At 37.4% G+C, this 131,983-nt stretch overlaps 2 protein-coding genes and 5 pseudogenes across 5 annotated transcripts; 6 read left to right on the top strand and 1 right to left on the bottom strand.

The window, feature by feature from the left end:
• The first annotated feature begins 19,183 nt into the window (after positions 1–19,183).
• Positions 19,184–21,228, top strand: LOC105640172 (dynamin-related protein 4C pseudogene; annotated as a pseudogene).
• A 3,458-nt stretch (positions 21,229–24,686) lies between these two features.
• Positions 24,687–26,598, top strand: LOC149494317 (protein PELOTA 1-like). The gene is made up of 6 exons (XM_089725462.1): positions 24,687–24,810; positions 25,342–25,403; positions 25,566–25,604; positions 25,932–26,026; positions 26,286–26,392; positions 26,525–26,598. Exons 1-6 carry the CDS (start codon positions 24,687–24,689, stop codon positions 26,596–26,598), a joined length of 501 nt encoding a protein of 166 aa, XP_089581588.1.
• A 1,323-nt stretch (positions 26,599–27,921) lies between these two features.
• Positions 27,922–29,950, top strand: LOC105640170 (dynamin-related protein 4C pseudogene; annotated as a pseudogene).
• A 1,139-nt stretch (positions 29,951–31,089) lies between these two features.
• On the top strand, positions 31,090–51,034 carry LOC105640175 (dynamin-related protein 4C pseudogene; annotated as a pseudogene).
• A 1,141-nt stretch (positions 51,035–52,175) lies between these two features.
• Positions 52,176–54,197, top strand: LOC149494316 (dynamin-related protein 4C pseudogene; annotated as a pseudogene).
• A 3,478-nt stretch (positions 54,198–57,675) lies between these two features.
• LOC149494315 (putative dynamin-related protein 4A) lies at positions 57,676–58,889 on the top strand (annotated as a pseudogene).
• A 26,077-nt stretch (positions 58,890–84,966) lies between these two features.
• On the bottom strand, positions 84,967–90,152 carry LOC105640169 (65-kDa microtubule-associated protein 3). 4 transcript variants are annotated; one of them, XM_089725358.1, is made up of 13 exons: positions 89,805–90,152; positions 89,250–89,332; positions 88,961–89,167; positions 88,306–88,545; positions 88,023–88,232; positions 87,787–87,942; positions 87,517–87,676; positions 87,279–87,430; positions 87,107–87,194; positions 86,799–86,872; positions 86,630–86,704; positions 86,149–86,440; positions 84,967–85,638 (listed from the first exon to the last, which is right to left on the bottom strand). In XM_089725358.1, exons 2-13 carry the CDS (start codon positions 89,319–89,321, stop codon positions 85,187–85,189), a joined length of 2,178 nt encoding a protein of 725 aa, XP_089581484.1. In that variant the 5' UTR covers positions 89,322–89,332; positions 89,805–90,152; the 3' UTR covers positions 84,967–85,186. The 4 variants fall into 4 exon arrangements, with proteins under 4 accessions (XP_089581484.1, XP_089581485.1, XP_089581483.1 ...); XM_089725359.1 differs by having other exon boundaries at positions 89,887–90,152; XM_089725357.1 differs by having other exon boundaries at positions 89,822–90,151.
• Between the last annotated feature and the right edge of the window lie 41,831 nt (positions 90,153–131,983).

The raw sequence follows: 131,983 nt of genomic DNA, 5'->3' as shown, positions 1-131,983 counted from the left end.
AGACGTGCTTTTTCTATCAATTCTGCTCCCTGCAAAATCAGAATCACTATACCCAATAAGATCAAATGTATCACTTTTAGAATACCACAGACCCAGATTAGAAGTTCCACAAAGATATCTTAATATTCTTTTTACAGTAATTAAATGAGACTCTTTGGGACACGATTGAAATCTAGCATATAGACAAACACTAAAGTGTATGTCTGGTCTGCTTGCCATTAGATATAGTAAAGAACCAATCATACTTCTAAACAACTTGATATCTACATTCTTACCTTTTTCATCTGTTTCTAATTTTGATGATGGACTCATTGGTGTACTGCATACCTTGGCATTCTCCATTTTAAATTGTTTCAACAATTCTCTAGTATATTTTTCTTGATTTATGAAAATTCCATTCTCACATTGTTTGATTTGAAGTCCAAGGAAGAAGTTTAATTCTCCCATCATACTCATTTCGAACTCACCCTGCATAATCTTAGAGAATTCCTTGCAAAGAAGATCATTAGGAGATCCAAAGATTATGTCATCAACATAAATTTGTACAACTAGAATGTCATGTGCTTTATTTTTGATAAATAGTGTTGTATCAACCTTTCCTCTTGAAAAACCATTTTCCAATAGAAACTTACTCAATCTTTCATACCAAGCTCTAGGAGCTTGCTTCAAACCATAAAGAGCTTTAGTAAGTTTGTAAACATGATTAGGTTTGTCAAAAATTTCAAAACCAGTAGGTTGTTCTACATACACTTCTTCATTTAGAAAACCATTTAGAAAAGCACTGTTCACATCCATTTGATACAACATGAAGTTTTTAAAACATGCAAATGCACAAAGCATTCTAATGGCCTTAAGTCTAGCAACCGGGGCAAAGGTCTCATCAAAATCAATGCCTTCCTTTTGATTGTACCCTTGAGCCACTAATCTTGCTTTATTTCTCACAAAGTTACCTTGTTCATCAAGCTTATTTCTAAACACCCATTTTGTTCCAATAACAGAATGGTTTTTAGGTCTAAAAACAAGTTTCCAAACTTGGTTTATCTCAAATTGATTTAGCTCATCTTGCATAGCAAGAATCCAACTTTCATCATTTTGAGCATCTTCTAAATTTTTAGGTTCTAATTGAGAAACGAAAGCAACATTACCAAAATATCTTTTAAGTTGAGCTCTAGTCATCATCCTTTCTGAGGGATTATCCATAATGTCTTCTTGAGGATGATACTTATGAAATCGCCATTCTTTTGGTAATTGAGAATCTTCATTTTCTGTTTTTGGCATTTGACTTTCAACTATATTCTGATCTTCATGTTCTTCTTCTGGTTCAGCTTGATTATCAGTGTTCTGCTCGCTTTCTAGCTGTTCTAGTTGTTCTAATTGTTCATTCTGCTTTTTATGATTAGAATCTACAACATCATCACTTTCTAATGTTCTAGATGTAGAGTCAGATTCATCAAACACAACATGAATAGATTCTTCTACAACTAGAGTCTTTTTATTAAATACTCTATATGCTTTACTATTACTAGAATATCCCAGAAAAATACCTTCATAAGATTTAGCATCAAATTTAGCAAGATGTTTTTTCTTGTTATCTAGAATAAAGCATTTGCACCCGAAAATGTGAAAATAACCAATATTTGGTTTTCTACCTTTGTATAGCTCATATGGAATCTTTTTAAGTTTAGATCTTACCAAAGCCCTGTTTAGAATATAACAAGCAGTGTTAACTGCTTCTGCCCAGAAATACTTTGGTAGTTTAGAATCACTTAGCATGGTTCTGGCCATTTCTTAAAGTGTTCTATTCTTGCGTTCCACTACTCCATTTTGTTGAGGTGTTCTAGGTGCTGAGAAGTTATGGAAGATTCCTGACTCATTGCAAAAAGCATCGAATTTCTGATTTTCAAATTCTCCTCCATGATCACTTCTAATTGTCGTGATGTTGTATCCTTTCTCATTTTGTATTCTCTTACAAAGATGAACAAACATGTCATATGACTCATCCTTATTTTTAAGGAAGAGTGTCCAGGTGAATCTAGAGTAATTATCTACAATAACAAATGCATAGAATTTTCCTCCAAGATTAGAAGGAGTAATTGGACCAAACAGATCAAGGTGTAGCAATTCTAAAGGTCTAGAAGTAGAAACCATGCCCTTGGTTTTAAAAGATGTTCTAGTTTGTTTGCCCATTTGACAAGCATCACAAATGTGATCTTTTTCAAATTTCAATTTTGGCAAACCACGAACTAAATCTTTCTTAGACAGTTTAGAAATAAGGTGCATGCTTGCATGTCCAAGTCTTCTATGCCATAACCAACTAGAATTATCAATAGACACTAAACATATATCCTGGTTATGCATATCAGAGAGATCTACTAGTATATATTTCCAAACCTTTTTCCAACGAATAAGGTTTTATTATCATGCATGTTCTGAACTTCACAATGAGAAGGTTCAAAGATCACTCTTCTATTTTTATTACAAATCTGACTAACACTTAACAAGTTATAAAGTAATCCTTCTACTAAGCATACATCTTCTATTGAAGGATGAGAACCTACCACACCAATACCAACAATTTTACCTTTTGCTTTGTCTCCAAAGCTTACTGTACCTCCCTTTTTCTTTTCTAATCTGGTGAACTTCTTTCTATCACCAGTCATATGCCTAGAGCAAGCGCTATCCATGTACCACATTTCTATTTTCAGCTCACTCCTTAGGTACACCTGAAAAGATCAAGCAGATTTAGGTACCCAACTCATATTGGGTCTTGGAGGGTTAGTGGTAACAGGTGCATTTAGCTTACTATGATTTTTCTTTCTGTTGAAACTTTGATATTCTAAAGTCACAACATTAGAAACAACATTTTTCTTATTAGAAACACAATTCAGTTTAGAAATGCTATCATAGCTGTGAATACTCAAATTTTGACCTTGCTACAGTAACTTTGACTTTTCTACAGTGTCAATGCCGGACTGCAAACAGTCCGGCCGGACCGGAGGCCATTTTGGACATTTACTGGAAGTATGCCAATATGGTACTTAAAACGTCCGGAATATCGCGAGGATCGCAGAACAGGTCCCGGAATATTTTTCGGAGGTCCGGAACTCCCAAAAAAGCCCTCGGAACGAGGCACGGCGCCTGCCGCCGGCAACGGCGGCGCCGGCCGCCGGGCACGGCGGCGCCTGCCGCCGGCCACGGCGGAGCCGGCCGCCGGGCACGGCGGCAGCAGCCGCCGGGAACGGCGGCAGCAGCCGCCCCGCGCGGGCGAGGCCTGCCGCCCAGCGCGCATCAAGGGCGAGGCCTGCCGCCGCGCGGCGGGCGGGGCCTGCCGCGCGCGCGGGCGAGGCCAGCCGCCAGCGCGCACGGGGCCTGTCGCCCCGCGCAGGCGGGGCCTGGCCCCCCCACGCCCCTGGGCGGCACCTGCCGCCCAGCTTGGGCGACACCTGCCGCCCAGACCAGGCGGGGCCTGCCGCCCCACCGACTGGGCGGCAGCTGCCGCCCTCCCAGGCGGCACCCCCCGCCCAGCATGGGCGGGGCCTGCCGCCCCACCGACAGGGCGGCAGCTGCCGCCCTCCTGGGCGGCACCTGCCGCCGAGCCAGGCGGCACCTGCCGCCCAGCCCCCCAGGCGGCAGCTGCCGCCCTCCCGGCGGCACCTGCCGCCCGGGACCCGAAAATGGCCTATAAATAGGCCATTTTCAGTCCAATTTTGGCCACACCTTGTCCGTTTTGACGGACGAATCCTTCTCCCTCTCACGCTCCTTGCGTTTTCTTTACCGCTTTTTGCATTTAATTTAATTTTTTATTGCATTTTTATTGTGATATTTGACCACTAAAATTAAATAAAATTGAAAATTAATTAATATACCTAAACGAGGAGCTTAACCTGGAGTTAAGAAGTGGTCGACGATTAAATCAGGTACGTAAACGAAACTCTGCCTATTTAATTTTAGCACTTCATGCATACTTCTTTTCTACTCTTAATAATTCTATAATTGCATAAACGCATTCACATCATCATTTAGACAAATAAACCGTCTTAAATTAATTTGATTAAGCTTAAACGCCCGATTAATTAATAATTGTGGTAGTTAAGCTTAAATCCGACAATATTGGCTAAAGAGCCTAGTTAATTAATAACTACGGTTCAACTGCCTTATTTCGAACAAATCCGGCTTAAGTCCAATTAATCAATAATTGTGACTAAAAGCCTAAATCAACATTTTTTGGCAAAATGCCTACAAATCAACCTTTTTCGGCTAAAAGTCGTAAAACCGAACCATTTTGGCGAAACGCCTTAAAATCAATCTTTTTCGACTAAAAGTCGTAGAATTGAATCTTTTGGCCAAAGGCCTCAAAATCAACCATTTTGGCGACAATCGCCTAAATCGCACATTTTGGCAAACTAATTGCCTAAAACAACACCTTTTGGTCAAAGGCCTAAAATCAATCATTTTAGCGACAAATCGCTTAAAATCGACATTTTTGGCAAAATGCCTTTAAAATCAACCATTTTCGGCTCAAAGCCGTAAAATCGACATTTTTGGCAAAATGCCTTAAAATGAACCAATTTTCGGCCAAAGGCCTAAAATCCACCATTTTAGCGACAAATCGCTTAAAATCGACATTTTTGGCAAAATGCCTTTAAAATCAACCATTTTCGGCTCAAAGCCGTAAAATCGACATTTTTGGCAAAATGCCTTAAAATGAACCAATTTTCGGCCAAAGGCCTAAAATCAATCATTTTAGCGACAAATCGCTTGAAATCGACATTTTTGGCAAAATGCCTTAAAATCAACCATTTTCGGTTTAAAACCATAAAATCAATCTTTTAAGCGACAAATCGTTTAAATGAACCATTTTGGCACAAATGCCTCAAAATCAACATTTTTGGCAAAATGCCTAAACGAAAATGCACAAACATGCACAAAGCATACACAAACATGCACGGAGCATACACACACACACTCATGCACAAAGCACACACACACACACTCATGCATTGAGCATACACCTTCAAAGCCCTTGAAACAAGGCCTATCGAACTACGTTGACTTTGATCTTCCATTCAAACGGAAGTACGTAGGCACGTTCGGGATTTCACCCCGGGTGGCAAGTCAAAATCACTCAAACATTTCATTAATCCATCATTTACCTTGCAAAGCATTCATTCATCGGTTAGTTTATCGGCATGACATAGTCTCGGGATCCATCTCGGGTTCGTAGATTGTGCCTTAAACATTGGGATAATTAATCTAGTAACTAGGTTAATTAAAATTGGAGTCACTCAGGGTTTTTTCCTAGTTTACCCTAAAATAATTAAACAAGGTGGCGACTCATACATATCACGTGTATTTCTTCTCATTCATCATATGCATCACATGCCTATGTGCTTTTGGGGAAGGGGTTCACAATAGCTAGAACTTGTCTTTTCTTTAGAAAACGATTCTGAAATTGATTTTAGAATTCTAATCTCAGTTTTCAAAGATTCATTTTCAGAATTCAGATCTTTACATTTTTCTTCAAGATGTATCAGATTTTCTGAAAATCGATTATTACAACTTTTAAGATCTTTGATTTCTGTGATGAGATCTTTGCAAGTAACTTCTCGATAAAAAGCATCTTTTAGATGATTTCTTTCAGATTTTAATTTTCTGAAATCTGTCTTTAGAACTTTATGCTTTCTAACAAGCTTTTCAAACTCATTGCAAAGATTGTTATAAGTATCTAGAAGATCATTTTCTGATTCAGGTTCAGAAATACTTACAGTGCTTTCTTCATGCTTCTGGACCGTTGCATTTGTTTCATTCATTTCAGCTCTCTGTGTTGAAGTCAGAGCACTGATTTCTTTGGAGTCAGAATTGATAGTAGCCATTAGACAGATATTAGCAATTTCTTCTTGATCACTGTGGCTTTCAGGATTAGAATTATCTGAATCACTCCAAGCGGCTACAAAAGCCTGCTTCAGCTTCTCTTTCGTTGACTTCTTTTTTAATTTAGGACAATTAGGCTTGCTATGTCCGGGTTTGTTGCATTCATAACAAACCACTTCAGAAGGTTCTTTCTTGGGTAAGTTACCATTTTTGGGTGGAAAGTTCTTTTTATTAAACTTTTTCTGTGGCCTTCCACTCTTTCTATAGAACTTTTTAAATCTTTTAGCAACGAGTGCTAAATCATCGCTATCAAGATCAGAAGAACTTTCTTCACTAGAATCTACTTTCAAAGCCAGTCCTTTCTTTTTTTATCTTCTATAGTCAAAGAAGATTTCATTTCTTTTGAAACAAGAGCTCCTATAAGATAATCATAAGTGACGGGAGTCTCTTTGTAATTCATGACAGTTCCTATAGAATCCCATTTTTTAGGTAGAATTCTAAGGATTTTCTTAACAAGCTCATCTTCTGAAATTTCCTTACCGAGAGTTCTCAAAGGATTAACTATTAGTAAATCTAGAATTTAACTCTGCAATAGTTTCTCCTTCCTTCATACTAAACATTTCATATTCTCTCCAAAGGATATTTATTCTGGATTCCTTTACTCTATCTGTACCCTCATAGGTAACTTTAAGTTTTTCCCATACTTCTGTCGCAGATTTAGATCCAGACACTTTGTTGTATTCTGTTGCATCTAAAACACAATGAAGAATATTGATAGCTTTTGCATTTATAGCAATATCATTCCAATCAGCATCTGTATATTCTTCTTCTATTTTTCTAACAATCTCATCTCCTACAACTTTCATGGGAATACGAGGACCAGTGATAACATTCCTCCAACAGTTTATATCAATTGATTTCATGAAATTCTCCATTCTAGTTTTCCAATAAGAGTAATTAGAACTAATGAACAAAGGAGGTCTAGAGACAGATTGACCTTCAAATGACGAAGTGAGGTTGCCATGGGATCTTATCTCTTAAGCGGTTAAGCTTCAGTAAGTCAAGAGCCAAGGCTCTGATACCAGATTGTGGGTCCCGTATATGTATGGCACAAACCAAGAGGGGGTGAATTGGGTTTTCAAAAATTAATTTCAGATTTTAAAATAAAATATAGAATTCTAAGTGCAGCGGAAAAATAGAAAACTTGTGAGAATAAATTATGGATTAGAACTTTCTCACAATGTTCTATAGACAGACTATGCAAAGTGCAGCTATTAATTAGAACTACTTCACAATGTCTTATTCAATATTAGAATTTATTTATGACGGAAAGCTATTGTATTTAGAACTTCCTCATAAAGTTTAGAAAATCATATAAGACTATGTGAGAGACAGTTATTGAAATTAAAACTGCCTCACAAAGCTTTGATCAAGTTTAGAAAACTGATTAGAAACCCAAGTAGTGAAATATACTGAAAAATAGAAGAACTGTTTAGAACTTGGTATATTCACTTATCAAAATTCTAGAGTTCTAATGTTCAAAGAAGATAAGACTTATTTCAGTTTTAGAACATCAAATTCATTAACAACTTTAGCATTTCTAAAATATAAATAGAAGTGTAAATAAAGCAGTAACAAGCAAAACTTCAGAAATTAAAAAGATCAACACAGTGATTTATAGTGGTTCGGCACTGTTTTCGTTCCGCCCTCGAGTGACTCGAAAACGTCCATACTATTTTATTTTTGATGGAAAGTGATCTTATTATGAAAAGTGGCGACAAAACATTTTATTGGATACGATGTCGATAAATTGGTCTTATAAAACATTTTGAGTCGCCACCCATTATTTCGGCAATGGGACCGTTTCTAATTTTATTTTGTAAAAAGTGACTCCATTTTAAACCCAATTTTATTTAAGGCCAAATTATTAAAAAGACTGGTCAGGCGCATCAATGCGATTCTGGGTAAAGGAATTGGGTACGTCGGCCCATTGGAAGCCGACGCCGGGAAAAATCGGCCTCTTTTAACCTACGGTTTCTAATTTATTTTAGTTAGAAAAGCCAAACTATTTATTTACTTAAACCCAACCCAAATGAATCAAACCGAGTTCCTATATGGAAAATTATTTAATCATCCCAATCAAATCTAATTATCGCATTTAAAATCATTCAAACCGAAGCAATTAAATCAAATAAATAAAAGACTCGCTCTTGCCTTATGGTTAAAGGCGGGCAACAAACCGAACCTAAAAATACATTCTACCCGATTCAAAATTAAACCCAAAAACCAAAAACCCAAAATCATGCACAATTATTATTTAACATCTAAATCACATTTTATTTTTAATTTAATCCTAAACATGCAAAATTACTAACAAGCACATCTATTAAACATTATTTTTCATTCAACCTAAAATTGCAAAATTCACACAAATAAATATGCAAAATTACATTTTAGTATTATAAACTGAATTAAATTGCAATCTGTTCATAATTGGTCATCTTCGGATTTATTTGAGAAATTAAACTTTATTTTCTGCAAAATTTATTATTTTGTCCTAAAAAAAAAGGCAAAAATCATTGCTGGAGTCTTAGAACAGTTACGTCACGCAACTGCTAGTCCCGTGACGGATCTGTTCATAAAACTCTAGATCCATTAGCCACTTATTTTAGATCCATAGTCAAAAATAGAACACTGAAAATAAAATTTTGGATATAAACAGTTCCGTCATGCAATCACCAGATCCATTACGGATCTGATAGCTGCGTGACGCAATTGTTCTGGGTAAAGAAATAAAATTTTGGACATGAACAGATCCGTCACGCATCTGCCAGATCCGTTACGGATCCATTGGCTGCGTGACACAACTGCTCTGGTCCGAGCTTACTTTTTAAATAATTTGTTTAGATCGTTCTTTTATTTAAATATGCCTTAAGTAAATCTAAAGTGACTAAAGATAAACAGAATACAGTTTAACCAAGATTAAACTACTAAAACAATAGCAAAATAAACAATAAATAAGTAAAAATACAAAACGTATAAAGGAATTACCTAATCCTCATATTGAGGATTGTAGGTGGCTTAAATGCCTTAACAAATGATGGTTAATGCGATCTAGAAGTTTTGTCAACAAGGATTTAAACACTCACTCTTTTCTCTCTTGTTTTTTCTTTTTTTATGATTTTGTTTTCACCCTAATTGATATCTAATAGCTATTTTTCTTCAAGGAACTCAAAAGAGTCTCTGGAGAAAAATGTAGCCGAAGATGTGTTTTTTTAAACACCCTAAAAGCCAATCCCTCGACTGAGAGAAAACGATGAATTTATAGAAGTAGGGCAACAGAGGATAGTTGCGTCACGCAGCTCACGGCTGGGTGACGCATCTGTTAGATGCGTGACGTAGCTTCCTTTCTGGACCACAGCCACATGTCGCTCAGACAGCAATTTGGATTAGAGTTGCGTGACCTAGTTGACAGCCGCGTCACGCGACTGCTTAGCTGCGTGACACGACTATTCTTTTTTGAACAGTTGGGTGATGCGACTGTTCTTTTATGAATAGTTGGGTGACACGACTGTTCTTTTATGAACAGTTGGGTGACGCGACTATTCTTTTTTTTGAACAGTTGGGTGACGCGACTGTTCTTTTTTGAACAGTTGCGTGACGCGACTATTGAGCTGCGTCAACCGACTGCTGAGCTGCGTCACGCAACTCTGACCCAACCAGAAGCTTAAAATCGGTTTAATTTAAATCCTTGGATTAAAAGACTTCTAGATAGCATTAACCCTTTATTCCGCACCCTCGTATCCTCATCGGATCAGGCGGGGGCATAAAGACACGCGTCAACAGTTTGCCCCCCCCACTTTATCATTAATCGTGTAAACAATTAATGTTAAAGTGGCTCACTGACGCGCCTTCAATCTTGGGTTGAATGAAATAGTTGTCGTGATCATCTGGTCACGTCCAAAGCTCATTCTAATCGGCTTTGTTGGCTCCACTCGGATCTGCAATCATCTCCAAAGCTCGGTCTGATTGGCTTTGAAGACACCTCCGAAGCTCGGTTTGATTGGCTTGAAGGATTTTGGTTGAGATTGTCTTGATCAGCTTCACGATACACCATCACTATTTAGGATTTGATTCAGCTTCGAAAAACCATCACTGACTCGATTAAGGATTGACTCGATCAGCTTCGCAATACACCATCACTAATCGAGAAAAGGATCCAAACAGTTTCGTAATACACCATCACTGCTTGGTGGGACCAAACAGCTTCGAGAAACCATCACTGGTTGCCTATTGAGATTGTCCTGATCAGCTTCGCAATACACCATCACTAATCAGGATTTCAGTCAGCTTCGAAAAACCATCATTGACTCGATTAAGGATTGACTCGATCAATTTCGCAATACACCATCACTAATCGAGAAAAGGATCCAAACAACTTCGTAATACACCATCACTGCTTGGTGGGACCAAACGGCTTCGAGAAACCATCACCGGTTGGCCTGAAAATATTTTCAAGAGAAAAGAGAAATTTTTGTGTACAAACAAATCTCGCCTTTGTTAAATGTTGGAGCGTCACATGCCCCCATGCATTAATAATCATAAACTTTGAAATTTGAAATTTTGCATCAGGTTGCATCAGGGCAAAAGATTTTATTTTTGCCCCCAGTCTGGAATTCCGTCCTGGAACCAAAAATATTATCTTTTAAGTTGAAAACTTTATTGTTTATCCATTGCAAACATTTTTGAAATTTTAGCAAAAATTTTGTTAAATTTTCCTAGTCCTAAATTTTCAGGTATACCCTTCCTGATGCGGTGTTTGAAAGAAAACTTACCTGAGGGTAATTTGGTGAATTTGATGATTTTGCCCCCTATGTGGCGAGTAGATGGAATTATTGAAGTATACGAGCCGCACACCGACTCCAAATTGATTTTTTGAGACTTTGCTGCATTCCTAAATAAAGAAAACAAAACCACAGAAACAAAAAGGAGGCATCCCACTCACTTGCAAGAGTGGTCCACCTTGTTAATGCGGGCATAAATGCCCATCTACTTTATTCCAAAATTGACAAAGAGAATAAAATGACAACTAGAATCGACATAAAGTAACAATTACTACTTCATTCGGATGCCAGTTGCCCATCTGTTGTATCTTGGGATGCTTCCACCACTACTTTTCTTATTTGATTCCTTATAGTGGCGAATCCGCACCCTCTCACCACCGAAAGTAGATGCCAGCCAGCTGGTGATGAGCATCATTTTTAACCCAATAATGCCTTTCCCCTCCTATAAATAGGAGTTCCATTCTTCATTCTCTCCTCATCCCACTGCATTCGAAACAAATAGTTTTAACAACCCTTTTCTTCCATGGCTTTCAGAAATCAAGTCTCATCATTTGTTCAATCACTTCCAGATAACCTGTGGGAGATCCACCCCATGAATCAACTAGCCTGGCTAAAATACTTCAAAGACTTGAAGCCTGACCATGGTTTCTTGTCTTGGCTAGTAAGGCACTTCAACCCCAATACTATGGTTTTTCGATTTGGCGATTCTGACGTGACGTCGACCTACGAGGAGATGTGCGCCACAATGGGTCATCACCCTGAACAGGATGAGACTCCAGCTTTGCCCCCAGGCCCAAGATGTGATCTGACCGAGGTTGCTGGTTTATGTCCGGTTTACCTTCCTAGTAGAATAGATCCAGACCAAGGCCTTCCTTTAGAGCCTTTCCTGAATAGGGTTCTGTCCATGGATGCGAACCCCTCTTAGGTTCGAGCTTCTTGTTTCCTGTTGCTGAACATGTATGCTATGAAAAATCGCCGACCTGGAATTGGAGATTTCTGACTGCTGACCGTCGTCCGGGACATGCAGGTGTATCGTCGTATCGTCTTCATGATGATCATGGGAGAGACCATGTTCTGGGTTAGGGACATTGCCCTTCAGATCACCAACTTCAACATTCACGACCGGGGTTGCCCGATGTTACTGCAAGCCTGGGCTTTAGATAAACTGAGCATGATTCTCCAGTCCCAACTCGTTCAATTCTAACATATGGTCTTGCCAATTTTCACACCCGCTCCCGAGGACACTTTGATTTTGGAGATAAACCCGTGATTCGGTGGACTTGCCCTTGGTGGAGGATTAGACTGGTCACTGCTGGAAGCATGAACCTCAATTACGTGCTATATGCCAGTCTTGATTGCTCCATGGCCTATTTTCCAGACAGAATCAACCGCCAGTATGGTGTCGTTCAGCACATTCCCAGAGTTCATAACTTCGAAAGCGGTCCCATGATGCAGAGTCTGTTGACCAACCTAGCTGATCGTTGGCGGAATCGGGATACCTGGTATATGGGTCAGGGGGTGATGCATGACACCGTGACACCCGAGTATGTTGATTGGTTTTATTCCCAGTGATGAAACTGAGTCTTGGAGGGGTCGATGTTTGATGATCCAACCACTGTGATGATTGCTGCTGCTGCTTTTCTTCTTATTCAATTTCCTGTATTTCGGAAGGCCATGAGCTCCCAATCGTTGTATCCCCTCTCTTTTTCTTCTTTTCAATGAATAATTCCATCAATTCTCTTCTTATTGATTCCTGTTTTCTGCACTTAGAGACAGCCAAAAAAAAAAAAAAAAAAACAACAACAAATCTTTTCTTTCGAAATTATTTGCTAGATTAGCATTTGGGCCTCCTGCCCTTGGATTAAGAAATGAAAGCACATAAAAGTGGATTTTTTTTTGTAACTAAGGATGGAAACTTACATCTTTGAAAAGAAAAAAGATGGGGTGACCATTTTATCACCTGCAATATTCAGAAAGAGATAAAATATGCAACTCCCTTATGTTTGCATGAACCTATTTAAGTGCTAGGGATTTTTATTCATGGTTTTTCTTTATTGATCCTTCCAAGGAAATCACCGAGAAAATAACATTTGACCTCCTTCTCGCCGTCCAAAAGAATCCAACACTCAGGCAGGATCAACAGCCAAAAACATTCATCTTTCTTTTGAACTCATGTTGATCATGTTTACTTTTACTCGTTGATTTAGACTTCTTAAGTAATCTACCAAAGATAAGAGATTGAAGTGTTTATGAACCAAGTAATATAAATGAATATGACAACTGAAATTTCAGTCTAGCAAACAGAATCTAAAGTATACAAAATCTATCCAAACTTAAAACATAAGATAGGCAATCCTCCTTCCTTTAGAATGCAAAATAGGAAGTATTTAGGACAAGTTTAGCACATATGTATTGTTTCTCATCTCAAGGCATTTTTAGGTAACCTAGTTCTATTTCACAAAGTGGTTGCATTTTATGCTCCATACCACTACTCACTTTTGTGGTTCTTTTGTGGTTGCATTTTATGTTCCGTACCACTTTGTTTTAGAACGGATTTCCGTTATTCCCATTATCTTATTCTTTTTTTTTTAATACCTTCATCCTTTATTGATTTGAAATATACATGTATTATGGCTTTAGTTTCCCTTTTATTCCTATTCTTTATTCAAGTTAGGATTCATGCTTCTCTTAAGCCAAAAATAATGTCTAGATAGTTAACTAAAGATTAACATTTGCTAAAGAAAAATACCTTAATACCTAAGTTCATATAATCATTTAAATCTCTTAATCATGGTATATTATTCAAGACTTCTATTTAAACAAGCAAAATATAAGCAAATCAACATGTAGAGACTAAAACATTGAAAAGATGAGTGAAATGAAGATATGACTCCCTTTTCTTTTGGGGGCAAACTGACCAAACGTTGACCAGGATGTCGGTGCCAAACTCCCGAAGTGATTTCCCAGGACGGATCAGTTCTGGCTAATCCTCAGATTGATAAAAGGATCTGAGTTAAAGAGGTTTATGCATGTATGCATGAAGAATATAGGCACATAGGATGAGAAATGCAAGTCTAATGTGCTAATAACCAGTATGGAAATAAGATCTCATTTTCGACGACTGGACCTAAAATTCGGCATGAATAACACAGTAATAATTTACTTTGTACTCAAGCATTTCTGGCATTATCTGTCATCGACCGTTCCTTTTGGATTTTACAGTCGACTATTTTCTCTCGAGTCCCTAATTTTTGCCTTGGAATGAAAGAATTTCCAAGCTGGATATTTCTTATTATTATTTTTGTTTTAGTGTCCTTACTTTTTGCCTTGGAACAGATGGTCCCAAGCAGGATCTTATTTTGATTAATTACAAATTTTTTGCAATCTCACACTTACTTTCAAATAACGCGAGAAATGTGAAAATTCAAAGGAATCACAACCCCTTTATAACTCCCTTTTCTTTTGGGTATCAATTCACTATAAATGATTGCATTATGTTATTCAAAATGAATTAGAGGTCCAGTCTCAAAATCAAGATCAAACGTCCATACCGAAAATTAGCTCTTATTAATGCCTGGCTAAAATGAAAATATCACGTGATGCATGAATGTCACAGCATATGAACAGTTTATAACACGCAGGGAACGGGAGTTGGGAAATGCATGCCTTCCAACCTTATCTCTCCCGCACACGAATTCCGTTGGTAAAAATTTTGACATCTGTTTCCTAAGATTTGGTCTAATCTCGACAACTAGTAGGGGGTTTTGAGATTGGCGATATAAACTCTCGGAATGAATGCGACAGAACAACAGCAAATAGACTCAGGTTTTCCTTATGGGGAAGTGACTAGGGCTTCCAACTACATGCATGGGCTTTGGTCCATTGGGCTTATAAGGTCTAGGTTTTGCAAACAGGATTTGGGCTTTCACGTGGGCCTACTCCTTTTGATGCACTTTTAAGGTACTGGGCTTGCGGTTGGTAAAATTGCTAATTCTCGGGTGGATGTGCCTAAAACGCAAGGTTTAGGCTGGATCCGCCTCTGAAGTTAACAACAATACCGAGGGATAATTTTGGGTAGAAAGTGGTGAGAAGAAAGGAATGCAGTATGGATGCAAGAACTTAGAAAAATAAAGGAAAGCAAATAAACAAACAAGGACGATTAAAGAATTTTTCGACGGCTTTCTAACCAATTTTATTTCCAATTTTTAGAAAACGTAGGTTTTTAGAGTTAATTCCTAATTACAATCGACTAATTAAAAAAATAATCGGGGATTAGCGGGTGTAGTCCCCAGCAGAGTCACCAATCTATTTTCGTTCCACTCCCGAGCGACTCGAAAACGTCCATACTATTTTATTTTTGATGGAAAGTGATCTTATTATGAAAAGTGGCGACAAAACATTTTATTGGATACAATGCCGATAAATCGCTCTTATAAAACATTTTGAGTCGCCACCCATTATTTCGGCAATGGGACCGTTTCCAATTTTATTTTGTAAAAAGTGACTTCATTTTAAACCCAATTTTATTTAAGACCAAATTATTAAAAAGACTGGTCAGGCGCACCAATGCGATTCTAGGTAAAGGAATTGGGTACGTCGGCCCATTGGAAGCCGATGTCCGGAAAAATCGGCCTCTTTTAACCTACGGTTTCTAATTTATTTTAGTTAGAAAAGCCAAACTATTTATTTACTTAAACCCAACCCAAATGAATTGGACCGAGTTCCTATATGGAAAATTATTTAATCATCCCAATCAAATCTAATTATCGCATTTAAAATCATTCAAACCGAAGTAATTAAATCAAATAAATAAAAGACTCGCTCTTGCCTTATGGTTAAAGGCGGGCAACAAACCGAACCTAAAAATACATTCTACCCGATTCAAAATTAAACCCAAAAACCAAAAACCCAAAATCATGCACAATTATTATTTAACATCTAAATCACATTTTATTTTTAATTTAATCCTAAACATGCAAAATTACTAACAAGCACATAAATTAAACATCATTTTTCATTCAACCTAAAATTGCAAAATTCACACAAATAAATATGCAAAATTACATTTTAGTATTATAAACTCAAATAAATTGCAATCTGTTCATAATTGGTCATCTTCGGATTTATTGGAGAAATTAAACTTTATTTTCTGCAAAATTTATTATTTTGTCCTAAAAAAAAGGCAAAAATCATTGTTGGAGTCTTAGAACAGTTGCGTCACGCAATTGCTAGTCCCGTGACAGATCTGTTCATAAAACTCCAGATCCATTAGCCACTTATTTTAGATCCACAGTCAAAAATAGAACAGTGAAAATAAAATTTTGGATATGAACAGTTCCGTCATGCAACCACCAGATCCATTACGGATCTGATAGTTGCGTAACGCAATTATTCTGGGTAAAAAAAAAAAGTTTTGGACATGAACAGATCCGTTACGCATCTACCAGATCCGTTACGGATCTGATAGCTGCGTGACGCAATTGTTCTGGGTAAAGAAATAAAATTTTGGACATGAACAAATCCGTCACGCATCTGCCAGATCCGTTACGGATCCATTGGCTGCGTGACACAACTGCTTTGGTCCGAGCTTACTTTTTAAATAATTTGTTTAGATCGTTCTTTTATTTAAATATGCCTTAAGTAAATCTAAAGTGACCAAAGATAAACAGAATACAGTTTAACCAAGATTAAACAACTAAAACAATAGCAAAATAAACAATAAATAAATAAAAATACAAAAAGTATAAAGGAATTACCTATTCCTCAGATTGAGGATTGTAGGTGGCTTAAATGCCTTAACAAATGATGGTTAAGGCGATCCAGAAGTTTTGTCAACAAGGATTTAAATACTCACTCTTTTCTCTCTTGTTTTTTTCTTTTTTTATGATTTTGTTTTCACCCTAATTGATATCTAATAGCTATTTTTCTTCAAAGGAACTCAAAGAGTCTCTAGAGAAAAATGTAGCCGAAGATGTGTTTTTTTAAACGCCCTAAAAGCCAATCCCTCGACTGAGAGAAAACGATGAATTTATAGAAGTAGGGCAACAGAGGATAGCTGCGTCACGCAGCTTACGGCTGGGTGACGCATCTGTTAGATGCGTGACGCAGCTTCCTTTTTGGACCACAGCCACATGTCGCTCAGACAGCAATTTGGATTAGAGCTGCGTGACCCAGTTGACAGCCGTGTCACGCGACTGCTTAACTGCGTGACGCGACTATTCTTTTTTGAACAGTTGGGAGATGCGACTGTTCTTTTATGAACAGTTGGGTGACGCGACTGTTCTTTTATGAACAGTTGGATGACGCGACTGTTCTTTTTTTTGAACAGTTGGGTGACGCGACTGTTCTTTTTTGAACAGTTGGGTGACGCGACTATTCTTTTTTGAACAGTTGTGTGACGAGACTGTTGAGCTGCGTCACCCGACTGCTGAGCTGCGTCACCCGACTGCTGAGCTGCGTCACGCATCTCTGACCCAACCAGAAACTTAAAATCGGTTTAATTTAAATCCTTGGATTAAAAGACTTCTAGATAGCATTAACCCTTCATTCCGCTCCCTCGTATCCTCATCGGATCAGGCGGGGGCATAAAGACACGCGTCAACAGGTACTAACTCGCCTACATCCACTCCCCAAGACTCATCTTGAGATCCTCAACTATGTTATCTCTTTTCAAGGGTAAGAGACAAACCAACAGTGCAAGGCAATAGATCAACACCTAGATTTACCCTTTTATCCCACTAGATTTTCCAAAGGTTCTAATTAACCTCAACCCTTTCTGTTCTTGGTAGAGTACAGAAACTCAATTCAAGACATTAGAATCTCTCTCGCGAAGAAGGTTGCTTGATAACCTCTTTCACAATAGCTTATAACCTAAGCTATTATACAAATGTTTATCAAATAAAAACCTGTCTACTATAGATTACAGAATCTAAATAGGCAGAAAGAAATGCAAATATAAGCACAGGAAAAACAGTTTTTCAGATTAGAAAATCGTTTAGAACACAGAACCATTTTTCAAAAGTAGTTAACAAAATTCTTTTCTCTTTAAAGATAAAACGTGAAGTGTAAAGATGAAAAGAAAAATGGGGGTAGAGAGTAAGTTTTGAGAGATAAAAGATGTGATCAATAGGTGAATACTCTTAAAACGAAAACTCTTTCTTCCATTTAGTTCAAAGCGTGAAAGCTCCTTTTTATAGAGAGATATGTGACTCTCGCTTTTGGAAAGAAGATATTTCATTTTGAAATCAGAATATTTTGTTTCCTTATTTAGAACATACGAAAATCTTAGTTACCAAAAATTTATTTTATCGTTTTGGTAAGAGAATAGAAAACGATCTTTCTTAAACACAAAGATTTTCGAAAGCAATTTGGAAAATACTTTTCGAAAAGATACTACTTACTAAAAACGAAAAATGAGATCTTCCTTCATTTTAGGTAAGAGAATAAATTTAAAATCCTTTAGATCTTCAAAGAGAATTTCTGAAAACGAAAACATATGATTTATTACCAAAATCGTTTTAGAGACATCATCTCTTTAATTTTAGGTAATTAAATCATTTTGATTTTTAAAGAATATTTTTCGAAAATAAAATTTTTGACGAAAGAATTTATTTTGAAGAATCTAATTTCTGAAAAGTATTTTTGATGAGAGAAAAATTAGTTTATGTGCTTATAAATGAATTTTCTCTCTATCCTACAATATATCCTAAATACCTAACCACTAGGGTCTTCGGATATCTTCACACACAATGTAGGACTTGCCTTGTTCGTTTTCTTTCCCTAAGAATTCTGCATAAAATAATATTAGCACAAATAATAAATTTTAAATTTATTTATTTTGTTTTAATCATCAAAATTTCGAGATTAGAAATTGACCCTTGAGCCAACAAGCTCCAATTTTTGTCATATAAAATTATGATTTCATACACCTAATACTCTTTTTTTTTTAAAACAAAAAATCAAAATCTATGAAATTAATAAATTTATATAAAAAAATTATTTCCAATATTTAGCATTAGATTAAATTTTGGTGGTATAAATTTCATTTTTTTCCATTCCTAACTATATATATTGAATTATTGGTTGCAATTATAATAATTTTAAAGTCCATTAAGTGACAATATATATAATCTATAATTTCCATTAATTAAAAAAATCATTAATAGTTAAATTATTTAGAAGCGAATTTCACTTGAGAGATACAATTGCCTGCTTTTTGGGTTCATTATAAATTAATAATATTGTAATCGCCAAATTAAGACTCTATTTGAGGTATGAAGGACCCAAGAAACCTAATCATTCATTTAAAACCCACCACTCTACTTTGATTCTCTGTAAAAGCCTAACTTTTTAGTTTCTTTTTTGGTTGCGTAGTATCATATTTCACTTTCGTTGCTATTCTCATATATCCACTCTTCGTTTTCTATCAACCACAACCGTTTCTTGCAAAATCTTTCCTTCCTCTGAAAATGGGTGTAAGCGAAACTCCTCTGTCAAATGGTGACGAGATGGAAAATTATGAAGAGGTTTCCTCCATTGCATTGGTTAGGGCAAAAGTTGAAGAAGATGTAGTGCCATTGTATCATCCTACAATGATCGTATTCGGCCTCTTCTTGATGCAGTTGATAAGCTTAAGCTTCTCAAGATGTAGTGCCATTGTATCATCCTACAGAAGGCATACAACTACCCACCACAGTTGTCGTCGACGATCAATCTTCCAGAAAATCCAGTGTTCTTGAATCATTTGTTGGTGTCAATCTTCTACGTGGACAGGGGATTTGCACTAGAGTACCGCCAATCATGAGGCTGCAACACTACCCAACTACCACACCTGAGCTTTTCTTGGAATTTAATGGCAAAACGGTGCTGATCAATGAAACCCATATTGCAAATGCCATTAATCTTGTTACAGATAAAATTACTGGCAATGGTAAAGGCATTTCCAACACTCCATTAACTTTGATAGTGAACAATAATGGTGTTCATGATCTTACAATGATTGATTTACCCAGAATTACTAGGGTGCCCGTTCTTGTTCAGCCTGAAAACATTTATGAGCAAATTCCAGGTATTATAATGGAGTATATAAGTCCTGAAGAAAGTATTATTCTTAATGTTTTATCAGCAATTGTTGATTTTCTGATTTGTGAATCAATTAGAATGTCATGACAAGTAGATAGGATTGGTGAGAGAACTCTTGCTATTGTCACCAAGTTTGATAAGGCACTTGAAGGGTTGTTTGAGAAAGTTAATGCAGATGACGTCAATATAGTGTTAGGTTATGTTCGTGTTAGGAATAGAATTGGTGATGAGTCCTATGATGAAGCCAGAAAACAATAAGCTGTACTCCTTGAAAATCATCCTCTTCTATCTAAGATTGATAAATCCATAGTGGGTATTCTGGTTCTTCCCCAAAAATTGACTCAAATTCAAGCAACCATAATAGCCAGATGCTTGCCTGATATATTTAGCAAGATTAATGAGAAACTAAATGCAAGCATTTTAAAGCTGAATAGGATGCCTAAGACTCTGTCATCACCTGCTGATGCCATGCTGGTTTCTTGGGCATTATTGGATTAGCTAGAGAGTCTTTGAGGAAGATCCTTGTAAGAGGAGAGTGTGATGAGTACTCGGACGATCATGATTTGTATTGCACTTCTAGATTGCTTGAAATGCTCAACGAATACTCAAATGATCTCCATAATTGCCCTCAAAATGATCCTAGAAAAAACATCTTGGTGGAGGAGATTTGGATTGTTGAAGAATCAAGAAGGATTGAACTCCCAAAACTCTTGCCTCGCACAGCCTTCCTGTCTATGCTGCAGAAGAAGGTTGAATGGATATTAAGAATGCCAATTGATTTTGTGGAAAAAGTGTGGACTTACATCGAAAATGTGGTACTTTCTGTTTTAATGCGTCACTCTGAGAATTACCATCAGCTTTAGTTATCTCCTGGATGAACAGGCCATAAGCTTACATCCAAAATGAAAGATCTGTTAATTAGTTGGGTTATGGAAATTGTTCAAATGGAGAAAGTGACAGATTACATTTGCAATCCTGAATATATGAGCGAGTGGAACAAGCTGATGGATGAATATGATACATTCAGTAAACAAATCAAAACAACTAGACAAAATGCTGCATGGATTGAAGGCATTGGAAAAATTGAAGTTTTGGGATCAGAAATTATCAGGATAACGTTGTACAACAAGCTTTCGACCTGAAGATGAGAATGATTGCTTTTTGAAAGATTGTATTGAGAAGGCTAATTGATTCTACGGTTTTGCATTTGCAGTTTAGTATTCAAAACCTTGTGAACAAGGAACTGGATAATGAAATTATTAGTGAGTTGATGGGTGGTTGCGGTGGTGGGCTAGAAAGAATGCTGGAAGAATCACCTTCTGTTGCCAGTAAGCGTGAGAAGCTGAACATGCGCATCAAGTTGCTTGGAGAGTCCAAGACTGTCCAAGGAAATATAATGGACAAAATTGCAACAACTTATCTTGATAACTGATTAGGGTTACTCTATCGAATGAATATTATGGTCTTCTCTTTTTCTTTTTTGTTGCATTTAGGTATGTTGGAGTTCTAGTATTTGCTTTTGTCTTTGGTTTTGGTGTTTGAGGGGAAGACTTGGATGTTGAATTGATGATCCAGTTGCAGATGTATCGATGAAAATTGTGTTTTAGTTGTCCAATTTAAAAGAAGATCATGGCTTTAATGTTTTAGGTGGTGTTTAAGACATATGAACATCTAGAGTCAATTAAAATTGGGTATTTTTCATTCTTGTTTGCCCCATAATTTCTGATGATTTGCCTTTCAGTTGGAAAGGTTTCTGCTTATGTTGGCAATGTCTCCTCACCCTCTTCTTCATGCAGATTCACAATTAAATTCTTTACTTTGACTTTCTTATGATTGCACTGCTGCATTCATCTTTGATGATTGCCTACATCTTGTGATCACAATGAAAATTTACTTTTAGAATTCATCATGAGTTCCTATTTCACAACAGCACACATATGGACACATGCTCAGCCGAAACAAGCCTGAATTTGCTTTGTAGACTTGAATCTCATTTAGATCTAAAGTTGGGTATTTTTCATTCTTATTTTCCCCATAATTTCTGATGATTTGCCTTTCAGTTGGAAAGGTTTTTGCTTATTTTGGCAATGTCTACTCACCCTCTTCTCGATGCAGATTCACAATTAAATTCTTTACTTTGACTTTCTTATGATTGCAATGCTGCATACATCTTTGATGATTGCCTACATCTTGTGATCAAAATGAAAATTTACTTTTAGAATTCAGCATAAGTTCCTATTTCACAACAGCACACATGTGGACACATGCTCAGCTGAAACATGCCCGAATTTGTTTTGTAGACTTGAATCTCATTTAGTAGACTTGAATCTCATTTAGATCTTTTATCAAGAAAGCAAGGGATTTTGGACCTACTATGTTCCTAACATTGCCTCCTTTTGTTTCTGTACATGGAAAATAGGAGTAACCGAATTTTATGAAAAAAAAAAAAAATGAACCAAAGCAAAATTTTTAAAAAAATAAAACTGCAAAAACTGGAAATCATTAGTTTGGTTGGTTTTTTTGGTTTGAACTATATACTTATCACCCTTAGTGTTTGGTGTGAGACAAAGTACCAAGGTTGGCAATTGGTTTGCTGAATAGTGACTATTGGGAGATTCTGGTCATAACTAGTCTCTGTAAGAGGAAGATCATATATGGTGGTGTTTGTACATGCATGTCCCTTAGCTTCTATAGCAGCTTTAGTAAAATATATTTGTATATTTAGTTAGCTGCTATGCCTCTTGGTTGCCTTTAGTTCAGTGTTCTACTTTACTAAATCTAGTTTTGTTTATACAACATATGCTACATTCTGCAATCTTATTTCACCTTGTTTGCAATGCAGTGAGCTTCCTTGCAGATCTTGGTGGACTGTATTGCTTTAGCATCCGTATATTTTTTTTACTTCTTTGTGCAAGTATGATTTTTGTTCCTTTGGAAGCTGTTCTTTTTTACTCTTCTGTTTTGATGAGAAATTAAGAAATGAGGTGGAACCGTGGAAGAAGAAATATTGTTATTCAATAAATAAAGATATTTGTGTATGTCTACATTAGGAAGGTAAAGCAAGCATCATGAGGAGTTGTGAGGATTTGACCTTCAAAGAGTTGAGGGAAGAGATTTCAACAAAATGCTATATGTTAAATTAAATCCCTTTGAAAATAAGAGCATGCTAAGCCCATTCTTTGTGTGCTATTGGCACAGCACACATGCAAAGAGTGTTGTGCTCTAATAATTTTGGAAGTTGAAAAAATGGTTCTAGTGGTAGTTCTATTGTAGCATTCTGATAGGCGTGATGGGTGGTGATAATTATGTAAAAGATTCTGAATAGGCTTATGGCCTAAAGAATCAGGAAAGAGGCTCAAACAAGTTTTGTTATTTTGCATACCTCTGAAAATTTTGTGGTAATACTTATGATAATTTCGAAGAACAATTCTCATACTAGGTATGAATGCCAAGATAGAATAAGATACTTGAAAATGTAAAAATAAGTTATTTGATGTTAATATGCAGCTGACTTTAACTAGCCTATGACAAAAATAAATGTTACCAAAGTGATATAATTATCTTTTTCTATTAAATTTATTATTTGTTTCGTACAAAGCTGAGTACAGAATAAAAAAACTCCACAATGAAGATAGCACCATGGGAAACATAAGAAACCGGCTAAAAGCTCAAAATCATTGGCATAAAGTAAGTTCCTTTCCAAGGAAGCAGCTCATATTGGACTCTAGCTACTTTTTTACATTGAGCTTAAATTTTAATTTTTGGATCCTGTGATTAGATGACTGATGTATTATACATTCTTCTGATAACTAGTTGAGGAAAAATGTGACTTACACATGGGGTAGCAGCAAATTGGATGAGGACCTCAAGAATAGCAAACGGGGATCTAATTGCAGTTTTCTCAAGGCACCTTCAGTTCGTGGCAGTGATCCATTGCGAAAGAGAGCGTCACAATATAGAATAGATAGTATTCATTGAAATAGAAGAGAGAGCATACCTAGTGAAAAGGTAATGCATTACTATTTGCGTTTTTGTAATCTGCACCAAGAATTTGAGTTTGAATCCTCATTTGGATTTTAAAGCTTCTCTTTTACCCACCCTTCCTAAATCACCTATTTTTTCTTGTGAAGAATGTAATACTAAGAAACGTTCATATGCAAGGAGTCTAATCTTCTATGGCAAGATCTACATTGGATATTGAAGGGAGGTTATCTGATTTAGGGGAAAACATGAATGTCACCTTCCTGTTTCCTTCATTATAAGATGCGATTCTCTTGCATGCATATCGCCATTAGAGCTTTTAGGAGAGATACTTTCTCACCTCTTTTCTGTTTCTATTTGGTTTTGATGATTTGACCCAACTAAATTTATAACTCTGATATTTCATATTTTAGTTCCTTACTTTGCATTTAATCATAACTGAATTTTCTTCCTTTTTTTTCTCTCATAAGTTGCCTGGCTCTACAAATAATGGAACACAGCATTCAGTTGCTTTGCGTGAGGGAGATGCCTCCGAGTCTCAAGAACATTCACTGACCAATGATAATGTTATTCCTTTGCCACCATCTTTAGGTAATATGGGTATTTTTCCTTTTCATATTTTTGGTTTATTTCCTTCTTGTTACATTTTCTGTTAGGGGTAGAAGGAATCTATTTGGGTTTTGAAAAGTTAATTAAAAATTAAAAGGTAAAGCAACAAAAACTTCAAACACTCTCACAAGGCTCAAATACACAAAATTTATTAGCTAGTTTGACAAGTAGTGATTGAATCTGAGCCTTTTGAGAGCTTTGAACGTGTTTATGATTTACTTTCCTTAATAAAATGGCTCATTCATCAAAAAGAGAAAGAATAAAAAAATAACAACAACAGTTGCCTTGAGAAAATGCTATATGACCAACAAAGAGTACAGATTGAATGGTAGACAGAAAGAAAAATCCCCACGTAAAATGTTATATGTGCTTCTAGTACTTACAGCATTGAGAAAAGTAATGAAATTTTGTGATGGTGACTACGGTTAGCATAAGTATTTGAGCATGTGTGAGACAGTGTCTCCTTCCACATTTCCTTTTTTGTTAATGCATTACATTCACCTTGCTCTGCTCTTCCTGTGTGTTCTATTTTAAGTCTCATCTTAGTCAAATGAAATTGTTGGGCCATTGTGCTTAACTGTACATCATAGAAATTTGCTTCTGCCTTTTCATTTTGTACAGCACCTTGAAGTTTCTTTGTAACTTCTTCTGTATTCATGTTTTTATTGTTTGGAGGAATAGATACCAAAAGGAGAAGAAAGATCATTCTACACTGATATTTAGGAAGCTCTATTAGAATATAACAAAACTTGTCTTATCCTTTCAATTTGATGAGCTGTATAAATTAGTGTAGGCTTAGTATTCTGGTAGAATGATTTAGGCTCAACAGTCAACCTTTGAGCTAGCTTATTATAAGTTTTGCCACTGCTTGTTTTGATGTTATTTTTAAAATTTCATTCTGTCATGCTTTTTTTAATTACTGAACATTAACATTTGGTGTGCAGGCATAGCTAAGGAGAGGTTCTTGATGCTCCAAATGTTATGAACATGAGAAAAGACACTAAGGCTGCACAAGAGGTAATTTTAGACAAATCCCAGTGGGCCAATATTTTCTCATTTTTTCTTTGCTTGAATATTCTTTCCTTGTCCTAGTACTAGCTGATGCCTACTTGTGTTTGTAGAAGCATACTGTGTTGAACATCTAATCAAATGTGACAACATATCGTTTTTCTTTTACAGGTCCGTGCACTGGATGATTTCTTTGACATGCTTTCCAATGTAAGTTCTGTTCTCAAAATGAGTGGATTTCGGCTTTAATTGTAAAGTTTTCTTTCCTTGCCTGGCTTTCTATATGTCGATAATGAATCACAAAAACTCAAGGATAAGGTTGGAAACTAGAACACAATGAACCTAAGTTCAACTCTATGAGCCATTCAATCTTAACATATGATTAATGGTAAAATTACTTATAGATTAGCTCTTTTAATATGCTTATATTTATGAGATAACTCGAATCCTAGGTAAATTCTTAAAATGTGCTTAAGATAACTCGTGAGTCCCAACTAAATTCTTAAAATGTGCTTTGAGTGTGGGGTTTTTTGATAGGATACAGCTCGAGCATGCTGTGGATCGAAGCATGTAGAGGTTGCCCATGAACAAGTGGCTGTCCAAACTCTTCTCATCACAGATGATCTGTTCAGGTTAGTGTGCTTAGATTACTTCTAAACTTTCAACAGTAATACTACTATCAACATTACTACTACTATTAGCTAATTAAGAGAAGCATTAAGAGAATGTCATTTAGTCAACTCACATTTGCAGTTTGCATCATCTATTTTCTCTTATTATCTCATCAATGATCAAACCTCGATCTAGGATCCCAATATTGTTCATGAGAGAAGTATAATACCTTTATACGAGATTAATATTATGAATTTACTGTTATTGTCTAGATTTCAGAAATGCTGATATACCAACAAGGCAGAAGTATGTCAATTTAGTCAACTCAATGAAGGATTCAGGAGGCAATGTTCATATATTTTCATCTATGCATGTCTCAGGAGAGCGTGAGTACCATTTCACTTTACTTTAAGCATTCATAAACCAAATACGAAATTTTCGTAGACTGAATAGTTTTTCAATGGTCCAATCTAAGTTGGCATAAATTTTGAATCCATCATTTTTCTCTCCAAAAATAGAATTGGCACAATCGATTGGCATTGCTGCAATCCTTGGATTTCGTCTACCAGACCTAGAAGACATTGAGATGTGATAGAGGTATATGTATTAATATTTATCTGCTTGCATCGACAGTTGTATAATATGTTAAGTTCAACATTATTTATATACCCAACAAAGCAATAGATAGCTGTTCAAGTTGAACTTTCGTGTTTATATTATATAAATTGTATAACAGTATGTATAATGAAATTGTGGAGTATAAAATTAAAGATTTCATGAAATTTTTCAGTTTAATAAATCTCATTAGGTATGAGATCCTAACAATTTGTATGTGTTCTCTTTTATTATTAAGAGCTAACAATTATTTTTTTTTCCAGTCAAAAAAACAATAAATTATTTTCTAAATGTATGATTTATGAAATGCAATTAATCTTATTCTATTTATATGAGTTCTTTTTATTGTGAAGCTGTTTTCACGAGATTTCAGTTGTGTAAAATGGAATGTCTGTTGCTGTTTTATTTCCAAGACATGTCTAATGGATGCATTTAATGACTTATGACCAAAATAATCTATGTTAGTTAATTCTTATAGGAGACCCTTATAAAAAAATAATAAAAAGAATTTAATTAAAAGAACTAAAAATTATTTAAATTTATTGTTGTACTCCCAACAGTAGAGGAACATCTTTATAGTAAGAACTCAATTAGAGATTTTATTAATTACCACATTATAATATATTATTATTCTTATAAAAAAATCACTAAAAATTTTTTTATTTTTGTTTGACTATAGAGTTTAGGACTTTTTTCTACTTCTCGTTTTACTATTTAATCTTAGAAATATTATTTTGCTTGAATTTTTATTATTTTTATTTTTTCACCTTGTTTCAATCATAAAATTTTGGTTTAATTGGCATTTCATTACAATAACTTTTTTATAATATTTGTTCACTTTGTTTACATACATATTATAATCTTTGTAGTAAAATATTAAAAAGATGCACTTAATGTTTTTATAGTTAATCTCCATAATTTATGATTTTTATTATAATATAATAAAAAATTGACCAATTGTATTTAAATAAAAAATAAAAAGCAAGTAACTATAAGGAGTACTAATGTTGTTAAATACAACATATATTACAGACATTAGACTCTTAAATAAACTTAAATTAGACTCCTAAATAAACTCAAACTAATAAATAATAAGGATTCCCACAATACAATTATCTTTTTTCCAATATATATATCGCAACTTAATCCCAAAAGCCCACTAATACACAATTCTCCCCGGTCCTCAATTTCTGATAGCATAAAAGTACCATGTTCCACTTTCTTTCCCATTCTTTTATATCCGCTCTTCCTTCTCCATCTGGCATAACCGTTTCTTGCAAAATCTTTTTTTTCTCTAAAAATGGGTGGAACCGAAACTCCTCTATCAAATGGTGATGAGATGGAAGAATATGAAGAGGGTTCCTCCCTTGATTTGGTTAATGCAGAAGTAGAAGAAGATGCAGTGCCCATTGTATCATCCTATAATGATCATGTTCGGCCTCTTCTTGATGCAGTTGATAAGCTTAGGCTTCTCAAGGTTACGATAAAAGGCATACAACAATCCACCATAGTTGTTGTCGACGACCAGCCTTTCGGCAAATCCAGCATTCTTGAATCACTTGCTGGTATCAATCTTCCACGTGGACAGGGGATTTGCACCAAAGTACCACTAATCATGAGGCTATAACACTACCCAACTACCACACCCAAGCTTTTCTTGGAGTTTAATGGCTAAATGGTGCGAACTGATGAAACCCATGTTCCAAATGCGATTAATCATGCTACTGATGAAATTGCTGGCAATGGTAAAGGCATTTCCAACACTCCATTAACTTTGGTAGTGAAACATAATGGTGTTCCTAATCTTATAATGATTGATTTACCTGGAATTACTTGGGTGCCCGTACATGGTCAGCCTGACAACATTTATGAGCAAATTGCAGGTATTATAATGGAGTATATAAGTCCTAAAGAAAGTATTATTCTTAATGTTTTATCAGCAACTATTGGTTTTCCTACTTGTGAATCAATTAGAATATCACAACAAGTAGATAAGACTGGTGAGAGAACTCTTGCTGTTGTCAGCATGTCTGATAAGGCACCTGAAGGGTTCCTTGAGAAAGTTACTGCAGATGATGTTAATATAGGGTTAGCTTACATTGGTGTTAGGAATAGAATTGGTGATGAGTCTTATGGTGAAGCAAGCAAACAAGAAGCTGTACTCTTCGAAAATCATCCACTTCCGTCAAAGATTGATAAATCCATAGTGGGTGTTCCAGTTCTTGCTAAAAAATTGACTCAAATTCAAGCAACTATAATACCAAGATGCTTGCCTGATATATTTAGGAAGATTAATAGGAAACTAAATGCAAGCATTTAAGAGCTGAATAGGATGCCTAAGACTTTTGTTATCACCTGCTGAAGCCGTGACTATTTTCTTGGGCATTGTTGGATCAGCTAAAGAGTCACTCAGGAAGATCCTTGTAAGAGGAGAGTATGATGAGTACTCGGATGATCATGATATGCATTGCACTACTAGATTGGTTGAAATGCTCAACGAATACTCAAATGATCTCCATCATTGTCCTAAAAGTGATCCTACAAGAAACTTCTTGATGGAGGAGATTCACATTCTGGAAGAATCAAGAGGGATTGAACTCCCAAATTTCCTGCCTCGCACAGCCTTCCTGTCTATGCTGCAGAAGAAGGTTGAATGGATATCAGAAATGCTTATTGATTTCATTGAAAAAGTGTGGACTTACATTGAAAATGTGGTACTTTCTATTTTAATGCATCACTCTGAGAATTACAATCAGCTTCAGTTATCTATTGCACGGGCAGGCTGTGAGCTTATATCCAAAATGAAAGATCGGTCAATTAGTTGGGTTATGGAAATTGTTCAAATGGAGAAGGTGACAAATTACACTTGCAATCCTGAATATATGAGTGAGTGGAACAAGCTAATGGGTGAATATGATACATTCAAGAAACAAATTCGAACAAATAGCCAAAATGCTGCATGGATTGAAGGCATTGAAAGCATTGAATTTTTAGGTATAAAAAATTATCAGGATAATGTTGTACAACAAGCTTTCGACCTGAAGATGAGAATGACTGCTTATTGGAAGATTGTATTGGGAAGGCTCATTGATTCTACGGCTTTGCATTTGCAGTTTAGTATTCAAAACCTAGTGAACAGAGAAATGGAAAAGTAAATTATTAGTGAGTTGATGGGTGGCTGAGGTGGTGGGCTAGAAAGAATACTGGAAGAATCACCTTCTATTGCCAGTAAATGTGAAAAGCTGAACATGTGCATCAAGTTGCTTGGAGGGTCCAAGAATGTCCTAGGAAATATAATGGACAAAATTGCAACTTATCTTGATAACTGATTGGGTTTAGTCTATTGAATGACTATGGTCTTCTCTTTTTCTTTTTTTTATTGCATTTAGGTATGTTTGATTTCTAGTATTTGCTTCTGTTTTGGCTTTGGTATTTGAGGAGAAGACTTGGATGTTGAATCTTTGATCTCACTTGTAGTTATTTGCAGGTGTATCAATGAAAAGTTTGTTTTAGTTATTTCATAATTGTGTCCATTTTTTCTATTCATTCTTTTCTTGATATGATTCTTTGGAAAATTTGTAACTTGAGAAAATTTTCTGTATGCTGTGTAAAATTTTGAGAAAATTTTAGAACTGAGTTAAAATTTTGATTATGTTACATTTGTTATACCCAAAACATAATAAAAATCGATGTGTATGGAGATACGACCAGAAGTGATTGTCCATTGACCCTTTTATTTATTTCAATGTCCAACTATTCATCGTTTCAATAATCAAGCCATAAAAGTCAATGTGTATGTCTATATTTTATCCAAGAAAACTTCAATAAAAAAAAAGACAAACTCAATTTTGCCATGCGTTTGACAACCAACAAAGCTCAAATTTTTATCATACAAAATTGTGATTTCATACACCTAATACTCTGTTTTTTTTTTAAAAAAACAAAAAGTCAAAATCTATGAAATTAATAAATTTATATAAAAAAATTATTTCCAATATTTAGTATTAGATTAAATTTTGGTGGTATAAATTTCATTTTTTTTTCCATTCCTAACTATATATAATGAATGATTGGCAGCAATTATAATAATTTTAAAGTCCATTAAGGGACAATATATATAATCTAAAATTTCCATTAATTAAAAAAATCATTGACAATTAAATTATTTAGAAGCGAATTTCACTTGAGATACAATTGCCTGGTTTTTGGTTCATTATAAATTAATAATACTGTAGTCAACAAATTAAGACTCTATTTGAGCTGCGAAGGACCCATGAAACCTAAGAATTCTTTTAAAACCCACCACTTTGCTTTGATTCTGTGCGAAAGCCTAACTTTTTAGTTCATAGTTTTTTTTTTTTTGGTTGCGTAATATCTCATATTTCACTTTCTTTGCAATTCTCATATATCCACTCTTCGTTCTCTATCAAACACAACCGTTTCTTGCAAAAATTTCTTTCCTCTGAAAATGGGTGTAAGCGAAACTCCTTTGTCAAATGGTGACGAGATGGAAGCATATGAAGAGGTTTCCTCCATTGCATTGGTTAATGCAAAAGTTGAAGAAGATACAGTGCTCATTGTATCATCCTACAATGATTGTATTCGGCCTCTTCTTGATGTGATTGATAAGCTTAAGTTTCTCAAGGTTAGGACATAAGGCATACAATTACCCACCATAGTTGTCGTCGGCGATCAGTCTTCCGAAAAATCCAGCATTCTCGAATCACTTGCTGGTGTCAATCTTCCACGTGGGCAGGGGATTTGCGTACCCAACTACCACACCCGAGCTTTTCTTCGAGTTTAATGGCAAAACGGTGCCGACCGATGAAACCCATATTGCAAATGCCATTAATCTTGTTATAGATGAAATTGTTGGCAATGGTAAAGGCATTTCCAACACTCCATTAACTTTGATAGTGAAAAAGAATGGTGTTCATGATCTTACGATGATTGATTTACCTGGAATTACTAGGGTGCTCGTTCCTAGTCAGCTTGAAAACATTTATGAGCAAATTGTAGGTATTATAATGGAGTATATAAGTCCTGAAGAAAGTATTATTCTTAATATTTCATTAGCAACTCTTGATTTTTCGATTTGTGAATCAATTAGAATGTCACGACAAGTAGATAGAACTGGTGAGAGAACTCTTGCTATTGTCACCAAGTCTGATAAGGCACCTGAAGGGTTGCTTGAGAAAGTTAATGCAGATGATGTCAATATAGTGTTAGGTTATGTTTGTGTTTGGAATAGAATTAGTGATGAGTCTTATGATGAAGCCAGAAAAGAAGGAGCTATACTCCTTGAAAATCATCCTCTTCTATCCAAGATTGATAAATCCATGATGGGTATTCCGGTTCTTGCTCAAAAATTGACTCAAATTCAAGCAACCATAATAGCTATGCTTGCCTGATATATCTAGCAAGATTAATGAGAAACTAAATGTAAGCATTTTAGAACTAAATAGGATGCCTAAGACTCTGTCATCACCTGCTGATGCCATGATTGCTTTCTTGGGCATTATTGGATCGGCTAGAGAGTCCTTTAGGAAGATCCTTGTAAGAGGAGAGTGTGATGAGTACTCGGATGATCATTGTATGCATTGCACTGCTAGATTGGTTGAAATGCTCAACGAATACTCAAATGATCTCCATCATTGTCCTAAAAGTGATCCTACAAGAAACTTCTTGATGGAGGAGATTCATATTCTGGAAGAATCAAGAGGGATTGAACTCCCAAATTTCCTGCCTCGCACAGCCTTCCTCTCTATGCTGCAAAAGAAGGTTGAACGGATATCAAGAATGCTTATTAATTTCGTTGAAAAAGTGTGGACTTACGTTGAAAATGTGGTACTTTCTATTTTAATGCGTCATTCTGTGAACCCCTCCCCAAATATCAATGCATACGAATGCATGTGACTAAGGAAGAAATGCACATGATGTGTGTGAGTCGCCACCTTGTTTAATTATTTTAGGGTAAACTAGGAAAAAAACCTAAGTGACTCCATTTTTAATTAACCTAGTTACTAGATTAATTATCCCAATGATTAAGGCATAATCTACGAACCCGAGATGGATCCCGAGACTATGTCATGCTGATGAACTAACCGATGAATGAATGCTTTGCAAGGTGAATGATGGATTAATGAAATGTTTGAGTGATTTCGACTTGCCACCCGGGGTGAAATCCCGAACGTGCCTACGTACTTCCGTTTGAATGGAAGATCAAAGTCAACGTAGTTCGATAGGCCTTCTTTGAAGGGCTTTGAATGGGTATGCTTAATGCATGAGTGTGTGTATGCTTCGTGCATTTTTTGTTTAGGCATTTTGCCAAAGAGTTTGATTTTTAGGCATTTGATGCCAAAAAGTGTTGATTTTAATGACTTTAAGCCAAAAAGATTGATTTAGGCAATTGTTGCCCGAAATGATTAATTTTTAGGCGATTGTCGCAAAAATGATTGATTTTAAGGCTTTTAGCCAAAAAGAGTGATTTAGGCAATTGATTGCCAAAATGAAGTTGATTGGGCGATTGTCGCCAAAATGATTGATTTTTCGGTTTTAAAACCCAAAGATTGATTGAGTTTTAAGGCATTTTGCCAAAACTTTGATTTAACTGTAGGCAATTTGTTGCCAAAACATGACTGATTAAGGCTTTTAGCCACAATTATTGATTAATTGGACTTAAGCTGAAAATTGTTCGAAATAAAGGCAATCATACCATAGCCATTGAATGACTAGATATTTTAAGCCAATATTGTCGGATTTAAACTTTAATACCACGATTATTAATTAACCGGGCATTTAGCTTAATCATATTTTAATTGAGGCAATTTACATGCCTATATGATGGTATGAATGCATTTATGCAGTTGTAGAATTTTTAGGAGTAGAAAAGAAGCATGCATGAAGTGCTAAAATTAAATAGGTAAAGTTTGACTTACGTACCTGATTTAATCGTCGACCACTTCTTAACTCCAGGTTAAGCTCCTCGTTAAGGGAATTAATTTTAGTTTAATTTTAAGTGACCAAGTATCACAAAAATAAGGTAAAACTAAAATTAAAAGAAAATGCAAGAAAGCAGTAAAGAATTGCAAAGAGCGTAGGGAGAAGGAGCGTCCGTCAACACAGACTGAGTGTCCCAAAACGGAGTCCCAGAGCCGTCTTTTATAGGAAAAAAGTGACCCCAGGCGCCCCTGCCCGCCTTCAAGGGCGGGCGTGCCCGCCTGGGCTGGGCGGGCGCGCCCGCCTGGCTTGGGCGGGTAAGCCCGCCCATGTTGGGCGGTCGTGCCTGCCCATGCTGGGTGGGCGCGCCCGCCTGGCTTGGGCGGGTAAGCCCGCCCATGTTGGGCGGTCGTGCCCGCCCATGCTGGGCGGGCCTGCCCGCCTAGCTTGGGCGGGCATGCCCACCCCTCGGGCGGGCATGTGTGCCTTCTTTCTTTTTCTTAATTTCGTTCCGGAGGCTTTTCCGGGAGTTCCGGACCTCCAAAAAATATTCTGAGACCAGTTCCATGATCCTCGTAATTTTTCGGACATTTCAAGTACCATATTGGCACACTTCCGGCGAACTTTTTAAATGACCTCCGGTCTGACCGGACTGTTTGCAATCCGGGAAAGCTGGCTCTTCGAGCCTCAAAATAAATGGGTATTCACAGGCGACTGCAGCCGCTGTCGCCGGCGGCGATAGCGGCTATCGCCGCCTTTAAGGGCGGCCGCCACCGCTGCGGCCGGGAAAATTGGCTTTTTGAGCCTCAAAATTTAGGTATTCACAGTTGCCCCCCACCGGCAACCATAAAAAATGTTTTATGGGCGTCGGTGGTTGTCTGAAAACCAAATTTTGTAGGCGGGAATCAGACGCGTCCAGAGGACCCGCTTTTTAGCCTCTTGATTGGAAATTTTTGGGCCTTAGGGCCTAGAATGTGAATTTTTGGGCCTAAGGGGCCCAGAATGTGAGTTTTTGGGCCTTAGAGGCCAAATTGTGAATTTTTGGGCCTTAGGGGCCCAGACGTGAACTTTTGGGCCTTAGGGGCCAAAATGTGAATTTTGGGCCTTCGGGGCCAAAATGTGAATTTTTGGGCCTTAGGGGCCCAGATGTGAACTTTTGGGCCTTAGGGGCCGAAATGTGAATTTTTGGGCCTGAGGGGCCAAAATGGGAATTTTTTGGGCCTCAGGGGCCAAAATGTGAATTTTTGGGCCTTAGGGGCCCAGATGTGAACTTTTGGGCCTTAGGGGCCAAAATGTGAATTTTTGGGCCTTAGGGGCCAAATTGAGAATTTTTGGGCCTTAGGGGCCAAAATGTGAATTTTGGGCCTTAGGGGCCAAATTGGGAATTTTTGGGCCTTAGGGGCCAAAATGTGAATTTTGGGCCTCAGGGGCCAAAATGTGAATTTTTTTTTTTTTTTTTTTGCCTGTATTTCGGTACTGAACTTTGACTGTACCTGCACTTGATTAATACTGAAAGTATGCACGTTAGATTTGAACAGAAGAGAAATCCAAAAAACACACCTTGCCCCCCCCCCCTTTTTTTTTTTTTTTACTTATTATTATTTATTTATTTTATTTATTATTATATTTATTTTTTTTTTAATTAATAAAAACAGGATAAATAAATAAAAAACATGGATCCCTTTTACAACCATAGCATGCATAGCTGGACCAGGAGTCTCTCCAAAGTTGAAAAGATCAATTTGGGGAGGTACGGAATTTCTCCTGTTATCACTCTTAGGGGCGTAGTAGTTGACTGAGACTTTTTGCGAGCCTGTATTAGATTTTGGGATCCTGAGGCTCACGTTTTTCGGTTTGGGGCTATGATGGAGGAAATGTGCCCTCTTTTTGAGGAATTTTGTGCGATTATAGGGTGTGATCCCAATGCTCCTTTGGTTAGGCACGAGGTGAAAGTTGGGTATGTTAAGTCATTTGAGAACTTGTTTCGGTTTAGCCGGCCACAGGCTAAGGCTATGATTGTGGATGATCAGAAGGCGATTCTGCTGCCCCTGATTGATGAATTTTCAGAGACTTGCTTGGACGACCCTAACCGGATGAGGCTGAGGATGCGGGCCCTGGTTTTCTGCTTATTGGCTAGTTTCTTATTCAACCGGGACCCAGGTTTTGGAGACTTGCGGCTTTGTCCCATGGTTTGGCAAATGGAGGATATGGGTTGCATTGGCGGTGTTGTGCTGGCAGAGACCATTAGAAGCCTTGACAGAGCCGCTTTAGGGTTCAATGATTGGACTGTTTCCCCCATCATTCTCCAGGTATTTTCTTCTATTATCCTACCTCATTCTTCTTCTTCTTTTTAATTTGTTTCTTCGTAATAGAAAAGATCTATTACTCAGGTTTGGTTGAGGGATCATCTTCAAGTGGTGGCTGCTCCTACCTCCCTTCCTTACAATCCTTCCCAGTATCGCATGCGAAAAATCTTGATCTCGCACCCTTCTATTGAAACATGGACTTCGTGGCTGGTTGAATTAGGTCCAAATGAGATACTGTGGTTCATCCCTTGGTACAATATTAGCCGCTTTATTCAGGTCAACTTCCGTCATTCTCGGGTTTACCTCCTAGGCCTTACCCACTGCACTTGGTATTGCGCTTCGCGCGTTCTGAGGCAGATGGGGATAGATCAGACTGTCCCCATTATGGATGATATTTCGACTGATGCTGCCATTACTGCTGGTGTTACCCGAGCTGTCCTTAAAGCTTGGGTTAGAGATCACCGCATGGTGAGACCTTTACCCGATCCCACCAGTGCTCAGACTTCTCCCGAGTACCGGGCCTGGTTCATTGCCGCTGTCTGGCCAATTGAAAGACCAAGGAGGACTGCACTGCTGAGTGTTCTTGAAGGTTGGGTTCAGGCTGATGTTGAAGAGGAGTTTGGGACAGGTGAGGAGATTGTGCTGGCCCCTCGGACAGGCAAGGCTGGGCAGAGTTCAGTGGAAGACTCAGAGGATGCCGCTCCGCGGAGGCGACGGGATACCTAGACTCATATGAACTTTTGTGATCTTTTTCTTGTTTTGCCTTTCGTTTGGGACTTTGGATTTATCTTTGGATGTATGCTTTACACTTTCTTTTCTGCTTGATTTGAACTGCTATTTGGAATGAGATTCGACTTTTAGCTTGAATTGAGAAAATTATTTAGCTTTCCAAGCATTTTCCAATTTTATTTATTTCAAGCTCTAATTTTTGCCTAAGCTGCCCTTTTCGGGTTTTCAACTTAGCGAGCTTACCCATTTTTGTCTAAGCCGCCCTTTTTGGGTTTTCAGCTTAACGGGCCCCGACTTTTGCCTAAGCCGCCTTTTTATGGGTTTTCGACTTAGCGGGTTTTTTTTTCTTTTCTTTTTTTATTTGGCAAAGAAGAATGAAATTATGAAATGTTTAGACCGCGCCCAAAGAGGGCTGCCTACATATCTCTGATATATAATTTCTTTTTTCCAAAGAGAATCAGGTCTAATGTAGTTCATCTTACATTACAATCACACAAAATATCTTTTTAACTGATCTAAATTACATGGATTAGCAAATTCCAAGCCATCCAAATCAGTCAAAATAACGGCTCCGCCTGACAAAATTTTCTTTAACACATAGGGTCCAGCCCAATGAGGACGAAACTTTCCACGTGGGTCTAGGATTGGCTGTCTAATTTCTTTCAAAACCAAACAACCCTCTTCCAACTTCCGGTCTTTGACCTTCTTATTGAAATGCCGCGCCATTCTTCTTTGATACACTTGAGTTTGGTGGATTGCTCGCAATCGCTTTTCATCCATACCCAAGAGTTGCGAATGATAATTCTCGGCCCAATCTGCTTCGCTGATCTGGCTTTCCTGGATAATTCTTGCCGACCGAACTTCCAGCTCAATAGGCAACACTGCTTCCATGCCATATACTAAAGAATACGGGGTTGCCCCAGTAGGCGTTCTGATAGAAGTCCTGTATCCCCACAAAGCATTTGGTAATTGTTCATGCCATGCCCTATGTTTCTGAACTGTCTTTTGCAAAATGACTTTTATAGCCTTGTTCGCAGCTTCGACGGCCCCATTTGTTTGTGGGCGATAGGGTGAGGACTTATGATGTTGAATCTTCTTTTGCTTTAAGAGGTCAACGAATTCGCCTTGAAAATGAGACCCATTATCAGTAATGATCTCGAATGGTGTTCCGTACCGACAAAGGATGTTGGTGTGAATACTCAAATTTTGAGGCTTCTCATGTTGTTGGTGGCATGTGAAACTCTTTAAATGGAGGAAAACACGCTGCTACAGTGCCATGCCAATTAGTTTGACTTTGCTACAGTAAATTTGCGTCTTTCTTTACCGCTTTTTGCATTTTAATTTAATTTTCATTGCATTTTGTTATGATATTTGACCACTAAAATTAAATAAAATTAAAATTAATATACCTAAATGAGGAGCTTAATCTGGAGTTAAGAAGTGGTCGACGATTAAATCAGGTACGTAAACAAAACTCTGCCTATTTAATTTTAGCACTTCATGCATACTTCTCCTCTACTCTTAACAATTCTACAATTGCATAAATGCATCCACGTCATTATTTTTGGTAAATAAACTGCCTTAATTAATTTGATTAAGCTTAAATGCCCGGTTAATCAATAATCGTGGTATTAAAGTTTAAATCCGACAATATTGGCTAAAAGAGCCTAGTTAATTAATAACTACGGTTCAATTGCCTTATTTCGAATAAATCCGGCTTAAGTCCAATTAATCAATAATTGTGGCTAAAACCCTTAATAAATCACATTTCGACAATAAATTGTGATTAAGCTCGAACGCCCGATTAATCGATAATCGTGGCATTAAAGCCTAAATCGCACATTTTGGCAAACTAATTGCCTAAAACAAAACATTTTGGCCAAAGGCCTTAAAATCAACCATTTTGGCGACGATCGCCTAAAATCAATATTTTTGGCAACAATTGCCTAAATCAAATCATTTTGGCTAAAAGCCATTAAAATCAACATTTTTGGCAACATGCCTAAAAATTAATCAATCTTTGGCGAAATGCCTAAACAAAATGCACAAAGCATGCACACACTCATGCACAAAGCATACACACAAAATGCACAAAGCATGCACACACTCATGCACAAAGCATACACACAAAATGCACAAAGCATACACACACTCATGCACAAAGCATACACACAAAATGCACAAAGCATACACACACTCATGCACAAAGCATACACACTCATGCACAAAGCATACACACTCATGCATTAAGCATACACCTTCAAAGCCCTTTTAAAAGGGCCTATCGAACTACGTTGACTTTGATCTTCCATTCAAACGGAAGTACGTAGGCACGTTTGGGATTTCACCCCGGGTGGCAAGTCAAAATCACATAAACCTTTCATTTGGTCCAATTACATCATTCACCTTGCAAAGCATTCATCCATCGGTTAGTTCGTCAGCATGACATAGTCTCGGGATCCACCTCGGGTTCGCAGACTGTGCCTTAAACATTGGGATAATTAATCTAGTAACTAGGTTAATTAAAAATGGAGTCACTTAGGGTTTTTTCCTAGTTTACCCTAAAATAATTAAACAAGGTGGCGACTCACACACATCACGTGTATTTCTTCTCATTCATCATATGCATTCACATGCCTCTATGTGCTTTTGGGGAAGGGGTTCACAGTTGGCACGTACAAACTGCGCTGCCTTCTTGGCGTTCAAAACTGAAAAGGAAGCTGCCTCAATCCATTTGGTGAAATAATCTACAGCAACCAGGATAAACTGATGGCCATTAGAGGCTTTCGGGTGGATTTTTCCAATTACATCTATGCCCCAAGTTGCAAAAGGCCACGGTGAAGCAATTGGATTTAAATTGACCGGAGGCCGTTTTTGCAGCTTAGCGAAAATTTGGCACTCATGGCACTTCCGCGCGTGCCTCACACAATCCGCATTCATAGTTGGCCAGTAATAACCTAGGTTCATGATTTTCCGAGCCAAGGCTATCCCATGCATGTGTGACCCAGATTCCCCATTATGCACGGAATCCATAATGGTTTGAGCCTCCTCTTCACCAACACACCTTAGGTGCAAGCCGTTCCAACTTCTTTTATACAGAATTCCCCCAGTAAGGAAGTATCCAGACGCTAACTGTCTTAATGTCCGTTGATCAGTTTTGGTGGATCCCTCCGGGTAGGCTTCGTTCTGAAGGTAATTTTGTATATCCCAAAACCAAGGCTTGTCATCTACCAAATGCATGATGTGTGCTGGCTATTTCTGAAGCCTAACTGTCAGGGGCCGAATAACTTGGTCTCTTTCCACATTAACCATGGAGGCCAAAGTGGCCAGGGCATCAGCGAATTGATTTTTGGCTCGCGGCAGGTAGTGGAAAGATAATTCCTCAAATTGTTGAGCCAATTCGTCTAAGCGTTGTAGGTAAGGAACCAATCGCTCTTCCTTAATTTTCCATTTCCTTAGAGCTTGAGAGACTATCAGGTTGGAATCTCTGAAAACCCTAAGGATTTTTATTTCTTTTTCCAGGGCCGCTTCTAACCCCTTGATGCAAGCTTCATACTCGGTTTCGTTGTTGGTACAGTCGAAATCTAGTTTGACTGCGATTGGGACGTATTCTCCACAAGGAGTTTTGAATACGACTCCAATCCCGTTTCCATGGTAGTTTGAAGCTCCATCGAAGTACATCTCCCAGACCTCACCTTCCAAGCTCAACAAGTCTTCATCAGGAAATTCTACTTCCGGCATTTGGTCTTCGACCGGCAATTCTGCTAATTGATCAGCCAAGGCTCCGCCTTTCACTGCCTTCCGTTGTACAAATTTTAAATCGTAGGCTGCGAGCACTGACACCCACTTTGCCATCTTACAGTCAAGAACCGGCCTTTCCATAAGGAATTTCAAGGGGTTCGATTCAGAGATTACGTGTGTAGTGTAAGACGAGAGGTAGTGTTGCAGCTTGGTACAGGCCCAGACTAGAGCCAGACACAACTTCTCTATCTTGTTGTATTTCAACTCATATTCCAGCATCCTCTTGCTAAGGTAATACACGGCATTTTCTATCCTTGTATCTTCTGCTTGTTGAGCTAATATGGCACCCATTGTTTCTTCTGTCACAGACAGATACAGTAGCAAAGGCTTTCCTAGCCTTGGTGGTTGTAAAACAGGCGGGGATAGCAGGTATCGCTTGACTTGGTCGAAAGCCGCCTGACAATCCTTATTCCATTTGACTGCTACTCCTTTCCTAAGTAGTTTGAAAATCGGACCACAAGTATCGGCCAACTGATTGATGAACCGGCTGATGTACTGTAGCCTTCCTAGGAAACCTCGGACTTCTTTTTCGGTCCTTGGTGCTGGCATTTCCAGAATAGCTCTAGCTTTCGAAGGATCAATCTCTATGCCCTTCCGACTAACCATGTGCCCCAGAAATACTCCGGATGTAGCTCCAAACAGACATTTTGCCGGATTGAGCTTTAAATTGTACTTTCGAAGTCTAAGGAAGAACTTCTCAAGCGCTGTCGTATGTTCTTCAGCTGTTTTTGATTTGACAACCATATCGTCCACATATACTTCTACTTCTTTGTGAATCATGTCATGGAAGATGGTCGTCGCCATTCGTTGATAGGTTGCCCCGGCATTTTTGAGCCCAAAAGGCATGACCCTGTAGCAGTAAGTTCCCCATTCCGTGGTGAACGCCGTTTTCTCTTTGTCTGGCTCATGCATCATTATTTGATTATAACCGACAGCAAGATCAGTCAAGGAGACCATCTCGTGTCCAGCCATTCAGTCCACTAACAAGTCGATGTGCGGCAGAGGAAAATCGTCCTTCGGACATGCTTTATTCAAATCCCGGTAGTCCACACACATTCGCACTTTTCCATCCTTCTTTGGCACCGGCACGATATTTGCTAACCATGTCGGGTAGGCGATAGGTTCTATGAACTTGTTCTCCAGCTGCTTGGCAACTTCCTCCTTGATTTTCAAGGACCATTCTGTTTTCAGCCTTCTTAGCTTCTGTTTTACTGGCTTAGTCTCTGGATATACTGGAATCTTGTGCACCACTATTGCTGGGTCAATTCCGGTGATGTCACTTGCTTTCCACATGAAGCAATCAGCAAATTTCTTCAAACATTCACTGACCTATTCCCTGTTCATGCAATCAGATGCAATGTATGTATGTTCGTTTTCTTCTTTGCCAATTATTATTTTTTTCTTTTCATTTTTTATTTCATTTATTTGATTGTTTTTGCTTGGAAATGCTTGGAAAGATAGACACGCAGGGTAATCAAGAATTTGCAAGCCTTTATTAATTATGATGGAATCGTCTTCAAAGAATACATCAAATTTGAAATCTGGATCTTCTAGATCCGACACAGATGACCCGGAACTGGAACTAGACTCTGACTCGGTTTCAGACTCGGGGTCAGACTCGGACTCAGTACAGGACTTTATTACAGACTCCGGTACTAGGTTTGACTCGGGAGGGGGTTTATCAGCAGTGCGCTCCTCCTCGGTGTACCAGTTGGTGAGAGGTCCTTCGTTCGGCTTGATCAGATCTAGCAGGTCTCGATTCCCGTCATCTCCTGTGATAACCGCAACTTCGTCAAAGAGACTAGGCTGCATGAAGTCTTCTGCTTCTAGCCCAGTTACTGTTTCGGGCTTGTTGCCCCAGACATATGAGAATATCTCCAACCCAGGCAGCATCTTCTTAGCGGTTGGGCAGCAAAAAGGTTCTCGGAAGCCACAGTAAGGAACTGTTTCTCCCGGTTTACAGAAGTAGCTGTTCAAAGTCAATAGGTAAGGCCGCATTTGTACATTCTCTTTCCTTCCTTTTCGGGTCCTCTCAGCACGGTCCTCATCAGTGGGCTCATAACCCAGTCCGAAAGTTCCCTCATTCACTGGACACTCCCAGGCTTGCAGTTTGGGGTATGCTTTCCCGGATCTGGCCATAACCATTCCTGGCAGATAGGACATCTTAAGCATCAAGGGCACTATGCAGTTTATTTGCACCGTCCCGAAATCAAAGAGAATTCGAGAGTTTGCAGTCTTTCCTTCTATGAACTGCACAGTGTCGTACTGAAATCCCGAGAAGGGTAGATTGACAGTTTCAGGGTTCACCTCAAAGAGAGGCTGGCCCTTTGGCTTTTTGAGCTGGCTATAGTCATCCCCCTGAATGGTGATGACTTTGTCCTCGTAAGGAAACTTGACCTTTTGGTGCAAGGACGAGGGTACTGCCTTAGTGTGGTGTATCCATGGTCGGCCTAGAAGCAGGTTGAAGCTAGTCGGTACATCAATTACCTGGAAGGGGACTTCCATCACAGCTGGCCCAACCGTTAACTTTAGCGTAGCAACCCCCAACACTTCCCTCCGGGTGCTGTCATAGGCCTTCACTATCTGGTCCGAGGGAGTGAAGTCAGTTTCTTCCAACCCTAGACAGCTGGCTACTCTCAGTGGGCAGACGTTCAGCGCCGACCCATTATCAATGAGAACCATGGGCACGGTTTTGTCTCGAGTCTGAACAGTGACATAGAGAGCATTGTTATGACTGCCTCCCTCTTTGGGCAAATCGTCATCAGAGAAACCGATGCTTCGTGTTTTAGATGATTGGGTGAGGGTGGATACTAGCATTTCTGGGCTAACTTCCACAGGTGTCTGAAGTTGACTCAAAGCCTTGCAAAGAGCTTGGCGATGAGGAAAGGATGATGCCAAAAGTTCCCAGATTGACACCCTAGCTTGTGTCTTTTTTAATTGTGACAGCACCGGGTCCTCCTTTGGCTCCTCTGCCCTCTGGTAGGGTTTATTTTGAATTTTGTCCAAAACTAAAGGTTCATATTGTCTCCCGCTCCTGGTTATAGCATCAAGTTCTCCGGCTAGGTCATTCAAATCCAAAACACAGATGTTATTCATTTCTAGGAACAGTTCGAAAGTATCGATCAGTTCCTGATCAGCCATAATAGCATTTACCCCGTGATTTGGTAAGGGGTTAGTACTAATGTTTGGCTTACTTCTGGGAATAATTGAACCATTGTCCACCAGGTCCTGGATGCGATTCTTGAGCGTCCAACACGCTTCAGTCTTGTGCCCATGTCCCTGATGATACTCACAGTATTCATCAGCCCTGTAATTCCTCGGTAATGGATTTGGTGGTGGCCTTGCTTCCAAAGGCTTGATGTAGTTAGCCTTGACAGCTTCTCGGAATACCACAAGGATCGGCATCCTGAGATCAGTATAGGTTCTCCTGGATGATTGATTATTATTTCTCATGTTCCCCACACGTAAAGGATTCGTGGGGGTGATGCTAGCCACTTCGTGGACCTTGCCAGCTTGGCCAGGTTTCTTATACTTTGAGGTTCCTGAGTCTTCTTTCAGTTGCCCCATTTGAATCAGATCTTCTACCTTAGTAGCAGTGGCAATGAGCGACTGGAATGTTGGTAGGTACTGAGTCTGTAGTTGGTGTTGGTAGACAGGCTGCAGGTTTTTTATTATTATGTCTACCTGATCTTGTTCAGAAGGCCGGTTAATCATTTGGGCGGCTTTGGCCCTCCACCTCGTAAGGAACGAGGAAAAGGGTTCATTTTTTTTCTGCTTGGTGGTTTCTAGTTCTCTTCGAGTGACATCCACCTCCATGTTATAGCGGTATTGGGAATTGAATGCATTGCAGATGTCTTCCCATGTTTTCATTTTGGACCGGTCTAAGCTGACAAACCACCTCAATGCAGCACCGGTAAGAGATTGTTGGAACAACTGAGCAAGGAGCTCGCTGCTCAATCCAAATGGGTTAAGAGCACCTACATACATTTTCAAATGAGTCTTAGGACAAGGGGTTCCATCAAATTTGTCCATGTTGGGCATCTTGAGCTTAGTTGGCAACCTGGCTTCAGGGAACAAAGACAAGGAGTCCATGTCCACCACTTCCTTGTGGGTTTTGAGAGCAGTGATGGACCTCTCTAGGAGCTCTAGTTTCTCTCTCATTCTTTGAGCTTCCAGCTCAGAGGCAGTTTTAGAAGGCATATCATCCAGGTTTAGGGCAGGGTTTGTAGGTTCAGCAGCAGGACCCTGGTTGGAGGCAGTAGGTCCACTTCCCCCAGCGGAGGCCCCGTTTCTATTACCATTCCCATTACCCTGTAACACCCCTTCCCGGTCCACCCGTTAACCCGAATGAACCGAGCCGAGACGCTACAATCTGGTTGAACTTTTGTCTTGTCATGCTGATATCATCCTGTATACTAAATATGATTACAAAACACTCCCAATGAAACTTCAAACTTCCAACATCTCCAAGAAGCATCATAACACAATAACCCTTTCTATATATCTTTACATAATTATATAAATCCTCAAAAGCATTTAATCTCTAGTAATTAATTTCATTCAGAATCTATATCAAGTTTTCATGACCTAATCATACCAACTATAGTAAACTATTTCATCTTCAATCATGTCATAAATATTATTCTTATCTCCAACTACTTACACCAAAATAATTACATGTTTCACTTATATTTACAATCACATAAGCTCTAACAATAAAAGAATTATACATGCCATAAATCTTAATTCTACATCTCTCAATCTACTATGACCAAATTAAGCACTTCTGCTTTGATAGTACTCCTTAAGTCTTCAAGTAGCAACCACGATCTTCAACCTGCGCGTGATGAAAATCGACGCGCTGAGTACAAAACTCAGTGTGCTCATAATTCACATGCTTAACAAAGTGTGATGACAACTAACTGAAAACCCAAATTTGCATAAAAGCATTGAAAATCATAGCTTTAGTAAATTTCAACACAAATGTATTTTTATAGCAAAGAATAAACTTCTAATTCACACCATAATCACATAACTCCTTTAGTTCTAATTATCTCATAATTCCTTTACATGAACCTTTAATCACGTATTATGATACTATCATGATCTTACCTGCTGTTCTTTGTGTTGTATGAATGAAATCAATAAACAAGGAAGAATACATAACAGTATATGTTCATTGTCTTACTTGCTATTCATTATGCCGTATGACTTATGCACTTTTAATCACATCATATAAGTTATGATTAATAACAACTCATGACTGTATGGCTCCTTAAGAATTAAATAAATAAACTTGTGAGCATATATAACATTATACTTTCATGATCTTACCTGATGTTCTTTATGCTGTATGAGCTTTGCAACTTTGATTAAACTCAGTGACTTGAATGAAGAAACATATAAGCACATACATATGTGGAAATAAATACACATTTACTCACATATGGAATGTAAGCACACATATCATGATACTTTCATGTTTAACTTGATGATCTTTCTTGCTGTTTAGTATACTGTATGATTATGCAATTTGTAGTCAATATAACTGTATAGCTCCATAAGGTTATAGTGAAACCGAAGTGATAAGATAAACTGTATGAAATTGGATGAAACTGTATGCTATAGGCCCCGAACCGGATTCGCCTATGTCAATATTGTCCGTTTTGGTGCCCCTAACCGGATTTGCACCGCATGGTTTAATCACATCCACTCAACGGCCTGTAGCCGGAGTTCCAAACTGTATGGGACGCAGATCTGCTATTCTATGTCGCGACATAGCCTTATCTACATGGTTTCTACCCAACCTCAATGGAGCTTAAGATTAGCATGTCCACAATGTAACACAATAGCACATAAATGGTTTCACATCGTCATAGTTCATCATATTGATTTGATTTCACATCATATGAATGCTTGTATGTTGTTTTAATCCATGTTCTTATGTTGTATTTTTGTTGTAAAATGATTGGATGCATGCATGTTGAGCAAAGGATTGTAATTACATAGCAAATGAAAGGCAAAAGAGTGTCACAGCATAAGTCGCGACCGCGTATGTGAAAGTCGCGAGCGCGACTTGTGCTTCCTGAGAGTCAGAGAGGTTTCTAGCTTAAGTCGCGACCGCGCAGCACAAGTCGCGAGCGCGAGATGAAGTCGCGAGCGCGCTTGTGGAGTTCGCGAGCGCGTAATGTGCCATTTGAGAGTCAGAGAGTTTCTGGCCAAAGTCGCGACCGCGCATATGATCCTCGCGAGCGCGAGTTTTGCAATTGAGAGTCAGAGAGCTACCTGACTCAAGTCGCGAGCGCGCAATGGGAAGTCGCGAGCGCGACGTGCTTTCCAGCATGCGCGAGCGCACGACGTGATTCTGTGCAGTCTGTATTCTTTTGGCCATAAATCTCAATATACAACTTCAAATTGAGTGATTCAAAAGCCCACGTAAAGATAACACATAGAGGAACAAATAACTCTTCTATGACAATTCCTAGTTCCATCGTTTACTGGGGTTAAAATCAAGATGAAGTTGCTGGTAACATTTCCAGCAAACTCTGGTTCATAAACTCATTCCATCCCCTGTTTTCACATCATTTTCAATCCTCTCACTCCACAATAAGCAACATATGATCTCATGAGCAACACTCCACACAATTTCTCATGCAAAGAAAATGGTAAATATAAAGAGATATCACACCTTGTTTTCAAAAAGCTGAGACTCTGTTTTAGCTTCTCTGTTCTGCTACTTTTGAACTTTATTCTCCTATACACAAGAATTCTCATAAATCATCTAAAAATATCACCAAATGATTCAAGTATGAAATTCAAGAAGGTTTACTTACTTGGATAGCATAGAAGTTGAATTAATGTTTAACTCCCATGAAAATCTTCACCACCATTAAACGTGATGGAGAAAGGAAAGTTTAAGAGGAAAATAGAGGAAGAAGATGAAGATAAGGATGAAGAAATGAAAATGAAATGGAATCCACGGGTAGTCTCTAGAAGAAATGATTTGGCTGTGTAACATATCTAATTGGTACCTCAAGTATACAAAGGCTACAACTTCATACCCAAGCTGTATGTTTTGATGCAAACAAGTCCAAACTTTACATTCACATAAGTCCACTTATACTCTCATTCTACCCCAACAAGGTTTGATTCAACCCAACTCAACTTACTTCTATGAAATGACTCAACTCAACTCACTAGGATGTTACATACCCAGTTTAGCTATCAGGGCGGTCCTTTGGGCAGCTAGTGCCTCATTCATTCTGGCCTCCATTCTAGCCTCTAGTTGTTCAATGAGGGTTTGGATATCAGCAAGTGATGCCATTGGTGCAGATAAGGTTGTTGGAGTTGTAGGTGAAGCTGGTGTAGCTGGTGAAGCTGGTGATAGCACTGTAGGTGTGTCTGGCACTTGGGTAGGCACTCGGATTGTGGGCACCTGTAAGGATAAGGGTAGCTGGATTAGGTACAGTGGTCGATGTATCAGGTAGCTGATGTGAGGTGAATTGACTCTCTTGTCCAACTGTGCATGACTGAAAGTAAAAGGGTATTTCACGCCCTCTTTGTGTTTACCCCATGTTTATGATATGTCGTGAATGCGCATAACAACACGTCGTAATCTGTTTAATGATATGATTCACATCATTGGGTGCATACAGTCCTAAAGGATAGGTTCTATAGGCTATGACTCAAATAGAGAATCGGCTTATAAGGGACCCTTGAACCTTGAGTATGCATATACCTAACCACATGTGAAACAAAGAGTTTCGCGTGGGTCCAACGGTACGCACACCCATGGGCCACCCCCAAAAGGATTAGGGGCGGTTTGCGGTAACAGGGAGGACGCTTTGGCTGTCCGTCGACATAATCAAAGAGACCTGCCGATCAGCGCTACTTGCAATCTAGACTCAGAAGTTTGAACAGAAAGAGAAGAAATTCATTTGAAATTCATTTTTTATGCAATGGAGAAAAAGATTCTCGATCGTGCAAATAAATCAACAAGTTTAAATGTCTTAATCAAGTTTGTCAATTTGGTTCAAATCTCCTAATCAAGTATTCTTAAAGAAAGAACACTTGATTCGTGTTAGGGTACCCTGCAAAACAAAGCATAATAAAATGATGCCTTAAAGAAAGGCCGGTTAGTTTTCACAACAATTGTAGTCCACTTTATGCAAATTAATTACATAACTATCCCCAGCAGAGTCGCCAAACTGTGAACCCCTCCCCAAATATCAATGCATACGAATGCATGTGACTAAGGAAGAAATGCACGTGATGTGTGTGAGTCGCCACCTTGTTTAATTATTTTAGGGTAAACTAGGAAAAAAACCTAAGTGACTCCATTTTTAATTAACCTAGTTACTAGATTAATTATCCCAATGATTAAGGCATAATCTACGAACCCAAGATGGATCCAGAGACTATGTCATGCTGATGAACTAACCGATGAATGAATGCTTTGCAAGGTGAATGATGGATTAATGAAATGTTTGAGTGATTTCGACTTGCCACCCGGGGTGAAATCCCGAACGTGCCTACGTACTTCCGTTTGAATGGAAGATCAAAGTCAACGTAGTTCGATAGGCCTTCTTTGAAGGGCTTTGAATGGGTATGCTTAATGCATGAGTGTGTGTATGCTTCGTGCATTTTTTGTTTAGGCATTTTGCCAAAGAGTTTGATTTTTAGGCATTTGATGCCAAAAAGTGTTGATTTTAATGACTTTAAGCCAAAAAGATTGATTTAGGCAATTGTTGCCCGAAATGATTAATTTTTAGGCGATTGTCGCAAAAATGATTGATTTTAAGGCTTTTAGCCAAAAAGAGTGATTTAGGCAATTGATTGCCAAAATGAAGTTGATTGGGCGATTGTCGCCAAAATGATTGATTTTTCGGTTTTAAAACCCAAAGATTGATTGAGTTTTAAGGCATTTTGCCAAAACTTTGATTTAACTGTAGGCAATTTATTGCCAAAACATGATTGATTAAGGCTTTTAGCCACAATTATTGATTAATTGGACTTAAGCTGAAAATTGTTCGAAATAAAGGCAATCATACCATAGCCATTGAATGACTAGATATTTTAAGCCAATATTGTCGGATTTAAACTTTAATACCACGATTATTAATTAACCGGGCATTTAGCTTAATCATATTTTAATTGAGGCAATTTACATGCCTATATGATGGTATGAATGCATTTATGCAGTTGTAGAATTTTTAGGAGTAGAAAAGAAGCATGCATGAAGTGCTAAAATTAAATAGGTAAAGTTTGACTTACGTACCTGATTTAATCGTCGACCACTTCTTAACTCCAGGTTAAGCTCCTCGTTAAGGGAATTAATTTTAGTTTAATTTTAAGTGACCAAGTATCACAAAAATAAGGTAAAACTAAAATTAAAAGAAAATGCAAGAAAGCAGTAAAGAATTGCAAAGAGCGTAGGGAGAAGGAGCGTCCGTCAACACAGACTGAGTGTCCCAAAACGGAGCCCCAGAGCCGTCTTTTATAGGAAAAAAGTGACCCCAGGCGCCCCTGCCCGCCTTCAAGGGCGGGCGTGTCCGCCCAAGCTGGGCGGGCGCGCCCGCCTGTCTTGGGCGGGTAAGCCCGCCCATGTTGGGCGGTCGTGCCCGCCCATGCTGGGCGGGCCTGCCCGCCTAGCTCGGGCGGGCATGCCCACCCCTCGGGCGGGCATGTGTGCCTTCTTTCTTTTTCTTAATTTCGTTCCGGAGGCTTTTTCGGGAGTTCCGGACCTCCAAAAAATATTTCGAGACCAGTTCCATGATCCTCGTAATTTTTCGGACATTTCAAGTACCATATTGGCACACTTCCGGCGAACTTTTTGAATGACCTCCGGTCTGACCGGACTGTTTGCAATCCGGGAAAGCTGGCTCTTCGAGCCTCAAAATAAATGGGTATTCACAGGCGACTGCAGCCGCTGTCGCCGGCGGCTGCCGCCGCCGGCGATAGCGGCTATCGCCGCCTTTAAGGGCGGCCGCCACCGCTGCGGCCGGGAAAACTGGCTTTTTGAGCCTCAAAATTTAGGTATTCACACATTCTGAGAATTACAATCAGCTTCAGTTATCTATTGCACGGGCAGGCTGTAAGCTTATATCCAAAATGAAAGATCGGTCAATTAGTTGGGTTACGAAAATTGTTCAAATGGAGAAGGTGACAGATTACACTTGCAATCCTGAATATATGAGCGAGTGGAACAAGCTGATGGGTGAATATGATACATTCAAGAAACAAATTCGAACAAATAGCCAAAATGCTGCATGGATTGAAGGCATTGGAAGCATTGAATTTTTAGGTATAAAAAATTATCAGGATAATGTTGTACAACAAGCTTTCGACCTGAAGATGAGAATGACTGCTTATTGGAAAATTGTATTAGGAAGGCTCATTGATTCTACGGCTTTACATTTGCAGTTTAATATTCAAAACCTAGTGAGCAGAGAAATGGAAAAGTAAATTATTAGTGAGTTGATGGATGGCTGAGGTGGTGGGCTAGAAAGAATACTGGAAGAATCACCTTCTGTTGCCAGTAAATGTGAGAAGCTGAACGTGTGCATCAAGTTGCTTGGAGGGTCCAAGAATGTCCTAGGAAATATAATGGACAAAATTGCAACTTATCTTGATAACTGATTGGGTTTAGTCTATTGAATGACTATAGTCTTCTCTTTTTCTTTTTTTTTTTTTTGTTGCATTTAGGTATGTTTGAGTTCTAGTATTTGCTTCTGTTTTGGCTTTGGTATTTGAGGAGAAGACTTGGATGTTGAATCTTTGATCTCACTTGTAGTTATTTGCAAGTGTATCAATGAAAATTTTATTTTAGTTATTTCATAATTGTGTCCATTTTTTCTGTTCATTCTTTTCTTGATATGATTCTTTGGAAAATTTGTAACTTGAGAAAATTTTCTGTATGCTGTGTAAAATTTTTAGAAAATTTTAGAACTGAGTTAAAATTTTGATTATGTTACATTTGTTATACACAAAACATAATAAAAATCGATGTGTATGGAGATACGACCAGAAGTGATTGTCCATTGACCCTTTTATTTATTTCAATGTCCAACTATTCATCGTTTCAATAATCAAGCCATAAAAGTCAATGTGTATGTCTATATTTTATCCAAGAAAACTTCAATAAAAAAAGACAAACTCAATTTTGCCATGCGTTTGACAACCAACAAAGCTCATATTTTTATTATACAAAATTGTGATTGCATACACCTAATACTCTGTTTTTTTTAAAAAATAAAAAGTCAAAATCTATGAAATTAATAAATTTATATAAAAAAATTATTTCCAATATTTAGTATTAGATTAAATTTTGGTGGTATAAATTTCATTTTTTTCCATTCCTAACTATATATAATGAATTATTGGCAGCAATTATAATAATTTTAAAGTCCATTAAGGGACAATATATATAATCTAAAATTTCCATTAATTAAAAAAATCATTGACAATTAAATTATTTAGAAGCAAATTTCACTTGAGATACAATTGCCTGCTTTTTGGTTCATTATAAATTAATAATACTGTAGTCACCAAATTAAGACTCTATTTGAGCTGCGAAGGACCCATGAAACCTAAGAATTCTTTTAAAACCCACCACTTTGCTTTGATTCTGTGCGAAAGACTAACTTTTTAGTTTTTATTTATTTTTTTTTTTTTGGTTGCATAATATCTCATATTTCACTTTCTTTGCAATTCTCATATATCTACTCTTCGTTCTCTAACAAACACAACCGTTTCTTGCAAAACTTTCTTTCCTTTGAAAATGGGTGTAAGCGAAACTCCTCTGTCAAATGGTAACGAGATGGAAACATATGAAGAGGTTTCCTCCATTGCATTGGTTAATGCAAAAGATGAAGAAGATGCAGTGCCCATTGTATCATCCTATAATGATCGTATTCGGCCTCTTCTTGATGCGGTTGATAAGCTTAAGTTTCTCAAGGTTAGGACAGAAGGCATACAACTACCCACCATAGTTGTCGTCGGCGATCAGTCTTCTGAAAAATCCAGCATTCTCGAATCACTTGCTAGTGTCAATCTTCCACGTGGACAGGGGATTTGCGTTAGAGTATCGCTAATCATGGGGCTGCAATAATACTCAACTACCACACCCCGAGCTTTTCTTCGAGTTTAATGGCAAAATGGTGCCGACCGATGAAACCCATATTGCAAATGCCATTAATCTTGTTATAGACGAAATTGTTGGCAATGGTAAAGGCATTTCCAACACTCCATTAACTTTGATAGAGAAAAAGAATTGTGTTCATGATCTTACGATGATTGATTTACCTAGAATTACTAAGGCGCTCGTTCCTAGTCAGCTTGAAAACATTTATGAGCAAATTGTAGGTATTGTAATGGAGTATATAAGTCCTGAAGAAAGTATTATTCTTAATATTTCATCAGCAACTCTTGATTTTTCGATTTGTGAATCAATTAGAATGTCACGACAAGTAGATAGGACTGGTGAGAGAACTCTTGCTGTTGTCACTAAGTCTGATAAGGCACCTGAAGGGTTGCTTGAGAAAGTTAATGCAGATGATGTCAATATAGTGTTAGGTTATGTTTGTGTTAGGAATAGAATTAGTGATGAGTCTTATGATGAAGCTAGAAAAGAAGGAGCTATACTCCTTGAAAATCATCCTCTTCTATCCAAGATTTCTAAATCCATGATGCGTATTCCGGTTCTTGCTCAAAAATTGACTCCAATTCAAGCAACCATAATAGCTATGCTTGCCTAATATATTTAGCAAGATTAATGAGAAACTAAATGCAAGCATTTTAGAACTGAATAGGATGCCTAAGACTCTGTCATCACCTGCTGATGCCATGACTGCTTTCTTGGGCATTGTTGGATCGGCTAGAGAGTCCCTTAGGAAGATCCTTGTAAGAGGAGAGTGTGATGAGTACTCGGATGATCATAATATGCATTGCACTGCTAGATTGGTTGAAATGCTCAACGAATACTCAAATGATCTCCATCATTGTCCTAAAAGTGATCCTACAAGAAACTTCTTGATGGAGGAGATTCATATTCTGGAAGAATCAAGAGGGATTGAACTCCCAAATTTCCTGCCTCGCACAGCCTTCCTCTCTATGCTGCAGAAGAAGGTTGAACGGATATAAAAAATGCTTATTAATTTCGTTGAAAAAGTGTGGACTTACATTGGAAATGTGGTACTTTCTATTTTAATGCGTCACTCTGAGAATTACAATCAGCTTCAGTTTTCTACTAGATGGGCAGGCTGTTAGGTTATATGTAAAATGAAAGATCCGTCAATTAGTTGGGTTATGGAAATTGTTCAAATGGAGAAGGTGACAGATTACACTTGCAATCCTGAATATGTGAGTGATTGGAACAAGCTAATGGGTGAATATGATACATTTAAGAAACAAATCCAACAACTAGCCAAAATGCTACATGGATTGAAGGCATTGGAAACATTGAAGTTTTGGGTATCAGAAATTATCAGGATGTACAACAAGGTTTCAACCTGAAGATGAGAATGACCGCTTATTGGAAGATTGTATAGAGAAGGCTGATCGATTTTATGGCTTTGCATTTGCAGTTTAGTATTCAAAACCTTGTGAACTAAGAACTGGAAAAGGAAATTATTAGTGAGTTGATGGGTAGCTTGGGTGTGGGCTAGAAGGAATGTTGGAAGAATCACCTTCTGTGGCCAGTAAGCGTGAGAAGCTGAACATGCGCATCAAGTTGCTTGGAGAGTCCAAGACTGTCCTAGGAAATATAAAGGACGAAATTGCAACAACTTATCTTGATAGCTGATTAGGGTTACTCTATTGAATGATTTTGGTCTTCTCTTTTTCTTTTTTATTGCATTTACGTATGTTGGAGTTCTAGTATTTGCTTTTGTTTTTGGTTTTGGTGTTTGAGGGGAAGACTTGGATGTTGAATCTATGATCCAGTTGCAAGTGTACCGATGAAAATTGTGTTTTAGTTGTCCAATTGAAAAGAAGATCATGGCTTTAATATTTTAGGTGGTGTCTAAGACATATGAACATTTAGAATCAATTGAAATTGGGTATTTTTCATTCTTGTTTTCACCATAATTTCTAATTATTTGCCTTTCAGTTGGAAAGGTTTCTGCTTGTTTTGGCAATGTCTCCTCACTCTCCTCTTGATGCAGGTTCACAATTAAATTCTTTACTTTGACTTTCTTATGATTGCACTGCTGCATACATCTTTGATGATTGCTTACATCTTATGATCATAATGAAAATTTACTTTTAGAATTCAGCATGAGTTCCTGTTTAACAACAGCACACATATGGACACATGCTCAACCGAAACATGCCTAAATTTGTTTTGTAGACTAGAATCTCATTTAGATCTAAACTTGGGTATTTTTCATTCTTGTTTTTCCCATAATTTCTGATGATTTGCCTTTCAGTTGGAAAGGTTTCTGCTTATTTTGGCAATGTCTTCTTACACTCGTCTCGATGCAGATTCACAATTAAATTCTTTACTTTGACTTTCTTATGATTGCAATGTTGCATACATATTTGATGATTGCCTACATCTTGTGATCAAAATGAAAATTTACTTTTACAATTCAGCATGAGTTCCTGTTTCACAATAGCACACAGGTGGACCACATGCTCAGCATGTGGATTTTGAAGCTTCTCTTTTACCCACCTTTCCTAAATCACCTATTTTTTTCTTGTGAAGAATGTAATATAAAGAAACGTTCATATGCAAGGAGCCTAATCTTCTATGGCGAGATCTACATTGGACATTGAAGGGAGGTTGTCTGATTCAGGGGGAAAACATGTATGTCGGCTTCCTGTTTCCTTCATCATAAGATGTGATTCTTTTGCATGCATAACGCCGATAGAGCTTTTAAGAGAGATACTTTCTCACCTCTTTTCTGTTTCTACTTCATTTTCTAACTGGTTTTGATGATTTGACCCAACTAAATTTATAACTCTGATATTTCATATTTTAGTTGCTTACTTCGCATTTAATCATAACTAATTTTTCTTCCTTTTTTTTCTCTCCTAAGTTGCCTGACTCTACAAATAATGGAACACAACATTTAGTTGCTTTGCGTGAGGGAGATGCCTCTGAGTCTCAAGAACATTCACTGACCAATGATAATGTTATTCCTTTGCCACCATCTCTAGGTAATATGGGTATTTTTCCTTTTCATATTTTTGGTTTATTTCCTTCTTGTTACATTTTCTGTTAGGTGTAGAAGCAATCTATTTGGGTTTTGAAAAGTTAATTAAAAATTAAAAGGTAAAGCAACAAAAACTTCAGACTCTCTCACAAGGCTCAAATTCGTGAAACTTATTAGCGAGTTTGACTAGTAGTGATTGAATTTGAGCCTTTTGAGAGCTTTGAACGTGTTTATGGTTTACCTTCCTTAATAAAATGGCTCTTTCATCAAAAAGAGAAGGAATAAAAAAATAGCAACAACACTTGCCTTGAGAAAATGGTATATGACTAATAAAGAGTACAGATTGAATGGTAGACAGAAAGAAAGATCCCCACGTAAAATGTTATCTTTGCTTCTAGTACTTGCAGCACTGAGAAAAGTAATGAAATTTTACGATGGTGACTAGGGTTAGCATAAGTATTTGAGCATGTATGAGACAGTGTCTCCTTCCACATTTCGTTTTCTGTTAATGCATTACATTCAACTTGCACTGCTCTTCTTGTGTGTTCTATTTTAATTCTCATCATAGCCAAACAAAGTTGATGGGCCATTATGCTTAACTGTACATCATAGAAATTTGTTTCTGCCTTTTCATTTTGTACAGCACCCTAAAGTTTCTTTGTAACTTCTTTCCTATTCATGTTTTTGTTGTTTGGAGGAATAGATATCAAAAGGAGAAGAAAGATCATTCTACATTGATATCTGGGAAGCTCTATTAGAATATAACAAAACTTGTCTTGTCCTTTCAATTTGATGAGCTGTAAATACTCCATTCTACACTGATATTTGCGAAGTTCAACATTATTTATATACCCAACAAAGCAATAGATAGCTGTTCAAGTTGAACTTTCGTGTTTATATTATATAAATTGTATAACAATATGTATAATGAAATTGTGGAGTATAAAATTAAAGATTTCATGAAATTTTTCAGTTTAATAAATCTCATTAGGTATGAGATCCTAACAATTTGTATGTGTTCTCTTTTATTTTTAAGAGCTAACAATTTTTTTTTCCAGTTAAAAAAACAATAAATTATTTATTAAATGTATGATTTATGAAATGCAATTAATCTTATTCTATTTATATGAGTTCTTTTTATTGTGAAGCTGTTTTCACGAGATTTCAGTTGTGTAAAATGGAATGTCTGTTGCTGTTTTATTTCCAAGATATGTCTAATGGATGCATTTAATGACTTATGACCAAAATTATCTATGATATTTATAACTAATCTATGTTAGTTAATTCTTATAGGAGACCATTATAAAAAAATAATAAAAAGAATTTAATTAAAAGAACTAAAAATTATTTAAATTTATTGATGTACTCCCAACAGTAGAGGAATATCTTTATAGTAATAACTCAATTAGAGATTTTATTAATTACCAAATTATAATATATTATTATTCTTATAAAAAGATCACTAAAAAAATTTTTTATTTTTGTTTGACTATAGAGTTTAGGACTTTTTTCTACTTCTCGATTTACTATTTAATCTTAGAAATATTATTTTGCTTGAATTTTTATTATTTTTATTTTTTCACCTTGTTTCAATCATAAAATTTTGGTTTAATTGGCATTTCATTTTGATAATTTTTTTTATAATATTGTTCACTTGTTTACATACATATTATAATCTTTGCAGTAAAATAATAAAAAGATGCACTTAATGTTGTTATAGTTGTTCTCCATAATTTATGATTTTTATTATAATATAATAAAAAATTGACCAATTATATTGAAATAAAAAATAAAAAACAAGTAACTATAAGCAGTACTAATGTTGTTAAATACAAAATATATTATAGACATTAGACTTTTAAATAAACTTGAATTAGACTCCTAAATAAACTCTAACTAATAAATAATAAGGATTCTCACAATACAATTATCTTTGTTCCAATATATATATCTATATATATACCAACTTAATCCCGAAAGCCCACTAATATAAAATTCTCACCATGCTCAATTTCTGATTGCATAACAGTACCATATTCCACTTTCTTTTCCATTCTTTTATATCCGCTCTTCCTTTTTTATCTGGGACAACCATTTCTTGCAAAATCTTTCTTTTCTTTGAAAATGGGTGGAACCGGAACTCCTCTGTCAAATGGTGACGAGATGGAACAATATGAAGAGGGTTCCTCCCTTGATTTGGTTAATGTAGAAGTAGAAGGAGATGCAGTGCCCATTGTATCATCCTATAATGATCATATCGACCTCTTCTAAATGCAATTGATAGGCTTAGGCTTCTCAATGTTACGACAGAAGGCATACAAAAACCCACCATAGTTGTTATCGGCGACCAGTCTTTCGGAAAATCCAGGGTTCTTGAATCACTTGTTGGTATCAATCTTCCACGGTGACAGGAGATTTGCACCAGAGTACCACTAATCATAAGGCTGCAACACTACCCAACTACCACACCCGAGCTTTTCTTAGAGTTTAATGGCAAAACGGTGCGGATCGATGAAACCCGTGTTCCAAATGCGATTAATCTTGCTACTGATGAAATTGCTGGCAATGGTAAAGGCATTTCCAACACTCCATTAACTTTGGTAGTGAAACATAATGGTGTTCCTAATCTTACAATGATTGATTTACCTGGAATTACTAGAGTACCCATTCATGGTCAGCCTGACAACATTTATGAGCAAATTGCAGGTATTATAATGGAGTATATAAGTCCTGAAGAAAGTATTATTCTTAATGTTTTATCAGCAACTATTGGTTTTCCTACTTGTGAATCAATTAGAATGTCATAACAAGTAGATAAGACTGGTGAGAGAACTCTTACTGTTGTCAGCATGTCTGATAAGGCACCTGAAGGGTTGCTTGAGAAAGTTACTGCAGATGATGTTAATATAGGGTTAGGTTATGTTTGTGTTAGGAATAGAATTGGTGATGAGTCTTATGGTGAAGTAAGAAAACCAGAAGCTGTACTGTTCGAAAATTATCCACTTTTGCCCAAGATTGTTAAATCCATGGTGGGTGTTCCAGTTCTTGCTCAAAAATTGACTCAAATTCAAGCAACTATAATAGCCAGAAGCTTGCCTAATATATTTAGGAAGATTAATGGGAAACTAAATGCAAGCATTTAAGAGTTGAATAGGATGCCTAAGACTCTATCATCACCTGCTGAAGCCATGATTACTTTCTTAGGCATTGTTGGATCAGCTAAAGAGTCTTTTAGGAAGATCCTTATAAGAGGAGAGTATGATGAGTACTTGGATGATCATGTTAGATCAGATCATGCTAGATCATATCATGTCACTGCAAAATTGGAAAACATTTAGAGATCATATCATGTCACCGCAAAATTGGAAAACATTTAGGGACCAAGACGTAATTTGCGTCATCATCTTCACAAACAGAAATTGGTTTCGAGGAAATCGTTGCCGCCGACATCAAGAACCGTTCCCAGCCAATGATAACGCCCGCTCAGCCAGGGGATGGTCCAGCGATGGTCACACCACCATGGATTGTCCATCTCCGGTGTTGGGCGGCGCTGTCCTTGCCGGAAATGGAGGTTTTAAAAAAATGTTTTTTAAATATAATCGGAAAAACAAAAGTTAGGTTCGTCTACAACATCCCCTCCATCACTGGAGCTCTCGCAGGGGCCAAGGCATGTCCAAGCGAGCCGGATATGATGTTAGCCGTCCGCGTCTCTACGGTGTCTGGCAACCATTTCGACATTAAATCATTTAAACTATGTTTCATATGTTCTTTGATAAAAGATTCAATTCTATTTTTTTATTAAACCAGATTTAATTGAAACAAATCCGAAAATTCAAACAACGTCAATCTTTAATTTTGTCAAACATCAAATCTCAGCGCACGAATTAATTCGAAATTAATCTCAATAATTAACATATCATTTTTACATCTTAAACATAGCTCTGATACCACTGTTGGGTATTAATATGAAAAAAATAAGCAGCGGAAAGAGATAATTATAACAAACAAAATAATTATTCCAACAGGATCCGTTTGAATGATTAAAGTAATAAAATTGTTTAGAAGAATATCTATTTTGCAAATTCTTTGAAACTTTGATCTACACGGCTAGGCTGTTGCAAACTACAAATCGTCCAAGTGTTCGGCCTCTAGTAGTATCCATATGAATGGACAATCAAAAAACTCTAAAATTGTTTTAGAGGGTAGAGAGACTAGAGAGTATGATGGGATGTCTATCTTACGCTCTATGTTTAGTTTTGTAGCTATGAACAACAAGAGTCTGTTAGACTATCTCTTAAACCTTATATGTGAAAACCCTACGTTATAAATAAATAAATTATAATTATTTATTTAAACCTTTTAAATAAAAAAATTATAACTAAAATATATATGTGCCTATTTATTTATTTAAATAATTTAAATAAATAAATCATGATACATATAGTAATAGGATTTTTCAATTTAATCAATTATATTTATTTATTTAACACTTTAAATAAGTAAATTATAATTAAAATATTAGGTTTATTTAACCTAAAATTTATCTTAGTAAATTTTAATATAAATCAATTAAGTTAATACTTAATAATTTAGGCAAAATTGTAATTAAATATAAATTACAATTTTACCCTTAATGTTCCAAAACTTATTTGTAATCAAGTCATACTTGATTCGATTTCTCGTTTTCACTTTTTCATATCCATTATTATGTGTATGACCTTCTAGGTTCAAATATATTGGCAACAAATATAAATTAAATCAATTAATTAATATTTGAAGGTCAAGTACAATGTCTAGCAACATGTCATGACTACCCAAATGTTTGAAAAGTCAAAGTAGTTTGACTTAAACTTTCAATGCATGATTTATTAGTTTAATTAATATCCCTTCATCATTAATGTTCTGATTTAGTAATTAGGCATAAAGTGTGCCTGCTTTACTAAATCATGTTAGTTCTTTTAATCTTAACCATTGATCATTTGAATGAAATTCCAAATCTAATTTGCTAATTTCATTCTACCTTGCACAAGGATTTCTTAATCAATACTAATAGAGAACAATTAGAACATTTTCCCTAATTTACCTAGGGTAATGAATCCTCTCTTAATTACACAGGTATCTCCATACAATTCCTACTATGTCTAATTAATAATTGCTTATTATTCATGAATGAATAATGTGAATGAAGAATCAAAACATAATCATCCCCATACGAGATAGCTTAGTAATTTCCAGTTAAAGGATCACTTACACAGCTATCGCTTGGGTATTCCATAGACACATGTAACTCTTCATATGGAATTCTCATGCAAATCAATTCAGTGGACTTGTTCAAATAACAAATACCTACATATTAGTTCTAGATATCACATATATCTCAGCTTATGAGAACAATTGCTTCCCTAAGAAAAGAACATAATATGTACCAGTCTCAACAGTTTTAATCATCATCCGATAATGAAGAGAACATTGACCAGGAAGATTTAGAGACATTATTTTAATGCAAAATAAAACTCATAAATTATATTGCGAGAAATTCCTATTATTTCTTAGGCAACTGGTACAAGGTCAACAATTCCATGAGCTTGGGCTTCTATTGCTGACATAAAAACATCTCTTTCCATATCTTCTCAGAACGAAGTAACTAGAAAGATTATTAAAATCCCACTCATCTTAAGGGATCATCTAGAAAGCGCCTTATTTTGAATGCATTAAGACAGAAAAGCTGACATAGAAGTTATGGGTCATTTTTTTTTTACTCATAATTATAACCACATTATAATTTACTTTGTAAAACAGTATTGTCTCAAGTACTTTATCTTTTATCAAGATTCAATCAATAGAATATAAAAGATCAATAAATGCCTTTTATTAATAATAAAATATTTATTACATGAAATATTATAATCCAAAATATAACCAATCAAATTGGCGGGCATATAACTAACAAAGAATTTAGAATCTATACATATGCATTATTGTAATTTATTGTTAATTTTGCACTTATTTATTTTTGTTAAGCTTGAAAATATTTGCATTTTGTGTAAAATTATTGCGTTATTCAACATTTGAAACTTAAATTATTTATTAGGAATTATCAAAGTCGAGCTTTTTTCAAACCCGCGCTCAAATCGAACCTAATTCAAGCTCAAACTCGAGCTTTTACTAATCGACTAACGTACACAACCTACTAAATGAACCGAGCTCGAATTTAGTATGCTTGTCTTATAAACGAGCTTGAAAAAGTTCGAGCTTGAAGTTTATAATTTTCAAATAAGCCGAACTCGAGCTTCAATATAAAAGCTCGGTCTGACTCGCTGGTTGACAGCTTGATTTTTGAATTAATTGTCAGTGTGTCAGATGTGTGAAGTACACCAACTGAGGAACTAATATCGTGCTTGATTTGACTTCTAGGCTATGTGTTTAGATCCACGGTAAACACTTCACCAATTGTGCAATTTAAAATAAATTTGAACAGAGAAAATTGTAAAGAGAGCTTGATTACTTGAAATTTAAAGGAAATTTGATTGCTTAAATGTAAATTGCTTGCTTGTATTGAAAAGAGTGCTTGCAATTACAGGAGAAGTAAACAGTGCATAGAAAAAGTAAAGACAATGCTTTGAAATTAAACTGATTGACTTGTTGGAGGGTTTGGTTGAATTCGTCGAAGAATTTAGTTCGCAAATTGGTTGGGGGCCTTGGTTCAGTGGACTCTTTCTCCTTTTATAGGCTTCACAGGCAGTTACGAACAAAGTCTACTGATGCACGTTAGCCTCATTGGCTCCTTTGATTTCCACCTTCTGTACGTAGTGAATAACTGCTGAAGCAGTTCTCTCCTTTTTTCCAACTGCAACTCACGTCTTCTATATCTCTTTCCTTTTAATTAATTAATTAAAATTAATTGGACCATAATCAATTAAGCATCCATGATCCTAAATCTAAAATACTAAGCCCAATTCTAAAAATCACAAAATGGATCCCACATATACATATCATTATGATAAGACTCTAGAACTAGGTCCATGAAGATGAAATAGAAAAAAGAAGAATATGAAATCCTAGCTTGGATCAAAACATGAATGGATTGAAGAATAGAAAAAGTCACTGTATCACATAAATTGGTATATAAATAGATATGCTTTTGTGAACCCCTTTCCCCAAATATCATAGGCATGTGATGCATATGACAAAAGAAAGAAATGCACGTGAGTGTGTGAGTCGCCACCTTGTTTAATTATTTTAGGGTAAACTAGGAAAAAACCCTAAGTGACTCCAATTTTAATTAACCTAGTTACTAGATTAATTATCCCAATGTTTAAAGCACAGTCTGCGAACCCGAGATGGATCCCGAGACTATGTCATGCTGATGAACTAACCAATGGATGAATGCTTTGCAAGGTGAATGATGTAATTGGACCAAATGAAATGTTTATGTGATTTTGACTTGCCGCCCAGGGTGAAATCCCGAATGTGCCTACGTACTTCCGTGTGAATGGAAGATCAAAGTCAACGTAGTTCGATAGGCCTCTTTTAGAGGGCTTTGAATGGTATGCTTAATGCATGGGTGTGTGTATGCTTTGTGCATTTTGTTTAGGCATTTTGCCAAAGATTGATTGATTTAGGCGTTTATCGCCAAAAGATTCATTTTGAGGCTTTTAGCCAAAAGAGTTGATTTGGGCTTATTCTTGCCAAAATTTGCACATTCGGACTTATTATCGCCGATGTGATTGGTTGGGCTTATTACTGCCAACAATGTCGTTTTTAAAGCTTTTTAGCTGAAACGAGTTGATTTGGACAATCAGTTTGCCAAAAAAAGTGTTGATGTGGTTTAAGCAATTTGTTTGCTAAAAACGTGTTTTAGGCGATTGTCGCCAAAATGAGTGTTTTAAGGCTTTTAGCCAAAATTGTTTGATTTTAAGGCTTTGAGCCAAAATGTGTTGAGTTAGGCAATTAGCCAAAAATGATTCATTTAAGCGATTTGTCGCCAAAATTGTTGATTTTGAGGCATTTGTGCCAAAATGGTTCATTTAAACGATTTGTCGCTCAAAATTGTTGATTTTAAGGCATTTGTGCCAAAATGGTTCATTTAAGCGATTTGTCGCTTAAAAGATTGATTTTAAGGCCTTTGGCCAAAATGGTTCATTTAAGCGATTTGTCGCTTAAAAGATTGATTTTAAGGCCTTTGGCCAAAATATATCGATTTAGGCAATCTGTTTTGCCAAAAGTGTCGATTGGGCGATTGTCGCCAAAATGAGTGATTTTAAGGCCTTTGGCCAAAAAGTGTTGATTTAAGCAATTCGTTTGCTAAAATGTGTAATTTAGGCGATTGTCGCCGAAATGGTTGATTTTAGGGCCTTTGGCCGAAAAGTGTTGATTTAAGCAATTCGTTTGCTAAAATGTGTAATTTAGGCGATTGTCGCCAAAATGGTTGATTTTAGGGCCTTTGGCCAAAATGTGTTGTTTTAAGGCATTTTGCCAAAAATGTCGATTTTACGGCTTTGAGCCAAAAATGGTTGATTTTAAAGGCATTTTGCCAAAAAATTGATTTTAAGCGATTTGTCGCTAAAAAAATGGTTAATCTCATTTATAAGCGATTTGTTTGCTAAAAATCGATTAGACCGTAGGCAATTAGTTGCCAAAATTGATTGATTAAATGTAGGCAATTTTGTTGCCAAAGAAACGTGATTAAATTTGGCCGTTAGCCACAATTATTGATTAATTGGACTTTTAGGCGAGATTGTTCGAAATAAAGGCAATCGAACCATAGTTATTAATTAACTAGGCTCTTTAACCAATATTGTCGGATTTAAGCTTAACTACCACGGTTATTAATTAACCGAGCGTTAAACTTAATCATGTTTTATTAAAGCAGTTTATTTGCCTAAATGATGACGTGAATGCATTTATGCAGTTGTAGAATTATTAAGAGTAGAGGAGAAGCATGCATGAAGTGCTAAAATTAAATAGGCAGAGTTTCGTTTACGTACCTGATTTAATCGGCGACCACTTCTTAATTCCAGATTTAAGCTCCTTGCTTGGGAAAAATTAATTTATTATTTTTTTTGTTCAATTTTAGTGTCCAAATATCACAATAAAAATGCAATAAAAATTAAATAAAATGCAAAAAACTGTAAAAGAATCGCAAAGAGCGCGGGGGGAGAAAGATCGTCCGTCAACACAGACAGCGGTGTCAAAATTGGACTGAAAATGGCCTATTTATAGGCCATTTTCGGGTCCAGGGCGGCAGGTGCCGCCTGGCTGGGCGGCAGGTGCCGCCTGCAGGGGCGGCAGCTGCCGCCCAGGCGGCTCAGCGGGAGCTGCCGCCCGGGAGGCGGGGCGGCTGCTGCCGCCGTGTCCGGCGGCCGGCGCCGCCGTGTGCGGTGGGATCCCCCGTATTTCACTCCAGGGGCTTTTTCGGGAGTTCTGGACCTCCAAAAATTATTCCGGGACCAGTTCTGCGATCCTCGCGACATTCCGGACGTTTTAAGTACCATATTGGCATACTTCCAGTAAATGTCCAAAATGGCCTTCGCTGGATTTGATTTCTTCGCTGGATTCCTTCCCGGCTTGATGTCTTTGCGGGATTCCTTCCCGATTTGATGTTGATGCAGAATTCATTTCTGACTTGATTTCTTCGCGGGTTACCTTCCCGGCTTGATGTCTTTGCGGGATTCCTTCCCGACTTGATGTGGATGCAGAATTCATTTCTGACTTGATTTCTTCGCGGGTTTCCTTCCCGGCTTGATGTCTTTGCGGGATTCCTTCCCGGCTGGATGTCGATGCAGAATTCATTTCTGTTTTGATTTCTTCGCGGGTTACCTTCCCGGCTTGATGTCTTTGCGGGATTCCTTCCCGACTTGATGTTGATGCAGAATTCATTTCTGACTTGATTTCTTCGCGGGTTTCCTTCCCGGCTTGATGATGTTGAATCAACTTATTGACTCGAGCTCATATGGTAGTGATGACCCTAGGCGAATCTGATTTTGTTGTCGTAGTGGTTTTACCACGGGTTGACTGAAATATGACTTGTATTCATCACAAAGAGTTTTGAATACCCACATTGTGGTGGTAACTTAAGTTACTCGAGTGTTGAAGAAGGTTTGTGGCTTTGCCATGTTTGAATTCTTGAGGTCAATTTGATTCCTTTTCTTGAACTCTATCTTCCTCTGAATTTGAAACTTATTTCCTCAATGGTTCTCCTCTCCATAAGGAACTTTGAGGAGACTCTTCTTTTTCCTTGTTTTGAGAAATGATCCTTATTTATAAGGACACTTGTACTTGTGCCGTGCCTGGCGCTTGATTTTCAAGGTGTTTGTTGTCATCCAATTTGTGGAAATGACTGCTTCTTTTAACTTGCTTTTTCAAAAATGTGAGCAGCCGCTTGGTCTTTGTCCTTATGGCTGAAATGATTTGTCATCTACCCTTGATGGGCTTGAATTTAACGGAGAGCTTGCAGTTGCCCGTTTTTGACAACTTGATTTCCTGTAGCTTTATCCTTGATTTCTTTCTTTTGTGCAGAGGTTCCTTTTGACCCGTTTTTTCTTTTGCTTGCTTAGAAGCAGCCTCTCCATAAAGAATTTCGAGGCAACTTGATCCTGAGATGACCTGAGTAGTGTATGGATAGCAATGCGACTTCGTGCAGACCCAACCCAATTCCAAACATAACCTCTTTATTCTGTCGCTTTTAAGCTCAAAATTCAGACACCTCTCTGTCGAAGCATCTTCCATTCCTGGGTTTTCGGAGAAACCATTCTGGTCCTAACCCCTTCAATCGGCTTTGCCTCGGTACTGTTTGAAGTCTTGTGTACCCTTTGCTGGATCTTTTCTATGATTACCCTTCAAAACTTCCCCTTTGATGGTGCTTCTTAGAATGCCCCCAGCTTTGATTGATGCAGAGCAAATGAATGGATGAATGCATTTTTCTTTGCCAATTTTTATTATCCTTTTTTTTTTTATCATCATTTTTTTTATTATTTTTTTTTTTTTGATTTTTTTTTATGCTTTCACAGGAAAAGATAGAGAGAGAGTATAAACATGATTGGAATGTAAACTGATCCCTTTTTATTGATAAGACAAAATTTGTGTACAAAAGACACTTAGATTTACAAATTTAAATTGAATGAAAACTTGAATGGAAATGAAAATGAAAAGAAAAAAGAAACTAGGCCCTAAAAGATAGACTCTAGGTGGACTATGATGGACTAGGATCGGATTGACTGTAGTGACTTTGTTCTTCTTGATGCTTCAATCAATCAGACATGTTGTTGTTGGTCTTGAACAATTCTTTTGTTCTTTTGGAGGTTTGATCTCAACCTTCTCAGACACAAACTTCATTCATTTCTAAGAAAAGTTCGAAAGGATCGAACGATTCTTGTTCAGCAATTTTTTTTTTGCATTAATCCCATGGTTAGGCAAGGGATTGGTTGTTATTCAGCTTGCTCTTGGGGATGATAGACCCATTGTCAACCAGGTCTTGTAGACGGTTTTTCAAAGTCCAGCATGATTCGGTCTTATGCCCATGTCCTTGATGGTACTCACAGTATTCATTGGCTTTGAAATTCCGGGGCAGGGGGTTTGGTAATGGCCTTGCTTCTAAGGGCTTCAGTAAATTTGCTTTCATTGCTTCTTGGAATACCAAAAGGATTGGCATGCCGAGATCAGTATATTGCCTCCTTGGCTGATTGTTTCCCAAATTCCCAACACGTAAAGGATTCGTGGGGATTATACTGGCTATTTCATTTGTCTCACTAGACCCAGCATGATTCTGCTTCTTGTATGAGTCTTCTTTGAGCCGACCCAACTGGATTAAGTCTTCCACCTTAGTTGCAGTCGCAATGAGCGATTGGAACGTAGGCAAGTACTGTGTTTGAAGCTGTGACTGGTAGACAGGCAGTAAATTCTTGATTATTATGTCAACTTGTTCCTGTTCAGAGGGTCGGTTGATCATTTGAGCAGCTTTGGCTCTCCACCTCGAAAGGAATGAGGAGAAGGGCTCATTGTTCTTTTGTTTAGTGGTTTCTAGCTCCCTCCGGGTAAAATCCACTTCGATATTATAATGGTACTGCATGTTGAAAGCATTGCATATGTCCTCCCAATTCTTCATTTTGGAATGATCCAAGCTTACAAACCATCTTAATGCAGCACCAGTCAAAGATTGCTGAAACAACTGAGCAAGGAGCTCGCTGTTCAGGCCAAAGGGGTTGAGGGCACCCACATACATTTTCAGGTGCATTTTGGGACAAGTGGTTCCGTCAAACTTATCCATGTTGGGCATCTTGAATTTTGTAGGTAATCTTGCTTTGGGGAACAAGGACAAGGAGTCCATGTCCACCACTTCTTTGTGTGTTTTAAGGGCAGTAACAGATCTTTCTAACAATTCCAGTTTTTCTCTCATTTTCTGAGCTTCCAACTCAGAAGCAGTTTTGGAGGGCATTTCTTCCAAGTTAGGGATAGGGTTTGAGGATGCAGATGTAGCACCAGGTCCTTGATTGGAGGCAGCATTACCATTTTCCCCAACTGGAGCCCCATTTCTATTACTACCGCCTAGTTCAGCTAATAGGGCAATTCTTTGGGCAGCCAATGCCTCATTCATTCTAGCCTCCATTCTGGCTTCCAGTTGTTCAATGAGGTTTTTGATGTCAATAAGGGATGCCATTGGTGCAGTTGAAGTTGGTGGGGTTGGTGATAGCACTGTAGGTGTGGCTGGGTACGGGTGGTCCTTGGAGGGGTACCTGTGAAAGGACATAGTCAAAATGATTAGACTATCCTATATAAGGTGTTTGCATAGGGTATGTGAGATACTGTGAGGTAGGGTAATGTTGGTATGCTAGGACACCTAGGATAGGACCCAACGGGATATGATATGTAAGGTAGAATGTTTAAGGCTGGATACCTCGACTTTTCGAAAGGCCCTAAGTTCTCAAGAAAATTTTTTTTTGGGCCTTAGGGGCCAAAATGTGAATTTTTGGGCCTTTGAGGCCAACATGTGAGTTTTTGGGCCTTAGTGGCCAAATTGTGAATTTTTGGGCCTTATGGGCCAACATATGAGTTTTTGGGCCTTAGTGGCCAAATCGTGAATTTTTGGGCCTTATGGGCCAAATGGGAATTTTCGGGCCTTTAGGGCCAAATCGAGATTTTTTGGGCCTTAGAGGCCAAAATGTGAGTTTCTGGGCCTTAGTGGCCAAATTGTGAATTTTCGGGCCTCTGTGGCCAAATTGTGAAGTTTTGGGCCTTAGTGGCCAAATTGTGAATGTTTGGGCCTTAGGCCAAATTGTGAATTTTTTGGGCCTTTGGGGCCAAATTGGGAATTTTTGGGCCTTCATGGCCAAAATGTGAATTTTTGGGCCTTTGTGGCCAAAATGGGAATTTTTGGGCCTTTATGGCCAAATTGGGAATTTTTGGGCCTTTGTGGCCAAAATGTGAAGTTTTAGGCCTTTGTGGCCAAATTGGGAATTTTTGGGCGTTATGGGCCAAATTTGAAATTTTTGGGTCTTATGGGCCAAATTGGGAATTTTTGGGCCTTTGTGGCCAAAGTGGGCATTTTTGGACCAAAATGTGATTTTCCAGGTCTTAGGGACCAAAATGTAAGTTTTCAGGTCTTAGGGACCAAAATGTGAATTTTCAGGTCTCAGGGACCAAAAATGTAATTGTTTTTAGGTCTCAGGGACCAAAACGTGATTTTTCAGCTTTGAAATGGAATGTTTTTTTTTTTTGTAAGAGTCTTTTTTTTTTTTAATCATTTTCCAGACCCTCTTTTTTTTTGTGAAGTATGGGATGAATGCGTGAATGCGTACAACATCACAACATAATTCATTTTTAATGGAATGATTCAGCATCATCGGGTGCATACAGTCCTAAAGGATAGGTTCTATAGGCTATGACACAAATAGAGAATTGGCTTATTAAGGGACCCTTGAACCTTGAGTAATGGATATACCTAACCACATGTGAAACAAAGAGTTTCGCGTGGGTCCAACGGTACGCATACTCATGGGCCACCTCCAAAAGGATTAGAGATGGTTTGCGGTAACAGGGAGGACGCTTTGGCTGTCCGTCGGCATAATCAAAGAGACCTGCCGATCAGCGCTACTTGCTATCCAGACTCAGAAATTTGAACAGAAGAGAAGAAATTCATTTGAAGTTCATTTTTTATGCAATAGAGAAAAAGATTCTCAATCGTGCAAATAAATCAACAAGTTTTAATGTCTTAATTAAATTTTTCAATTAAGTTCAAATTTCCTCATCAAGTATTCTTAAAGAAAGAACACTTGATTCGTGCTAGGATACCCTGCAAAACAAAGCATTGTAAAATAATACCCTAAAGAAGGGCGGGTTAGTTTACACAACAATCGTAGTCCGCTTTATGCAAAATGATTACATAAATCCCCAGTGAAGTCGCCAAACTGTGAACCCCTTTCCCCAAATATCATAGGCATGTGATGCATATGACAAAAGAAAGAAATGCATGTGAGTGTGTGAGTCGCCACCTTGTTTAATTATTTTAGGGTAAACTAGGAAAAAACCCTAAGTGACTCCAATTTTAATTAACCTAGTTACTAGATTAATTATCCCAATGTTTAAAGCACAGTCTGCGAACCCGAGATGGATCCCGAGACTATGTCATGCTGATGAACTAACCGATGGATGAATGCTTTGCAAGGTGAATGATGTAATTGAACCAAATGAAATGTTTATGTGATTTTGACTTGCCGCCCGGGGTGAAATCCCGAATGTGCCTACGTACTTCCGTGTGAATGGAAGATCAAAGTCAACGTAGTTCGATAGGCCTCTTTTAGAGGGCTTTGAATGGTATGCTTAATGCATGGGTGTGTGTATGCTTTGTGCATTTTGTTTAGGCATTTTGCCAAAGATTGATTGATTTAGGCGTTTATCGCCAAAAGATTCATTTTGAGGGCTTTTAGCCAAAAGAGTTGATTTGGGCTTATTCTTGCCAAAATTTGCACATTCGGACTTATTATCGCCGATGTGATTGGTTGGGCTTATTACTGCCAACAATGTCGTTTTTAAAGCATTTTAGCTGAAACGAGTTGATTTGGACAATCAGTTTGCCAAAAAAAGTGTTGATGTGGTTTAAGCAATTTGTTTGCTAAAAACGTGTTTTAGGCGATTGTCGCCAAAATGAGTGTTTTAAGGCTTTTAGCCAAAATTGTTTGATTTTAAGGCTTTGAGCCAAAATGTGTTGAGTTAGGCAATTAGCCAAAAATGATTCATTTAAGCGATTTGTCGCCAAAATTGTTGATTTTGAGGCATTTGTGCCAAAATGGTTCATTTAAACGATTTGTCGCTCAAAATTGTTGATTTTAAGGCATTTGTGCCAAAATGGTTCATTTAAGCGATTTGTCGCTTAAAAGATTGATTTTAAGGCCTTTGGCCAAAATGGTTCATTTAAGCGATTTGTCGCTTAAAAGATTGATTTTAAGGCCTTTGGCCAAAATATATCGATTTAGGCAATCTGTTTTGCCAAAAGTGTCGATTGGGCGATTGTCGCCAAAATGAGTGATTTTAAGGCCTTTGGCCAAAAAGTGTTGATTTAAGCAATTCGTTTGCTAAAATGTGTAATTTAGGCGATTGTCGCCGAAATGGTTGATTTTAGGGCCTTTGGCCGAAAAGTGTTGATTTAAGCAATTCGTTTGCTAAAATGTGTAATTTAGGCGATTGTCGCCAAAATGGTTGATTTTAGGGCCTTTGGCCAAAATGTGTTGTTTTAAGGCATTTTGCCAAAAATGTCGATTTTACGGCTTTGAACCAAAAATGGTTGATTTTAAAAGCATTTTGCCAAAAGATTGATTTTAAGCGATTTGTCGCTAAAAAAATGGTTAATCTCATTTATAAGCGATTTGTTTGCTAAAAATCGATTAGACCGTAGGCAATTAGTTGCCAAAATTGATTGATTAAATGTAGGCAATTTTGTTGCCAAAGAAACGTGATTAAATGAGGCCGTTAGCCATAATTATTGATTAATTGGACTTTTAGGCGAGATTGTTCGAAATAAAGGCAATCGAACCATAGTTATTAATTAACTAGGCTCTTTAACCAATATTGTCGGATTTAAGCTTAACTACCACGGTTATTAATTAACCAAGCGTTAAACTTAATCATGTTTTATTAAAGCAGTTTATTTGCCTAAATGATGACGTGAATGCATTTATGCAGTTATAGAATTATTAAGAGTAGAAGAGAAGCATGCATGAAGTGCTAAAATTAAATAGGCAGAGTTTCGTTTACGTACCTGATTTAATCGGCGACCACTTCTTAATTCCAGATTTAAGCTCCTTGCTTGGGAAAAATTAATTTATTATTTTTTTTGTTCAATTTTAGTGTCCAAATATCACAATAAAAATGCAATAAAAATTAAATAAAATGCAAAAAACGGTAAAAGAATCGCAAAGAGCGCGGTGTCAAAGATCGTCCGGCAGGTGGCGCCTGGCAGGGCGGCAGGTGCCGCCCAGGCGGCTCAGCGGGAGCTGCCGCCCGGCTAGGCGGCTACTGCCACCCGGGAGGCGGGGCGGCTGCTGCCGCCGTGTGCGGTGGGATCCCCCGTATTTCACTCCAGGGGCTTTTCCGGGAGTTCTGGACCTCCAAAAATTATTCCGGGACCAGTTCTGCGATCCTTGCGACATTCCGGACGTTTTAAGTACCATATTGGCATATTTCCAGTAAATGTCCAAAATGGCCTTCGGTCCGGCCGGACTGTTTGCATATAATTTTGGAGAAGAAGGGAGGAGATGGTGAAAGAGAAAATGTATCTTAAGGTTATTCACCATGCTGACATGACAGTAATTATTGTTTTTCTCACTTCTGCATGCCACTCACTTGTTCGATGTGTTTTTGGATAGAAATTGATCAAAGAAAGTTTAATGTTACAAAAATGAAAGCTGAGATAATTGTAAGTGATAAATTTAAGATGAGATACCATGGAGAAATATCCCTATAAGTTTAAGGACACTGAGTGAAAAAAAGTCTATAATTAATAGATATTAATCACTCATTAACATATTAAAGGATGAGATTTTACAAATATGTAGATCACTTTTTGCACAAAATCTTCTTTTCTCAACAAAGAATTTCGTACACAATTGAGAGCGTGATTTACTTAGGCTCTGTCTATGGTACCATCCATGGATCAAACCAATATATGTTTGTGTGTGTGTGTGTGTGTGTGTGTGTGGCCTAATGCGTAAAATTGCCTAAAGTTGATGCATTTAACTTTGTGAAATCCTTAAATTTGCAGGGGACCTATCATGTCCCTGAACTTACGATTTCTAGCAATAACTTTGCACCTTGCTGGCAAAACTCGCATGTGATTCAGTCACGGCAAAGAGAGTGACAAGAGTTTTTTGTTGCCAGCTTGTTACAAACCAACAACATGAGTAAATAAAAAAAAAAAAAAAGATACAATATGTCATCCTTTAACTAGTGTTGCTCTTTCTCTCAGGGAACCTATTTGATATTCATTTTCTTTTTTTTTTTTTGTCAATCTCTTCCTATGCAAATTTTTTCGTTTTCCAGATTTTTTTCATTCTCTCTTTTTTTTCACAAAAATAGATTTCTCCTCAACTAAATACTATCATCATAATCAATAACTATGAAAAATAAAATTTTTGAAGATGAAAACACCATCATCGGATGAGGAATCAAAATCTGATTTGAAACAAAATGGAAAACCTACTGAATTAATAAGTTCAGATTTTGTTTGAATAATTTATCTTCTTCTTCAGCTCCATTAATTCATCATCTTCTCATCATCATCATCATCATCATTTTCACCTCCGCCTCCTCCACCATCATTTCATTTTATCTTGTTTTATAAATTTTCTTACGTATTGATCACTTTTTAAGTACTCTTTAATATCCTTTCATTCTTTTATAAATTTTCTTATTTTTAATCGTATGTATCGATAATCTAAATAAAAAAAGATCATATATATCCATAATCTCATTAAAATCTCATTTTGTATCTTCACTTTTTTTTCTTTCTCCCTCTCTTTATTAATTTGCGATTCATATTTACGATTTCTATTGCTTACGTTCTTTGCTTATTGGTTTATAATTCCATTTCATATTTACATTCTTTATTGTTATATTGATGTTATTTTAACTTCTTTCATATTTACGTTTTTTTCATATTGCATGTTCAAAAAATACTAAAGATGATGATTTGAGAAGGCTTATAGAAAATTTACTATTAAGTGGAATCTGATAAGACCCAAATAACAATCAAGAATGAAGTTGAATTCAAGCATATCTTCAAAGCTTATGGGTAAATTATCGTATCTAATAAAATTCGGTATTTATTTCTATTTCTTCTTTCTTGGATTCTTGAATATATGTTTATTTCAATATGTTGTATATCTGACATTTTTGTTAAGCTCGAAAGCAACAGCATCATTGCTATTGTTGTTATTATTATTATTCTTTTTGCTATTGAGACCTTTATTAATATATATTTTTATGGTAAGAATAAATAAGAGTTCATATCGTAGATTCAATCACTATTGAAAATAACGGTGATTGTTGGCTTTTCTATTTTTCATGAGAAATGTATCAGTTCATGAAATAAAACATTATCGACATGGAGATAGAGTTGTTGAAGTGTTATTTCAATATATAAACTTCTATAGATAGCCCAGTGGTTGACAAACTCTACCGCCTCCTCAAGATAAAAAATCTTCCACTGAAACAATGCCCTAATCCATGATGGCTATGTGAATACTTATCACCATGGCATGCACTATTCACTATAGCTTTTGTATATGCTTTTTTGAGACTTTTGGGACAATCAAATCTACTTCTGTCTAATTCCCAACATTAAAACTACATTGATAGGTTCCAGTCAAAGCTATAATGGAAGTGATTATTCTGCTTAGTGTCATACCCCAAAAATAGAGATTTAACGGTCCCAGGGTCCAAGTAGGCTTAAGGCCACCGGGTACCGTATAGAACCGACATCTGAATCAATATTATTATAGATATGACACTTTATATATTTATATATATTCAATTACTTAGGTGCGCTACTTTTATAAAATAACTTTTATATTTAACTAATTTCCCAGGACATTTTTTTTTTTTAACACAATCTTATGTAATCAAACTTACTCTCATTCAATTTTATTTCCATTGATCTTTACAAACATACTCAACTAATACCCTTTATAAATATCTACGGAGCAACTAGAGTTATCCATTCATTACATAATTACTCATAAATTCTTTTTTAATTGCATGACATACTTATATTATCTAACAGTCAATTACATTAAGCACTTGCTTCTTATTGGAAGTAGAAGATCAAGAAGCTGATGTATCTAGATTACTTCTACCAAAAACACATGGACGCTTTGATGAGACGTCAACTCAATGAGGATATAGTGCGCTATTAATGGCATAAACATTTAAAATATTTTATGGTGTACAAATCAAATTAATAGAGTATAATTATATCATTAAAGCTCATTACAGATTTAAATTCATATAAACAGAATTCATAGCAATCGGATCACTTATTTTCGATATGATATCAATCATATAACAGATAAATATTTAGATAGCACTGATGGAAAAATATTGCTAAAGTATATTTCAATGTTGTCTCACATCATACAGGTATCTCAGATACTTCAGACAATTCAGAATTCTACAAAATCACAATTTTCTTAAAATCACTATTTTCAGTACTACCACAAAATTCACAATTCTCAAGGCAATAATGTAACGCCCCATTTTTCTGTGTCTAAAATAGTAAGTTACCGGTTTGTGAATAGTATCATCGGTCCGGGAATAAATATTATTTTGGTCCAGAAAGAAAATGAATTCACTTATGCAGATTCATGGGCTATGACGTATATTGGTTTACGAATTAAACTTCTCCCTTTAATTGCATTCACTTTCACCTATGTGCACATAGCCTAATGGTATAACCTCCATCAAGATTGAGATTTTGTCATTTAGCCCAAACAATAGCATAACACAATCAAAATCAAACACAATGATCAATAAAATTCTCAGATCCACAATTTCATATCACAAATTTCGTATCATGATTTTATATCACAATTTCAATAGGTAAAAACCAATGCTAATAGGAAACTCAACAAATTCTTTTAAACATTCTAATAAGATGAATGAAAATTAAACAGTTTGAACACACACAAAGAATGAGTTAAACACCATAACTCACCTTGATAGTGAGAGTTTGTTTTCCCCTAAATAATTAGACTTTCAAATCAATTTCTCGGGAATCTTCAACCTATAATCAAATTTACATATTTCATTTCAGTTTTTTGTTTCCAACTCTTTATTAATATTTAAACTCCTAATATTCTTGTTCATAATTTACATTTACATTCTATATTTATCAAATGTCATAAGTTTATATTTTAAAGCAAACCAATTAATTAAATCTTTCATAAATTTGTTTATCACCTTGAACTTCATATTTCTTTTAGCACATATTTAAATTTATTTACTTACTTTAATAACTAAAAGAAATCATTAGATTTGCTTGAATTTTTTATTAAAACTATTTGGCCACACTTGATTTTCTTAAGAAATCATCTTTTACTTTTCAAATGAATTTAGTAATTACCTTCATAAAATTCCAATAAAAACAAGTATTTAACTTATTTCCTAAAATCAAATATACAAATATACATACATATATTTATTTATTTTAATAAATGAATATTTAATTTTCTTTACTTTGCTTTACTTAAAACATCACTTAAAATTTCATTTTACATTTTCAGATACCTTACTAAATTCAATCACAAATCAATCAAATTTTACATACAATAAAATTTAATTCTTTAATAAATCTCTTTTTACTGAAAATTCGGCAACATTTCCTTTATAATTTGAACTACTTGCATTTTTCACCCCTCAATAATAACACTATACACATAGCCCATCCGTCGGGCAAATTCACAATAATTTTCCATCCCCCAATCTTAGTATTTCACAATTACATTTCCAATATTTATTCTGTCTATTAAACTCATTAATAAATTAAACTTTCTTGAATGTCAAATTCACATAGTAATCAATTCTTCCTATCTTAAATTTGATAGTCTCATAACTAATTAAATTTTACTGATTAACCGAAAGAGTCACACTACTAATCTCACATGGTTTACTTATTATTTAATCTGAATCAAGTCAATCAAATACTAATTTCTAACTTGAAATTTACACTGAAACTAAACAACTGAATCTCAGAGTATACCAATTGCAAATTAGATTTTGAATTCAAAATTAGCACGAGAAGAGGGTGATTCTGTCTCCCGAGGTCTCGCCGGAGACTTGCCAGCAGGTCACCGAGCTCCCGTGTATGGTGGCCGGAAACCATTTCTTGCCCAGAATCATGCACCACTCACATCAAAACATTCGAAACCTTTTATAGAAGCTGAAAATGGTGTTGTTTTGAGGAGATAGTGGCTCGTTTAGCCGAATCGACCGCCACAGCCATCTCCATACCTTCACAATGGTGGTCAGAAATGGGAAGGGAGAGAGGGGACCGGTCTACGATGGGGAGAGAGTAGTACGAGAGAGAAAGAGATGGTTTTCTCTCTTCTTTTTTTTTTTTTTTTTTTGTTTTTCTTTCTTTTTATCTTTTCTTTTCTTCTTTATTTCTTTTCTTTTAACTCTCTTTTAAATTTCTTTATACATTTACTGGTTCTTTAGTCTATGGTCGCAAGCTAATTAAAAACTCAGTTTAATTAGCTCCTCCGTCGATGGCTGTGGATCTAATCATCGTCTGATTTTTGAGCAGAATTGCCAACTAAATATTTTGGGATACCTTGAGTAGTTTATCAGTTGAGATTCATGTTGAATATGTGAATCTTAGTTATGTTTAATCTTCCCGTTATTTATAGCCATTTAAGATCATTAGCCTCAAAAGAAGACCCAACAATGCAATTCTTTTAGTGAAATAAATAAAAGGGAGATATATGATAGGAAATTGAAAAAGAAGGGTAATTTTGTCAAAATAGTAAATATTACTCTGGCTTTAACAATCTTTGTTCTACAAATAACACCACCCTTATTTTAATCATAAAATAAATATATAGTCTTTATTAATATATATATATATATATATATATATATATATATATATATATATATATATATATATATATATATATTTGACAATTGATTACTATTAATTGAAAACAATTTACTAGTATTTTCTTGTAAATTCATAGTTTGACACATGATTGCTAAGAACACAACTTAGTTATATTCCTTATGAATAAATATCAATAATTATTAATAAACACCAATTAAACAAATTCAAATATTCTATAAATGGAAGAACATAACACTAAAATTATTTTATGAAAACTTTTCAATGTTTTTCAAAAATACAAGTGTTACACTTAGGGTGAGAACAAAACCACAGTTGAATTTGGAAATAAGCTTGCCTTTTATTGATAGCAAATCATGGTTTAAATACAAATGAAATTCAACCACTACTCCTATTTCATTTGGAGTAATAATCTAACAAATAGAAATAAATAACTGCAATGATCTTTTAAAGGAAACAGAATATCAATTATGCAGCAAGCTTTTAACCACGTGCCCTCTAAGTTGACTTCATGGCCTTCATTGAAAATACAGGATTGCTTTTGGGCACACGTAGTGAACAATGTGGCGCATCAATACCTTTCCCTTTGGTAGCAACCTTGTCCTCAAGGTTGAAAGTAGGAAAACAATCCAGGACAAGCTATGAATCTTCCCACGTGGCATCTTCAGCAAACAACTTTTTCCATATGATATGAACTTGCTGAACGAGTCTCCAAAATGGCTTCTGATTCAATAAACACATCTCCATCATCAGTCATAGGTGGAAGATCCGAACTAGCCTCAATTTTCAACCCCTACTTTCTTTTTAAGGAGTGATACATGAAATACTGGGTGAATGCGAGAGCCTAGTTGAAGATGTAATTTGTAAGCAACTCTACCTATTTTTTCAACAGCTGGATATGGACCGTACAATCGACTGGCAGGCTTTTGATAGCTCTTCTAAAGACAGAATGCTGGCGGTGAGGGTGTAAGTTAACAAATACTAAATCACCGACTTGAAATTCAACATCTCTCCTTTTAGAATCGGCTTGCTGTTTCATGCGATTATTTGCGGCATGAAAATTGAGTTTTAGTTGCTGTAAAAATTCATCCCGAGCTATTAAATTTTGATCCAGTTCATTTACGGGGCAATGGCCTTCATTATAATTGGGAATGGTTGGAGGTGGCCTACCGTAGAGAGCTTGGAAGGGTGTCATACCAATGGAGGCATGGTGGGTAGTGTTGTACTAATATTCAGCCCATGAAAGGAATGACAGCCATTTGCGAGGATGTTGATACACAAAGCTACGCCAAATATTGTTTAATGCACTTATTAACCACCTCTGTTTGGCCGTCGGTCTATGGATGATAGACTGAGCTCATCTTGAGTTGGGTGCCTGACATTTTGAAGAATTCCTGCCAAAAACGACTGATAAAAAATGGATCTCGATCTGAATAGTTGACTTGGGCATTCCATGAACCTTCACAACTACTTCAATAAATTTCTCGACTACCAACTTTGCTGTGTATGGGTGAGCTAAGGCCACAAATGGGCAAATTTTCTTAACCTATCAACCTCCACTAGAATTGAAGTCTCATAATTTAAAGTTGGCAATTCGTCAATGAAATCCATGGTAACATCATCCCAAATTCGGTAAGGAATTGGCAACGGTTGAAGTAGGCCAGCTCGTGAAAAAGTCTCTTCTTTAGCGTGTTGGCACATTTCACATGAAGCTACATAATGTTTTATTGATTTATGCATGGAGGGCCAATAGAACCGTTGTGCCAGACGCTTGTAAGTCCGCAAAACCCCATAATGCCCACCAATCAGTGAGTCATGGAACTCTTTCAAAACTTGGTTGATGATAGGAGAATGAGGAGGTATCACCACTCGATTTTTGTAGCAAATTAAGCCATTACGCCAACTGTAAGGCTGTACCTAATTTTGACTAGATTGCTTCCCAATTTTCTGCATGTATGCATCATCCTTTGTTGCATTTTTTATATCGTCCCATAGTTTCATTTGGGCAATAGAAATTGCATCAAGAAATGCACTCCTAACACTTCACGATAATGCATCTACAGCGTTGTTATCCCTGCCTGGTTTGTATCGGATTTCATAGTCATATCCAAGCAATTTGGCTACCCATTTCCGTTGTTCATGTGTCAGAATTCTTTGTTCCAACAGGAGTTTTAGACTGCGTTGGTCAGTATGAATATAGAACTTCCGTCCCAACAAATAAGGTCTCCAAGTTTTAATCGCTTGAAGAATAGCCAGAATCTCTTTTCACATAGACGGACCAAGATCTCTTAGCCACGCCCAAGGCTCGACTCATAAATGCAAGTGGCTTCCCTTGCTAAGTTAAAACTACTCCAATCCCATCTTTGGAAGCATCAGATTCTATAATGAATGGCTCATTGAAATTTGCCATGGCAAGTGTCAGTGTTGTAGTCATGGCTGCTTTAAGAGCAACGAAAGCAATTTCAGCTTCATCAATCCACCCAAATTGCCCCTTTTTTAATAAATTGGTGAGTGGTCTCGCAATGATACCATAGTTGCAAACAAACTTTCGGTAATACCCTGTAAGACCTAAAAATCCACGAAGCTCAGAGATGTTAGTAGGAATTGGCCCATCCACCATAGTTTGGATTTTCCGTTGGTCAACCTTAACACCATCAGGAGTAACAATGTGACCCAAATATTCTAGTTCTTGTAATCCAAAAGCACATTTGGAAAATTTCACAAAAAATAGGTGTTGCCTCAGTATTTCAAAAGTTGTTTTAACATGTTCAAGATGCGAATTCCAATTAGGGCTATAAATCAAGATGTCATAAAAAAAACTAATATGAATTTGCGTTGGTACGAGCGGAAGATGGAGTTCATGATGGCTTGGAATGTAGAAGGTGCATTATAAAGGCCAAAAGGCATGACCAAATATTCATAATGGTCGTTATGGGTTTGAAATGCAGTTTTATGTATATCAAGAGAATGTACGCATACTTGGTGATACCCTGTCCGTAAATCTAATTTATTGAAGTAAATGACTCCATGGAGTTTGTCTAACATATCTTCTACTATGGGTATTGGAAACCTATCTTTAATGGTGACAGCATTTAGTGATCTATAATCAGTACAAAAGCGCTAAGAGCCATCATTTTTTTTTTTTTTTACGAACAAAACAGGGGAAGAGAAAGGACTTTTGCTAGGTCTGATTCGCCCCAATTCTAACATATCTTGAACTTGTTTTTCAATTTCAGCTTTTTGAAATAGGCATACCTAGAGGATCTTACATTGATAGGCTCAGTTCCTTCCTTTAAGGTGATTTGATGGTTAATTGCTCTTTGAGGTGTTAACTGCGATGGCTCCGCAAATAGATCCTTATAACATTCCAACAGTTTGGTCATCTCCAGATGAAGTTGCGGTGTCGCTGTTAGCTCAGGCATTTACAGACAGATGGCAACTATGGAGCTGCCTTGTGCAACTTTGGAAATGGTGTGATTTGTGACTGACTGAAGAGTGGAGCATTTTCTCCTTGCAATTTGCAGTTTCAACCATTCCACTGAAACTCCATAGTTAGCTGTTGCCAATTGCAAGTCACCATTCCTAATTGTGCAAGCCATTGAATTCCTAAGACCACATCCAATCCCATTAAAGGTAGTGCATAAAATGTAAGGACAAAAGGATTATCTTGGAGGAAAATTTGAACATCATTAAATCGCCCTTAACATCTTAATGTTTTCCCATTGGCAACTTTGACGCAAATGCGTCTATTGGGGGGACTGGTAATTGTAGGAGGTTAGCAAGTCTCTCACTAATAAAATTGTGTGTAGACCCACTGTCAATCAAAACCACCGACACCTAGTGCCAATTTTTGCCAAGATCTGCATTGTTATGAGTGCTCCATTCGGAAATTGCATGTACCGAAACTTCGGGCTCATCTGGCGATGAACTTTCAGTCTCATTTTCACCGTCACAACCTTCTAGCAATAATAAGTGGGGACCTTTACACCGGTGCCCAGGGGAGATTTCTCGTTGCAATTAAAGCTCAACCCCTGTGCTCGTCGTTTCTGCATCTCATCCCACAAAAGCCTCTTCAAGGTAGTTGTGGTTCTTGTCTTTGCTAAAGTAGATTTGTGAGTGTTACGGCTGCTGAACCTTGTAAATTTTTGTTAGCATTGCAGTTGTTCGTCTCTCATGCGTGCGAGGCTAATTGCCTTCTTCAAGGTCTTAGGTTTAAACATCCTTATGCCTTCAACTACCTCAGTTTTAAGACCTCCTATAAACGTACCAATAAGAGCCTTTTGAGGACCACCCATGAACTTTGTTCCCCAGTCTTTCAAACTATTGCTGATATTCTCGCAAAGGACCTAATTGTCTGATTTTGGATAAGGCCTCATCAAAGTCTTCACAATCAATTGGCCTAAACCGAGCCCAAATCTCCTCTTGAAACAGCGTCCATGTTAAATCCTGTCATTCCTCCTGGCAAGAGCATCGTAATCACTATCACTATTAGTTAGCCTCTCGTCCAAATGGAAAGAAGCTAATGGTATTTTTGTGATTCCACGGTGTTTTGGTATTTAAAAAACTAATCAACTTTGGCAAGCCATTCTATTGGATCTCGGCCTGAGAACCATGGAAATTATAATTTTGCCAATTTCAAGAAGAACAGTTGTCGACCTCCTTTGTGTGCTTGTGAAGAGCCTCCTGCAGATTGATTGATTACAGGATGAATTAGTGTTCGATTGGTAACAAGTAAAGTAGACATCATGCTAATGGCTTCTTCTAATTGTTGAACTTTGTCGTTCAATCACCCTTCCATTTGAGTGAAGTCATTTTTTAGCCAAGAATTCAATGCATTCTTCGTTGGTAGTCATAGCTCTGATACCACTGATAGTTCTCAGTCAAAGCCATAGTGGAAGTGATTATTCTACATAGGGTGAGAACAAAACAACAGTTGAATTTGGAAATAAGCTTGCCTTTTATTGACAGCAAATCATGGTTTAAATACAAATGAAATTCAACCACTACTCCTATTGTCTCGCACACGATTTGGAGTAATAGGCTAACAAATAGATATAAATAACTGTAGTGATCTTTTTAAAGGAAACAGAATATCAATCATGCAGCAAGCTTTTAACCACGTGCCGACTAAGTTGACTTTATGGCCTTCGTTGAAAATATTTGAGATTGCTTTTGGGCACATGTGGAAACGACGTGGCGCATCATACATAATTATATTTCTGACATAATTAATAATGTATAAAAATTATGAAAATTGAGATTTGACGGAATTTGGAAATGAAAGTTTTTGGGCAAATTACCTTTTCTATGGCTCCTGACATTTCTAATTCTATTAGGCTGAGGGGTTAACTATTTTTCTTGACTTACACCCTTCAACAATTACTTCATTTTTATGAGACAACAAATCATTTGATCCAAAAACTGTTAGTTGGGTATTTTGTGGAAGGTTATTATTAGCAATTTTTGAATTAAATTTTATTATTATTTAAAAATAATTTAAATTGTTGATTATTTAAAATTTATAAAATAATTTATAAAATTTTTTATTTAGATATTATGAATTTGACTTTGAATTTTATATAATATATTCATAACAAATACATAAATTATAGTTCGAAAAAACTAAATAGTATAACACCCAATTTTTTTAAAAAAATATTAGCAAGTACAAGAGATTCTAGAAATCCTCCATTATAAGGGTTTTCTTATTTTAATTACAGTCTAAAATTAGGTCTTCAATTTTTTAAATAATATATAATTATGACTTTCTTTTGTCTAAAACTCGCTATTATTTAATCTATTTAAATTATATATGTTAAATTAATAGACATTAATATAAGAATTTTTTATTTTCCCTTTATTTTTCTATGTTTTATATACATAACGTTAAATTATATTGCACTGCTAAGTAATTAAGTTATGGAAAAATTATAATTTTATCATTATAGTTTGTCATAAATAATAAATTTGTCTTTGCATTCTGAAAAATACACTGTGATATCCCTTGACTTTTGATCCTGTACATAATTTTGTTCTTCCATCCAAAATTTTCCATTTTTTAGTACAAGTCAATGCAGAAAGTTCCAGTCAAACGAGAGAGGATATAAATTGTCCCCAGAACACGTAAGTATTGTTTAAACATATTAGGAAGCTAACGCACTTCAGATCTGAATCTGTGTCCAAGCTTCTGCATAACTCCATTGCCTATCACAGCAGCCGCGCCGTTGTTGCTTTCACAGCAGCACCGCCATGGCCGCTGCAGTCGGTTTCTACGAAACCCTTTCGCATTAGCCTTGCCCTATCACTAATCGCTAATTATGCTCTCTGTTTTTTGGAAATGCAAGCAAAAGAGTCCTAACTGTAATTTACAATTTTTCATGTCATCTTTTTCATTCTTTTCGTTTGCTTTCTAGGCATCCAAACAAGGAACCAATCATTCTATCTCCATCAAATTCTCCATCTTTTTTTATTATTATATTACTAATTACATACAAACAGATCTTTGCATGCAAGTAGAAGTGAAACTCCGTCTCCCAAATTTGCATATTCACATTCACGAATTACAACTCATTCAAACGATTTCAAAGTATTTCAAGATAGTAAAAAAGTTTACCTTATCACTTTTGCAAAATCAACCGATTCACTTCGTCTTCAGTGCTTGAAAGAAACGCCTCTTTGATTTACTCCAATTTGTAGTTCTCTCCTAAATCTCTAATTTCCCCTAAATTAGAAATATTTTGATATAAGGGCCAATATTTCTTTTCGTTTGTTTTTAACGGCTAAACCGGGGTAAAACGGATGGAAGGATAATATCATATAACGGGCAAATATTAGGGATATTGTAGTGTATTTTTCAAGATGTAAGGACAAATTTATTATTTATGGCAAACTGAGGAGATAAAGTTATAATTTTTTTTTTTTAAATTAAATATATATTATCCATATTGAATTATTTGAAATTATAAAACTTTATCTATATAACTAAACCTAAACTTTATTAATTGAATTTTTTAATTAATAAAGCAACCAGGAAAACTTATCTTTAATAATATACTAAAAACAAGTTATAATATACAATAACAATAAAACAACTCAAGAAAAACAGGTTTATAATTTGTATAAATTATAAAGCCTTCTGAATCTAAACTTGAATACTAGGAAACATTTTAGCATAGCATTAGAAATTGAGATAACACGTAAACTCACCCATAGACTAAACTGACAAAAACTATATATTTTTTTCTTTATTTGAAAATGAGGTATTTCTGACTATTCAACTATTAGATACTAATAAATAGAAAGTAAGGATGTTGAATTGAATCTAATCTTGATTAGTAGGAAACATTTTTAACAACCTAGTCCACGTTCGTAATCGTAGACTATATACAATATGATAAAAGCCAATTACAATGTTGTCATCCCATAGTGTTCCCAAAAAAAAAAAAAAAAGAATAAATGGAAGAAAAAAAAAAAAAAAATCAAACATAGCAATAACAACGCTTCAATCTAGCTATCTAAAACTGATTCATGTCAAACTTTTATTGACTTAATGTTATTTATGGGAAGAACAAATCCAGCTCTTCTTTCCTCAAATGAATATTCAATTACTTCTACAACCTCATCTGCTGGATTAGCACCACAGAGAAGTGCTACAGAGGCTGGGGTCACAGCTGTCTGCATTGGAACAGACAGTGTTGATGGTGTTGAGGGCACTGGAATTGGCATTGCCTTGGGAGTCATATTCTCTTCATCAGCTAAACAAGTTTTTGAAGGAGTATTAAAGGAGTTATTAGTAGGAAGTGTCTTCTTAGATGTTTCCGTATTTGCTGTAGTCACATCTAATATGTTGGCTTTGGATGATCCTGTGGAAGAAATAGGTGAGAAAGGTTTCCTCAGCATTGGTGATTCCGCTTCCTGAGCATTTACAGAACTGAAGGAATGTTTTTTTGCAGGACGACCAGCAATATCCAATCCTCTCCTACCTATATAACAGTCAAAATAATAAAATAATAAAAAAAAAAGGATGAGATTAACCAAAGAATTTTGAACATCCCAAACAAAACTGTCATCTTCTTTGTTACTGTTAAACCATCATACCAAATGTCCAACATATTTTTCTTTTTCATTCCTTTTTATTATTAAAAGTTAGAAATGTCATCTTCAGATTTCTACTGTTATCATTGAATGTGTTGAGTATATATATAAAGGCTTTTGTAACATTTTTGTGCAAACACTATTTGGTAGATTCAATGAAAAAATAAGAGACAGAACCTACATCTTCAACAATTAGAAAATTGTGAAGAACCAGTTGGTGTTCTTCCCAGACCCCGAGGGAGATTGGAGGGCCATTATTGCTCGGTTTCAATTATATCATCTTCAACAAAACACAAAAAGGAAAGAGAAAAAGGAAAATGAAATTTATTCAGCAAAAGGACTTGTGGGCTACTAGCTACTTAGTAAACCTGTAAACTTCACATTTTCAAAGAACTTACCAGCTGATAACGCTGCAAAGCCATCATCCTGATGGTGATTTACATTGTCAGGATGGTGCATTCGGTCAACTTTCTTGCCTGGACGTGTATTTTGTTTAGCCTTGCAGGAGTTGGTTAAATCAGGTTTAGGAGTTTGGAGCATTGTTCCTCCAAGGGAAAGCCTTTTGCTACTTGCACTTCCAGTTGAAACTCTAGAAGCTTTTTTAAGATTCTGAGCCTTTGAAGGGCTTGGTTTTGATCCATAAAGTACCTCCTGCTCTGCTATCAGCTGCCCCTGCAACTTCTTCTGATCCTATAGCAGAAAAACAGTGAGAACAGGTCAAAATCAGTTTACCACGTAGTAAGGTATAGCATATTATTAAAAAATCTACAGGTCCATACCCCTTCTGATCCTATAAAAGAAAAATAGCGAAAACAGATCGAAATCAGTTTATCACTTCGTAACGTATAGGATATTATTAAAAAATCTACAGGTCCATACCCGCTGTCTCCGTCGTTCTTCCTCTTTCTCCTGCCGTAATATGGTATACTCTTCAAGCATAGAAAGAAGGCCAATCTGGAAAAAATTTATTAGCAAGTAGTTCAATTGAATTTCTTTTACCAAGAAGTAAGCAGCTATATGTACACCAAGAAAAGCAGTTAGAACTTACACCATCATATAAGAAATCAATGCCTCTCTCATTTTCCCATGCCATGGTCTTTGAAGCTAATGCCTCCACCATACCTGGACCAACATGAAAAGAGCAGCTTATAACGAGATGAAAGCCAGATTATATAGAGTGATCATGATTGTGGCTTTGCAATGAACAGAAAGCTAAAATGATCAATCAAAAGTAACTAAATAAATAAACACGCAGTAGCATCTCCTTAAATCCTGGTAGAAAAGTTTCTAGGATGTCCAACATTAAAACCAAGCTGATTCTATCACATCTGTGAGTCAAACACAGGAAGGGCATACCTGGAAGTTTATTAACCAAAGCACGAGCTTTCTCAGCACGCTTGAGAGTAAGATGAGTTCCCCTCCCGGCATTATATCGATTTTCATCCTGTACCAACGTGAAGTGACAGTTAAGCAAGAAAATAAAGTAATGATGAAGTATAGATATAAGAATATATTATTGACACTTAACCCTGTTATACTCCTCAAGCCAACATTCCTCCTCGCATGCAGCCAACCATTTCTCAACCTTTTCAAGTATTTCCTTCCTGCTAAAAGCTTCTTCCTTAATATTAGCAATTTGAAGTTCAATCTGCTCAAGGACATTAGCAGGGTCCACGTTTCCTACAACAGTATTGAAAAAAAATAGATGTCAAAGTGATGAAGATTTGAGCAATAGAATTATAATGATATATCATCAAGACTGATACCAGACTCTATGGCTTCTATTGCATAATCTATTGCAGTATCTGCTTCTGGAATCATATGTGTCTTTCTACAGATATCTTCCAGCTCTGACCTCTTCTTCAGAACAAGATCTTTCATCTTGCTTGATTTCAACTCTTCCAACCGAGAGACTTCTGCCTCAACCTGCAATTTAAATTCTCAAAAGATTAAAGTCCAATACAAGAACACAAACGAGTGACCCATATTAAGTGATAATTTTAGGATCTTGCAATTCGGAAATATTCTCTACCCACATAATTGATGAAGTCGTCAGATAAAGTGTTTGGTTCAGTAATTTCCTGTTCTGAGGCAGCTATATTGCAGGTAACATTCTGAAACATTTGCTGTTCTTCGATTGGAGTGTCCATCAAATTCCATAGCTCCAACATTGTTGTTGCAAGATCTTGCAGCTGTAATCAACCAACAAAATGTGATCAATGAAAAGCAAAATGTTTAATTGAAACATTGGCAAAATTTACACCAATATTACCTTCTGCATTCTTTGTATTTTGATTTCTCGTAGTTTGTGTATTGCGGTAGCCAATTTTTGAATTGAATCATTACTTATAAGCCTTGATCCTTCAGAATCACCAAAACTTGGATGAATCTCGCTAATCGTGAGCTTGTAGTCCATACCAAGCACCAAGCAAAGTGAATTTAGAGTATCGAGATGTTCCTGAATTTGCTTCAATCGATCACTCTGCAAAGAGAAAAGACAAATAAGTAACATTAAGACATATCAAGTGAGGCAGTGAAAGGAGATAATGCCAAACCTTCTCCGTTTGGAGTGCATGAAGTTGTCTGTGCAACTCTTCAAGTTTTCTTAAGGACAGATCAGTTTCATCAACAGCCACATGATCAGCGGATCCATATATTTCATTTGAGATCTTCTGTATGTCAGCTAGAACTTCAAGGAACTGATTTCTTCTGTCTAATTCCCTCTTCCGCATCTCCTCAAGTTGTGGAAGAATTAATCGAAGTTCTTCCTTCAAGCTTCCAGCATTTTGATCCGCCTGAGGTAAATACAAATTAGAAATAGATAGAGAACAAACACCAATTTATACCTTGCTGCTTTAAAAGAAGCAGATCAGCAGCTTAGTCTAACAGACCAAATTTGTATCACCTAATTATGGTCCAAACTTAAGCAGATGTGGAGAAGAAGTTACAACTAAAAACATTACTAAGACAAACCTTCAGACTTTTTCAACAAAGCACTCAACATAAATAGCCTACTGATAACTCAGTTTGCTTGTTTCAGGTTAGTTTCATCACAAAGATGCTGCCATTGGGTCATTGTTAATACTATTACATAATCATGTTAAGTCAATCACTATCTGGTAAATGACCATGATAGAAAATTTAGTCAGAAGAAAACCAAATAATAACCCATCACTAGAAAAGCATAAAATTATATTACTTTATCCTCACCTGTCTTATATGTACAGGTCGCTCTCCCATGGCAGAACAGATAGCTGCAAGTTCTGCTTCAGAATCAGCAATTGCTTGTCGTAATTGAGCTCTATTCCTATTTGCTTGATCCACCTTTCTCCTGTATACTTCAAGACATTCTTGTTCAAGCTCAAGAAGCATTTTATCCCTTTCAGCATCCGACTCTCCAACCTCGTTCCAAATTATCTGATTTCATGATGCGGTACGAAAAATGAGGGGGGGAACATATGGACTCTTTTCTCTTAGAAATTAGTAAAGTTCTACAAACCTGCAACTCATAAAGAAGGGATCCACAGATCGTTTCCAATTGTAGGAGAGGATCATTCTGAAGCTTAGACATGTTAATAATGCCTGTGACGGTCCAGAAAAAAATTATGCCAAAAAACAAATTGAAAAGAAAAATACCCATATCAACAGGTAAATACCAAATTAACAATTCATATTTTATTCACAGTAAATGATAAAGAAAGACCTCCAAAAAAAATTTATCCAATTAGTTAATTCAATGTAACAAAAATTTATTCACAGAAGCTGCCTATACCATCATCTAACCTTATTAACAGGAATATCCACACACCAAAATATTAATTTCACTAATTTTTATCATCAAATCAGATCAAAATTGAACAAAATTTCAAAACTGTAGCTATTTCTCGAATCTATGAAAAATAAATAATAATTGTAGGAAATTATCAAAGTAGCAAAATTCTGTAATTTTGATCCCTACATTGCCTTTATAATCTTCCAATACCGTCTGACGGCAGCCAGGGAATAATCGAAATTGAGAAAGGGAAAAAGAAAACAAATTCATTGAATTACTAACACGAATAATCAACTCACTGGCATACGACTCCGAATTAAGTCAAAACACTAATGCTTCTAAGTCGGAGCCATTGATGCTTCACCTGCGCCTTGCAGATTATACGTCCAAACCGAGCTTAAGTTTGGGCAGATCGAGGAGGAGAAGCCGATATCAGGATTTTCTGGATTTGAGAACTTTTAGTCGGAAAAATGTAAATTTTCTCAAGAAAATTGAGTTTGTTTTATTTTCCTGGAAAATTTGGAGTTCCAAATGCGAGAAATGTGGTCTGAATTTGATGCAAAACGATTGAGAGAAAGAGAGAGAGCCGTTTAAGAAAAAAAAGGGACCGTTAGAAGAGCGGCTGTTAAGGATATTTAAATGGCGGTGTGAGTTTATATTCACCTTGGAACCAAACATGTTTTGAATTTCAAATTCCGCGAGGAGACGGTTCCCAATCGGCTGCGGTCATTCTACAAAAATGCATTAAATCTAGACCGTTAGCTTACATGTAACGGACGGTTAGATCATAGATATTGATTCGAAGTTGGAACTTTGGATGGAGTTAGTGATAGACATAATTCAGAAAGTTATTTGACCTAAAATTTGATATGATTTGATTTTAAAAATAAAAGAATTTTGTTGGATTTCGATTTCATAGAAAATTCAAAACTTTTTTTAATTTGATTTGATCTTTATTATATACAATGAAAAAACTAACAAAAAATTGAATTCTGCAGAAAATTTCATTCAACTTAATTTATTTTTCTAAAAAAATTGGTTTATTTGTTGAATTCAATTTGAATCAAATTCACCAAATGCCCTTATTTAGTAGAAATTTTCACTTTCCAAAAGGCAAGAGCCATCTAAAATTAGTCCCTTCATTAAGACTAAAAAATAAAGAAGCCTCTGACTTTTAATTTTGCAATTGATGAATTAAGCAATCCATTTTCTAATATTGACTTTCACAGTTAGATTTAAAATATTGAATTTAAATAAAACTAGGAGCTCTCCTCATTTATAGTTGACTAGTTTTTTAGAACATTTGCTGCACACGGATACTTGTTATTTTTACTTGTTATATAATTTTACTTTTTCTTGGTTTATTTGAAAAGTTTATTATATGCATGATAAGATATTGAGAAAAAACAGATAGACTTAGTATTTTTCATTTAAATATCTACTATAACTTTACATATTAGTTATATCTACTATAACTTTACATATTCGTTGATATTAAAAACAATGAAATACATTATTTATTACAAATATTATTTATACTTGTTCCCTTTTACCTCAATTAATCTCCTTCTCCTTTTTCAAGAGTTGCTGTATTAATAACCGTTTTATTGTAAAATTAAAATCACTATCTTTATTATTTTAAACATAATATTTTTTTTTAATATTATTTATGAAAATTTTGACCGTATTTTGTTACTGAAATAACCCATTTATGAATTTTAGAACTTTTTCTATTAAATTTTAAAACTTGAATCTAGTAATATTATTTTATTATAGCAAATAGAATTTATAAAAGAATAAAAAATTAAAAAAAATGATAAAACATGGAAAACCAAACCAAGCATACATCATTGAAACCCAGCTAGAAATCTAGAAATTTCTATTAATTGGACCAAATTAGTGATTCAAACTGGAAACCAACTATTAACCAATAATAGAGGAGAAAGAAAGTGTCAAAAACCTTTAGCAAATCCTCTCTTCCTGATTCCTCATCGCGCGACCCCCTTCCCCTTCCCCGATTAGATTTTCGGCCACCATCAGACTGTTTCCAGTCATCAGACAATGCACCAAAGTACAACAATGAAGGTCTTGGTATTCGATCGTCTATTCAGCTTCTCTGCGATGCAAATCGAAGTTAAAATGCATAGAACAATTTAAATTTAGATTATAGTTAAATGCATACAATTAAATTTAATTAACTTAATTTTTTTGTATATAACTAGTAATATACCCGCGCGATGTACGGACCGTATAACTTTATGTTTTTTAAATTAAATTGAATGTAATTTTTAACAAAGTTATTGTAATTTATATTTATATTGCTTTAATTTAAATAATTTACTTATTTCTAATAAAAAAAATTTACTTATTTATTTTTAATTAAAAAATAAAAGTAAGAATTATAAGGTTTTTTTTTTTTGAAATTCTCAAGTAATGAACTAAAATATTAATTAGCACAATTAATCATTGCAACTAAATTATTTTAATTCAATTGATATAGTTAATTTATTATTTTTTCTCTTTAAAATTCTTATATATTCAAATTAGATGAGGTATAAGAATATTTAATTTTGATGAAATAAAATTTTAGTGAAATGAAATTAATATTTGAATTCTATTTGTCAATATGACTATTATTTAATTTATTTTTATTAATTATGGCTCTGTTATAACTCCATTATTTTTTTCTATAGATAAAACTATTTGATAAAAAACTCAATATTTATTAAATGTAAAAAATATTAATTATAATAAAAAATAAAATACTGTATAATCAGTTTAATATTCTAATATATTGCAAGCATGTAAACCTTAGAAATTATATATTTAAACTAATCGTCTTCTCGCGCTTCGCGTGTGAATATTATATAATGTTTATAAATAAAAATATTATTTTTATTATAATTAATAATTATTTTCAAGAATCCAAATATCCAATATATTATACTTACTAATATACAAAAAAATAAAATAAAAAATATATTTTTTTTAAATTCTTGCAAAAAGATCAATATATTGACACATGCACACATAAATCAAGTTTATAATTAAACTTAAATTATCTAATTTTTATAAATATTGTAATAGATTTAAAATAATCTTTTTAAAGACCAATTATTGAATTTAATTTAAAATAATAATCTAGAATTCAGGTATAAATCCAATAAACATTAAAAACTTAAAAAAAATTAATTTTGTCATTAAATATTTCTCTATTTCACAGATAATGACATTAGAAAATGAATTTTAATTTTAATTTCATTAAAAAAAGCACTATGAAAAATGAATTCTATGATTTATGTGGCATCGTGTTAAATAAAAATAAACACTTAATTATAGTAATAATAAATAATATATTTTTATATAGACACTCTAATAGCTATGGAATAATGTATTACAAATTATAAAATCATACTTTAATTGATAATCGGAAATTGAATACACTCTGTAATTCCATCACCATCATCATCACCATCACCGCATTGATCAAGCTTAAAAATAAAATGCCATGAAAATAGTCTTATATTGTTTATAAAGAACTCATTTCATTTTGTTTAAAGTATGATTGATTTTCTTTAAGGTTTCATTTATATTAAAATTGATGTCTATACAAATTCGGTAATAATGGTAAAAATAAAATGGATAGAATAAATATTAATGATATTGTTTATTATTTTAAAAAAAAAGTTAAAATTTTTTAAAATATTATATAGAATAAATATTAATGATATTGTTTATTATTTAAAAAAAAAGTTAAAATTTTTTAAAATATTAATAATATTATTAATTTAATTAATTATTTAAAAATTAAAAACATTATTAATGATATTAATTAAGTTCTCTATTAATTATATTAAAAATAATATAAAATTATTTCCAACTCAATAGATTAACATTTGCCACATAAGCATTTTAATACTTTAAAATTGTGCCACATAAACTTTTGTGCCTTAGGTTTTATATATTTGTATAAATATAGACTAGTTTTTAATCACGTGCGTTGCACGTGCTCGTTGTCTATACTCATTAATTGTTTATAATATAATGATAGTCTAAATTTTTACGAACACGATTCGGAATTCCAGTGATTAAACACAAGATTTTATTATTCTGGATTGCATTTTTAACAAGAAATGGATTGAATAAAACACCAATAAACAAGATATGAGTAGTGATGGGTGTATTTGTTCATCGCCATGATGAACATCAAGACTTTGAACTCTAATCTTGTCTAATCTTTAGATTAATGCTTTTAATTTAGTGTATTTCATTTGCAAGCACTTTAAATTTTAGTACTTTACTTAACATGCACTTTATTTTAATGTTCTTTGATTTGTGCAAATATAACTCATCTAACTTTAGCTTGGAACATCTTAACATTTACATTCATCATGGGTCCTATTATTGCTTGCTTGTAATAACTGAGTTTAATTAGAAAATTTTAAAGGGATAAATGGGTAGAATGTATTTTAGGAAGATGATTGTAAATCTTTTCTCCTCCCCCTTTTTTGGATGGTTTTATTTTATGCTTTATGTGTTTGATAATATGCATGTTTGACATGTTTTCCAAAATCGCATCAAAATAAATTTTACATCTTAATTCAAGTTAATCTTATTGTTAAATATTGTGAATTAATGGACAACTAGGAGGCCGGTTTAAACCAGGCAGGTTGGTTGCTTAATACCTTCCCGAATCCATACCTAATTTCTTTACCCAAACTCTGATTTAAAACCGAGTTAGTCAATTCTAAAGAATCGGCTAATTCGAGAATTTTTCCTAAAAAGGGTGGCAACTGTAAATGCTCAAATTTTGCTCCTAACGGCTCAATGATGATAAACCGTTTTCACATAAGTTTGGATCGGGATTCTTGATCGCTCTAGTTCTCGAATCAATGGTCTGTGGCTGAGATTATATATGTGTTTAACCATTTTTACTCTTTTGAATTACCATGCGTTTCGTGACGAAACTAGGCCCGAGAAGTGTGTTTAGCCCACTTAGGGCACTTCCTGATGCACTACCTTGATTTGTGTGCCACCGGATCCGATTTGATAAAAATGAGCACGACCCTATTGCGGGGCTCACCAGTGGCATTTCGCTACGTCAACCCTGAAATGGGGGCACACACCCCCATTTGCCTATAAATAAGCATTGGGGGTGTGCTTAAAGGGAGGATTTTTTAGACACTTCGGGAAACTCTTGATTTTTGGAAACTCAAACTAGAAAGCAAAGGAAACTTATGTTTCCCTTTGCTCAAACTTGAGATTCATTCATTTTCAATCACTAAAACCCTTAAGGATCTATTAGAATTCCCATAAACACATCCATTAAACCTTAATCTCAGATCATTGGATTAAGAACCTAGCATTTGGATCTCTTTATCCACTGTTAAACAAAACTTTGAGGAAATCACCAAAAGGTAATACTTAAGAGCTTTTAACTCATTTCATCATCTTTTTCCTTTTCCTTCTGGTGTTTTAAGCACCTATTCTGACTCTGGTTGTGAGGGAAACCCGTGATTTATCAAAAGGGAGTCTGTGTGCCTCTATGGCGCAAGACCAAGGCTAGTGGCGTGCACCACAAGCTTGTGGCTCGCACCACTTCAACCCAGAACCTCCTGTTTGACTCTGTTCTTGCCTAAAACCTTTCTGACCTAGGAAGGGCCTGGCGCCACTATGTGTGGCGCATGCCACTTCCCCTATGCCACTAGGCCCTTCTGTTCAGAGGTTTAGAACATCAATAACCAATAAAATGGCCTCGATTCGGAGATCTAGTGGTAAAGCACCAACCTTAAGTGGTTTGGGATGCATTTTTTTGTACACTAATGGATCAAATAAACAATCACAAACAAGATTGAGAGCAATGGTTGGTGTATTTGTTCATCATACAGTGATGAACATCAATGCCATGAACTTAAATCTTGTTCTATCCTTTACATTATTGTGTTTGTATGGTACGGATGTTGTTATTTTGTTTCGTTTTGATGTTATACTGTGGCAAAATGTAAGAGATCTTAATGGGTCTCATTTATCGTATGTTTATAATAATTATTGGGTATTGGAAAATTTAGGTGTGGTTTGTATTCTTTTCTCCTCACTCTCGTCTTTGAATGTTTATTTTTATGTTCTATGTTTCATTAAATTGCTTGAATGATATGTTTTCAAAAAAATGCATCAAAAGTATTTACATCTCATTTTTAGTTAATGGTATTATTAAATGAATTGTGAATTAATGGACAACGAGGAGGCTAGTTTAACCAGACGATATGGGTGCCTAACACCTTCCCATATCGTACCTAACTCCTGGACATTGTCTCTGGTTTAAAATCGAGTTTGGAATCGACTAATTTGAGAATTTTCCCTAATAAGGGTGGCGACTCCAAAAATAAAACTTTTACTAAAGTAAGAGAACCTTTTTTCGAGGATTAATGAATGAGTTAAATAAAGAAAATTGATTTATTAAATAAAATTAACCAAGCCCATTTGATTCGATTCTTTCCTCCCATTAAGGGAAAAATTAAAAGCGTATCCTCAGCCTGGCGACTGCACTGGGGATTGAACCCATAATCTCTAATTTTCGATTTTGGGTTCGAGTAGAGAGTTGACTCCAAAAGTTGTCCACTTATTCACAATCTTTAATCATGCTATTAACTTTAAATTGAGTTTACTATTTTGTACTTATAAATGTCATTCATGCATTTATCTCGTCATTCATGCATTTATCTCTTCTTAATCCCTTTTCTACCCTAAACCCTATTGGGGGTTGTGATCCTTTCACTCTTTTTGACTGTTAGGATCCACCACTAATATACACCACTCAGAAGTCAAGTATCTTTTAGTATATCCAAAGAATTGGCACAATTCGTTATCACCATTTGCTTAGACCCAAAGCAAAATGGGAGGAAACAACCAATTCTCACTTATGGAACCCAAGACTTAGTAAGCTCGACCAAAGCTCATGCAATTGACCCTAGTTCCTTCACTTAGGATTACCGTAATAAAATTATGATTGTTGCATTCATATAATAAATGCGAGAGGCATCGGTCCAAAACGCCCTGATGGTTTATGGGCCCAACCAATATGTCCTAGTGTTAGAAAGACCTTTGACCTTGAATCATGTGTGGCAAATATAAGGGTAGAGATCATGCATTTTTCAACTCCTTTCCCCTTCGTTTGTATATATATGTTATAGTTGTATTGTGCTTTATTCACGCATCATTTAACTTATTTTCTCGAAGCCATATAGATATATTCTATCATGGCTCGATCTCGACGTTCAAAGCGCCAAAGAGTGAAGGACTTAAGAGAAGTGCTAGAAGTAAAATGAGCTAAAGGAGCTCTTTCCAATGGTAACTACAAGGTCGAAACCCAAGTGCCTAAGAGGGAAGCTCCTCCAATGCCAACTACAACTAAAGAAAACGAATTAGAAGAGGCTCATCAACTCTTGCTTGAAATAAAGCAAGCGTAACTTGAAGTCATGACTCTCTTCTAAGGTGTGGAGGCAAAATTTACACTCATGCATAATATTGCCAACCACCTTGTGGAAATTGGACCCGTCACTCTAGAGGATGCAAAGCCATATCAAACCTCTTAGGCTTTGAGGTTCAAGAATTGTAAATACTTAGATAAGGCCAAAAGAACTATTAATGTAAAAAAGTCAACTTTTGGAAAGTAATGAAATGAGTCTATTTTGAGCCAAATATTCTTAATGCCAGAAAAAAAAGAAAAAATTATATATAAATAAAGAATCATGCTCAAGTATTATCACACTTGAAGAAAAAAAGGGATGCAAAAATAATAAACAAAAGGTTTTTATAAGTATTTGGCTACAAAATAGGGCACGTTTTGATCCTATCAAATCTTAAGAGCTTTTCTCTTATCTTGGTCTCAAGCGGTCGTGAACAAGCCACGATGAAATATAACATTAGTTGCATTTCACGATGTCGTGATTGTGTGATTGCATTTTTGTATGTCATTCCATATTCTTGCATCCACGCATACATGCATCATTTCGTGTTTGCTAACATTTATGCAATCAAGATAGCACCTCAGAGGGGAAAAGCTCCATAAGAAATCAGTTGGTTAAGAGCAGACAATCGCTTGGTTACAGTTGAAGAACCTTCAACCCCCTCATACTTTCCTGATTCAGTACCTACTAGTTCTTTGGGCTCTCGCACTGAGATTGAGTACTTTCCAGTTCAAATCGATTTGTCAGTTTCAGCTTCTACCTCTGTTGATAAAATGGCTGAGACTAGTATTCCTATTTCTGATATTGAAAAGATGCTCAAGAAGATAGTGGCAGCTAGCTTAGAAAAGCTCTTATGCTCAAACAACTTTAAAGAGCAAGTGGTAGTAGAAGATGATGAGGCCAAGGGCGAATCTGTAACACCCTCCGCCCAGTCCCATGAGACCCGACGACGGATGCCACATTCGGTGTCGGAGACACCGTCTTAACTTAACATACAAATCATAAAATTAGATTATGAATTAGAAGTAATTGAGTATTCACAAGTTTAGCGAGTAATATGTTTTTTTTTATTAGATAATCATTTCATTTATTTTTCATCTCTTTTTTTTTTTTTTTTTTGAAAAATAGATTGGGAAAAATCCTACATAAATACTGTAAAAATTTCCCTTTTAAAAACTGAGCTCGCCAAACATGTGAATACAAAACACTCCCAATTAAACTCCAAACTCCCAACATCTCCACATAATCATCATAACACAACAGCATTTCTATATTTTTATAACTATATAAATCCTCAATAGCATTTTAATGTTCATCAATTAATTGCATTCAGTATATATATCAAGTCTTAATAAACTAACCATACCAACTCTCTTGAAATATTTTATATTCAATCATTTAATGAATCTTATGCTTATCTCCGAATATAGACACCAACATAATTGCTAATTACATGCTTAAGTTATAATTCAAATAATACAATCTCTGAAAATATAATACTTATACATGCCATAGTTCTTAAGTACATAAATCTCAATCTACTACTACCACAATAGTCACTTATGCCCTGATGCTACTCTTCTAGTCTTCAAGCAGCAACCACAGTCTTTAACCTGCGCGTGATAAAAATCAACGCGCTGAGTATAAAACTCAGTGGTGCTCATAATTCACATACTTACTAAAGTTGTGATGACAACTTACTTAAAACACAAATGACATAAAATCATTAAATTTCAACATACATTTATAGCAAAAGAAATATCAAATAAACTATTAATTAATAACATAAAGAATTTAATTCTTTCAACTCATAAATTCATTACTTGCACATTTATTATACCAATACATATACTATTTATGTTTAAAACCATGTACCGGAATATCATGCTTTGAAAATTCATTTGATAACATAATCATTAATTTCCAAAGTAAGGTTTACTAAAATAATATGATCTTATTCGTTTAATTCATATACTTTGAAAGTAATAAGACTATTATAAATACAAATATGTTAATTCTTTAGTTAAGGCTCGTACTAATACAGAATGAACATAAGCAGATTTGATCGTGGCCTATGAAAGCACCACCGTGGCCTATGAAAGCACCACCGTGGCCTATGAAAGCACCACCCCCATCACACAATCGTGGCCTATGAAAGCACCACCCCCATCACACAATCGTGGCCTAAAGCACCACCGTGGCCTATAAAAGCACCACCCCCATCACACAATCGTGGCCTATGAAAGCACCACCGTGGCCTATGAAAGCACCACCCCCATCACACAAATAAGCGCATCCGCTTATTTATAAGGGCTGATAACCCTAGCATATGATCATAGCTTCACATAACAAAATCAATCTCATCATACCACGTTTCAATCATGCATAGTAGAGCCCAAATCAAAATCATTCTTTCACAAAAGCAATAATTCTTAATCAAAAACTCTTCATTACTTAATACCCATCATTTCAAATTTCTCAACTTACAACTTACAAAAATTTCCACATTCTTCAAAGGAAATATTTCAAATATATATATATATATATATAGGAAAATTTCTCATCAATTCCTTTTCTTTTAAAACTTTCTTAACATCATAATGAAATTTATCATACTTTCCTTATTCAAAATTCAAAGCACATACACCTTAAATACCCTTTTTTTTTAAACTCTAAACATATGAAAATTATCAAAATAATCATACTTATGTCATACTTATACCATACAAAAAAAAAAAAAAATTAAGTAAGCCTTACCACCCCAGAGTGGTTTGGCCTCTTAATGAAAACCAAGGGGAGGAATTTCCTTCTCCAACCAAGCATACTAACATAACTCTTATGCACCAAGGTATCCATTTCTATCCTCATTATGCATTATCTAAACTAATTCCACACTTTATCCCAAAATTTCCAACAATTTTTCCCATTTATATCCATTTAAACATATCCACAATACCACTTTTCAACCTTATATCTTATTTTTGTCAAATCAATCCTCAAACATACAAATAATCAAGAGAACCTCATCACACATGATTCATACATACATTTATCCAAATAAACCTATGAGTCAAGGCATAGGAAATTTTCAGCATTAAAATATCCTTGACCTTTGCTGTGTTTTTAAGACATAACTTGAGTTATAGATCTCCAAATTGAATGAAATTAGATTCATTAGAAAGATAAGATAAAATTATACAAATGTTCAGAAGGGACCACAGCCCAGATCAATGTGTAAGATGGTAAACAGAAGCTAGGAACACAGACCAACAGTCCAGACCCGATTCAGCAGAACTAAGTCCAATGTTTATTAAATTCCTACTTCACCAAACACTCAAATTAAACCAATCCAAAACCAGAGAAGTCTCAAGACACAGGGCAACAACTCTCATGAAGAACTCAGAACATAATCTTGTCATTATAGTGGTCAAAATTGGCACTCAATTCAGTGATGCATGTGGCTCGACACAACAGAGTCAGTTTGGGTGTTTCAGCCCTAAGTTGAGCTATATATCTCCAAATTGGACCCAAGAGGATGGGTTGAAAAGATAAGAAGTAGACCTACAACTTTTATGAAGGACTCAGACACAAATGGAAAACAAAAATGGTCGAAAACTAGTCCTTAATCTCACCCAATAACACTTTTTCCAAAATTCAGCTTACTTTAACCATGAGAAGAACATGAACAACAAAGATACAAGGTAGAGATTTCTACCACATACTAAATACTCATCAACATCACTCAAGAGCATGTTATTGCAACCAAAGTTCAACAAATCAATCATTTCATACAAAATCCCAAAATACATGTATGATAGCATAAATGCACAAAATCAAAAATTCAAGTAAGGTAAGTGTGTTTATGAACACTAACCTTAAAAATAAGCTTTAGCAAGCTTAAATTAAAGCTTTCTAAGCTCTAACTTTGCCTTTACTCCATGGTAGAGGTTTCCCCAACCTTTGGCTTAAGTAGAGAATCTCCAAATTTCTTGAAACTAATCACCACAAATCACTTCTCAAGCTTAATTCTCTAAGATTGATTACTTAAATCAAGTTGGGTGGGTTTAATTTGGTGGATTTAACAAGTAAGAAGTGAAGAAAAACAAAGAAGAGAAGAAGAAGAGGAAGTGGCGTTGAAGAGAAGAAGAAGAAGAAGAAGAGAAGAAGAAGAAGAAGAAGAGAAAAAGTGGTTGCTCAATAATTGAAGTTGACCTTATAAAGTGATCAAAGGGTATTTTGGTCTTTTCCCCATAATTGGATGGCTAAGATTAAGCTCATCTAATGGCTAAAAATATTCTCCAATTCAATTCCTTCACAATATTATTTATCTCCACAAATTTCTCAAATTACTCCATAAAAATTATTCCTCAAATTTCCTTAATTAATAAAGCATCATAATTCACTATTCACTAATTATCTAAATTCTCCAAAAATATTCATTACTTACTTTCTACCCATAAAAATCATGCATACATACTCCAAAAATATTAAAGAAAATATAAAACATATATAGTAATTTTTCCGGAACAAAATAATACCGACTCCCGGACCGGTAGTACTATTCACAGACCGGTGGTACTATTCATAGACTGGTAAATCACTACCCATTTATAGTTAATCATACTCAATATCTTCATCAGATTTAAATAAAATATTATCCCCCTTTCTGTAGCACCATTCATGACCCGATAAAATAATATTATTTTAAGATTCGAAAATTTTGGGGCGTTACAGAATCCGAGAAAAGAACAAGTAGATGGCACTTGGCAGGATGAAGAATTCTTTGCCAAGAAAGTACCTATAAAGAAGACCGAACCTGAGCCAGTTGTGTTAGAAAAGTTTGAGAAGCTGGACAAGAAGCTAGAGAAGTTGCACGTCTTCATAAAATCTAAGGGAATGGATCAGTACATAGACATCGATGATGATGATGATGAAGAGTTGAAATTGAAGCACACTACTCCTCTAACCTACAAGATGTCGAAGGTGGCAAAATATGATGGCATTAGTGATCCTAAGGTGCATGTCGTGCAATACAAAGCAGTCATGGAGTTGGCGGGTCTACCATCGAGGGAGATTCTAAAGATGTTTCCCATGTCCTTAACCGGGTCTGCTCAGACTTGGTATTATAATTTGGAAAAGAAGGTGAGAAGAGATTGGAACGAGCTCACCACGATTTTCTTGAAAGAATATGCTTACAACCTTCAAATGAGCGTTGACTTGAGGGATTTGGAGGCAACTGTGCAGAAAATTGACGAGACCTATACTGATTATATGACTAGGTGGAGAGCCAAGGTCATACAGATGAGGAATTATCCTGATACGAAGGAGCAGATCAAGATTTTTATTAAGGGGACCCTGCCCGCTTTCCAAGAGAAGCTGTATTACATGCCCTTAATAGAATTTTTGCAAGTGTATGAGGTTGGGACCGCCATTAAAAATAAAATATGAGAAGACAGAAAGTGTGGGCACTGTGTCGGGAATTTTAATAAATCCAGTTTCCAAGGGTCAAGTTCGTCTGTAAAGGTTCCAAGTACCAACAAGAATACAACAATTGCCACCTTAGATTTGAGAGATACCAATATCCCACAAAGAAGATTCTCTAACTTTGGAACTCCTCTCTCTAAGGTGTTCAAAAAGGTGAAGTCACCGGGTCTGTTACAACCGCTCACACCAAAACCTCCTCCGGTACCTTTGCTAAAGGGCTTTGATCACAATGCATACTGTCATTTTCACCAAGGTAACTGTTACATTATCAACCGATGCCTTCGGTTGAGACATGAGATTTAGAATTTGATTGATGAAAGCAAGGTAACTGACAAGAAAAATTAAGGCCGAGCATGAGAACTAATCCACTTTCAAATTTCTGTAATGTGTCGCCTCCTAAAAATCTTTATATGGTTGAGTCTGGAAAGACTCTCGAGGAGGTGATGGCTGAATTTAAAGAGGAGGCGGAAGAAAAAGAGGGAGTTGCTGTTGGAGCATATTTATGTGATGGTCTTAAACGTATGGGATGATAGTGATGAGGAATGGTTTAATCAGAATGAGAAAGTTTGGAGAGGAAGTGAAGATGAGATGACAGTGAATCCCGTTACTCTAGAGGTGTGGAGCAGCAAGCAAGAGGGAGAAGTAAAAGTTGTAAATCATATGACCCGTAGTGATCAAGTGTATCAACCTGACATGATCAAGCTTAGAGAAGAAAATGAGAAGGCTAGCCCATTGGTTGTGCCGAAGAAAGATAATAAAGACGATGCATTGATTAAATAGTTAAAAAGAACCCATGCGAATGTAAGGATATGGGACCTACTTGTCTCTTCCAAGAAACACCGAGAAGCTTTGCTGAAAGCTATGGTTGAGATTCTAGTTTCGTCATCCATTTCTACAGCTGATTTTGTAGGGTTGGTTCAACATAATCCCCTCACAATCACCTTTTCTATTGACAAGCTTCCTCCCGAATGAAGGAATCACACGAAGTCTTTATTTATAAAGGCTGAAGTAAGAGGCAGGATCACAGAAATGTCATGATTGATGATGGATTAACTTTGAATGTCTGTCCGTTGAAACTTCTTTCGAAATTCAAGATGGAGTTATATGACCTAGAAACTTATGATGTTGTTATTCGAGCCTAGGACAACTTTAAAAGACAAGTGGAAGGCATATTCAAAATAGCGGTTAAAGTGAGGCTGATTGAAAAGGAAACAAAATTTATTGTGATAGACATTCCCCCTACATTTGCCTTACTGCTCGGGCACCCATGGTATCATTCATTGGGAGGTGTGCCATCAACGCTACACCAAAAGATCAAATTCCCATTGAATGGTGAGGTTATCACCACTCCTGCTGCTAGTGAGAGAAGTGTAGCCATACTCAATGTTGACAAGCAGGTCATCCTCCCATGGACTGGTTTTCAGATTGTAGTCTTAAGCACTGACATAGGGCCCACTGTCTCCAACATCATGAAGAAGATGAACTTTGAGGAAGGGAAAGGACTTGGAAAGAACCAACAAGGCATTACAGAACTACCTGAAATTCACACCCAAAGGAACCGCCTAGGCATGGGTTATAAACTTCGAAGCACACCAAAGAAGACATTCGGCTGGTTGGACATGGATGGACGTTTCGTCCGTTTAAGTGAGCATTCCTCTCCATGTCTATCGATAGAGCCATTTGAGCATAAAGGAAGAACATAGCCAAGTTTAGAGATCTGTAAGGATGTTCTTGAGGTCCTAGTAGTTGAGCCCAGAGGACTAGAGTTTGAAGAAGAGAAGAAAGAGGAGAAAGAACCTGAAGAAGAGGGGGTTGATGGGCCATAAGTGGCCGAGGAAGAGGAGAAGAAAGAGGGACAAGCTGCCCAATAAGAAGAAGAGGAAGAGGGTAATAAGAAGGCAAGTACCGAGAAGGAAGAAGAGGATCCTATGGATCAAGTGCTTAAGGTGATCCGGGCCTGTATAGAGGGGAGCTTTGAAGAAGCTGAGACCCCTTCTTATGTCGTGATTTTGGTTAAGGATGAGTCTGAATGTAATGAACTATCAATGCTTTTCAATGAAATGAACTTTAATTTTGCTTACTCATTTGATGTCTTTCCTGATGCTTCCATTCATCGAGTAAATAAGCACATGCACATATTTGACATTAACTCATCATGCATGCTTGAATTTAATGTTGGTACAAAAGAAAAACCATGAATTTTATTAATTGGGCCAAACCTAACGCCAGAGGTAAATACAAAATTTCAAAGTCTACTCACGGAAATAAAGGAAGCCTTCTCATAGAGCTATGAAGACATGCCAAGGATAGACAGGTCTATAGCCGAGCACACAATTCCTCTATATCCTGGAGCCAAGCCAGTGAAACAGAAGAAAAGAAGGTTAAGACCAGAATTGATTGAGAAAATTAAAGAGGGATTTGAACAAAGCATCACTGAAAGATTATTTTCCTCTCTCATATTGATATCCTGATAAATAGAATGGCAATGATGGGACGCTACTCCATTATGGATGGATTTGCAGGTTATAACCAGATTCTCATGGCATTGTTAGATAAGGTCAATATAGCCTTTGTAACAGAGTTCGGTACTTTTTGGTACCAGGTGATGCCGTTTGGCTTAAAGAACGCTGAGGCTACTTACCAAAGGATGGCTACTACATTATTTCATGACATGATCCATAAGAAGCTAGAAGTTTATATTGATGATATGATTGTCATGAATAAGACACTAGAAGAACATCCAGCAGCCATAGAGCGATTCGTGGACACAGTAATCAAATAAAGCTATAGTTGAACCTAAAGAAGTGTGTATTCAAGGTAACCTCCGGGAAAGTGCTAAGATTCATAGTAGGACTGAAAGGAATTGAGATCAATCCAGACAAAATTAAGGCGATCCAAGAGATGGAGCCGCACAAGACAGAAAAGCAAGTGAGAAGTTTTCTGGGAAAGATACAGTGCATCAGCAGGTTTATATCAAAGTTGTGTATAGTATGTGATCCAATCTTCAAGCTGTTAAGGAAAGATCAGCCAGTAAAGTGGAACGATCATTGCCATATAGTTTTTGATAAAATCAAGGAATATTTGCCTAGTCCCCCGGTTTTATGCCCATCAAAATCAGGGAAACCCTAATTCTATACTTGACAGTGGAATATGCTTAAATTGGAGCCATGTGAGCACAAGCTGATGAAGCGAGTGTTTAGAAGGCATTGTACTGCTTGAGTAAAAAGCTTCTTCCAAATGAACAGAAATATAACTTGATTGAAAGAACTTGCTTAGCAATGGTATGGCGACCAGAAAACTTCAACACTACTTTCAGTCTTATGAGGTGATAGCAGCCTCAAGGATGGATCCAGTCAGATATTTGTATAGAACATTAACACTGGTGGGGAAGCTAGCAAGATGGTTAATCCTGTTATCAGAATTTGATATTGAGTATACCACGAAGAAAACCGTCAAAGGACGAGCAGTTGCAGACTTTCTAGCAGCACATCCAGTTGAAGACAATAAGCAATGGGAGATTGATTTTCCCGATGAACATCTGAACTTAATAGAAAAAAGAAGATGGATGCTCTACTTTGATGGTTCAGCTCATAGCAAAGGAGCCGGAGTAGGCGTCTCGTTAGAATCTCCACAAGGAGAAGTTATCCCGATGTTGGAGAGATTAAAATTTACAGTTACAAATAACATGGCAGAATATGGCCTGTTTATTTGGTTTAGAAGCTCTAATTACCGTTAAAGCTGAAGAAGTTAAAGTAATTAGTGATTCTAAATTAGTAACTGAGCATGTTAACGAAAATTGGGAAGTCAAGGAAGACAGGTTGAAACCCTATGTTGACTACTTGCACATTGTTATTCAGAACTTCAAAAGAGTAACCTTCACACACACAAGCTGAATGAACAACCGAGTACTAGATGGTTTGGCTAATTTAGCATCAGCCTGAGAGGAGATTTCAGTTATGCCTAAGAAATTGTTTGTGATGTCTTTGAGTAGCAGCTCATGTTATAAAGGAGAAAGGATAATGGATATTAGAGGAAGAAGATCAGCCATGGTTTCACGATGTCCTACAGTGGATGACTAAAAGGGTTTATCTTGACTTAGCTACAAAAGATGACAAAAGACCTATACAATGTTTAGCATTACAATTTGTAGTCTTAGACTGTCGGTTATACAAAAGAATGTTAGATGGGGTACTATTGAGATGTGTAATAAGGAAAGAAGCTGAAGAGATTATGAAATAGATCCAGGTAGGGGTTTGCGGTACCCACATGAACGGAAAAACACTAGCCAAGAAAGTTCTCAGGCAAGGATTCTTTTGGTCGACAATGGAAAGGGATTGTATTTCTTTTATGAAAAGGTGCTTCGAATGTCAAATTCATGGAGACTTGAGTCTGTGAACCCCTCCCCCGAAAATTATAGGCATGTGATGAATATGACTAAGGGCAGAAATGCACGTGAATGTATGAGTCGCCACCTTGTTTAATTATTTCAGGGTAAACTAGGAAAAAAACCCTAAGTGACTCCAAATTTAATTAACCTAATTATTAGATTGATTATCCCAATGTTTAAGGCATAATCTGCGAACCCGAGGTGGATCCCGAGACCATGTCATGCTGATGAACTGACCTAATGAATGAATGCTTTGCAAGGAAGATGATGTAATTGGACCAATGAAAATGTTTATGTGATTTCGACTTGCCGCTCGGGGTTAAATCCCAAACGTGCCTACTTACTTCCGTTTGAATGGAAGATCAAAGTCGATGTAGTTCGATAGGCCTTTTTAAAAGGGCTTTGAATGGGTATGCTTAATGCATGAGTGTGTGTATGCTTTGTGCATTTTGTTTAGGCATTTTGCCAAAGAATTGATTGATTTGATTTAGGCATTTGTTGCCAAAAATGTTGATTTAAGGCTTTTAGCCAAAAAACTTGATTTAGGCAATTGTTGCCAAAAATTTGATTATTTGAAAACTTTTAGCCAAAATGAGTTGATTTAGGCAATTAGTTTGCCAAAAGTGTTTGATTGGGCGATTGTCGCCAAAATTGGTTGGTTTTAAGGCTTTTAGCCAAAAGATTGATTAATTCAAGGCATTTTGCCAAAACTTTGATTTAAGCGATTTGTCGCTAAAAATGATTAATCTACTTATAGGCAATTTGTTTGCCAAAAGAGATCAATTGAATTGCAATATAGGCAATTTATTGCCAAAAAAAACGTGTTTAATTAAGGCTGTTTAGCCACAATTATTGATTAATTGGACTTAAGCCGAACTGTTCGAAATAAAGGCGATCACCATAGCTATTGATTAACTAGGCTTTAGCCAATATTTTCGGATTTAGGCTTTAATACCACGATTATTAATTAACCGGGCATCTAGCCTAAAATTATTTAATTGAGGCAGTTTATTTGCCTAATGATGACGTGAATGCATTTATGCAATTGTAGAATTAGGAGTAGAAGAGAAATATGCATGAAATGTCGAAATTAATTAGACAGGGTTTAGTTATGTACTTGATTTATTCGACGGCCGCTTCTTAGCTTCAGCTTGAAAACTCCGGATTAAGCTCCTAGTTTGGGGAATATTAATTAATTTAATTCAATTTAAGTGACCAAATTATCACAACAACACAATAATAAAAGCCTATGCTAAATGCAGAAAAGCAGTAAATAATCGCAAGGAGCGTAAGGGAGAAGGAGCATCCGTCAACACAGACTGAGTGAGTCAAAACGGAGTGCCGAGGACACTATTTATAGGCAAAAAACTGGTTGGAGGGCGGCCACTGCCGCCTAGTCCGGCGGCCGGAGCCGTTGCTGGCGGGTTTGCTAATTTTTCATTCCGGAGGCTTTTTCGGGAGTTCCGGACCTCCAAAAAATATTCCGGGACCAGTTCTGCGATCCTCGTAATTTTTCGGACGTTTCAAGTACCATATTGGCATACTTCCGGTGAACTTTCCGAATGGCCTCCAGTCCGGCCGGACTGTTTGCAGTCCAGGAAAACTGGCTCTTTGAGCCTCAAAATTTGGGTATTCACAGTTGCCCCCCACCGGCAAGCATAAAAAAGATTTATGGGAGTCGGTGGTTGTCTGAAACACAAATTTTGAAGGCGAAAATCGGACGAGTCCTGAAGACCCGCCTTTTGGCTATTTGCTTATAAATAGCTTGAAATTCTCATTTTTCATTCATTCTAAACTCTCCAAATCAAAGAGTTCTCTCAAATTCTCTCAACTTCCTCATCATGACTTCTTCGAGCCACAGCAGCGACGAGGGTTTCTTAGAGTCTCTAGGGATTTACCTCGAGGAGGTCAATGTTACGGCGGACGCTGACACTCACGCCTCCGTAACTGGCATCTATGCCCAGGTAAGCTCCCTTTCATTTTGTTTGTTTTAATTATTTCTTGGGCCTTAGAGGCCAAAATGTGAGTTTTTTGGGCCTCTGTGGCCAACTGTGAATTTTTGGATCTTAGGGGCCAAAATGTGAATTTTTGGGCCTCTGTGGCCAACTGTGAAATTTTGGGCCTTAGGGGCCAAAATGTGAATTTTTTGGGCCTTAGTGGCCAACTGTGAATTTTTGGGCCTTAGGGGCCAAAATGTGAATTTTTTGGGCCTCCGTGGCCAATTGTGCATTTTTGGGCCTCTATGGCCAACTGTGAATTTTTGGGCCTTAGGGGCCAAAATGTGAATTTTTTTTTCTGTACTTACTGTTTTATTAGTATGCATGTTAGGGTAGAACTAAGATATTACCCTTAGTAAGGAACTGAGGAGTAACTCTTAGATTGCTTTACCTTTTAGGACTCCCGTATTAAATTGGATGTGGGTGAGAGTTCTGTGGCTGAAATTCCGATCGAGATACTCGATCACCATAACCCAGTTGGAGCAATTATCAGTCCGTCTTATCTGGGCTACTGAGGCATTTTGACATGGGTCGGAGCAGCCACAAGGAGTTACTGGGTGCCTTGGCCGAGAGATGGTGGGACACCACCAATACTTTCCACTTTTCTTGGGGCGAGTTGACAATGACCCCTGCGGACTTTTCTGTGATCTCCGGGATCCCTTTCGGCATTCGGCCGATCGAGCTATATGATGACTGGAGGACAGAGATCTCCCCTGATCGAATGGTGGAGCTGATCGGGATAGACCTGCCTCGGATTGTCGGGCCAGGCTCTACTACTTCGGCTTTGAGCGTTTCCAGACGCTGGTTATCCCTCCAGGCCCCTGACATCTATGCTAGATACAGGCGGGGAGAGCTGACGGCTACTCAGGTGGCCAGATTCACTTTGTTGCTGTTGTTTGCTTCGACCTTCTGGTCCAACAGGAAAGAGAAGTTTAATCCTTCTATCTTGAGGAGTTTGGAAAATCTGGCCCATTTGGAGGAGTACGACTGGGCCGGTGCTTTTTTGAGCCGTATGTACGATGACATGTGTGATTTGAGTCGAGGCCACTGTAAGCTCAGCGGGACCTACTACTTCTGGGAGGTAATGTAAAGAACATTCTTCCTTTCTGTGTTTTTCTGTTTATCTTGATTTTTTTTTCACTGATTCTTGTTTCTGTTTTGCAGACTTGGGCATTTGAGTACTTTCCTTACACTCGCCCAGAGCTGATTCATACTGATCTTGGATTAGGGCTGGTGCCTTCGGCTTGGAGATGGTACCGATCAAACCTTCACACCGTTCGGCGCAAGAAATCGCTGAGGGATCTGATAGCCTTTTTTGACACTTGCACTCTGGAGCAAGTATGTGCTTAGTGATTCTTGGATATGTTAAATAAAAAGGATTTATTAACATATTTGCATCTTTTATAGGTCGAAGTGGGGGCGATGAATGCCCGTCTACAGAGCTGGATTCAGGCCGATCTCGATTTCCAGCAGTCAGATGCCTTGTCTCGGCGGAGGGTGGTCCTGTCGCACCCCGTCCTACGGCGATATTATTTGGGTGAGAGAGTAGACACTCAGATAAGAGGTTGCCGTTTTGTCCCTTATTCCCCTCCCGAGGACATGCAAGCGGGCAAGCAAATGACGCTCACTGCTGCTCATACTGAGGGTATTCCACATTTGGAGTTCATCCTGGGGGGAGATTATGATGAGTTCTGCAGAATCTCTTTGATGCAGCCCATTGGATCTCGGCTTGATAGTTTTCAGAGATTGGCTCCTTCCCAGCCGCTTGGCACCCATTCTTCTCGGGCTTCGGGTCCCTCGACTAGGACTCCAAGGAGGAGGCCTCTGACCGATCCCACTTCTTCCACTCCGGTTGAGGGTCCGTCTCGGGCCGGGCCTAGCCGCTCGGCTGGTCCTTCCAGGGCTCCCCGGGCTATTTCGGAGGCTACCGGGCCGCTTCACCTAGACCTGGCCAATCTACGTCTTCCATACAGCATTCCTTACTATCCTCCTGACGACCCTCCAGCTTTTCGGGAGGTCTCCCTGGAGAGTGTGGATCGCCTGGCTCTTCCTTCCGAGGACATTACTGAGGTAAAGACTGCCAAATCCCTCACAAAAAGGATTCATAAGAGATTTGATATTGACTTGTATTTTCCTTTGTATGATTTCCAGGTTCCTATCGGGTTGGTCAATCAGATGATGGAGCTGATTCTTGGGATGCAGCAAGACCTAACTTCGTCCTGGACTCATAGGGCCTTTGACGATCAGAGGAGGAGGAGGCCCCGTCGCTGATAGTTGCTAGATTTTTCCTGTTTTTCTTTTTTTTATTTCTGTACTGAACTTTGCCTGTACCTGCACTTGGTTAGTACTGAAAATTTTATATGTATGCATGATTATCAAATTTGAAAGAAAATAGGATTTCATTTCAGCCCATTTTATGAAAAAAATGTATTTTTATTTTTCTCTTAGTACTGAAAATAAAAGAAAATTCCTTTTTATGGTACTGGAAATAATTTTTTTTTTTTTACGGTGGCCGCCATCTTCGGCGGCCGCTGCCGCCGGGTTCGACGGCCGATGCCGGCTGCCGCCTCCGGGCGCGCTTTTTCTATAAAAACTGTTTTTTTTATTCTTTTCCTCAGATTTCAGTCATTCTTTCTCGAAATTCGCGCCAGAAAAGCAGTTTCCAACTCGTTTCTTCTCTTTTCTCTCTTTTCTTCTTTCTTTTCTTTTCAGGAAAAAAAAACATGAATCCCTTTTTTAACCACAGCATGCACAGCTGGACTAGGAGTCTCTCCAAAGTCGAAAAGATCAACTTGGGGAGGTACGGTCTTTCTCCTATCATTACTCTTAGGGGGGTAGTAGTTGACTGGGATTTTTTACGGGCTGTCTTAGACTTTGGGACTCGGAGGCCCACGTTTTCCGGTTTGGGGCCATGATGGAGGAGATGTGCCCTCTTTTTGAGGAGTTTTGTGCTATTATAGGGTGCGACCCCAATGCCCCTTTAGTCAAGCACGAGGTAAAAATTGGGTATGTTCGGTCGTTTGAAAACCTGTTTCAGTTCAGCCGACCACAAGCTAGGGCTATGATTGTTGATGACCAGAAAGCAATTCTGCTGCCCCTGATTGACGAATTTTCAGAGGTTCGCTCAGACGACCCAGACCGGATGAGGCTGAGAATGCGGGCCTTGGTTTTCTGTTTATTGGCTGGTTTCTTATTCAACCAGGACCCAGGCTTTGGGGATTTGCGCCTCTGCCCCATGGTTCGGCAAATGGAGGATATGGGTTGCATTGGTGGCATTGTGCTAGCAGAGACCATCAGGAGCCTTGACAGAGCTGCTTTAGGCTTCGATGACTGGACAGTCTCTCCGATTATTCTCCAGGTATTTCTCCTTTTCCTCTTCCTTTTTTTTCTTCTTTCTTTTGGGTTCGTTCCTTTGTAATAGAAAGGATCCATTACTCAGGTTTGGTTAAAGGACCACCTCCGAGTGGTTGCTGCTCCTACTCTCTTGCCCTATAGCCCCACTCAGTATCGTATGCGGAGGATCTTGATCACACATCCATCTACTGATGCATGGACTTCATGGTTGATTGAGTTGGGTCCAAATGAGGTACTGTGGTTTATTTCCTGGTATGACATCGCCCGCTTTATCCAGGTTAGCTTCCGCCATACTCGGGTTTACCTTTTAGGCCTTACCCACTGTACTTGGTACTGTGCTTCGCGCATTTTGAGGCAGATGGGGATAGATCAGACTGTTCCGATTATGGATGACATTTCAGCTGATTCAGCCATTGCTCCGGGTGTTACCCGAGCTGTCCTTAGGGCTTGGGTTAGAGATCATCACATGGTTAGGCCTTTACCTAATCCTGCCAGTGTTCAGACTTCTCCTGAGTATCGGACCTGGTTCATTGCCGTTATCTGGCCGGTTGAGAGGCCAAGGAGGACCGCACTGCTGAGTGCACTCGAAGGTTGAGTTTAGGCTGATGCTGATGATGAGGTTGGGACTGATGACGAGATTGTGTTGGCTCCTCGAACAGGCGAGGTTGGAGAGAGTTTAGCAGCTAGGGATGACTCGGAGGATGTTACCCCACGGAGGCGACTGGACACCTAGACTCCTGTAGGCTTTTTTGGACTTTTATTGTCTTTCCCTTATTTTGACTTTTTATTTGGGACTTGGACTTTGGATTTTGGATGTATGTTTGTTTTTTTTAGACTTGAACTTAGACTTCATTATTTATTTATTGGACTCTTTTGCTTTCTACTTGACTCCAGATTGTTTGACACTTTATCGCTTAAATTGAGAATGGCATTTGGTTTTTAAGCTTTCCAAGCATTTTCCAACTTTATTTATTTAAGCTCTAATTTTTGCCTAAGCCGCCCTTTCGGGTTTTCAACTTAGCGAGCAACCCATTTTTGCCTAAGCCGCCCTTTTCGGGTTTTCAGCTTAGCGGGCCCCGACTTTTGCCTAAGCCGCCCTTTTCGGGTTTTTGACTTAGCGGGTTTTTCTCTTTTCTTTTTTTTTCACTTTTTTTTTTGGCAAAGAAGAATGAATTATGAAATGATTTTTTTTATTAATGCTTAGATCGCGCCCAAAGAGGGCTGCCTACATATCTCCGATACATAATTTCTTTTTTCCGAGGAGAATCAGGTCTAATGTAGCTCTTTTTTACATCATGCAATGATTATAATTACACATAATATCTTTTTAACTGATCTAAATTACATGGATTTGTGAATTCCAAACCATCCAAATCAGTCAAAATGACGGCTCCGCCAGACAATATTTTCTTCAAGACATAGGGTCCTGCCCAATGAGGACGAAACTTCCCACGTGGGTCTATGATTGGCTGTCTAATCTCCTTCAGGACCAAACACCCTTCTTCTAGTTTTCGGTCTTTGACCTTCTTATTAAAATGTCGCGCCATTCTTCTTTGGTAAACTTGAGTTTGGTGGATTGCTCACAATCGCTTTTCATCCATACCCAAGAGTTGCAAATGATAATTCTCAGCCCAATCTGTTTCGCTGATCTGGCTTTCCCGGATAATCCTCGCCGACTGAACTTCCAGCTCAATAGGCAACACTGCTTCCATACCATACACTAAGGAATACGGGGTTGCCCCAGTAGGCGTTCTGATTGAAGTCCTGTATCCCCATAAGGCATTTGGTAACTGTTCATGCCAAGCTTTATGCTTTTGAACTGTCTTCTGCAAAATGACTTTTATAGCCTTATTTGCAGCCTCTACAGACCCATTTGTTTGTGGACGATAGGGTGAAGACTTATGATGTTGGATCTTCTTTTGCTTCAGCAGGTCAGAAAATTCCCTTTGAAAGTGGGACCCGTTATCAGTACTGATCTCGAAAGGTGTTCCGTACCGACAAAGGATGTTAGTACGAACGAACTGTGCTGCCTTCTTGGCATTCAAGACCGAATAGGAGGCTGCCTCAATCCACTTAGTGAAATAATCAACAGCAACTAAGATGAATTAATGACCATCGGAAGCCTTCGGGTGGATCTTTTTTATCACGTCTATGCCCCAGGTTGCGAAAGGCCATGGTGAAGCAATGGGATTCAAGTTGACCGGAGGCTGCTTTTGCAGCTTAACAAAAATTTGACATTCATGGCACTTCTGCTCGTGCCTGACGCAATCTGCATTCATGGTCGACCAGTAATAACCCAGGTTCACGATTTTCCGAGCCAAGGCTATCCCATGCATGTGTGGACCAGACTCCCCATTATGTAAAGAATCCATGATGGTTTGAGCTTCTCCCTCATCAACGCACCTTAGGTGCAGGCCATTCCAACTTCTTTTATACAGAACTCCCCCAGTAAAGAAATATCCGGATGCTAACTGTCTCAATGTCCGTTGATCAGTCTTAGTGGATCCCTCCGGGTAGGCTTCATTCTGAATATAGTTCTGTATGTCCCAAAACCAGGGCTTGTCATCGACCAAATTCATAATATGTGCTGGCTGTTTCTGTAGCCGAACTGTCAGAGGTCGAATGACTTGGTCTCCCCCTACATTAACCATGGAGGCCAAAGTAGCCAGAGCATCAGCAAACTGATTTTTGGCTCGCGGCAAGTAGTGGAAGGACAAATCCTCAAATTGCTGAGCCAACTCGTCCAAGCGTTGTAGGTAAGGAACCAAACGCTCTTCCTTAATTTTCCATTTTCTCAAAGCTTGGGAGACTATTAAATTGGAGTCCCCAAAAACCTTGAGGACTTTTATTTCCTTTTCCAGGGCTGCTTCTAACCCCTTTATGCAAGCTTCATACTCGGCTTCATTGTTGGTGCAGTCGAAATCTAATTTGACTGCGATTGGGACGTATTCTCCACAAGGAGTTTTGAATATGACTCCAACCCCGTTTCCATGGTAGTTTGAAGCTCCATTGAAGTACATTTCCCAGACTTCACTTTCGAAGCTCAACAAGTCTTCATCAGGTGTGAACCCCTCCCCCAAAAACATATTGCGTGTGATGCATATGATGAATGAGAAGAAATGCACGTGAATATATGAGTCGCCACCTTGTTTAATTATTTTAGGGTAAACTAGGAAAAAACCCTAAGTGACTCCGATTTTAATTAACCTAATTACTAGATTAATTATCCTGATGTTAAAAGCATGGTCTGCGAACCCGAGGTGGATCCCGAGACTATGTTATGTTGATGAACTAACCTAATGAATGAATGTTTTGCAAGGAAGATGATGTAACTGGACCAATGAAAGTGTTTATGTGATTTTGATGTTGACTTGCTGCTCAGGGTTAAATCCCAAACGTGCCTACGTACTTTCGTTTGAATGGAAGATCGAAGTCCACGTAGTTCGATAGGCCTTCTTTGAAGGGCTTTGAATGGGTATGCTTAATGCATGAGTGTGTGTATGCTTTGTGCATTTTGTTTAGGCATTTTGCCAAAGGATTGATTGATTTTTTTAGGCATTTGATGCCAAAAATGTTGATTTTAATGGCTTTTAGCCAAAAAGATTGATTCAGGCAATTGTTGCCAAAAATGTTGTGATTTAGGCAATTTATAGCCAAAAATTGGTTAGGCGATTTGTCGCCAAAGTGATTAAGGCATTTGTGCCAAAAGTTGGTATTGGAAGTCGTTTAGCCAAAAGATTTAGGCAATTTGTTTGCCAAAAGTGATTATTCGGGCGTTTGTCACCAAAATGACTGATTTAAGGCTTTTAGCCAAAATGAATTGATTTAGGCAATTTTTGCCAAAAGTTGATGTGATTTAGGCGATTGTCGCCAAAATGATTGTTTGAAGGCTTTTAGCCAAAAGATTGATTAATTCTAAGGCATTTTGCCAAAGCTTCTGATTTAAGCGATTTGTCGCTAAAAAGTGGTTAATCTAATTTATAGGCAATTTGTTTGCCAAAAATTGATTGAACCGTGGGCAATTTGTTGCCCAAATATGGTTGATTAAGGCTTTTTAGCCACAATTATTGATTAATTGGACTTAAGCTGGACTGTTCGAAATAAAGGCAATTAAACCGTAGTTATTAATTAACTAGGCTTTTTTAGCCAATATTGTCGGATTTAAGCTTAACACCACGATTATTGATTAACCGGGCGTTTAGCCTAAATTTATTTAATTGAGGCAGTTTATTTGCCTAATGATTGACGTGAATGCATTTATGCAGTTGTAGAATTATTAGGAGTAGAAGAGAAGCATGCATGAAGTGCTAAAATTAAATAGGCAGAGTTTAATTCATGTACCTGATTTAATCGTCGACCGTTTCTTAGCTTCAGCTTGAAAAAAAAAAAAAAACTCCGGATTAAGCTCCTCGTTTGGGGAATATTAATTTAGAATTAATTTAATTTAAGTGGCCAAATATTAAAGCAAGAAAGCAATAAAAGCTAAATTAAAAATGAAGAAAAGCAGTAAAAGAAAACGCAAGGAGCGTAGGGGAGAAGGAGCGTCCGTCAACACAGACTGAGTGAGTAAAAACGGAGGCCCCGGGGCCAATTTTATAGGAAAAAGAAGCCCCGAGGGCGGTCTTGCCCGCCCTGGAAGCCCGCCTCAAGGAGGCGGGCGCGCCTGCCCCTTGAGGGCGGGCGCGCCCCCCCTCAGGGGCGGGCGCGCCAGCCCCTTGAGGGCGGGCGTGCCCACCCTCCAGGGCGGGCGTGCCCGCCCTGTAGGGCGGTCATGCCCGCCCCTTGAGGGCGGCGTGCCCGCCCTCCAGGGCGGTCATGCCCGCCCCCTTGAGGGTGGGCGTGCCCGCCCTTGAGGGGGGGCTGGACCGCTCTTGAGGGTGGGCGTGCCCGCCCCTGAGGGCGGGCACATCGACCCGTGCTCTTTTTTCTCGTTTCGGAGGCTTTTTCGGGAGTTCCGGACCTCCAAAAAATATTCCGAGACCAGTTCCGTGATCCTCATAATTTTCCGGACATTTCAAGTACCATATTGGCATAGTTCTGGTGAACTTCCCGAATGGCTTTCAGTCCGGCCGGACTACTGGCTCTTTGAGCCTCAAAAAATTAGGTATTCACAGGCGACTGCAGCCGCCTTTAAGGGCGACCACCACTGCCGCGGCCGGGAAAACTGGCCCCCTTTTTTTTTGAGCCTCAAAATTTGAGTATTCACAGTTGCCCCCCACTGGCTATCATAAAAATGATTTATGAGAGCCAGTGGCTGTCTGAAGGAGCAAATTTTGAGGATGGGCAGAGGAGGAAAACCCGCCGTGGGTTTTTTCTTTGAAATGAAATGATCAAATGCATGGATTTATGTTTGTAACTTAAAGATGTTTTTGCTTCTTTGAGGACTTAAAAAGAAGTTTTGCCTCTTAGAGGACTTGAAAAGATATTTTACCTCTTAATGAGGGCTTGAAAAGAGATTTTGCCTCTTAGAGGATTTGGAAAGATGTTTTGCCTCTTAATGAGGGCTTGAAAAGAGATTTTGCCTCTTAGAGGACTTGAAAAGAGATTTTGCCTCTTAATGAGGGCTTGAAAAGATGTTTTGCCTCTGAATCCGACTAGGAGGATTTTGCCCCCTGCTTGAGAGAATTGGTGCCCTTATTAGCTGAAATAGAATTTCTTCTTAATAAAAGACTAAAAATTCCGTGATTACTTCTGTGATGGGAGAATGGTGAAGGTTCTTATCACTTCTTGCCCCCAAAATGGTGCTGACCATGGAATACCTCAAAACATTGGTGTTGTACTTGTCCAATCGGTTGAGGAATCAAAGAGAACAAAGCCACTTATATGACTCGAGGAAACGGACAATGTGGATGACATCGCTCGTCTGAAAGGATCGAAGAAACGATGGTCCGAGTGGAGACGAGGTATTAAAGAATTACCTCTCAACGATTGTGCTTGACATTTTTTTTTTTAGAGTTGTTTTGGAAACCCCAGAGATTGAATTGACATTTTCCTCTCTCTCTTTTTTTTTCGAGGAATGACTCAAAGAGTAACGCTTTCAAAACGAACTTTTAAGAATGACTCGAGTTTTGTGACTCGTTGTGGAGTGACCACTGGTGATGGAGACTTGATTTTGGAGACTCGATTTAGAGACTCAAATTTTTCTTGTAGTGAATTTGACTCGAAGGAACTCAGTGATTCTTGGAAAAAATGATTTATATACTCCCAAGGAGACCTTTGAAAGCACTTTTTTTTTCTTTTTGCCTTAACTTTTGCCTAGTAGCCGCCCTTTGGGTTTTTCGACTCTAGCAGGCTCTTGGCCCTAACTTTTGCCTAGACCACCCTTTCGGGTTTTCAGCCTAGCGGGCTCAATTCTTGCCTGAAGCCGCCCTTTCGGGTTTTCAACTCCAGCTTTTATTTTTCTTTTCTTCTTTTTTTATTATTTTTTATTATTGTTTTTTATTGGCAAAGAGAAAATGCTATTTATGATGCAAACTTATGTTTGTGACCGCGCCTTTGTGGCTGCCTACGTATCTCCAAGAACTCTTCGGGGGATAGGGAGAATCAGGTCTTTCGTAGTTCCTTCCGGGATGCGAACTTCGTGCTCAGCTGGTGCGGAATTCATCTCCGGCTTGATGTTAGTGCGGAATTCCTTTTCGTCTTGGTGCGAAATTTATTTCCAACTTACCGTTGGGGCAAAATTCAATTTCGCCTTAATGCTGATTGTGGAATTCATTTCCGATTTGATTTCTTCGGGATTCCTTCCCGACTTGATATTAATACAGAATTCATTTCTGACTTGATTTCTTTGCGGGATTTTTTCCCGGCTTGATGTCTTTGCGGGATTCCTTCCCGGCTTGACATCTTTGCAGGATTCCTTCCTGACTTGATGTTGATGCAGAATTCATTTCTGTTTTGATTTCTTCGCAGGATTCCTTCCCGGCTTGATGTCTTTGCGGGATTCCTTCCCGGCTGGATGTTGATGCAGAATTCATTTATGTTTTGATTTCTTCGCAGGATTCCTTCCCGGCTTGATGTCTTTGCGGGATTCCTTCCCGGCTGGATGTTGATGCAGAATTCATTTCTGTTTTGATTTCTTCGCAGGATTCCTTCCCGGCTTGATGTCTTTGCGGGATTCCTTCCCGACTGGATGTTGATGCAGAATTCATTGTTGCCTTGATTTCTTCGCAGGATTTCTTCCTGGCTTGATGTCTTTGTGGGATTCCTTCTCGGCTGGATGTTGATGCAGAATTCATTGCTGCCTTGATTTCTTCGTAGGATTTCTTCCTGGCTTGCTGTCTTTACGGGATTCATTCCCGACTGGATGTCTTTGCGGGATTCCTTCCCGACTGGATGTTGATGCAGAATTCATTTCTGGCTTGATTTCTTCGCGGGATTCCTTCCCAACTTTGATGATGTTGAATCAACTTATTGACTCGAGCTCTAGGCGAATCTGACTTTGTTGTTGTTGTGGTTTTACCACTGGTTGACTAAAATATGACTTGTATTCATCACAAAGAGTTTTGAATACCCACATTGTGGTGGTAACTTGAGTGGCTTGAGTGTTGAAGAAGCTTTTATGCTTTGAGTTTGTGGCTTCGCCATGTTTGAATTCTTGGGGTTAATTTGATTCCTTTTCTTGAATTTTATCTTCCTCTGAATTTGAAACTTATTTCCTCAATGGTTCTCCTCTCCATAAGGAATTTTGAGGAGACTCTTCCTTTTCTTTGTTTTGAGAAATGATCCTTGTTTGTAAGGACACTTGTACTTGTGCCATGCCTGGCGCTTGATTTTCGAGGTGTTTGTTGTCATCCAATTTGTGGAAATGACTGCTTCTTTTAACTTGCTTTTTCAAAATGTGAGCAGCCGCTTGGTCTTTGTCCTTATGGCTGAAATGATTTGTCATCTACCCTTGATGGGCTTGAATTTAACGGACAGCTTGTAGTTGACCCGTTTTTGACAACTTGATTTCCTGTAGCTTTGTCCTTGATTTCTTTCTTTTGTGCAGAAGTTCCTTCTGACCCATTTTTCTTTTGCTTTTTTGCTTCCTTTTGACCAGGGGTTCCTTTTGTCCCTGTTTTTCCTTTTGCTTGCTTAGAAGTAGCCTTTCCATAAAGAATCTCGAGGCAACTTGATTCTGAGATGACTTGAGTAGTGTATGGATAGCATTGCGACTTCGTGCAGACCCAACCCAAAAACTTCTTTATTCTGTCGCTTTTAAGCTCAAAATTCAGACACCTCTCTGTCGGAGCATCTTCCATTCCTGGGTTTTCGGAGAAACCATTCTGCCCCTAACCCCTTCAATCGGCTTTGCCTCAGTACTGTTTGAAGTCTTGCGTACCCTTTGCTGGATCCTTTCCATAATTACCTTTCAAAACTTCCCCTTTGATGGTGCTTCTTAGGATGCCCCCAGCTTTGACTGATGCAGAGCAAATGAAAGGATGAATGCATTTTTCTTTGCCAATTTTTATTATTTTTTTTATCATCATTTTTTTTAACTTTTTATTATTTTTTCGATTTTTTTTTTTGTGCTTTCACAGGAAAGGATAGGGAAAGAGTATAAACATGATTGGAATGTAAACTGATCACTTTTATTGATAAGACAAAATTTGTGTACCAAAGACACTTAGATTTACAAATTTGAATCGAATGAAAACTTGAATGGAAATGAAAATGAAAAGAAAAACTAGACCCTAAAAGATAGACTCTAGGTGGACTGTGATGGACTAGGATTAGATTGACTGTAGTGACTTTGTTCTTCTCGATGCTTAAATCGATCAGACAGGTTGTTGTTGGTCTTGAACAATTCCTTTGTTCTTTTGGAGGTTTGATCTCAACCTTCTCAGACACAAACTTCATTCATTTCTAAGAAAAGTTCGAAAGGATCGAACGATTCTTGTTCAGCAATTTTTTTTTTTGCATTAATCCCATGGTTAGGCAAGGGATTGGTTGATATTCAGCTTGCTCTTGGGGATGATGGACCCATTGTCAACCAAGTCTTGTAAACGGTTTTTCAAAGTCCAGCATGATTCGGTCTTATGCCCATGTCCTTGATGGTACTCACAGTATTCATTAGCTTTGAAATTCCGGGGCAGGGGGTTTGGTAATGGCCTTGCTTCTAAAGGCTTCAGTAAATTTGCTTTCACTGCTTCTCGGAACACCAAAAGGATTGGCATGCCGAGATCAGTATATTGCCTCCTTGGCTGATTGCTTCCCAAATTCCCAACACGTAAAGGATTCGTGGGGATTATACTGGCTATTTCATTTGTCTCACTGGACCCAGCATGATTCTGCTTCTTGTATGAGTATTCTTTGAGTTGACCCAACTGGATTAAGTCTTCCACCTTAGTTGCAGTTGCAATGAGCGATTGGAACGTAGGCAAGTACTGTGTTTGAAGCTGTAACTGGTAGACAGGAAGTAAATTCTTGATTATTATATCAACTTGTTCCTGTTCAGAGGGTCGGTTGATCATTTGAGCAGCTTTGGCTCTCCACCTCGAAAGGAACGAGGAGAAGGACTCATTGTTCTTTTGTTTAGTGGTTTCCAGCTCCCTCCGGGTAACATCCACTTCGATATTATAATGGTACTGCGTGTTGAAAGCGTTGCATATGTCCTCCCAATTCTTCATTTTGGAACGATCCAAGCTTACAAACCATCTTAATGCAACACCAGTCAAAGATTGCTGAAACAACTGAGCAAGGAGCTCGCTGTTCAGGCCAAACGGGTTGAGGGCACCCACATACATTTTCAGGTGCGTTTTGGGACAAGTGGTTCCATCAAACTTGTCCATGTTAGGCATCTTGAATTTTGTAGGTAATCTTGCTTCGGGGAACAAGGACAAGGAGTCCATGTCCACCACTTCCTTGTGGGTTTTGAGAGCAGTGATAGATCTTTCCAACAATTCCAGCTTCTCTCTCATTTTCTGAGCTTCCAGCTCAGAAGCAGTTCTGGAGGGCATGTCATCCAGGTTAAGGGCAGGGTTTGTCGGTTCAGCAGCAGGACCCTGATTAGAGGTAGTAGGTCCACTTCCCCCGGCCGAAGCCCCATTTCCATTACCATTACCTAGTTCAGCTATCAGGGCAGTCCTTTGGGCAGCCAATGCCTCATTCATTCTGGCTTCCATCCTGGCCTCCAGTTGTTCAATGAGATTTTGGATGTCAGTGAGTGATGCCATTGGTGCAGGTAGGGTTGTAGGAGTTGTAGGTAAAACTGGTGTAGCTGGTGAAGCTGGTGAGGTCGGTGATAGTACTGTAGGCGTGACTGGTACTTGAACGGGGGTTACCTGTGAAAGGACATAGTCAAAACGATTAGACTAATCCTATATAAGGTGTTTTCATAGGGTATGTGAGATAGTGTGAGGTGGGGTAATGTATGGGTAAGGTATTTGGACTTGACCCTTATGATGTGGGGTGGTATGACCAAACAATGTTGGGTGGTGTTGATATAGGGAAGAATGACTTGACCCTGTGAGATGGGACGGTCTGACCCTATGTGGTAGGGTAATGTTGGTATGCTAGGACACCTCGACTTTTCGAATGGCCCTAAGTTCTCAAAGAAAATTTTTTCTTAGGCCTTAGGGGCCAAAATGTGAACTTTTAGGCCTTTGTGGCCAAATTGGGCATTTTTGGGCCTTTGGGGCCAAATTGAAAATTTTTGGGCCTTAGGGGCCAAATTGTGAATTTTTGGGCCTCTGTGGCTAAATTGGGAACTTTTGGGCCTCAGGGGCCAAATTGGGAACTTTTGGGCCTCAGGGGCCAAATTGGGAATTTTTGGGCCTCTGTGGCCAAATTGAGAACTTTTGGGCCTCAGGGGCCAAATTGAGAATTTTTGGGCCTCAGGGGCCAAATTGTGAATTTTTGGGCCTCAAGGGCCAAATTGGGAATTTTTGGTGCTTCGGGGCCCAATTGAGAATTTTTTGGGCCTTAAGGGCCAAATTGTGAATTTTTGGGCCTCTGCGGCCAAATTGGGAATTTTTGGGCCTCAGGGGCCAAATTGGGAATTTTTGGGCCTTCGGGGCCCAATTGAGAATTTTTTGGGCCTTTGGGGCCAAATTGAGAATTTTTTGGGCCTTAGGGGCCAAATTGTGAATTTTTGGGCCTCAGGGGCCAAATTGGGAATTTTTGGGGTTTCGGGGCCCAATTGAGAATTTTTTGGGCCTTAGGGGCCAAATTGGGAATTTTTGGGCCTTAGGGGCCAAATTGAGAATTTTTGGGCCTCTGTGGCCAAATTGGGAATTTTTGGGCCTCAGGGGCCAAATTGGGAATTTGGCCAAATTGGGAATTTGGCCAAATTGGGAATTTTTGGGTCTCAGGGGCCAAATTGGGAATTTTTTGGGCCTCAGGAGCCAAATTGGGAATTTTTGGGCCTCAGGGGCCAAATTGAGAATTTTTGGGCCTCTGTGGCCAAATTGGGAATTTTTGGGCCTCAGGGGCCAAATTGAGAATTTTTGGGCCTTCGGGGCCCAATTGGGAATTTTTGGGCCTCAGGGGCCAAATTGAGAATTTTTGAGCCTTCGGGGCCCAATTGAGAATTTTTTGGGCCTCAGGGGCCAAATTGTTAATTTTTTGGGCCTTAGGGGCCAAATTGAAAATTTTTGGGCCTTAGGGGCCAAAATGTAATTTTTCAGGTCTCAGGGACCAAAAATGTGATTTCCAGCTTTTGAAATGGAATGTTCTTTTTAATGAGATGATATGTCATGAATGCGCACAACATCACGTCATACTTCGTTTAATGATATGATTCGTATCATTGGGTGCATACAGTCCTAAAGGATAGGTTCTATAGGCTATGACGCAAATAGAGAATTGGCTTATTAAGGGACCCTTGAACCTTGAGCATGGATATACCTAACCACATGTGAAACAAAGAGTTTCGCGTGGGTCCAACGGTACGCATACTCATGGGCCACCCCCAAAAGGATTAGGGATGGTTTGCGGTAACAGGGAGGACGCTTTGGCTGTCCGTCGACATAATCAAAGAGACCTGCCGATCAGCGCTACTTGCTATCCAGACTCAGAAGTTTGAACAGAGAGAGAAGAAATTCATTTGAAATTCGTTTTTTTATGCAATGGAGAAAAAGATTCTCAATTCGTGCAAATAAGTAAACAAATTTAAATGATTAAAAGTAAAATTCAATTAGGTCCAAATTTTCCTTATTAAGCATTCTTAAAGAAAGAATACTTAATTTTTTTTTTGTTGGTGTACCCTGAATTGCAATATAGGCATTCTTAAACAAATTTTTTTTTTTGTTTGCCAAAAGAGATCAATTGAATTGCAATATAGGCAATTTATTGCAAAAAAAAAAACGTGTTTAATTAAGGCTGTTTAGCCACAATTATTGATTAATTGGACTTAAGCCGAACTGTTCGAATAAAGGAGATCACCATAGCTATTGATTAACTAGGCTTTAGCCAATATTGTCGGATTTAGGCTTTAATACCACGATTATTAATTAACCGGGCATCTAGCCTAAAATTATTTAATTGAGGCAGTTTATTTGCTTAATGATGATGTGAATGCATTTATGCAATTGTAGAATTAGGAGTAGAAGAGAAATATGCATGAAATGTCGAAATTAATTAGACAGGGTTTAGTTATGTACCTGATTTATTCGACGGCCGCTTCTTAGCTTCAGCTTGAAAACTCCGGATTAAGCTCCTCGTTTAGGGAATATTAATTAATTTAATTCAATTTAAGTGACCAAATTATCACAAAAACACAATAATAAAAGCCTATGCTAAATGCAGAAAAGCAGTAAAGAATCGCAAGGAGCGTAAGGGAGAAGGAGCGTCCGTCAACACAGACAGAGTGAGTCAAAACGGAGTGCCGGGGACACTATTTATAGGCAAAAAACTGGTTTGAGGGCGGTCGCTGCCGCCTAGTCCGGCGGCCTGAGCCGCCGAGGCAGGCGGCCGGAGCCGCCGGGGCTGGCGGCAGGCGCCGCCGTGTCCGGCGGGCACCGCCGCCGTGGCTGGCGGGTTTGCTAATATTTCGTTCCGGAGGCTTTTCCGGGAGTTCCGGACCTCCAAAAAATATTCCGGGACCAGTTCTGCGATCCTCGTAATTTTTCGGACGTTTCAAGTACCATATTGGCATACTTCCGGTGAACTTTCCGAATGGCCTCAGGTCTGGCCGGACTGTTTGCAGTCTGGGAAAACTGGCTCTTTGAGCCTCAAAATTTGAGTATTCACAGAGTCACATTCCACCTTCAAAATTATATCCTTCTATTTTACAATGGCCATTCGCAGCTTGGGGAATAGATATCATTGGCAAAATTTAACTACCTGCTTCCTATGGACATGAATTCATGGTGGTGGCAGTGGACTATTTCTTAAGATAGGCTGAAGCAAAATCCTTCAAGAATATCAGCGCCAAGCAAATGACCAAATTTATTGAAAAGAACTTGATCTGTAGATATGGAATCCCCCATCATATAGTGACAGATAATGGAGTTCAATTCCAAGCAGAAGTAAAGATACTATTAGAAAATTATGAAATTAAGCATCATAAATCTTCATCCTATTGACCACAAGCTAATGTGATAGTGGAAGCTGCAAACAAAAATATCAAGAAGATACTGAGGAAAATGGCAGAAAATCATCATGATTGGGCAAGCAAGTTGCAGTATGCTCTGTGGGGCTATAAGACCGCTTCCGAATATGCAAATGGGGCAACTTCTTATTCTCTAGTCTACGGAATGGAAGTTGTGCTACCAACAAAAATAAAAGTCAAGTCCTTGTGCATAATGATGGAATCTAAGATTCTAGAATGTCAATGGGCAGAGAATCAATATCAAGAATTAGGACTCCTAGATGGAAAGAGACTTAATGCCTGATTCATACATTAGCTGTATAAAAGGAGGATATTAAGCACTTCAACAAGAGAGTTCATCCAAAGCTACTAAGAGTAGGGGATTCAGTTTAGAAACAGATGTGACCAAACAGTCATGACCCGAGGGGGAAGTTCAAGCTAAACTAGGAAGGTCCATTCCTGATTAAGAGAATGTTTTCAAAAGGTGTAGTGAAGCTACCAAACATGGAAGGCAATGAATTTACTGAACCGGATAGACTGAAGAAATTTTATGTATGACTTGAAATGTTTATGGCAAAGCCTAATCAATAAATTCACCTCTTGTGTTCATATTAACTTTAAAGCTTGTTATGCTATGTTTATATTGATATGCAATTTGATATGAATTTACATTGATGACATAGAATAGCAGGAAATATGTCAAGCATTTTCAAGCAAAAAGACATTTCATTCGTAATAAGTGTATACATTTAAAAAATTGCACTGTCAATAATTGTCTAGCACATTTCATTAGAAAGCAGGATAGGAGCATCTACATGCTAGGTCCTAACAGAAATCTAGCAGTCAACAGATCAGCCGACTCTGAATCAGCACTAACTCCAGAATAAGCCTATAGCCATGAGCTATACAAGTTTGAAGAAGAGGTATCGGCCACATCAAAAATGGGTATAGTCATGCAACTATGCCAGGTGGAAATAAAGCAAGACCGAAATCACTGAGTAATAAGGCCACCGTCGAACCAAATGTAACCAGGGATAGCCTAATGATGATCGTACTGCCCAGCTACACGGCCGGGATAATAAGCCACTGCCATAGTCAACCCACATGGGGGCACACAGAGCATGTATGAAGAAAGTGTGACTCGCTCTATGTACCACCAGGGGCAAGTCCATTTGACTCCCTTAGAGATGAGATCCTAAAAGATAGCAATCCAATCTTCAACTGTCTCACCACCCAAATGACGGTGGTGTCAGAAATAGACTCACGGCCTATAATCAAACATTAGATGGTCTGATGGTGGATCCATCACTTGAAGCTTCTCAAAAGCCTATAATTGCATATGCATTTGAAAAAAAGAGAGAAGCTCATTAAGTCAAAAATCCGCAAGGGCGACTTAAGAAAAGGTTAGAGCATTAAAAAGAAATAATAATAGTAATAATAAAAGAAGAAGTTCATTAAGTCTAAAACCCACAAGGATGGGTTATGAAAAAGTTAGAGCATCTATATATATATATATATATATATATATATATATATATATATAAGAGAAAAGAAAAAAAAGAAAAAAATAAAAATGCACTTACCTTCAGTAGAAGCGGGCTCCCCATTGGACCAAGTACCGAGTTAGAGTCCCGAGCATGCTCTCCCAGCCAAGTAAATGTCTCAGCCAAAATAAGGGGAAAAGGCGTGCGTCGCCTAACCATTTGCTCAACTATAGGCACTAACCGAAGGCTGTCATAACCATCAATACCACTAAGTAGCATATACTGATTAAGAATATAGAAATAGACAACTGAAGGCTAGTACGGGCTAGTGAGGTCCATACTCAATGCACGATCTAAAAATGGTCGCAGGAATCAGCTCCAAAGTCATAAGACAAAATCTCTCGGCCAAAACAGGGAGAATCAATGAAGCAGGATCAATATCCAACCAGGGCATTGCAGGAACTTCTCTGGTTATGGGTATTCTCTTAGAAATAATGCTGAGCTCTTCAAATAATGGACAGATCTTGAAGTCGTTGTGGTGAAATAAGTTGTTCGAAGGATCAAAATGGTTAATCAACCATTGTAGTAATCTAGGTTGAACCAGAATGTTCCGATAGTAGCTCAGTCCATTGAGTTCGAAAGAAGATAGTAAATCCCAATCCTCATGACTAAAATTATAGAACAATGCTTCAAAAATGGGGGCTAAAGACTGATCCATGAAGAATGGAGAAGAAATGAGAAGTTTGGGGAAGTTTTTGAGTGAGAGCTTCATCTAGAAAGAGAGAAACAAGTTTTTGTGGCGTGTATAGGTATTATGGGCTTTTATAGCAAGAAATGAAAGGACAATTTGATAGTTAGCTACCACTATAGCACTAGTGGCACAATCCACTATGTGCGGTGCAAGCCACAACATAGTGGTGCATGCCGCTAGTTGTGGACCCCTCCCCCAAAAATAGGCATATAATGAATATGACTAAGGGCAGAAATGCACGTGAATGTGTGAGTCGCCACCTTGTTTAATTATTTTAGGGTAAACTGGGAAAAAACCCTAAGTTGACTCCAATTTTAATTAACCTAATTACTAGATTAATTATCCCAATGTTTAAGGCATAGTTTGCGAACCCGAGGTGGATCCCGAGACCATGTCAGGTTGATGAACCAACCAATGAATGAATGCTTTGCAGGGTAAATGATGTAATTGGACCAATGAAATGTTTAAGTGATTTCGACTTGCCGCTCGGGGTTAAATCCCAAACGTGCCTACGTACTTCCGTTTGAATGGAAGATCAAAGTCGACGTAGTTTGATAGGCCTTTTTTAAAGGGCTTTGAGTGGGTATGCTTAATGCATGAGTGTGTGTATGCTTCGTGCATTTTGTTCAGGCATTTTGCCAAAGAATTGATTGATTTGATTAGGCATTTGTTGCCAAAAGTGTTGATTTAAGGCTTTTAGCCAAAAAGATTGATTTAGGCAATTTGTTGCCAAAAGTTGATGTGATTTAGGCGATTTGTTTGCCAAGAGTGTTGATTGGGCGATTGTCGCCAAAATGATTAATTTAAGGCTTTTAGCCAAAAGATTGATTAACTCAAGGCATTTGTGCCAAAAGTTGGGCAATTTGTTGCCAAAAATTGGTTAGGCGATTTGTCGCTAAGATGATTAAGGCATTTGTGCCAAAAAGGGTTTTTGTTGGGCGATTTGTCGCTAAAAAGGTGGTTAATTAAGGCTATTTAGCCACAATTATTGATTAATTGGACTTAAGCCGGACTGTTCGAAATAAAGGTGATTATACCATAGTCATTAATTGACTAAATACTTTAACCAATATTATAGGATTTAGGCTTTAACACCACGACTATTGATTAACCGGGCATTTAAGCTTAATCATATTTAATTGAGGCAGTTTATTTGCCAAATTGATGACGTGAATGCATTTATGCAGCAGTTTAATTCAGAATTGGAGTAGAAGAGAATATGCACAAAATGCTGAAATTAAATGGGCAGAGTTTCGTTATTACCTGAGTTAATCGGCGGCCGCTTCTTAGCTTCAGCTTGAAAATTCCAGATTAAGCTCCTCATTTGGGGAATATTTAATTAAAATTAATTCAATTAAGTGACCAGATATCACAACAACAGAGTAATAAAAGCCTACACTAAATGCAGAAAAGCAGTAAAAGAACCGCAAGGAGCGTAGGGGAGAAGAGAGCGTCCGTCAACATAGACCGAGTGAGTAAATCTATTGATTCGGGGCTGTATTTATAGGAAAAACCAGGCTGGAGGGCGGGCGCTGCCGCCGTGGACGGCGGGCGCTCCTGTGAACCCCTCCCCCAAAAATAGGCATATAATGAATATGACTAAGGGCAGAAATGCACGTGAATGTGTGAGTCGCCACCTTATTTAATTATTTTAGGGTAAACTAGGAAAAAACCCTAAGTTGACTCCAATTTTAATTAACCTAATTACTAGATTAATTATCCCAATGTTTAAGGCACGATCTACGAACCCGAGGTGGATCCCGAGACCATGTCATGTTGATGAACTAACCAGTGAATGAATGCTTTGCAAGGTAAATGATGTAATCGGACCAATGAAAATGTTTAAGTGATTTCGACTTGTCGCTCGGGGTTAAATCCCAAACGTGCCTACGTTGTTCCGTTTGAATGGAAGATCAAAGTCGACGTAGTTCGATAGGCCTTTTTTAAAGGGCTTTGAATGGGTATGCTTAATGCATGAGTGTGTGTATGCTTTGTGCATTTTGTTTAGGCATTTTGCCAAAGAATTGATTGATTTGATTAGGTGTTTGTTGCCAAAAGTGTTGATTTTAGGCTTTTAGCCAAAAAGATTGATTTAGGCAATTTGTTGCCAAAACGTTGATGTGATTTAGGCAATTGTTGCCAAAATTGATTATTTGAAGGCTTTTAGCCAAAATGGGTTGATTTAGGAATTTGTTTGCCAAAAAGTGTTGATTGGGCGATTGTTGCCAAAATGATTGATTTAAGGCTTTTAGCCAAAAAATTGATTAATTCAAGGCATTTTGCCAAAAATTGATGTGTAATTTAGGCAATTTGTTGCCAAAATGTGATTGATTAAACTGTAGGCAATTTGTTGCCAAAAAAACGTGATTGATTAAGGCTTTTAGCCACAATTATTGATTAATTGGACTTTTAGCCGAACTTGTTCGAAATAAAGGCAATTACACCGTAGTTATTAATTAACTAGGCTTTTTAGCCAGTATTGTCGGATTTAGGCTTTAACACCACGATTATTAATTAACCGGGCATTTAAGCTGAATCATATTTAATTGAGGCAGTTTATTTGCCAAATTGATGACGTGAATGCATTTATGCAGCAGTTTAATTCAGAATTGGAGTAGAAGAGAAATTATGCAAAATGCTGAAATTAAATAGGTAGAGTTTCGTTTATTACCTGAGTTAATCGACGGCCGCTTCTTAGCTTCAACTTGAAAATTCCGGATTAAGGTCCTCGTTTGGGGAATATTAATTAAAATTAATTTAATTTAAGTGGCCAAATATCACAACAGCAGAATAACAAAAGCCTACACTAAATGCAGAAAAGCAGTAAAAGAACCGCAAGGAGCGTAGGGTAGAAGAGAGCGTCCGTCAACACAGACTGAGTGAGTAAAAAAGTCGCATCGGGGCTGATTTTATAGGAAAAAACAGGCTGGAGGGCGGCAGCGCCCGCCGCCCTGTTCAGCGGTCGGCGCCGCCCCGGACGGCGGTAGCCGCCGCCGTGGCCGACGGACTTGTGGTTTTTCGTTCCGGAGGCTTTTTCGGGAGTTCCGTACCTCCAAAAAATATTCTGGGAGCAGTTCTGCGATCCTCGCAATTTTTCGGACGTTTCAAGTACCATATTGACATACTTTCGGTGAACTTTCCGAATGTCCTCCGGTCCGGTCGGATTGTCTGCAGTCTGGGAAAACAGACTTTTTGAGCCTCAAAATTTGAGTATTCACAGCTCCCACCGGCAATCATAAAAATGATTTATGGGGGTCGGTGGTTGTCTGAAAAATAAATTTTGAAGGCGAAAATCGGACGCGTCCAGAAGACTAGCCTTTGGCTATTTTCCTTCTCGAAATTTGAGCCAAAAAAGTAGTTTTTTCTAGGAAAACAGTCAGTTTCTTCTTTTTTTTTTTTTTGGGCCTTAGGGGCCAAAATGTGAACTTTTGGGCCTTTGTGGCCAAATTGGGCATTTTTTGGGCCTTTGGGGCCAAATTGGGAATTTTTGGGCCTTAGGGGCCAAAATGTGAATTTTTGGGCCTTTGGGGCCAAATTGGGAACTTTTGGGCCTTAGGGGCCAAAATGTGAACTTTTGGGCTGTTGTGAACTTTTTTTTTTAATGTTTCTGCACTTATTGTTTTATTAGCCTGCATGCTAGGATAGAATTAAGATATTACCCTTAGTAAGGAACCAAGGAATAACTTTTAGACTGCTTTACGTTTTAGGATCCACACATTAGATTGGACGTAGGCGAGACCTCTGTTGCTGAAATCCCGGTCGAGATACTCGACCACAACAACCCGATCGGAGCCATTATCAGTCCATCTCATCTGGACTTTTTAAGACATCTTGAGATGGCTCGGCACAATCACAAGGACTTATTGGGCGCGTTGGCCGAGAGATGGTGGGACACCACCAATACTTTCCATTTCCCTTGGGGTGAGATGACGATGACCCCCACTGATTTTTTGGTGATCTACGGGATTCCTTTTGGCATTCGGCCGATCGAGCTGTATAATGACTGGAGGACTGAGGTCTCTCCTGAT

This window comes from Jatropha curcas, chromosome 8, assembly GCF_041381405.1.
Source record: "Jatropha curcas cultivar XTBG-Jc1 chromosome 8, XTBG_Jcur_1.0, whole genome shotgun sequence".
In the NCBI taxonomy this organism is placed as follows: domain Eukaryota; kingdom Viridiplantae; phylum Streptophyta; class Magnoliopsida; order Malpighiales; family Euphorbiaceae; genus Jatropha; species Jatropha curcas.
The sequence above is the reverse complement of the archived record's forward strand: the minus strand, read 5'-3'. Positions and strand labels throughout refer to the sequence as shown.

Coding starts and splice junctions, on each gene's coding strand:
- LOC149494317 (XM_089725462.1), top strand. CDS start 24,687: ATGACCAACAAAGAGTACAGATTGAATGGTAGACAGAAAGAAAAATCC. Junction 25,404..25,565: donor ACACTAAGGCTGCACAAGAG/GTAATTTTAGAC, acceptor TTTCTTTTACAG/GTCCGTGCACTGGATGATTT. Junction 25,605..25,931: donor TCTTTGACATGCTTTCCAAT/GTAAGTTCTGTT, acceptor GTTTTTTGATAG/GATACAGCTCGAGCATGCTG.
- LOC105640169 (XM_089725358.1), bottom strand. CDS start 89,321: ATGTCTAAGCTTCAGAATGATCCTCTCCTACAATTGGAAACGATCTGT. Junction 88,233..88,305: donor ATGCACTCCAAACGGAGAAG/GTTTGGCATTAT, acceptor TTCTCTTTGCAG/AGTGATCGATTGAAGCAAAT. Junction 87,195..87,278: donor GGCTTGAGGAGTATAACAGG/GTTAAGTGTCAA, acceptor ACGTTGGTACAG/GATGAAAATCGATATAATGC.